General features: G+C 40.0%; 13 protein-coding genes and 1 long non-coding RNA gene across 19 annotated transcripts; 6 read left to right on the top strand and 8 right to left on the bottom strand.

Moving 5' to 3' along the window:
- Positions 1-26696: 26696 nt before the first annotated feature.
- LOC115738883 (low affinity sulfate transporter 3-like) lies at positions 26697-30962 on the bottom strand. The gene is made up of 12 exons (XM_030671667.2): positions 30276-30962; positions 30085-30133; positions 29733-29940; positions 29474-29651; positions 29275-29340; positions 28943-29173; positions 28719-28845; positions 28322-28608; positions 27934-28127; positions 27714-27802; positions 27550-27626; positions 26697-26972 (listed from the first exon to the last, which is right to left on the bottom strand). The coding sequence occupies exons 1-12, from the start codon at positions 30729-30731 to the stop codon at positions 26832-26834; spliced, it is 2103 nt and encodes a 700-aa protein (XP_030527527.1). The 5' UTR covers positions 30732-30962; the 3' UTR covers positions 26697-26831.
- Positions 30963-59196: 28234 nt separating this feature from the next.
- On the top strand, positions 59197-62899 carry LOC115738884 (inositol-3-phosphate synthase). The gene is made up of 10 exons (XM_048282205.1): positions 59197-59504; positions 59651-59718; positions 60054-60189; positions 60281-60528; positions 60777-61003; positions 61111-61226; positions 61323-61499; positions 61863-62051; positions 62201-62263; positions 62355-62899. Exons 1-10 carry the CDS (start codon positions 59316-59318, stop codon positions 62472-62474), a joined length of 1533 nt encoding a protein of 510 aa, XP_048138162.1. The 5' UTR covers positions 59197-59315; the 3' UTR covers positions 62475-62899.
- A 7267-nt stretch (positions 62900-70166) lies between these two features.
- On the bottom strand, positions 70167-72054 carry LOC115738885 (FCS-Like Zinc finger 7). Of its 2 annotated transcripts, none has more exons than XM_030671669.2 (2): positions 71519-72041; positions 70167-70480 (listed from the first exon to the last, which is right to left on the bottom strand). In XM_030671669.2, the coding sequence occupies exons 1-2, from the start codon at positions 71854-71856 to the stop codon at positions 70342-70344; spliced, it is 477 nt and encodes a 158-aa protein (XP_030527529.2). In that variant the 5' UTR covers positions 71857-72041; the 3' UTR covers positions 70167-70341. The 2 variants fall into 2 exon arrangements, with proteins under 2 accessions (XP_030527529.2, XP_048136405.1); XM_048280448.1 differs by lacking the exon at positions 70167-70480 and adding an exon at positions 70487-70709 and having other exon boundaries at positions 71519-72054.
- Positions 72055-81837: 9783 nt separating this feature from the next.
- LOC115738950 (protein DOWNSTREAM OF FLC-like) lies at positions 81838-82948 on the top strand. The gene is made up of 2 exons (XM_030671766.2): positions 81838-82297; positions 82400-82948. The coding sequence occupies exons 1-2, from the start codon at positions 82135-82137 to the stop codon at positions 82726-82728; spliced, it is 492 nt and encodes a 163-aa protein (XP_030527626.1). The 5' UTR covers positions 81838-82134; the 3' UTR covers positions 82729-82948.
- Positions 82949-83577: 629 nt separating this feature from the next.
- LOC115738894 (acyl-coenzyme A oxidase 2, peroxisomal) lies at positions 83578-89264 on the bottom strand. The gene is given in 8 exon segments (XM_030671685.2): positions 83578-84143; positions 84605-84728; positions 84801-84967; positions 85117-85296; positions 85939-86819; positions 87301-87416; positions 88727-88845; positions 88847-89264. Coding segments are annotated over 8 exon segments (2085 nt in total). The 5' UTR covers positions 89189-89264; the 3' UTR covers positions 83578-83987.
- Positions 89265-90248: 984 nt separating this feature from the next.
- LOC115738895 lies at positions 90249-93360 on the top strand. Of its 3 annotated transcripts, none has more exons than XM_030671688.2 (5): positions 90249-90444; positions 90556-91533; positions 91645-91698; positions 91861-92039; positions 92293-93360. In XM_030671688.2, exons 2-5 carry the CDS (start codon positions 90720-90722, stop codon positions 92380-92382), a joined length of 1137 nt encoding a protein of 378 aa, XP_030527548.1. In that variant the 5' UTR covers positions 90249-90444; positions 90556-90719; the 3' UTR covers positions 92383-93360. The 3 variants fall into 3 exon arrangements, with proteins under 3 accessions (XP_030527548.1, XP_048138840.1, XP_030527546.1); XM_048282883.1 differs by having other exon boundaries at positions 91858-92039; positions 92198-92338; XM_030671686.2 differs by having other exon boundaries at positions 90251-90444; positions 91858-92039.
- LOC115738827 (inactive TPR repeat-containing thioredoxin TTL3) lies at positions 93201-95683 on the bottom strand. Its single transcript, XM_030671555.2, has 5 exons — positions 94565-95683; positions 94221-94416; positions 93940-94112; positions 93520-93853; positions 93201-93338 (listed from the first exon to the last, which is right to left on the bottom strand). Exons 1-5 carry the CDS (start codon positions 95479-95481, stop codon positions 93207-93209), a joined length of 1752 nt encoding a protein of 583 aa, XP_030527415.2. The 5' UTR covers positions 95482-95683; the 3' UTR covers positions 93201-93206.
- A 1312-nt stretch (positions 95684-96995) lies between these two features.
- On the bottom strand, positions 96996-100568 carry LOC115738896 (protein SCO1 homolog 2, mitochondrial). The gene is made up of 7 exons (XM_030671689.2): positions 100306-100568; positions 99467-99599; positions 99225-99303; positions 98144-98344; positions 97969-98058; positions 97750-97882; positions 96996-97308 (listed from the first exon to the last, which is right to left on the bottom strand). Exons 1-7 carry the CDS (start codon positions 100371-100373, stop codon positions 97173-97175), a joined length of 840 nt encoding a protein of 279 aa, XP_030527549.1. The 5' UTR covers positions 100374-100568; the 3' UTR covers positions 96996-97172.
- A 1795-nt stretch (positions 100569-102363) lies between these two features.
- On the bottom strand, positions 102364-104488 carry LOC115738826 (succinate dehydrogenase [ubiquinone] iron-sulfur subunit 3, mitochondrial). Its single transcript, XM_030671554.2, has 4 exons — positions 104241-104488; positions 103583-103821; positions 103063-103272; positions 102364-102760 (listed from the first exon to the last, which is right to left on the bottom strand). The coding sequence occupies exons 1-4, from the start codon at positions 104469-104471 to the stop codon at positions 102574-102576; spliced, it is 867 nt and encodes a 288-aa protein (XP_030527414.2). The 5' UTR covers positions 104472-104488; the 3' UTR covers positions 102364-102573.
- A 10850-nt stretch (positions 104489-115338) lies between these two features.
- On the top strand, positions 115339-117159 carry LOC115731970 (formin-like protein 3). Its single transcript, XM_048278392.1, has 2 exons — positions 115339-115408; positions 115527-117159. The coding sequence occupies exon 2, from the start codon at positions 115726-115728 to the stop codon at positions 117157-117159; it is 1434 nt and encodes a 477-aa protein (XP_048134349.1). The 5' UTR covers positions 115339-115408; positions 115527-115725.
- Positions 117160-123925: 6766 nt separating this feature from the next.
- On the bottom strand, positions 123926-126781 carry LOC115738926 (uncharacterized MFS-type transporter YcxA-like). Its single transcript, XM_030671737.2, is given in 3 exon segments — positions 123926-124855; positions 125044-125795; positions 126255-126781. Coding segments are annotated over 3 exon segments (1059 nt in total). The 5' UTR covers positions 126549-126781; the 3' UTR covers positions 123926-124842.
- A 1147-nt stretch (positions 126782-127928) lies between these two features.
- LOC115738955 (lincomycin resistance protein-like) lies at positions 127929-130950 on the top strand. Of its 3 annotated transcripts, none has more exons than XM_048285590.1 (3): positions 127929-128347; positions 129456-130192; positions 130408-130559. In XM_048285590.1, the coding sequence occupies exons 1-3, from the start codon at positions 128060-128062 to the stop codon at positions 130418-130420; spliced, it is 1038 nt and encodes a 345-aa protein (XP_048141547.1). In that variant the 5' UTR covers positions 127929-128059; the 3' UTR covers positions 130421-130559. The 3 variants fall into 3 exon arrangements, with proteins under 3 accessions (XP_048141547.1, XP_030527633.2, XP_030527632.2); XM_030671773.2 differs by having other exon boundaries at positions 130387-130559; XM_030671772.2 differs by having other exon boundaries at positions 127933-128347; positions 130394-130950.
- Positions 130951-130953: 3 nt separating this feature from the next.
- LOC125316675 lies at positions 130954-131467 on the top strand. The gene is made up of 2 exons (XR_007199768.1): positions 130954-131007; positions 131281-131467. It is a non-coding gene; the product is annotated as an uncharacterized LOC125316675 (long non-coding RNA).
- A 2214-nt stretch (positions 131468-133681) lies between these two features.
- On the bottom strand, positions 133682-136187 carry LOC125314932 (multiple organellar RNA editing factor 8, chloroplastic/mitochondrial-like). Its single transcript, XM_048278384.1, has 6 exons — positions 135784-136187; positions 135082-135148; positions 134918-134977; positions 134082-134420; positions 133823-133978; positions 133682-133723 (listed from the first exon to the last, which is right to left on the bottom strand). Exons 1-6 carry the CDS (start codon positions 136185-136187, stop codon positions 133682-133684), a joined length of 1068 nt encoding a protein of 355 aa, XP_048134341.1.
- Positions 136188-141841: the final 5654 nt, after the last annotated feature.

The raw sequence follows: 141841 nt of genomic DNA, 5'->3' as shown, positions 1-141841 counted from the left end.
GTGATCCTTTTGAGTACATCATTTTCCAAATACTTTTAGTTGACTGAAGATTCATCATGGTATCTCCAAGTCATAATATAACTCTCATGATATTAGACTAGCTATCCTTTTGTGGATATCTTCATTAGTATTCATTGAACTTACACAGGTCATCAGTACAATCACAATCTTCCATCTCATCTGAAATCTGTAGCTGCTTTGCCTATAATATGTTGCTTAATGATCCGCTACTCCCGATAATAATCAAATATTGTATCTTCTAGTCATTCCAAGCATATTGATGATTATGACTCTACCAAGCTGCTTGATGCCGGAGCAATCCTTGAAGGCGTCGAAGGGCATTAATAATTTTTATCTTTTCAAGAGTAGTTGAGTAACCTTTAGATTTCCAAATTTTATTAAATTATATAGCGTCTTTCCTAAGAGTCAAGTTCTAGTTCCTAGACTTTAATTGTGTTTTCTATTTTCCAAGAGTCTTTCGATATTTCCTAAGAACCTCATTTACTCAAGCTTGGAGGGTTGTTCCATGCTCGCCTATATTAGGGCATTTCGATGAATGAGAACGGCAGACTTGTTGAATGATAAATTTATTTGAGCCTTTGGCTTGTTAACAAGGAGTTCTTGTTTCTACTCTTATCCTTTGGGTGGATTCCCACTGGTGGCGAGTATCCTATCCCTTAATTCCTCACTTGTGTTATCTCCTACTTCTCTAAGCTTTCTCCCGGCGTCAAGTTGGTATCAGAGCATCAGGTTCAATGGCTGGTTGTCTTCGACGTGGACCAAACGTTGATTCCCCGACGGCTCGACAGAGAGACCTACGAGACGTGGAGGTGGATGATTTAAGGAGACAAGTGCAGCAATTGCAGGAGCGTTTGCAATGCTTCGAACATCCGGGACGTGATGATCTGCGTCACGATTCGGATGGTATTCCCTCCGACGAAGAAGATGTCAATCCTTTTGCTACCGTTCGAAGTGATGCTTCTAGTGAGGAGACGCTTCCTCGACGTCAGCATCAAAATCCTCATGGATTTCATCGAGATTCATATGTGAAGACCGATATTCCTGAATTCGAAGGGAACCTTCAACCCGAAGAATTCATAGATTGGCTACACAGAGTCGATAGGATTTTCGACTATCAAGACACACCGAATGATCGAAAGGTAAAGCTCGTCTCCATTAAGCTTAAAAAGCACGCGTCTATTTGGTGGGAGCATTTGAAGAAGCAAAGATCTCGTGACGGAAAAAGTCGTATTGTCACATGAGAGAAGATGCGAAAAGAATTGAAGAAGAAGTTCCTACCGATGAACTATCGCCAGAATACTTTCCTCCAATTCCACAATTTGAAGCAAAAGGAGCTGTCTGTGGAGGAATATACTGCGGAATTCAATCGTCTTATGATGCTCTGTGATGTTTCCGAGGTGGAGGAGCAAATTGTTGCTCGGTACCTTGGCGGACTTCGATATGAAATCGGTAATGTTGTCCAACTTCAGCCTTATTGGACTTATAATGATGTTTGTCGACTTGCTCTTAAGGTTGAACATCAGCTTAAAGAGGCTCGTGCGAGTTCGCGATATCAGAACAAAGAAAACTATTCCAAAGGGGAGAGTTCTTCTCTTCCTAGATCAAAAGCTATCGCCGCGAAACCCGTGTCGAAGAATAGTGGAGCATCGAGTTCCAATTGCTCTAATTCTATCAAATGTTTCAAATGCCAAGGGTTTGGACATATTGCTTCTGATTGTCCAAATCGTAAGATTGTCTCTCCGGTGGAGGAAGAACTTGAAGAAGACAATCATGAAGACTCCCTTAGTTTCGACGAAGAACTAGAGGAGGGAGATGGGGTCATCTATGGCGACCAAGGAGAGTCTCTAATCCTTCGTCGAATCTTGAATGCTATTCCCGACGGAGACGGTACGTGGCTTCGGAACAATATTTTTCACACTCGATGTACCTCTCGGAAAGGTATGCGATGTTATCATTGATGGAGGAAGCTGTGAAAATGTTGTGGCAACAACGATGGTGGACAAATTGCGCCTTAAAACGGAGAAGCACCCACAACCATACAAGCTCTCTTGGCTTCGCAAGGGAAACGAGGTACGAGTCGATAAACGATGTCTTGTTGATTTTTCCATTGGAAAGAAATAGATCGATGAAGTATGGTGTGACGTTGTCCCCATGGATGCTTGCCATTTGCTTCTCGGGAGGCCTTGGCAATTCGATAGAAAAACAAAGCATGATGGGTACAAAAATACTTATGCTTTCGAGAAAGATGGAGTCAAGATCATCTTGGGTCCTTCCAAAATGGAGAGTATTCCTAAACCATCTATTGGGAAAGGAAATAACTTGCTCTCTAAATCTGAAGTTGATAAAGCTTTGGAGGATTCGATGGAGGCATATGCTCTTGTGGTATTAGAAGAGAATGAAGAACATTACGATGTTCCTACTCATGTAACATCTGTACTCCGTGAATTTTCAGATGTTGTTCCGAAAGAAATTCCACCTAGTCTTCCACCCATTAGAGATATCCAGCATTGTATTGATTTTGTTTCGGGAGCTGTTATTCCTAACAAAGCAGCTTATCGAATGAGTCCAAAGGAGCATGAAAAGCTACAATGGCAAGTCGATGAGCTTATGGCTAAAGGTATGGTGAGGGAAAGTATGAGTCCCCGTGCTGTCCCCGCCCTTCTTGTACCAAAGAAGGATGGTTCCTAGCGTATGTGTATTGATAGTAGAGCGGTAAACAAAATTACTATCAAGTACCGCTTTCCTATTCCTCGGCTCGATGATCTTCTCGATCAACTCTATGGTGCTACTATTTTCTCCAAAATTGATCTTCGGAGTGGATATCATCAAATCCGGATGGGAGCTGGAGACGAATGGAAAACCGCTTTCAAAACCGAGATGGCCTCTATGAATGGATGGTTATGCCTTTTGGCCTCTCTAATGCTCCTAGTACTTTTATGCGCCTCATGAATCATATTTTCAAATCATTTATTGGCAGCTTTGTTGTTGTTTACTTCGATGACATTTTTGTCTATAGTTCGACACAACAACAACACTTGGAGCATCTTCGACAAGTTTTTCAGGTTCTGCGAGAGCAAAAATTGTATGCGAACTTGAAGAAGTGTCATTTCTTTACCGATAGCCTTATCTTCTTGGGCTATGTCGTTTCTGAAGAAGGCATCAAGATAGATCCCAGCAAGGTGGAGGCAATCTTGACTTGGCCGGTGCCATCATCGATTCATGATGTCGGGAGTTTCCATGGCTTGGCTTCTTTTTACCGTCAATTCATCAAGCATTTCAGCACCATCATTGCTCCTATTATAGAATGCTTGAAGGGAGGAAGTTTCAAGTGGACGAAAGAGGCACAACATAGCTTCGAACTCCTTAAAAGGAAGGTAATCGAGGCTCCTATTCTTGCACTTCCAGATTTTAATAAAGTCTTTGAGGTTGACTGTGATGCCTCTAATGTCGGAGTTGGCGCGGTTCTTAGCCAAGAAGGAAAACCACTTGCGTTCTTTAGTGAAAAGCTGAATAATTCCCGTAAGAATTACTCTACTTACGAAAAAGAATTTTATGCTATTGTTCGGGCTTTGGATCATTGGCAACATTATCTGTTGTTCAAAGAGTTTGTTCTTTATTCGGACCATGAAGCCTTGAGGTATGTAAATACTCAACATAAACTCAACACTCGGCATGCCAAGTGGGTTGAGTTTCTTCAATCTTTCACTTTTCTCATCAAACATAAAGCTGGAGTTCTTAATCGTGTTGCGGATGCATTAAGCCGTCGACATTCATTGCTTTCCACTATGAAAGTGAACGTTATAGGCTTCGACGTGATCAAGGAGCTTTATGAAGATGATTCAGATTTCGGTAAGATTTGGAAAGATTGTTCCAAAGGTCCAATTCAGCAATTCTTTCTGCACGATGGATTTCTTTTCAAGAATAATTGTCTACGCATACCAAGAGGTTCTTTGAGAGAAGCCATTATCAAAGAAGCTCATGGAGGAGGTTGAGCGGGTCATTTCGGAAGAGACAAGACATACTCTCTTGTCAAAGAAAAATTTTATTGGCCTCGAATGGAGAAAGACGTGATGCGGCATGTGGATCGTTGTCGAACTTGTCATATTGCGAAAAGTCATGCTCAAAACACCGGTTTGTACACTCCATTGCCGGTACCAATGGCTCCTTGGGAAGATGTAAGTCTTGATTTTGTGGTTGGCTTACCTCGAACGCAAAAGGGTAAAGATTCAATCATGGTGGTCGCTGATCGATTCTCCAAAATGGCGCATTTCGTGCCATGCAGCAAGACATTGGATGTGACTCATGTGGCGAATCTCTATTTCCAAGAGATTGTGAAACTTCATGGCATTCCAAAGACAATGACTTCCGATCGGGATTCCAAATTCGTCAGTCATTTTTGGCGTACACTTTGGAAAAAGCTCGGCACAACTCTTCAATTCGGTTCTTCTCATCATCCTCAAACCGATGGGCAAACTGAAGTTGTTAATCGAAGTTTGGGAAATTTATTGAGGAGCTTAATTGGAAGTAATTTGCGACAATGGGATCTCACTTTGGCTCAAGCTGAATTTGCTTACAACCGTTCTTCAAGCCAAACAACCGGAACGAGTCCTTTTGAAATTGTGTATGGGAAAAATCCTATTAGTCCATTGGACTTAGCTCCACTTCCCATCACTCATCATTTTAGTGGAGACATTGAAGCACATGCTGATTATTTAAAAAGGCTCCATTCCTAGATTCGAGAAAGAATTATGAAGCACAATGCCAAGTATCAAGAAAGAGCGAATAAGCATCGACAGTCTGCAGCTTTCAAAGAAGGAGATTTGGTTTGGCTTCATCTTCAGAAGGAATGATTTCCTCGAGGTCGTCATGGAAAATTAAAGCCTAGAGCCGATGGACCTTTCAAAGTTATGCAAAGGATCGGTGACAATGCATACAATATCGAACTCCCCGGTGAGTATGCTTGTTTCGCAACGTTCAATGTTGCTGATCTTTCTCCTTACCATGAAGAAGACAACAAGGGAAACTCGGGGACGAGTTTTCACGCAGCAGAAGCGTCTGATGCCGGAGCAATCCTTGAAGGCGTCGAAGGGCATTAATAATTTTTATCTTTTCAAGAGTAGTTGAGTAACCTTTAAATTTCCAAGTCTTATTAAATTATATCGCGTCTTTCCTAAGAGTCAAGTTCTAGTTCCTAGACTTTAATTGTGTTTTCTATTTTCCAAGAGTCTTTCGATATTTCCTAAGAGCCTCATTTACTCAAGCTTGGAGGGTTGTTCCATGCTCGCCTATATTAGGGCATTTCGATGAATGGGAACGGCAGACTTGTTGAATGATAAATTTATTTGAACCTTTGGCTTGTTAACAAGGAGTTCTTGTTTCTACTCTTATCCTTTGGGTGGATTCCCACTTGTGGCGAGTATCCTATCCCTTAATTCCTCACTTGTGTTACCTCCTACTTCTCTAAGCTTTCTCCCGGCGTCACTGCTCACCTCCATGGTCCTTCCAAGCTTTACCAAACATCCTTGTACTAGGTTCGTTTTCCATTACTAGGTCCATTCAACTGTTCACTAGATCTAGGTATCGCCAAGTCATCACTAACATCCCTGTTCTTCCCATCTTGTTCACCCTCAATCAAGGATCTTCAGAATATTCACCTTATCTCAAGGTCCTTCCAGCTAGTAGACATCTTGGTGCCTATACCTTTTTCACTCTTGATATTGGAAGCGATACCTCGATATCAGTAACGCACTCTTGAGATTGGCAAAACACTTCTCATGTCAAAATAACCTGGTTAGGGAGCCATTTACATATTGCCTGGTACTACTCAACCAATATACATATTAGTAGCCTTTAATTATTTTGTCATCTTCAAAATATCATAAGAGATTTTCCCAACACAAGGGATGAACAGAAAATCCAATATGAAAGTGTTTCATCGGGATTTCTCCCTCGACAAAATACGTTTCACCGAATATAGCTCTTTGATTTTTAAATATAGCAAAAGGGTCCTGTGGCGATTCTGGATTTGTGTAATCTAGGAAATCAACAGATAATTTTCCACTAAAATTATACAAACATAAAGCAAACATGAGTTTGACTCGATGGAGTTAATGTAACTTTAATAGAGTTTGACTCAATGATGAAGCCTAAAGACGCTTTGATACTACACCGGAGTTTGACACGACATGAAGTGTCTAGGACAAAGATAAACACCGGAGTTTGACTCAACAACAAGAATCTGAAAGCTACATCTAAGGAAAATTAAGTGCGATATCGAAAAGTAAAAATAAAGATAAAGATAAACTTGTTTGATTTGTCGAGGGCTTCCTGCTAGATGCTTAGTGGTATTTTTAATGGTTCAATGGTAACTGCTCTTTGACGGTTGCAATATTAATCGACAATTTTCACGTCCGCCATTTTTCATGAACTGTTCGATCACGTTATTGGGTAGCTGTTTCTACTGTATGTAAGTGGTTATATAACTATCGATGACCCTTTGATGACTTGCAGCAACTTGAATCGCTTTATTTGTACTCATCGACCGTGCCCACGTTCCTTATCCATTACGAATCCGACGATCAGGCCTTCATGTAGTTCCCTTTGCAATGTATAGGGGCTTGTATAACTGCCGATGATTATTCTGTCGCTGGATGTTCAAATGATAACTGTTCTTCACTTCTAGCACACATCTATTCCCAATTAATATAAATCTCTGGCGGCATTTCCTATCGTTGGTGCCATAATCATTGACCATTTCAGTTTCGTCATCGTATTTTGACGACTTGACACGTGGCATCAACATATGCCGTCATCGATTAGGACGTGAACATCTTCTAATAGATTGATAATTCCCACATGCTGTGCGCATGGCTTATCCATGCCCTGGTACCTCATCTCGATCTTCTCCCGTGCCTTAGGCACGTGTGTCAATGGACGAGCTATTTTTGGTGTCAACAGAATGCAAAGATAGTCATTTTGTTGTACAATCCAAGAGGTTTCTTAGTGAGGATATAGCATCAAATAACATGCGGACACAACCGGATTTGGCTTGCAGATTGTGCAATAAAAGGGCCCAAGCTAACTTTCATTCGCCTGTAGATTGTGCATTAAAAGGACAAACTTGTTAGGCCTCGGGGTTGTCCTCTATATAAGAGAACCCAAACATAATTCTATGCAATCCGCACGGTACATCGTCACCCCTCTTTTATAAAATCTTACTACTTGGTGTTCTTTGTGTCCTGCATTTCCTATAAACTCACTGTCTTGATTTTGTATAAATCAAGACAGTGAACGAGAAGGAAAACTAGATGTGTTATTGTATAAATCAAGACATCGTCACCCAAACATAATTCTTTGGTGTTCTCTATAAATAGATGTGTTATTCTAATCGCAAGGGGTTGGTTGAATAGTTAAGCTTTTGGCTTTAATGCGGCAGATCCTAATTTGGAGGCCTCGATCTGTCGAATGGAGCAGAGCAGCCATCCTTTCGCCTCCCCAGGTACATTTTGTGGCCCTCGCTTCCCCAGGAATGCGCCGAAGATATGTTGACAACTCTGAAGAGCATCTTAATACAATCCTGCCATTGTTATCCAGATCGAAATGGAAAGGTAGAATCCAAACTAATGGACATATATAAGTGAAATTGCTTTATTGACTGGGAAAATCAATGAGTCTTCTGAGTGGTAGATACTCAGTCGTCTCAACAATCGGTTGCACGAGCCGATGTGAACGAGCAGGAAAACTAGTGTTAAAAAATTACATGACCACTGCCAATTGCTTTAAAAATTTAAGCTGTTAGATGAATGCATGATTTAATAAATAAGTATTCTATTAGGACCATTACACACAACGATATCAAGGGCAAAGACTAGGAATCTATTCTCAGGAAACATTCTGCAACATAATGGATAAAAGAATAACTTCCATTTCTGCTTTTCCTTCGGTGAACGTATTCAGGAGCCCCGTCGAGGCGACGGAGATTGTATGGCTCATGGCACCGGGAAAAGCTCATTTACTAAGGCAAGCAAGTGCTCCTCCTCCACATGAAGAGAATAAGTTCGACCGTAGAATGTGGAAACGCCGTGAGGATGGCCTTCTTTTCTTCCTCAATGAGTTCACTTTGGAAGACAAAAATCGAGATAAATGAAGAAGAAGAAGAAGAAGAAGAAATGGTATACATGGGTGGAGGTGTTAATGTCCCGGAAGCAGAAATATGCTCTCAATACTCAGTCGCAGTCGATTCTCGCTTCGCACAAGGTCGTATGACTAGATTTAATGTCTCAGTACCTATCTATAAGCAAATTATGGAGTACTAAAGTACGAATGAATCTATTGTTTCACTACCAAATCTAGTAATTCGATACATACTTTGTTATATTTACGTCCATGATGGGGTGTACCGATGAGGAAGGTGCGTTTTTTAGGCGCCATTTGTGAGATGTCCCACGAAGAGATGCGTTTGAAAGGTACTGTCTTCTTATCTATAAGAATGTTCAAAGAAAACTTCCAAGGGGACATGAAAAAAGAACGAAGTTTACTGAAGAAACATATAGAATTTTCTTGCTCTCCTCTCTCTCTCTCTCTCTCTCTCTCTCTCTCAAAATAAGATAAACACACACAAAACACATCTATCGTTACTTTGAAAAACGATCGGCATTTACGTTGTGGAACTTGAATAATTTCCGCATGTGATTATATTTGGACCATTGTTGGGTTGAAGAACTGTGGAAGATGCGTTGGTGATTCAACGTATATTCCTGAGTAACTTCGCAGTCGTGCATTGAAGAGGTTAGTCAAATTTCTCGATGAAATCTTCCAATATTGGTATCAGAGACTTAGATTCTTGCCTTGTTTTTCCATCGATTTTTTGGTTTGATGTTTGATATGATCATTCGGAAATCGTTTTTCCTTCTGCATATTTGATAGGAGGTATTGCTTTATGAATGAATGAATACGATCCAGGTGCAAAGAGACACTTCTTGAGGTTGAAGACCGCACTGTTTTGCAATGTTTTCGAAATTTTTGTCCAGTGAAAATCATGTTTGATTATATAGACGGATTCATCTCGTCGAGACAATAATTTCAAGTAGTTAGACGTCTTTGGCAGACGCTGGGAGCACCCTCGCCCAGGCGGCCAAATTGAAAAAAGAAAAGAATGAAAATAAAGAAATATTTAAAAATATTAAATAAATTTAAAACTTGGCCACATCAGCGTCGGTCATCCCACGGAGGATAACCATCATCCATTTCAGAGATTTTCGGCATTCCTATCACTAGTCCGTCCTCGTCCAGTTCCTAGGTTGGATAGGTCTAATTCAAGGTTTTGGCAATTTCCTTTTCTTTATTCTTTAAAAAGGAAAAATTAAGAAAAAAACATACTGGTCTGGGTGATTCAGTTTTGCACCTGGAATTGGGAACCGAAGCCGGTTCAATCCATTTCTCAGGTCGGTTCCAGTGCCCATGCACGCCCCTATTGATCGTTCGCAACCACGGTGCAATACCTTTAGCACCTATTGTATGTGTTTCGACACAAACTGACTCAATGCCATTATGATATACACAATCAATATTAGGAAAGTCAAAATTTCTATCATTATCAAGTGTGCTTAACAAGATTATTTACATATTAATACAATAAAGCGCAACATTTATTGACAATCTAGGGGGTTTATTAATGCGAGATGATCCCGTAGATTATGCAATTAATGTATGGTCAACTTTTACTTTAAATTTTTCTTTTTTTTTTTTATTGATTTTCCCTTTCCCTGTTAGCTCCGGAAAATTTGACTTTCAGTAAATAAGTTTATTTTTGCCCCGAGTGGACGTCATATAGCTCCACTCCCTAGTGTCATTCTTTCGCGACTGAGATAAATTTTCTCACTTACAAATTCACTGAAAAAGAAAAAGGGGAAATTTTTTTTTTCAAGAGTTCTTGTACTTTGATTTTTCGAAATGACATAGCTTACAAAATATTAAATTCTATTTTCGGATGCATAATAAAGAAAATGATTGTCAGACGTCAAAATCAATAACTGGCGTTTGTTGTCTTCATTGTCATCTAAAAAGATTATCGTTGTCATGATACGTTAAAAAGAGAATATTCATGTTCGCAAAAAAGAGTAATTTAAGACGTTACAATGATTCACATCATCAACGCTAGTGAATAAAAAATGCCAACTTCTTAAATATATAAAATAAATTAATTTTTCGAAATTAATAATTTTAATACCATGTGGTTTTTTTTAATCATTTTGGCAGTAAAGTATATGTAATCCAAAAACTGAGTTTCGCTTTAAATTGAAAACATATTATCAAGTAAACATATTACATTATATATATATATATATATTGTCATATTATAATGCTTATATATATATATATATATATATATATATATATATATATATATATAAGCATTTTAAGTGAGTTAATTCATATACAAAAAGTTTTCTGACTTTGTTGAATCTTTTTTTTTTCCTTTTTAATAAATAGTTGTCGGTGCAGGGATACTTCGTACAGAAGCAAGAAAGAAACACTGACATTTGACTCTATTTAAGGCTTCCCTCTTCTGCTCTATTTCACCACACAAAATTTCTTAACCTCTCTTCTAGTACCTCTCTCAAAGTCTATCTCTCTTCTACTGTTTTTTTTTTCCTTGTTTGTCAATTATCATCATTCTTTTACATTTTGTACTTAATTTGTTTTATTGCATTAGCAAGAAATCCACTCTGATGAGTTTGTTCGAGCTTTCATTTCATGTTTTCTTTTTCTTTTTCTTTTCCCTTTCAAAAGGGTTTGTTCTCTTTGTTCTGCAGGTGATAATCTTGCAGATTCAAGGTTTTTCCTCAACCCAACCCTATCAATAGCGACCAATCCGGGTGAGTACAACATAGGGACTAAGAAAGAAGTGTTCAAGACGGGAAATGCGACGCTCCTCTTGATAGACTATGACCTGAATCGGACCGTCAAGCCCATCAAGGTAGGCGACTTTACGGTGCTGTTCATCGTCTACGCCCTAACTCCCATCCTGATCGTGGCATGCGTGGTCGATACACTCCAGTGGCCTCTCACAAAGGACGCACCAGTGGTTTGAGTCGGGCGGCGCAGCTATGTTTTTGGCATACCGGGAATTATACCTGGCATTTTCTTTCGAGAGGAATGTTCCGAAGATAAGTTGGCGCAACTGGATAGTATTTTTGGGCAATACGGATATTTTGAAGATCATCGTAATTGAAAGGAAAAAGGTACAATTATGTATAAATGAAAGTGTATATGACTCAATCAAGTTGCTTTATCTTAGCTAAGAGAACTAGATTTTGATGTCGCTTGCAAGCTATCTTGAAGCCTTCATGATAATCATGTGCAGTTCTTGAGCAGTTACCGGTTTTCCGTCTGCTTTTTGCTAAAGGTAAAAACTGCAGTTTATTAATTTGTAAAAACCACACAAATTAGCTACACAATAAAAAAAGAAAAATGATGTTCTGACAGTGTTGTCGGAGACAATACAATTTCAACCGTAAATCCATATATCATTACCGTATATTTTGCATGAAGCACCCACTGATTGAGAGAACGTATGGTAAAAATAACTAATAGTACTGTCGGACTATCGGGATAACATTTTCCATAAAAATGAAATACTGCTTATATGATTAAAAAATTGTGTCTTTCGCCTCACGCCGTTATTCATCAAGCATAGAGTTTTTCTTAGTCTTACACTTCAGTGAAGTGAAAGTGAGAAGTTCGAAATATAACAATAGACAATGCAATACTTAACTTTTTTTGTTTATGACAGGACTATCCAATTGCAAAGACTTGAGAAAAGTACATTAGAAGTGCCATAACTTTTGTACGGCATTCACTTAAGTGCCATAACTTTCAAAAAAACATTCACTTGAGTGCCATGTTGACGTGGACGTCGGAAAAGCTAACGTGACAACCGGAAAGCTGATGTGGCATGTGTGGAAAGCCGACATGGCTCGTCGGAAAGATGACGTGGCTCGTCGGAAAGATGACGTGGTACGTCGGAAAAGTTACTGTAGCACTTAAGTGAACGATTTTGCTCCGACGTGGCACTCAAGTGAACGATTTTTGAAAGTTATGGCACTCAAGTGAACGTTTTGAAAGTTATGGCATTCAAATGAATGTCGTACACAAGTTATGACACTCATGGTGTACTTATCCTGCAAAGACTCTGGGCAACTTTTCTGGATGATATCAAGGGCAAGGTTTCACAGTGTTGCTCATGCAATCCTTGCACCTCACTGAAAAATCCGGTATGGCGGCAGCAGGAGATAGCTTCGGCGACATGAAGGCATCCAGTGTGTCGGGCGTAACCTGCTTAGTAGGCCAAGCCATTCTTTGCGGAGCGCTAGCTTCCCAACACATTGAAACCCAAGAAGCAACGCCAGCGGCGAGGAAAATGGACAGCCACCGAATGTCCGACGAATTCCATTTTCGGTTTTCCTTCTATCAACGTGTTCACGAGCCTTGTTCACGATCCAATCTGTCATTCAATTCGAATCGGAAAATATTTTTCGTAAAAGATCATGCATGATTTGATTTGTTACGTAAAAAAAAAAAAACCAAAAATATCTCATTTATATAAATTGCATATAGCTTAGAACATTTTATTCATGTAGATTGAATATGTTATTTTACATATGCATTTCATATAGGTGTAGTCACATAGCCGTTATGTCATTTTCATGCTGTATTGATTAGCCCTGTCATATAGTTTTGCTATGTCATTAAAATCTGTCATATCATATAGTTTGGCATATCATTTTGTTATATTATATATTACATATCGTATTATTCGTCATGTCATAAATTTGATAAGTCATTGATGCCATGTCACATTCATATGTCATTCAGAATAAGGCTCGTTCATTTTAAATTAGTAGATTAGTCTAGTCTAATATAACATGTCATTTAGGTTAAATTCATGTCATTTTTGCATAACATATAGGTTAGAATTCATGTTCCTTTGCGTGTCATTAGGATTCAAAAACTTTTTAAAAAAACCATCATGCATTCATGTCATATTAGAATAGTCGTCACTTTTTCACTTCATTAGACTAATTGTGTTCTCGTAATACAATTACATTCATGCATAATTCATTTAAATAAAAAAAAATTACACCTTTGAAGCTTTAATAAGAATCCTTGAAAGTTGCCAACTTAGATAATTTTCATTGAAATGAAAGGTACCGAAATGGTGTTAATAGAAATATTAGCGTAACCAAGTTCCCGAACTCAATGAATCTACGGTGCGTAGGAATAAAGTATTTCTCCCGATACTTTATTTAGGTATCTAATCAGCCTACCATTTTTGCTTGTTAATTTTTTGAACCATAAGTTGAGAGTTGGTAGAGTTCGGGAGGGCTCGAGCTAGGTTAGTTAATTTAAGAGAGAAGTGTCAAAAAAGTCCTAAACCTATTGCATTAGTGACAATTCAGTCCTAAACTTTTTTTTGGTGCCAATTCAGTCCTAAACCTTTTGCATTTGTGCTAATGAAGTCCTAAACCTTTTATTGGTGCTAATTTAATCCTAAACTTTCTGTATTGTTGTCAATTCAGTCCTAAATCTTTTCTATTTATACTAATTGAGTTAATCCGGCCAATTTTTATGGAACATCGATTGTCCTACATGGCACGGCTAGCGCTAACTTGGACATTTTTTAATATTATTTTAAAAAAATATTTAAAATATCAAAAAAATATTTAAAAAATATCAATATTAGCGCCAACCGTGCCATGTAGGATAATTGACGTCCATGCCAGTGATCTCCAATCAAAATTGGCCAAATTGACTCAATTGGCAAAAATGCAAAATTTTTAGGACTAAATTGGCACTGTTGTAAAAGGTTTAGGACTATTTTGACACTAATAAAAGGTTTAGGACTTAACTAGCATCAATACAAAAGGTTTGGGACTGAATTGGCACAAAAAAAAGTTTAGGACTGAATTGGCACTAATGCAATAGGTTTAGGACTTTTTTGACACTTTTTCTGTTAATTTAATTAACCTAGTAATTCATTAACCTAGGAACATTGATTTTTAGGTCACGACAATATCCTTCTTAGTTTATAAAAAGCAATTATGTGTTCAGAAAGTTATGCAAATTATAGTCCTTTCAATTTTTAAGCAAAACTCAGTTTTTTGAAGCCATATACTTTATTGCTAAAATAACAAAAATTATTTAGATTGACGACTTAAATATTTCATTTGTTTTTTCAAGAAGTAGATAATTTAAATTTGGCAAGCGATGATGACGTGGATCATTGTAACATCTTATTTTACTCATTTTTAGTCACGTGGATATTCTCATTTTAACATATTTTCATCTGACAATGCCACAACAACGATCATCTTTCCTGCCACAATGGTGATCCGGCTATCAGCTAGACAAAGAAGGAGAAAAAAGAAAAGAAAAGAAAGAAAAGAAACACAAATAAGTAATTTGGTAAAATATTATAGTATTATTTAAAATTACCACGTCAATGATAGTCCGTCAAAGTTAGCCATATGAACTCAACTGACACAAATGTAAAAAAGCTTAGAACCCAATTGGCCAAAAAAAAAAAAGTTTAGTACTGAATTGGCCCAATTGCAATAGATTTTGATAATTTTTCCAATAGATCTAATGGAAACATAAAAAAATAAATCCAAATTCAGTTATATCCTTATCATAGTAAGTTTCGTCTCACAATTCCTTTATTTTATACTGAAATGAAGGAAAAGTCCAAATTTTGAAACGTTACAATAGATTAAGCATAAGTAAAATTACAACGGAGCACTTAACTTCTTCGTTCATGGCAGGAATACTTAAATTTCAAGGACTCCCAGTATCGTTTCTGGATGAGATCAAGGGCAAGGTTTCAGAGCATAGCTCATGCCATCCTCGCGGGGTTCGGCCACCTCACCGGAAAACCTGCTACAGTGACAGCCAAAGATAGCTCCGATGCCTTAAAGGCGGTCCGTGTCTTGGGTGTAACTCATTTAGTAGGCAAATCCATTCTCTGCAGAGCCCAAGAAATGAGGCGAACGGCGACGGGATTGAGAAGCCACCCAACTTCTGCGACAAATTCCAATGTCGCTTTTCCTTCTATCAACGTGCTCTCGAGCCTCGTTGAGGCTACGGAGATGATGTGGGTCCTGGCATTGGGAAGAGATCATCTGCTAATGCAAGCTAGTGCTACTCCTCCTGAAGAGAATGCGGAAGCTGAGTGAGGATGGCCTTCGCTTCTTCCTCACTCTATTGACTAGCTTGGAAAAAATACTAAGTGACGACGACGACGGTGATGATTATGAACAGCGATGATTATGATGGATATGATGAAGATGACAACGATGATGATGAGGAAGGGGTATAGACATGGAAGGTACGATTGGTATGGTATAAAAAAATGATGGTTATGGGCCCTTGACGCCCGTCAAGACACCGTGAGAGAGATCAATGTGTATATTTTAGATATAACCATAGTAACTCATGTGTCGTGATTCATAAATATATTTCATGCGCTAAATCCATCATGCAAAAAAGGTACTCTTTATTCCTTACTAAGAAAATAGGGCAATGGAAGGTTCTCATATACGTTTAATGCTATAGAAAAAGTACTGCCGTAATTTGTGTAATAAGCAGTCTAAAATGATTTTTCTTTCTTTTTCCATAAATGGTGTCTCTATATATAGTTGTATAACTTTGATATTAGTTTTTCTTTTCTTTTTTTGCTAGGGTTTCGTCTTGTATGAACAAGCCCCTTGAAGAATTCAGGGGAGCTGGGCCATGCATCCAACGCCCCACCATTCACGACCCACAATAAAATGACCCTTCTTAATTGTTTTGCTTTTATTTTTCAGTGGTACTTTTCACTCGTTATTCATATTGAGCCACGCAACTTGTCCACATCTCTCTCTCTCTCTCTCTCTCTCTCTCTCTCTCTCTCTCTCTCTCTCTCTCTCTCTCTCTCTCTCTCTCTCTATTCTTATAATTACTCAACAAGATGCATATCCGAAACAACATTTAGGTTTCGTTTGTTTCGCAAAACACATTTTCTAGGAAGACATTTTCCTTATTTCTCGGCGTTTGGATCGCATAGAAAAATAAGTCAACGAAAAATGTTTTCCTAGTCAAAGGAAAAGGTTTTTCCCATAGAAGCTTAATTCAGGAAAGTAATTTTCTTTATAAAAAATCAAAAATCATCTTCCAAAATTTGATTAGGTATCGGCATTTCAACCAGAAGCTCGATACTTGGTTAGGGGAACCCCAATGTTCATTCTCGGGCCCTAGGCAGCTTGGCTGAGTTCCTAATGCCCAAGCCTTGATCCATCGAGGTTGAGTCCGAGACCTCGATGCCCTAACCCAAGTCCATTTAGGCCACGCTCGAGACCCCGACCACAACATCCCGATCCATAGAGGGCGGGCCAAGGATACCAGTGCCCATGCCCGGGATTCTCGACACGATAATATAGAGGCCACCCCGGGTCCTCGGTGCTTGAGGCCAGGTCCATCAAGGTCAAGCTCTAGACCTCGGTGCCCATGCCTAGATCCATCGAGCAAGTATTCAAGACTCCCCTGCCCATGCCTAGGTCCGTCGCACATGCGCCTTGGTCCATTGATGTCTAGCTCAAGACCAAGCCTTAATGGACTCGGGCATGAGCACCAAGGACCCGAGCTCAATCTCAATGGACTTGGGTTTAGGCATAGGGGACAAGGTCCCAAACACTAGGTTTGTTAGACCCCGTTCCAATCACTGAGTTCGAGGCCTAGTGTCATTGAACTCGAGCACGGGCATCGACACTGGAGTCTTAGGTCAGACCTCAATTGAACTTGGCCTAAGCGCCGAGGTCCCAATCTCGGGCCTGGGTCCTACGGAGGGCCGACACCGAGGACCCGGGCCCGGGCTCTATGGACTAGGGTCAAGGGGTTAGGGCGCCGAGCACAGGCACGAGCACCAAGTTTTCGGGCTCGATTTTGGTGGATCCGACTAGTGTCCATGCTTGTGCCTATGAGTTGAGGATCCTAGCTTGAGATGCCAATTCATGTGCCTGGTTCCTTGGCTATCCATGCGCAAAGCCACTAGTGCCCGAATAGTGTATATCTATTTATGTAAATCAAATGATATTTTTCATACCAAAGGACCAAAAATAATTTTCATTTCATGTAATATTAGCATTTTTTAACTTTTTGACTAGGTCAAAAGTGGTGGGACCAAAAAAATAATTATAATAATACATAAATTGAATAAACGTTACAGCGGAGCGAATAAAAGAGATGTTATGATGGAGCAAATAAAATAAAGGTTACAATAAACTCTCCAAAGACCAAACATAGGTAGAAACAGAAAGGGCAAAGATAAGACATAAAGATAGAGGAAAAGAAAGGAAAGGAGAAGCGTTCATTCATGAAGGAAGAAAAAGGAAAGAGAGAGATAGAGAAAATCATCGCATATTCACGATCCAAAGCCGAATCAATACTACTTCGCAATGCTCAATAAGTAAATGAAATCTCTATTCGTCCACTCAAAGAAATTTCCGAAATTAGGGCATAAAAATCGAATCTGTATTTTTTCTGAGTTGCTGCATTTAATTGAAGGGTTTTCGGGCTACGTATACATATAGGCATGAAAGATTAAGGTGTTGCGGAGCCGTGGGAGTTGACGAAAATTGATTTGGGGTTATGGTTTGATCGGAGTGAACTTTCAAAGTTTGGCGCGCGTTGCTGGACAGTTATGAATTTAGGACTTAGGCGATGATTTTCGTCCATCCTCGGCTGTTTTTTAGGTCGGATATGTTAGGAGCATTGTAATATGTCGAAATAGCTTTAAATTGACTATAATTTTGCTTGAAATGGAGTTTGGTGGAGGAAGTCATGGCACAAACGTCTTCAGCGCGAAAGCTGTCGATAGCAGACGGCCATGGGTTTCCATTGTGGATGAGCTTTTGGTTGGCGTGAATGTGTCGTTTTATCAACAAATAGGGATAGTTTAGTCTAGTTGTTCGCGAGAATATTATTTTACTCAATTTTTGATATCGTTGTTCGACTTAATTTGTAGGGTTTCGAGTACATCGATTCGAGTAACCGCCGTAGGTTGGTTTTCATCTATCCTAGGTGAGTGGTGCTCTCTCGTTTATGAATTTATAAAGTCATGTCTTAAAAGTGATAGAGATTCGATATATGAAAGAGCATATCTGTTGCATAAAAATCTGGATCCAGCATTTAGTGCGTTTTGGTATTTGTGAATGGTTTGAGAAATGTTTTAAGAAATGTTGTTGCAAAAGTTATAAATAAATGTTATATGTATATATGGATTCTGAAGTGGTTTGGAAAGCGTGTTGCGATTTATGAAATGTTTTTCCGGATTTTGAAATTGTGGATTATTGGAAGATCATTGTTTGATGCTCAATATGACTGTGAACCTGGGAATGTGTTTCTGTGTATGCATAGTGGTATTAGGATATCCTTCTGGCCCCCGCCACCAGCTGATAATAAGTGGAGACCTTGCCAAGGGGAGAGCTTGGTCGCCTTGTCACAAAGCGTTAAGTCGTTCATATTTTTTCTTTTTCTTATCAATGAATAGATCTCAAAGTGAAGTTGACTATTGGAGGAGAATAGGCAAGCCCAGTACAATAGTATAAGGAACCACATTCCTTTAATGAAGAAGATCCCTTATCACTAAGTCAACTTACAGAAGACAAAGTAAACACTGAGGAGAAGGAAGTAGGATTCTTAATAGGAAGTTTAACTTAAATACATGGTAAAGGAAGAATAGTGTAGTCAAAGTAGGCCAAGTCGGTAGCAATATTGAGTAATAGATTGGTTGATGGAATAGACCATAAACATGTGATTTGATGAGATTGATTAGTGGACTCGACCATTGATGTTTGTTTTGATATTGCGATTCAACGAATGTTTTATGATATGTATACGGTTATGTTAATGCGATATGATTCTTTCTTATCTTGTATGTATATTATAAATTGGAATTGAGATAAGTGAGTTTTGATATTGTTTTGTAAAAGTGCATAGTGGATGTTCGATTTGCTTAGAAGATATACGTATGACTCACGGGGTTGTGGTTTGCTCATTCCATTAATCTTCATTGCTTTTTAGGTTTTTCAGTGAATCGCAAGTAAGACGATAGTTTTAGCGTTAATAGAAAGAAAATTTGAAAGTGGGGATTTTTGGTATGGGTTATATATAGCTTTTCGAGTTTGAGTTAGATGTTTTTATGATACATACATACATACATACATACATACATACATCTTTTAATGCTTTATAGAAAGTTTTGGTATTATAACCAAATAACTTTTTATCAGATATATATACTTCGATATTAGGTTATCGGTTATGTTAAGGCTGCATTTTTGGGTAAAAAGGATGGCTATGTCATACCCTATTTTTGTGGATTTGGGGTGTGACATTTCATTTTTAGGTTTCAATTAAATATCAGAAAATATTGTCATTTTCTTGAAAAATAATTTTCCAGAAAATATCTTTTAGAAATGTCATATTTTCCGTAAGACAAATAGAGTCTTAATGAAATCTCTATTTAGAATGTATTTTTCAGTATCTTAACATTGAAAGTTTGACATGTGTTTTCTCATAATATTCTTGTTACGTAGGATCGGGTTTCGATAATGAAGAATGATGATCACATGGAAAATGATTATGCATTTCCGGCACATGGGGTAACTACGGTTGACTGTTAATTTAACTTATAGTACTTTTTTGTTCTGGCTTTTTGCCAAATCGTTAATTAAGTTGTACTGCACTGAATTATATCAGGACAAGTCTAAAAAATGACCTTAATCTATTGCATTTGTGCCAATTCAATATCAGACCTTTTAATTATATCGATTAAATCCTAGACCTTTTGATGATTTGTTAATGTAGTCCATCCGAACAATTTTGACCGAAAATCATTGACATGGACGACGGCCATCCTACGTGGCGCAACAGGCACCAACGTGGACAAATATTAAAATTCATTAATATTCTTTTGACTTTTTTTTACTTTTATTTTCTTTTTTTATTTTAATGTGGCCGGTGAGGGTCACCACCCAAGCCATCGTCGGCTGTGAGCAAGTGCCGCCCTCACCCGGTCGCGAGGGTCGAGCCCTTGCCAAATCCGTAGAAGGCTCGACCCCTACGGCCTGGGGAAGGGTCGCCCTCTTCGGATTTGGCGAGCACTCGATCCCTGTAGCTAGGCGAGGACTGCGGCCAAGTGAGGGCCACAACCCTCGCTGCCCACAAGAAAAAATAAAAACAAAAGAATAAAAGAAATATAATTAAAAAATATGTAAAATTTGTCAATGTCAATGCCGATCGCGCTACGTAGGACGAACGTCTGTGCCATGTAAGACAACGATTTCCAATCAAAATTGTCCGAATGAAATGTAATGATAAATCATCTAAAGGTTTAGGACTTAATTGATACTATTGAAAGATTTGGGATTGAATTGACACAAGTACAATTTGTTTAAGATAATTTTCGATACTTTGCTCGAATAATATCTTGAAAATAATCTCTTTGATGCCTTCAATTGCTTTATGTGAACTTGAGAACTCTAATTGTACTTTGCAAATCATTTTAAATGAGAGAACATAATTTCATATTTAATGGCAAATGCTTCAGAGTTACACATTTCTTTCCGTTGATGCCGAAACACCTACTATTAAGTTCTCCAGGATTATGTCAAATGATCATAATGTTTACTCTTGTTTTGGAAAGATAATACTAATTCTTTCTCAACGAAAAGTGAAATTAACAAAAAAGATCAACCCATAATATTTTTCTTTTCGAAAAACATCACGCAAGATAACCATTGGCGAAATCATCCCCCTCATACAATGAACCTAGACATGTACCCTTCTACAGGATTCATTTAGTTTACATTGACCTACTAAGATTTAGGGTTTAGATTGCACAGAATCCTTGGTCAGATTAACCAATGATTATAAATAATTACGAGGAAAGGCAACGTCCAATTTGGGCAGAAATATAATGGCATATCATGAAAGTGGGGATTGTCGGAGCAAAAGCACCATGGGATGATAATATTAGATCCTACGTACGAGACTCGTAGAATATTTTATGGGCTTTCACGCAATCGAGTTTCCATGCTCGTTCTTTTGCATTATTAAAAAAAAAAAAATAGATTATAAGTAAAATTACCGAAAAAGTTCTATCTTAATTGCATTTATGCCAATTTAATTCTAAATCTTTTGTTGATTTTCGGTCAATTCTGATAAGAAATTACTGAGGTGGACACCGATCGTCTTACATGATATGGCTAGCACTAAAGTGGGCAATTTTCATAATGTTAATTTTTTCTCTTCTTGGTTTTTTCAATAGCCCTACTAGGGTAGCTGGCCGACCCTCGCCGGTCACTAGGCTAGGGCTGCAGCGAGGGTCACCGCCTCGCATGCTGCCCGTTTGGGCGAAGGTCTCCGCCCTCACCGGACTAAGGATAATAATGAAAGAAAGAGTCAAAAAGATTACAAAAAATTATAAATATTCAGAGCATTTAAAAAATTAAAAATTAAAAAAATCATTCACGTCAACGCCAATCATCCTACGTGAAGCATTCATCTCAGCGATTTCTTGCCAAATTAACCAGAAGGTCTAAATTGGTAAATTGGCTAAATTGATAGATTTATGATTAAATTGGCATAAATATAATAAATTTAGAATTTTTTTTATAATATTTCCCGAATTATATCCTAGCAAAACAACTGCGGATGAGAATTATCTTATCATTCGGAAACACGTTACTGACCAAAGGACGTGCCCACAAAACTGTTTTAAATAGTTGTGCCACTTTTTATCTAAGTCACGGGACAATAATTCGTGGAAATTCATCTTTTTATAATAAATTACAAATGAAGTGCTCGAGAATCTCTAAGAACGAAAGTTGGTAAAATTTTGCGAGACCGTTGCCATGGTTATTTAAATACTCTAATGTCCTCCCTTACATAAAAAGGCTGGACTTTGACATAAAAATAAAGCGTGAAAATATATAATAAGATAAGTAAACAAGAGATTGAAAGTATCATAACTCGTGGCTTCCTCGCACAACAAGCACGGTGGCTCTTGGGTGAGTGGTCGCTCTGGTTTCATATCGATTCTGCAACAAGTCAAAATTCAATGTGAAAGATCGATTTTCATTGTATCCCTCTAGCTATATCTATTATAACTATTTCTTAAATCAAACATGAGAGCGTGTTCGCTCTGTGCTATTCATATGGCACTTCTCTTTAATTTTGTGCTTATCACGTGGTGCGATACTTGGGATTATGTAGCTCCGTGACCCACTAATCATACGGATTATTAATATGTCATCTTGCACTCTCATGTGTTCTTTTCAAATGCTAATAATAGAAAAGGCCAATATTTAAACAATTTCATATGCTAAAGAAAAAAATAATGCTTCACAAATACAACTTATTTCAACAATACTAAAAAATTAAGGCAAAAAAAAGAAATAAAAAATACAATGGGAATGGTACTGCGGATAGTGCTCTCCGGACCAAATGAATATCTCATTCTTCCACTTTGATTTTTGGGTGGAACATTATTTTTAACCTAGTGTAATACCACTAAAAAATTAAGGCAAAAAAAGAAATAAAAAATACTATGACTGACACATGTCTTACACTTGCGATCTCAGTTGGGCATGTCTAGACCTTTCACTCCCATTTCTTTACATTTGCTATTTGTGTCCCGCTCGAGTGATGTTGTATGACTACTTAAACCCATCAAGAAAAAAGTGCGACATCATGTAATAGCAAGGAAAAGTACAAAAAGAAAAAAAAATTAAGCCAATTGCAATAGTATCAATTCAGTCATAAACCATACCACATTGATTTGAATTCTCTATGGGCTTGGACTAACATTAGGGCTTCAGAGCAGTATAAATATTATTTTTCTCAAGTTATTAAGTTAAGAAGCCGTATCAGAAAGAGTTTAAGTTTTTCAAGCAACCTTTTGTAATATTTGAATTTTCATAGTGAATTTTGCTTCTTCTCTTCCTATGATTTTTCCGCAAGGGTTTTCCATGTAAATCCGTGTGGTTGTTTATCCTTCTCAGTTTTAATTTCTTTATAATTTATGCATTGGTCATAACAATATGATATCAAAGCCCTCAGGTTTTTTTTTTTTTAAATCTTCAGATTATGGCTTCAAGTTCAAAAATGGAATTTGAGATTGAGAAGTTCGATGGGCACTGCAATTTTAATCTTTGGTAGGTTCATATGTTGGCTGTTCTTATGTAGCAAGGTTTGAAGAAAACCCAATTTGGGAAAGGGAAGAAATCAAAGAGCACGTCGGATGAAACCTGAGAAGAATTGTATGAAAAACTTTACAGGAGATTCTAGATAAAAAATTAGCCACATTTTTTATGAACGAAATTGGAGAATATTTCTTTGCCAAAATCCATCACAAAACGATTGAAGCTTAAGCAACAGCTCTTCACTCTTCGTATGGCTGAAGGTGTTTCTCTTAAATCTCATATTTATGAGTTAAATGCTATTATCTTTAAATTAAGAAGTATTGATGTTAAGATTCAATATGAGGATGAAGATATTTTATTGTTAGTTTCACTACCTCTCTCTTATAAGAATTTTAGAGAGACCATGATTTTTAGTAGAGAAACTATTGATATTGAAGATGTCAAGACTAGTCTTCTAAATAAGCACAAACTAGACACATAATTGACTTCTTAAGGAAGTAATGCTCATTTCGATCAAAAAAAAGAAAGTAATGATCATGAGGCTGGTTTAGTTGCTAGGGGAAGGTCTCTAAAGTAGTAGTGGCAGGAGCAAGTCAAAATAGAATCATAAGGATCCTACTTGCAACTACAGTAAGTCTGAGGGGCATATCAAGATAAATTGTCTGAAATTGAAGGCAAAGTAGTGAAGAGAATACAATCTGAATCGTAAAATCAAGTTAATGCAAATTGGCAGAATAATATGAGCTACCAGAACAAAAAACAATCAAGGAAACGAAAATCCCGCTCAATCTGGTGTTGTCGAAGAAGAAAACGGAGATTGGTTATTGGTTACAGATGATAAAGATAAGTTCAACGTTAGTTGGATTCTTGATTTAGGATGTATGTACCACATGTGTCCTCGTGATTGGTTCTCCACGTACAAGGAATTTAATTGTGGTGTCATTTAAATGGAAAACAACGCCAAATGCAAATCAGCTAGGATTGAGACTGTCAATGTTAAGATGCACGATGGCAAGATTAGAACCTTATAAAATGTGAGACACGTTCTTGATTTGAAGAAGAACTTCATCTCTTTGGATATGCTTGATGCTAACAATGGTAGGTTTATACCTTACCAAAAAAAAAAAAACAATGGTAGGTTTATGGTGAAGATGAAGTTAAGAAGATTATATGTGGTTCACTTCTGTTGATGAAAGGGCTAAGTACTCTGTATCAACTGCAAGGCACTACTGTTACTGATTTAGCTGCAGTCTCATTCGCTATGACAAAATCAAACAACACTAAATAATGGAATATAGGATTAGGCTGTATGAGAATTAGAGGAGCGGATGTGCTAAGGAAGAGGTCTCTTGTGTGATCAGAAAATTGGAAACCTGAATTTTTGTTAACATTGTGTTTTCAGGAAATAGAAAAAGGTTCGTTTCAAAACAGGGATTCACTCAACAAAGGACACTTTGGATTACATTCGTTCTTATCTTTGGGGGCGTACGAAAGCTCCTTCGAAAGGCATTGGTTAAAGGTATCTACTCTTGTGCATTGATGATTTTTCAAGGGAGGTTTGTGTTTATTTTCTAAAGTAGAAGACTGATGCTTTTGTTACATTTAAGCAATGGAAAAAATTGATTTAGAAACATACTAGTAAGAAGATCAAGAGGCTGACAACATGTTTATCTATTGAAAAAATCTATATATGGCTTGAGGCAATCACCTAGACAATGGTATAAAAGGTTTGATTTGTTTATGGGACAACCTGGCTATTGTAGGAGCAAATTTGATAGTCATGCATATATGTGCAAACTTCGAAATGGCACTTTCATTTGTCTATAATTAAATGTTGATGACATGTTGATTGCGGCAAAAGATAAATATGATATACATAATTTAAAGGCACGATTGAGCGCCGAATTTAAAATGAAGGATTTAGGTGCAGCTGAGTTTTGCTCTGGTAGGAGGAGAAGATTGTTTGTTGCTTATATTTATTTGAGGAATTCAAGCCAAAGTGGATATTTGTTAAGTATATCTTAAATTCTCTATGGGTTTGGGCCAAGGTTTGGGCCTAAAAGAGTATAAATGTTTTTTTTTTCAATTTATTAGGTTAAGAAGTAGAGACAAAAAGAATCTTTAGTTTTTCAAATCACCTTTTATAATCCTTGAATTTTCATAATTGATTTTGCGACTCCCCTCTCCATGATTTTGGCCGCAAAGGATTTCCACCTAAATATGTGTGTTTTCTGATTTGATTTCGCTATAATTTTCATATTAGTTGTGGTAGTAACAATTCAATCCATCCGGCCAAAACAAATTGCTTAAGTCAACATTTTTTATGATTTTTCCTTTTTTAACTTTTTGGCCTTTATTTTTTTCCTTTCCCTTTTCTTTTTGCCAGTGGCCGACAAGGTGCCCCTCACTAGATCCGGCAAGGGTTGCTAAGGCAGCCTCGCCAGGCCTCACTAAATCTAGCTAGATGGACCTCGCCGGTGCTCGCCCTCACCCGGGCGCAGCCTTGAAAGACGACCCTTTCTCTGGCAAGGCCATCCCTCGCCGACCACGGCTTGTGGCCCGCAATAAGGGAAAGAAAAATAAAGGAAAGAAATTGAGGACTTTTATTGTACTTTTCTCTAGGATAGTGTGTTATCAAGAATCGACATTCCATGATTACAAGACTCATCACTTGTCGCTTTTGGATACTAAATCGACCGAATTGAAAGAAGGAGTTGCTTTCATTGGAATGAAAGAACTACGAGCTTGTCGTAGCTTTTAAGGTTGAGCTTGAGCGGTAGGTAGGGTTTGTATTGCATCAACCCCACCATACGTTTTATTCATTTCTTTAGTACTTTGAAGTTCCACTATGTGCTTGCTTTATTAATACCTAGCACTAGGGGTGCAAATTACGTTATTCTACAAACTATAGTGCAGCTTGTGGAAGATAATGTAGATTGAATCATGGAGGAACAATGCTGCACACCAAAAACGTCGGCAGGTGTAAGTGCCTCTTAAAGGCTAATGGATGGACGAAACGTATTTTCATTATTCGCGAAAATATTTAGATATAAATTGCTGTAGATAATGAAAATATTTTTTATTGACTAATAATTTCAAGCGATACAAACGGTCATTTTTAGAAAAGTATTTTTCAAATAATTTGTTTTTCTCAAAACAAACAGAACCTTAATAAGTGTTTACGTTGCAAGAAGTTGTTGCCTCTATCATAAAAACCATTCTCCCCGGAAACTTTTAGACCCTGACTAAACGGGTCAACAGTAATTTATAGCGTCTCTCTTTGCGTAAACTCGTAAGTTTGGTCTCTTGACTCATATTGAGAAGAATATTAGCACGAATCACTCACATAATATTCATACATTACATCGACAGAAGATCACATCCCTAGTACATAACATCAAACCAAAGCACTTTCGCTTATCCCACTGTTCATGCTTGCTCGGAACAACATAATACTTTACAAGATAGTCTCCTTTTTATTGGGATTCCACACACATATTTATATAATTCTTGAAGGAAAAATACAAATTGAGGAGACGAAGGCGAGCAAGCATATGCAGGTAGCATCTCTCAAATGGAAGCAAGTTTAGCATTTGGGCATGCATCGATTGCATCCTTAATGGTCAAGAAGACCTTCCCTCCAATCTTGCTCATCAAATTAGTCAGCCTGAGCTTGTGACTAACTTGCCATTTAGGGTTCACAATGGCCATCTGTGACAAGATGCAAAAGAAGTTTAGAGTACTTGAAGTACAGAATGTACCTCTTACTACGATACCATGTGAGATTTTATGAGACTACCGCCAACTGTTCTAAAAGCTTATACTGTTAAATGAATACGTGATTTAAGGCTTAAGTACACTACAAGTGCCAAAACTTATGTATGGCGCTCACTTTAATGTCAAAACTTTCAAAGCTATCACTTAAGTGCCAAATTTTTTGAAAAACAATCACTTTAGTGTCAAAACTTTCAAAACAATCACTTAAGTAATCAAATTTTTTGAAAACCGCTCACTTCGGCGAGCCACGTCAGCTCAAATATTAATAAAAAAATAGGTCATGTCAGATTTCTAGCGAGTTACGTCAGCTCGAATAGGAGCTAGCACTGAAGTGAGGGTTTTTCAAAAAAGTAGGCACTTAAGTGTTCGTTTTAAAAGTTTTGGCACTAAAGTGAGCGCCGTACATAAGTTTTGACACTTGTAGTATACTTTAGCCCGTGATTAAATATTCAAACTATTCAACAAAAAAAAAAAAAAAGAGGAATTGTATACACAACTTCGTTTTAATTACCTCAACTCCTAGCGAAACCAGATTCTTGTGCAGTTCCTCCAGAGAAGCAATCCCAGATGTGTCAATGCTCATCAAATCTGACATAACAGAGAGAAAGGTATTTTGTTAAGTGCCAAGTTGATAGCACGTCTACACATGAACATGTATGTTTACCAAGTACTTACTAGACAAATCGAGGATGATTAGTTGAGTGGTTTGGAAGTCATCAATCTTGCGCTCCCCTTCATCTCCTCTACCGATCCATTCCATAATCCTTTGCATCGAGTGAAACGAGGATGCAGATATTAGGTGGTTCTTAGTGACAAGCACAACATAAATCATTTGATCAGAAGTTTTTGTCCTGAATTCAATTTTTGACGTAATGATAAGAACCTATATAAGTACCTTTCCCTGATGAAATTGGCATTGGCGAAACAAAGCAAGGAAGACTTGAAGCGGACGACCATCACACCAGGGATCATAATCGCCATGGGGTATTGGTCTACATTGCAGAACATGTCGGTTCCCGGAAGGCGTCCGAGCGTTTCGATCCCCGGTTGTATCGAAATGAGTATGATCTTCAGAAAAGACACCGTCACCTGTAGTAAGCACTTTGGCCGTCAGAACAAGGTTTGGATGAACAATTCATGAAAGACGAACAATGGGGACGATATCTAGGGAATTCAATTTATGCCGTGACTTTCATATTCATATCAAGCATTGTGGAACAGGAACTTCTTAAGATATGAGGCAATAGGCGACTAAATCAACCGTATAGGATGTTAAGTAATACCGCGACTAGTAGACCAATCTCTACGGACACGAACAGGACGCCCACGAATGCGCCAATGCAAGCAAGGAAGTCCATCTTATCGACTTTCCAGATATGATAAGCTTCGTGGAGATCAATGAGTCCTGGAAGAGCCGCAAGAATGATGGATGCGAGGATCGCAGTAGGAGTATAGTAGAGAAGTCTCGTGAACAGTTGCAATGCCATCAGCACTGTGATGGCCATCACGATATTCGACACCGGAGTCTCACAGCCGGCACTGAAGTTCACCGCAGTGCGCGAGAAAGAACCTAAGAAAAATGCAACACATCCTCAATGGGTCATGAATGTTTGCGAAAATCTTTCTTGAGACTGTTTTGGTTAGTCCTTTCCCTAACATGCTGCTCTGAAAGAGGCTTACCAGTCGCTGTATAGCAAGAAGTGATTGAGCCGATTATGTTGGTGAAGCCCATGGCGACCATTTCCTTGTTTCCATCGAGATGATATCCTTTTATCGCAGCGAAAGAGCGACCAACCGCCATTGCTTCCTAAATTTCATACAACGTAGACTTGGCGTAAGCAAGTATTGAAAATACTCCTCCACTAATCTTGATTTCTGGAGTTAGTCCATTATTGGATACCCACAGTGAGCGCGACGGCACCGATGATAAGGCCTACTCTAGCAACTTCGCCGATGTACGGGCTGGTAAATTGCAATTGCTGAGCCGAGATCGGGTTCAGGCCTCCTTTGATGTGCTTGATGATTTTGACTCCGTGCTCGTCCGCTCTGGTGACAAACACAAGGACCGTCGCCAAAATCACGGAGATCAGAGGCGAAATGGCCGCCAAGAAGAAGAACTTCTTGTTTCTTCTTCCCTGCAAAAAATTGGCTACTACAATGAGAACTTCAAATCGGATACAACGTTTAAAGGTGACGACAGACAAAGGTGACCGAATTCTTATTTCTCTCCACTTACGAGGAATCTGGTAATGAGGATGAAGCTCAAGAATGCACTTCCAAGAAGGAAATTGTAAGGATTCCACTGCAACATAAGAACGAACACAGGATTACTTATTCTATCATCAATTTACTTTCTTGTTCTCTTTCATGTGTTTCCCAAGATTACATATGGATTAGAGTGGAAGTGATTTATGTATTCGGCAAAGACTGATTACAGAGTCATGATGAAATGATCTGCAGACAGATTTCACGACCGAGACAACGTCGGTTCGGTTCGTGAAATGAGTGATTCCAAGAAGTCCTTTCAGTTGCTGGAAACCAATAATGACGGCCGCCCCCGCCATGAAACCAACAAGCGCTGCGTGCGAGAGGAAATCCACCAGAAATCCTAGCCTTCGACATCGAATTGGTTAATAAGGAAAAAAGATATCACCCGACATATTAGCCACTATAGACAAAAGTAACGAGAACCACCTTAGGAGTCCTGAAACAGCTTGAAAGACACCGGCAAAGAATGTTGCAGTGAGAACAAGGTTCCTGTAAAGAGCCGGTTCAGCTCCAGGATTGACTATTCTCGAAACCATTGATGAAATCAGCATCGAAACCACAGCGACGGGTCCTATGGCAAGTTCCTTCGATGTCCCCATCACAGCATATATAAGAGGAGGAACAACACTAGTATCTGACACCGAGAAAACACCGAAAATCAGCGATGCCAGCATGCCGAGACGCACCCTTTTGCTTAGTCACTATGTACTATGCACTGGGACAAAAGCCGAGCTAGGAAAAACTCTCGTATGAAACTAGTTTCGGTTTCATAACTTACATAGGCCATACTGAGGATCAAGCTTGGCTAAAGTAGCATACCCAATGCTCTGCATACAAAAGAAACATGAACGTTCACATCAGTTGACACTTTTCTTAGGAAGAATAAATTTTATGGCATGTTGGGATACATTAACACGAACTGTCAGCAATGAAGGAGAGATTTTCATCGTGGCCTATTTGCAAATTCACCTGCGGGATGCAGAGGCTAGCAAGAGTAAGACCAGACATCAGATCATTCTTGAACTGTGTAAGTTTATAGCTCCTGCACCATTGAAGAACAGGAAACATTGCCTTGAGAAAACAAGCCACACGTTGGGTCACTGGCTTCTTGTTCAGCGAAGACAGCTCGCGCCCACTGGGCAAACCGAACCCTCTAAGATAATCCGCAACCTCACGCCATGTGCTCGGCGGCTCCAGGCCAGTCGTGAGCCACTGGGACCTCTCCGCATGGCCAACAGTCTTCTCGTGGTCGACCGTGTCAGCTTCTTTATTGCCTGAAGAAGCCACTCTTGCTTGCTGCTGCTGTTGGTGATGTTGAAGTGTTTGGGAGAACTTGGAGAGCTGAGTCTCTCCATCTCTTGCGGCCGCAACATCCGCTGCCGCCGCGGGATCCTGTGTCACCGGAATTGACGGAACGAGAACCATCGGAGAGGATGTTAATGATGCTCGGAGAAGTCCTCGACCCGACGGACAAAGGGGTAAGTGATTTTGTAGCACTGATGATCAGAGAGGCCTACATGTTATCAGATTGCAACAAATCTAGGACATGCCAAACTGGTGAAATTTGTAAGTTTAAGCTGAAAATTTCTCTGCTTATTTGCTTGCTCTAGGAGTAGGTGATTTTTTCTCAATGGATGATGGAATTTCATATATATGCTGTGAGAGGTGAGAGTGAATATGGTGGGGGAAAAAAGTAGTGGCCATATATAGATAAAGAAGAATAGGGGGAGAGAGAGTTCGGTAATGGATGGCTCTGCTTCTTGCGTTTGGTTGCCTTTTTAGGAGATCAATTATATAAATTGGATGTCGGTCCTGTGCAGATTCGAGGGAAGAGGATTCAATGTTGATAGTGCTCAGCACACCAAGAAAAGGAGAAAATTATAAATAAAAAAAAACTTATAATAATTTGTATTTGTGACAACTCAATCCATTCAATTAACTTTTGCCAGCCAACGCCGACGTAGCAATTTCTAATGATATTTATATATTTCTCAAATTTTTGTTTATTTTTATTTTATTTTTTCCCTTTTTACGTTTCTTTCTTTTTTATTCTCCTTCTTCCTCCATTCAGCGACCGGATGGAGGAAGAAGGAGAAAGAAAAATAAAAATAATAAAAATTCGAAAAATATTAGAATAGTAAATATTGCCGCGTCGGCACCGGCCGACAAAAGTTAACCGAATGGACTGAATTGGCACAAATGCAAAAATTTTGGGACTAAATTGATAAAAAAAAAATATGTAGAATTGAATAGACATGATTGCAATAGGTTTAGAACTTTTTTTGATAATTTTTCCCCAAGAAAAGATGCTGTCAAATTGATCAAACCACGATGCTTGAAACACATCATGAGGGTGCATGATCATGAGTTCGAGCCCTTTACAAGTTCAATCCTATTGAGATTCTATCGAGAGCCTCGAGTCGCATTAATCTTCCGATTACGCCAGAAGAGGAAAATCGCTCAGACCCGATATTGTCAAATGGCCATGACCTCTATTTTATATGAACAAGCTGTGAACTCACCTCGAGCGACGAGTATGACAAGGCATAGAACCCTTGACTTGTGGCCTCGTGCAACATTAGACTAACCATTTTAGGGCCCGCATGAAAACACTTCAGAAATTTCATTTCTCTGTCAGAAGCTCATTTGACAGAGAAATGCGTTTGATAAAAACCCGATCGAAGTAGAAATTCGTTTGATTAAAAAACTGACTTCCGGTATGATTTTTCACTTCTAATAAGATTTTTGACCAATTTTGAGAAGTAAAAATTTTAACTTCTCGGCTCCCGAGTTACTTCTTGAACCACACTCGCCTCCGCCGACCACCGTTGCTGCGATCGCCGGCCGCCGACCACCGCCCTCCGCCCACCCACCACCCCTGGCCGTTGGCCGCCGACCACCTCCGCTGCCTACCGCGGCCGCCGTGGCCGCCAGCCAACCCCCCCACCGCCGCTCGACCGCCGCCGCCGCCTTCCATCATCGCCGCCTGACCACCGTCACCGCCATTGCCGCCGCCGACCACCGCCACCCACCAACCGCCGACTACCGCCACCTGTTGACCATCGCCATCGAAGATTTTGTTAATAATGTTTCAAAAGTAGAAATTTTCAACCATTACCAAACGAAACGAATTTTTCTTATCAAAAGTCAATCTGGAGGAGAAATAGAAAAATCAACTTCTTCTTTTGAGGAGAAGTAGAAAAATCAACTTCTGATCAAAAGTTGATTTCTCATTGAAAAGTGTTACAATGCGCGCCCTCAGCAATCCCAAACTTTTTAGAATGATATTCAAGATATAAGCATTCTAGAAAAACTCATAGAATCGGAATTTAAATGCATCAGCATTCCGCTCCACACTATAATCGGACTTTTAGCCTAAAGACTAAAGTGTGAAAACACTTAACAAAAAGGGCAAACAGGGGCTTGAAAAAATTTGAACACGGGAGCTCTTTTTCCGAGACCATATTAACTAAACGTTTATGTTGGTAGCATATTTTTTTCGAGGGGTGTTTCGCCAAACTTAAATAAGCAAAAGTAAAATAAACTTCCACTACATTTCGTTGGTCCTCCGTAGAAGAACCTTATTTGGATACGAGCAAAAGAGCATCCTCTAGTTGACACCCTGTTCATCTCAGTGCGCTGTCGCTATTTCCTAACATTAGTGGTCGAGCCCTACATTTTTAAAACTGAGTTCTGTGTGTGGTGGGGTGTTCTACTTGACTTTATCGATGCCCCGAAATGAAATGGAAATTGCAGATTCAAGAGGAAATCCCGTCCAGTTCTTGCCTACCAATTCATTAGGAGTCCATCAACTCTTCGGTAAAGGGACTTATCCCTATTTCGATTAAAGTATATTTGATCGGAAAGTACGTAGTTTACAGCCCAATTGGTGCGTAGAAGGGTCACGAGAATGATTACTTTTCCCTTCTTTGCTTCTTGTATGTGAAATAAACAACGAGAAGCCCAAAAATCAATTGAACCCAGTTCGAATCGAGCGTGAAAAAAAAAAAAAACCATGAAATCGAAATGGCTTGAAAACGGCTCTCGTTTTGTACGATTAAAACATATCCCATCGTTCTATCAGTATCTGTCTCCCACCGTCATCGGCCACGAATCGCCGCCACAACGCCATCGTTCGGGGCATCAAGAGAGAACATGCCGGGAGGTCATGGTTTGAGTACAATGAAGGGCATGTCCAATTTGAATCCAGACTCCTAGATATGTTAAAAGAGAAGAATGTAAAGTGGGGATAAGTGGGTATCATGACACTTGGGTTCAACCTTTGCTTTTCACTGCATTAGAAAGTTGCGTTTTAGATGCAAGGTACCTAGACGTGATCTTGTCCAAGCCAAAGAATTCTTGGACAGCTATCATTTTGTTAAGCACCCATGATTAGCCCCACTGACTAAGTTTTACGGAAAAATTATATAGAAAATCATGCATTCATTACATAGCTGCAAATTCAGTCCTAGACTTTTCGATTTCGTAAATTTAGTTCTAAGCCTTTTAATGATTTTCTATATAGCCCATCTGACCAATTTTGGTCGAAAATTATTGATGTGCCAATTCGGTCTTCACTGACCGTCCTACGTAGTATGATCAACACTAATGTCGATGATTTTTGTAATTATTTTATATTTTCTGAATTTTTTATTTGTTTCTTTTTGTTCTTTCCTTTTTTTTCATTGTTCAACTTTCCGAAATTGCTGGCCGAGTCGTCGAGCCCTCGCTGGCCACGGGCGAAGGTCATGACCCTAGGTGAAATGAGGCTAGAGTTTATTACATGTGGTTTGATCTTGTGCTCTGCGTTGCATATCATGAGCTGCAACAAGGTCTTCATATCGTCAAGTTTTCACATCACTCTCGTTCATCCTCGCAAGATGCAAGATTGATTTGATTGTTTCGAAGTCAAGGTTCTCTATGTCTATTAATTCCCGTATTGTGCCTTCTTCATCAAGAATGATTGGAGAACCCGGCGGGGGCCTTGAGGACTCGCCCAGATCTAGACGAGGGCCGCGACCCTCAATCATGGCCTGGGAGGGCTTGCAAGCCCTTGCCTAGCACCACCAAGGGTGTGGTCCTCGTCTATAGTGGCGAGGGTCGCCGACCCTTTTGGAAATATGAACAGTGGAAAATAAAAACAAAGAAAAGGCCAAAAAACTCAAAAAATTCATGAAAATTTTCTAAAATCGTCCACATCAATACAACATGGGCTGTGTCATGTAGAATGGTTATCTTTTGCATCAGTGATTTTTTGCCAAAATTAGCCGGAAGATCTACATTGAAAAATCGCCAAAATGTTTGGGTGTCGCCTAAATTGAAAAGTTCAAGACTGAATTGGCTGTTGAACAATAAGTTTAAGACTTTTTAGACAATTATCCCAAAGTTTTATTACTTTATTATTTTGATTTTATATCTTTAACTAGAAGTCTATAATTTGCTAATATTAGATACCATCACGTTAGTAGTATTTATTCGTGGACTTAAAAACAAATGAGCTAAATCTGGCCATATCTTTTGAAGCGTATATGCCATAAGGGATTACACTAGATTTCTCGGAAAAATATCAAAAAAGTCTTAAACATATTGTATAGTGACCAATTTTATCCTAAACTTTTCAATTTTATCTGTTTTGTCTAAGCTTTTTAACGATTTGCCAACGTCGTCTTTCCAATCAATTTTGACCAAAAATCATTGACGTATACGCCAACCATTCTAGGTGGGTCGGCACTCCACATTAACTATTTATGGCTAAAATTTGGCCGGAGTGACTATATTGGCAAGTTGACAAAAGGTCTACAACTAGATTGGCAAATTTTATAACTAAATTTGCATGATTGAAAAATTTATGATTGAATAGACTTCCTACAATAAATTTAAGACTTTTTGGGCAATTATCGTCTAGATTTTCCTTGTAGCAAACTTCAAAATGGCAACAAGTCCTCCTACGAATGTTGAGTATTCTTTCTTATTCGGGAAAGATCTAATTCAATGGCGTATCCTAACTGTTAAGTGATCACATAGCACCCAAACCATTGGTGAAATCGGGCCAATGGTACAGAGCCTCGCACCTTTTGTTTTAGTACATTGAATCTAGACATCATTATTAAGAAGTGGCAATCGTTAGTTCTCTATGTTGACCTACTAAGAGGTCATGGATTGAGCGCACTGAAGTCAAAAAGCACCATGATTTTCACTACCAATGATGGGGCAGCATCCAATTTGAATCGAAAGTTCAAGGGTATTAAAAGGCAAAGGGAAAGGTGAGTGGTATCATGACATTGGGGATTTTACCTTGCCTTTTGCCCTAGGGAATTGTGTTTTAGGTGCACTGCGTCTAGACATGCTAACTGCTAAGAGGGAAACAATTGATCTTGCTTAGGGGTGGCAATTTCGTCTCGCCAGGTTATAATCACGTCTATGATTCATGTCGTATTTAGGGTTTCTTTCACCAATTCGGTATGACGTACACGAAATCAATTGAATCAATTTAGTCATAAATATTTTACTTTGGTACCAATTTAGTCCTATATATATATATATATATATATATATATATATATATATGTGTGTGTGTGTGTGTGTGTGTGTGTGTGTGTGTGTGTGTGTTATAACTCCAACCTAAGTAAGCAAGCATCCCAGACCTTAAGGGAAAAATAACAAAAAAATCCTTAACATATTGCATTAGTACTGATTCAATCATAAACCTTTTAATTGGACCAATTTAATCCTAAATATTTTTACTTTGGTACCAATTTAGGCTAGGTGACGTTTAATTGTTTTTTAAGCTATTAATTTTTCTACTAAGTAACCAGTTTTATTTGTCTTAGTTAACAACCTCTTATGTTTATTAACTCATTTTAGAAATTACCAACATAAACTAGTGTGACTCACCGGCTTTTCTTCCTTAAAAAATTATCACTAGTTACCCCTGTCATTTGAGTATCTTACCAAAGATAAAAACCCTCATCCCATGGACCACGGTCTTAGGAATTGCGAAAGACAAACACACAAGAGTGTTTATCCTTGGTGATAAAATATTTAAACATTAAACAGCATACTCATCTAATAACTTAAGCTTTTAGATTAATTGGATGTGGTCTTACAAAATTTCACATGATATCAAAGTAGGAGGTCCTAAGTTGAAACATTTGTCTCCACCATTAAGTATATCAATGCTTAGGATTAGGAATAAAGACCAGATTGAGGAAGAGTGATAGAGTATTCAAATATTAAACAATGCATTCATCTAATAGTTTAGACTTTTAAATTAATTGGATGTCAACCTATAAAATCTCACATGATATCAAAATAATGGATCATGAGTTCAAATCTTTCCATGCCATATTTATCTCCCCAATTAAATATGTTCACACTTAGTGCTAGTAAAAAAGACGACCCTAAGTGTGAGGGAGAGTGATAGAATACTTTTAAACACTAAATCACCCATTCATCTAATAGCTTAACAATTTAGAGTAGTTGAATGTGGTCATATAAAATCTCATTTAATTGCTTAATATTTCACAGCAGTTGGATGTGGTCATACAAAATCTCATACTAGGAAAAAATCAGAAATCACATAAAGTGCGCAAGACCAGGCTTCAGACATCTCCCAGAGAACATAGTCAAAGACAATTCTCATGGACTTGGTGGCTTTCAAGAAAGGCACCGAACAAAGCCATGGAAGTAAGATCAGCAGCGTTCACGTATCCTGCAGGAAGTTCGAGGACTCTAGGAAACTGCGTGGCGCTGCATGGAGATTTCAGAGCAATTTGAGACCTTTAACAGTATGGGTGGGGCAATCTTTAGCGTGGTGACGATGGTGACTTTAACAACGAGGATTGTGGGGGCTAGACCCGTCAAACGGGTGAGTCGAGTCGAAAATTGTCAAATCCTAATAGACTCATTTAACCTGTTTTAATCCATTTTCATGTAATGCAAATCGAAGAACACATATACATCCCAACGGATACCCAACATATACCCGATTTGACCCATATTCCTAAAATATTTCCATATTTAACCAAATTTAGGAATACCCGTACCCAAACTGAGGTGACGATGTGGAGTGAGTGAGTGAGCACGAGAATGAGGCGAGTGATAATAAAGAAAGAGTCACAGAAGTTGGTTGGGTTTAACTAAGTTGCAAAATCATTTACGGCACATTTAATACACATATTATGTTTAAACCAACTTATAACTCATTCATTGAATATAACTGATATGTATAATAACTTACCCTATCGTATATGGGTTAGTAAATGGGGTTACAATCCATTTTGACGGATCTAATGAGAACCGTGCTTATATCTAGAAATGGGTGTGCATGTCCCTGAGCCATGTGGGGGAACACCATCATATAAACACAAGGTGATGGCGAGACAGACCCTGTCATGGCTTTCAAAGTTCAGTCCAGCTCAAGATGAAGGATACTCGAGGAGGAGGAGGAGGAGGAGGTAGGAGAGAATTGCAGATTGGCGTTTCAACAGAAGCTCGCATTTATAGAGACATTGACAGAGATGGCAGCATATAAAATGCTATGCTACATGATTCCATATGGAGACATGTACTTCGATGAATTAGTCAAGTTCATCGAGTCGAAGATCTTATTCCAAACGTGGATTGTACAACAATATAAGGATTTCGGTAAATGCATATAAGAGTTGATATGAGGTGTTTATAGGAGAGACAAGAAAAAGTTGATAGGTTAAGAAAAACACATGGACGTTGGTATGTGACTCAAATCAAAGTAGATACTCCGTTGATAATTTAATCGGAAAAAGGTTGGTAAGTTATTCTAAGTATGATTAGTAAATTCATACAGGATTTGGTAAATCCAAGGTGTTAATGACCTCATATAGGATATGATCAGAAAGACAAATAAGAATTATGCTCCGTTTGTTTCGTGAAAAATGAGCGATTTGGAAAATATTTTTCAGAAAATGATCTCTTACATTGCTTATAAAAATTGAATGAATGATAATATTTCCATCATTTAAGCAAATGGACACAAACTGTTATCAGCAATGAAAATATTTTTTTCATGGACTAATTATTTTAAACGATATCTGCGACCATTTTTAGGAAAATATTTTCTAAATCACTCATTTTCCACAAAATAAACGAAGCCTTAGTAACATATAAGGACAATTGATAACCCATGAATTGTCCAAAAAGAGGAGAAAAATAGCAAAAGGGCTAAAAGTTGTGTATGACGCTCACTTTCATGCCAAAAGTTTCCGCCAAATCACCTAAGTGACAAATCAAAAATAAAACAATCACTTAAGTGCATCAAAGTAGAGATTTGGCCAAAATTAAACATGACATTTATAATTAAATATGAATATGACATGGTATTTTTTTTCAATACAGTTCAAGTGAGCTCTACATGGACTTCTAAACTTATATATATATTTAAATATGATCTAAAAATTATGTTTTAAACACAAATTTTATTTTAAATAAATTTAAAATGAGCTCAAAATTTAAATAAAAAAAAAGATAATGTAGGAAATCAGGTGGTGAGGGCTTGCATTGCCCTTGCCCCCCACCCACCCCACCCAAAAAAAAACCATCGCCAACAAGGTCTCGACCAGATCTAAGCAGGGGTCGCTAGCCATCCCCCACCATCGTTGGGCATTGTCGGCGATGGTGGGGTAGTAGTGGCAAGGGCTATGTAAGGCATCACCACATGATTTCCAACGTTATTTTTTTTAGCTCATTTTTAAATTTATTTTAACTAATCAAAATCGGATTTGAACAAAAAAGATGTCGTCTTAGCCACGTCATTACCACATAAGAGAGAAAATATTAAAAAGAACATCAATATTTTTCTGTTAATCCAAATTGATGGAGTTAAAAGAAGAATTCGATTGCACTAATTTGACAAGTTTTAGAAATATAATATTTTTATAAGTTTTAGGATTCAATTGCACTTTCATAACGAGCTTTAGGACCTCTAGCACACATGTCTTTTTTTTGGAATTTTTAGTTTTTTATTTTTTAATCTAATTAAGTTTGATTTTTTTTCATTTTTTTATTATGTTTTTCAACTTTTAGCTTTTTTATTGCTAACTGAACCTCTGGAGAACCACGTTAGCTTCAAATATTATATATAAAAAAATGTCATGTTGGATTTTTGGCCAAGCAAATTAGCACTTAAGTGATCGTTTTTCAAAAAAATTGGCATTTAAATGATCTAATGAAAACTTTTGGCACTAAAGTAAGCTATGTACACAACTTTTGCACTTTTGATGTTCTCCTCTCGTCCAAACGTTAGACGAGTTGCCAACTATCGCGAAATCAAACGAGCAATTACTTTTTTTTTTTTTCTGCTAACAATGTTTTCACAGGAAAATTGTCAAAAAAGTCCTAGACCTTTTGTAATTTTACCAATTCAGTCCTAAACTTTTTAAGTTTGCCAATTAAGACCTAAACCTTTTCACTTCTTGTCGGTTCAGTCTTATTTGGAAGAAATCGTTGACGTGGATGATGACGGTCCTACGTGCCACGGTCGGTGCTGACGTGGATAATCTTTTTATAATACTTCAATATATTTTCAAATTTTTTCCTTTTTGTCTATTTTCCTTTTTTTCTTCTAGTTTTTTCTAGTTTCTTCTTCGGCGGCCGGCGAGGGTGATCAAGCCCTCACCGGCTCATGGGCAAGGGTCGCTCGGCCCTCACAGGCCGCTGCCGAGGGCGTCGCCTTGTCGATTGCGGGCAAGGGTTACAGCCTCGGTAGAGGCTAATCTTGCCCACGGTCGCAATGGTTTGGGCGAGACTGGTGTCACCCGGGCCCGTGATGGCCTCACCCATGGTTGGCAAGGCGTCACGGCACTCGCCAACAATAAGCGAGGGCCGAGCAACCTTGCTACCCACCGAAGAAGAAACCATAAGAAAAAAAGGAAAATAAAATAACAAAATAAATAAATTCAAAATATATCAAATATTTTAAAAAATTATCTACATCAATGTCGGTTATGTCATGTAGGACTGCCAAGCATCCACGTCGAGATATTTGGCCAATAGGATTGAATTGGCAAGAAGTGAAAGGTTTAGGATTCAAATGACAAAAGTGCAATAGATTTAAGGCTTTTTTGACAATTTTCTTGTGTTTTCACAATTGCTATTTCAGAAATATACCAACATGGAAGAAGAAAAAAATCCACCTTTGGAGAACAGAGCAGTAGAATCGTCCGGCCTTTCGAAACCACGAATATGGAACTAGCTTAATGAGTGAAGGTTTTCAGTGAATATTGTTTGAAAAAGCAGCACCAGATGATTTTCCCAAAATCATAATGCCTCTATTCTCCTTTTTTTTTTCCGGTAGTCGAGGCCTTAATCAAGATGACAAAAGAGTTCATAACATGACAGAATCATTAGACTAAGAATGAAAATCGAAGCAGACGATTACTAATCTTTGCGAATAAGGTTGGCCGAAGAAGAAATTGTGAGCTTATGACCTTGATCTTGACCGGTTGACCTCCTCCCTTGTTGCTGTTTCTGAATGTTCCATCTCTCGATCTCCTCGAGCAAAAGCCCCTTCCTCTCGTCCTCCTCGTGACGATCGCCACTCATTCCTGACGTTGATCTCTTCTTGCTCGAGTACTTCCTCAGCTTCGTCCTGTGTCCCAGATTGAAGCACATCTCTCACTCGATCAGCCAAGGTCAAAGAGATGGAGAAAGTGACTGTTTTCTTTGCTTCGATGATGAGTTCAGCACTCGTTTCTTGTTTTGATTGTACCGAACCTCGTTGCCTTGCATGTAGCATCAACGAGATAATAACAACAACAACAACAACAATAATAAAAATCTTGTTTCATTGAACGAGTCTTTGCTTCTTCATTGGGGCTGGCGGTGAACACGAGGAAAGGTGAGTTGAATGCGTCAATGGCGGCGAGTTGATGTGCTAGCGTATAAGTTCTTGGGACAACGGACTTTGAAGACAACCTTCTTTCCGAAGTTTTTCTTTTATTACATCATATGATTAGACCACGCCTAGATCAACACAATGAAGTCAGCAAGAAGGCTGTCTATAGGTGCTAATATGAAGTTTTTTTTACTATTTGTGGTTAAAGTGCTAAGATGATGTTATTCAGTGCCAAATTTGACCATAGAGTGGGATTAGAGTAGTTAATATCGTGACTTATCGCCTTGTACTTTGCCTTGGTGTGGTGTGTTAAAACTCTCGTATCTTGGTGATAAAACAAATCCTAATAAAGCAAATCTACCATGATTTGGGCTGATTTCGTTGATAGAGCCAATCTTCTACGATTTGCGCCGATTTCATTGATAGAGCAAATCTTCCATTATCTGTGCTGATATTGTATATTCTTATTTTTTGTAAAATCCTTTGTACATATTATAAATATAATACAAACCACCACACCAATAGTGTATGCGATCAAATTCACCTTCATAATCTTTCATGGTATCAGAGCTTCTCAATTTTTTCGTCTTATTTCTCTTCTTCTTTACAATGTCTTCTTCAGCATCCTCCAACACCATTATCGCTATCACCGCTGCTGGCTCTCCATCCTTGTTGGCCCCTTTCCAACCATCCTTTGCTCTCGACAATATATTCCATGTTCTCCAAATCAAGCTAGATCGCAACAACTACCTTCCGTGGCGAGCACAAGTTCTTCCTTTATTTCGTCTTTATGGTTATCTTCGTTTTGTTGATGACTCATGTCCTTGTCCGGCACCTACTATCACTACTATTGATAGTGCTGATACCGTCAACCCGGATTATACTTCATGGCATTATCAAGATCAATTCATCCTCTGCTGCATCCTCTCTACTCTTATTGAATCAGTTTTCTCACTCATTATCGGTCTTGAGACTTCTCATGGTCATCTTTCTACGATTGCTCATCCCATCTCTGATTCTCAATTAGTTCTCAGCATCCTCGGTGGCTTGGGTTCGAAGTATGATGCATTAGTTACCTCGGTTACATCTCGTCTTGATCCACCACCTATTGATGACTTCCTAGACCTTACAATTAGGACTTCAAAGCCGCACCATTGAATCTCCAACAAAGTCTTCTCTGATTGTGAATGTTGTAGTCAAATCATCCGATGCTCGGAATACTCCCTCTAATGGTCGAGGTCGTAGCCAAGGACAAGGAGCCGAACGAGGCCGTGGTCGTAATTTTTATGATGGAACTTATTCTCATTCTCGATTCATCTATGGGGTATGTGATCGTGCGGATCACTCAGCTCTCCAAGGCTACCAGCGATTTAATCTTGGCTATAAAGCCAATACTGGCTCTCCATCTACAATGTATGCCTCTTTAACCAGTGAGTCATTTGACCCATACCGATACCTAGACTTTGGTGCCACTCATCATCTTATGGCTAACATAGCAAATTTGAACATTCGGAATGACTATTCTGGCACCGATCAAATCCGTATTGCAAATGGGCTAGGTTTGCAAATATCACATATCGGTTCGTTCATCTTACATTCTCCTACCAGTTCTTTTAATATACGGAATGTTTATCATGTTTCATCCGTCAAGAAGAATCTACTATCTATTTCTCAATTTACTAAGGATAAAGATGTGGTATTTAAATTTCATCCTACTTTCTAGTGTATCAAGGATCACTCCTTGGGGAACCTCATGCTCAAAGGCCAAAGTAAGAATGGACTCTATCGTCTTAATAATGCTTGTACCATTATCAAGGTACCCCTTTAGTTAAATAATTAACTGCCACTTCATCCTCGCTTCATCGGTGAACGAGTTTCTACTTCTAATTAGCGTGAGAGCTTGGGTCATCCGATTTCTCGCATACTTCTTCAATTATTTCAAAGCATGGCATGTTGATATCTACTTCATCATCATCTAGTTTTTGTGAATCATGTCGCTTGGGCAAGTCGCATCGTCTTCCCTTTACTAGATTAGTTACCACTTGTAATGATCCTTTGGAATTACTTTATTCTGATCTATGGGGGACTTCTCCCATTATTTCGATGAATGATTTTCGTTATTACGTCTTTTTTGTTAATGCCTACAATGGATACACATGGCTTTTTTCACTTACTGTGAAATATGATGCTCTCTCTACTTTTGTGCAATTTAAATCCCAAGTGGAAAAATATTTTAACTGTAAGATCAAGACCCTTCAAACTGTTAGAGGGGGTGAGTATAAGAAATTTGATCCTTATCTTCATCTTCATGGCATCTTGCACCATCTCCCATTCCCGCACATGGACGAACAAAATGGTCGGAGCACAAACACTATCATGTTTTGGAAACCGACATTACATTGCTTACTCGAGCTTCGTTTCCTCGTCTATATTAGATTGATGCTCCACCACAATCTTTCTAATTAACCGCATGCCTACAATGGTGTTGGGTGGATTATCTCCTTATGAGAAATTATTTGGCCAGAAATGCGATTATCTATAGTTGCATATTTTTGGATGTGCCTGCTACCCTTAGTTGCGCCCTTATACTCGCCATAAACTTGATGATAGAACAATGCAATGTATCTTCATTGGCTATTCTCCCCATCACCGTGGATATCGTTGTCTCCATCGTAGGTGGTTTCCGGGAGCACTTGTTCCCATTTGCTAAATTACAATCCGGTCAATCGTCATCACCATCGTCAAGTAACCTTGTTTGCATTTATTATTCCTCTATTAAGCCCTCATAGCTTCAAGGGGTATCCACTACTATATCAATTCCATTAAGTCCATCCAATATCATGGGCAACTCCTCATCTCGACTTCGACCATCATCTACTCCCACACTTCCTTGTGGATCCTCCTCTCCAGAAACTCCGCACTTACCATATTCCAAGCCTCAACCATCAACTTCTACCCATCCAATGGTCACTCATCTAAAAAATAGCATCCGTAAACTAAAGGTTTTTCTCACCACTAAGCACCCACCATGGTATTGTTTCCACTCAAGCCCGACATCAAGTGAACCCACTTATTTTTCCGTTGCAAACGAAGACCTTAATCGGCAATAAGCTATGGCCAGTGAATTTAATGCTCTCATTCAAATGGCACTTGCGAACTAGTTCCTCATCACCCTTCGATGAATGTAGTCAACCGCAAGTGAATTTATTGCCTTAAAACCAAGGCTGATGTCTCAATTGATAGATACAAAGCACGGCTCGTTGTGAAGGGCTTTACTCAACAGTCTGGCTTGGACTATGGTAAAACTTCCAATCCAGTTATCAAACCGACAACAATTCGAGTTGTTCTCTCCTTAGCCGTTACACAAACCGGTCTCTACGCCAATTAGACATCAAGATTACATTTCTTCATGGCACCATTAAAGAAAAAGTTTACATGAAGCAACTCCAAGGATTTGTTGATTTACGTTATCCTAGCCATGTATATATCGTCTTTGAAAAGTTCTATGTGGGCTAAAACAAGCTCCAAGAGCCATGTTTTCTCGACTAAGTTCATATTTATTATCTATCGGATTTGTGGCCTCCACTACCGACTCTTTATTATTCATTCAACGTAGATTTGATCATATTCTAGTTCTTCTCATCAATGTTGACGACATCATCATTATTGGGAGCCGTACTTCCTCCATCACTGAATTAATCACTCAACTTGGTACTAAGTTTGCAATCAATGATTTGGGAAATCTATCCTACTTTCTTGGCATCAAAGCCCATAAATCCTCTCTTGGGCTGTCCCTTACTCAATCCAAGTATGCTAATGCTCTTCTCACTCGTACAGGCATGGCCAATGGAAAAATCTTGCTCATGGCCTATGGCTCCCTCGGCTTCTAAGTTATCGAAGCAAAATGGTGAACCACTCTCTAACAACTCTACATATCGTAGTACGGTTGGGGCACCGCAATATCTCACTCTTACTAGGCCAAATCTATCCTTTGTTGTCGAAAAAGTGTGCCAATTCATGCATTGTCCAACTGTGGATCATTGGTGTCAAATGAATTTTGCAATATCTCAAAGCTACTATTCATTATGGGATAACCTTGTAGACTATGCACCAACCGACCCTCATTGCGTTTTGCGATGCTAACCGGGTTAGCTATCCCGATGATCGAAAATCTACAGGTGGCTATTTTATTCATTTTGGTCCCGACTTGGTTTCCTAGAGTTCTAAAAAGTAACCAATTGTTGCTTAATCCAAGATCGAATCAAAATACAAACGGGTAGCTAATGCAGCCTCCGAATTGTAATGGCTATTACAACTCTTTCGAGATCTTCAATACACTTTTCATCGGTCACCACTTGTTATTTTTTATAATGTAGGGGCAATATATCTGGCCGCAAACCCCATCTTCCATGCACAAACCAAGCATGTGGAAACTAACTATCATTTTGTTCATGATTTAATCGGTAAGAAGCAGTTGGAAGTTTGCTTCATTCCTACACAAGTGCCAAAGGCTGATGTCATGACAAAGCCTCTATCAATATCCAGGTTTCTTACTATGCGCGACAAGCTCAAGTGACAACGCCATCGTTTCGCTTAAGGGAGTGTAATAAAACAAATCCTTCATGATTTGTGTTGATTTCGTTAATAGAGCCAACATTCCATGATTTGCGATGATTTCGTTGATAGAGCAAATCTTCCATGATCTATACCGATATTGTGTATTCTCACCTTTTGTAAAATAATTTGTACATGTTATAAATATAGTACAAATCGCCACACTAATAGTGTGCGAGATCAAATTCACTTTCATATTCTTTCACTTGGCAATTTCACTTTGAAAAAAAAAATGGGTTACTCCGACGTCATGTCTTGGCAAGATGCTCAAGGCTCTAGGCCAAAGCCATAATGAAGAACCATAAGACGGAATTACTTGGAACAACCGTAGAATGGCTTGTTCTCTGTAGCCGGAATAGGTAGCGCGAACATAACTTACACTCGCTCTAGAAGGTCATGTAGGATAGGATGGATATATAGAATGTGAAACATGAGATTCAATGGTAAATAAATTAATATTTTGGAATTTTTTCTTTATTTAGACAGAGTGAACAAAGTTAGAATCGGATCAATTCTTTACTAAACACTATTTCTTGTGTTGCAATAGAGAAAACTTACAGAAAGGAAAACACGCTGCTTAAAGGAGCAATAACCAACCATCTTGATGAAATATGTAGGCTCCGTTTGTTTCTCTGAAAATGTGACATTTCTAGAAAATATTTTTTAGGAAGTTAGTTTCCAAGGTGATAATATTTTTTGGTGTTTAGCTAAAACCTAAAAATAAACTGAAAAATTTGTTCATCATTTAACAAGGTCTAAAATAGACATCCATTATTCGAGCGTCGGTGAATTGCACATGGGTTGTCGGGCAACTCGGGACGGGCACTAGGTTCCCAAGTCCGGCATCGATGGATCCCGACTTAGGTTTTAGGGACCCGAGCATGGGCACCTAAGTCCCGAGCACGAGCACGGGAATCGATCTCGGGTCCACACGAGCTAGGCTTAAGAACCCGATGCCCGTGCCCGGCTTCCTAGAGCCCCGGCCGGATCCACAAAGGCTGAGCCCGAGGCCTTAGTGCCCATGCCTGTATCCTCGGACCGAGCTCGAGTCAAGGCTAGGCTTGAGTTCACAAAGGGCTAGCCCCCGATGCACAAGCCCGACGCTTGAGCCTAGAAGCTTGGTAACTATGCTTGAGTCCCCGGTGCTCGAGCCCGAGTCCTTGACACTCGAGTGCGGGTCCATTGAGGCTAGGTTTAGGACCCCATTGCATGTTTATGTGTCCCCAAAGCCCGGGCCCCGGTCCCGGTCCATCAAGGCTGGATCTCTAGCACCCAAACTCGAGACCCCAGTGCCCATACCTAGATCACTTGAGCTCGAGTTGGGCATTATTGAGGCCAAGACCTAAGAACTCGGTGCTAGTGCTCGGGTCCATCAAGGCTAAACCCGAGACTGCAAGGCCTATACTCGAGACCTTGGCCCCCGTGCCTTGGTATTGGGCGACCGGGCTCGATTGTCGAGGTCATAGTCCGGCCTCGACGGACCCTCACCTAGCGTTGTGTACTCAAGCACCAGCACCGGGGTCCTAGGCTCGGCTTTAATGGACCCGAACATGGGTACCGAGGTCCCAAGCCTAACCTTGATGGACCCAAGCATGTGTACCAAGGACTCGAGCCCGATAACAATGGATTTGGGCACCGAGGACCTCTTTGGACTCGGGCTTGGCCTCTATAGACCCTAGGGACTCAATCCAAGCCTCTAAACCCGAGTCTATTGCCAAGGGCCTAGGGACTTGTTCTACCCCGATGGACACAAGCGCGGTCTCGATAGACGCGGTCTCCGGCGTCAAGGAACCAAGAACTAGCTCCGAGATCTTGAGCACAACCTTTGTGGATCCCGGCATGGGCGCTAGAGAATCGGGCAAGGATACCGAAGTCCTAAGCTCGGCCACAAACATTGGTGTCTCGAGCCCAATTATGTGGACCGGGCCCAAGCACCGGGGTTACGGGCCCAACCTCTTTGGATCCGGGCTTGGCCTCTATAGATCCTGGGACCCGGGCCCACCCTCTAGACCCAAGTCTATTGCCAAGGGCTCGGGAACAAGCATTGGGCTTCTCATGCTCAAACACAGAATTTCTGATCCAAGAGCCGATGTCTAATCATATTTTGAAAGCTAATTTTTGACTTTTCAAAGAGGATATTATTTTCCTAAATTTAAGCATAAATTTTCCCTTGACTAGGAAAACATTTTTCATTCACTCATTTTTCTAATGAAACTAGACACCGGAAAATGAGACAAATGTTTTCCCGAGAAATGTTTTCCGCAAAATACACAGAACCATAATTGATCATTGTTTTTGTACTTTGCAATAAAAATGCTTGCCCACACTCATACTAAGAACAAAGTCCTATCTCCCATGTTAATGATGTCAAATTTGAGTTTCCTTCTATCAACTTTCCAAGGACGAGGTATCGTGCTTTACATCCCCGACAAGTGATATCAATGCTCATGATTAACTCGATTTATAGGGTCTCGAGTGATCTGGTTGAGCATTTGGTCGAATCAAACGGATCAGAGTGAAGAACAGACTAACCCACAAGCTAAGATTATATATGATCAAGGGATGATCGATCTTGTACGATAATATGCCGGTCTCGAGCACCGCCTCCCCCAACGAAGTGAATGCTCTCTTCCTTCAATTGCCATACAATTATCTTCTCGCAAACGTCGTTGCATTTGGAGTCTTCAGACTTTGTCACGCAAGAAACCCGTGATTCGTATCGGTCAATTTCATAATTTAGTGAGGTTGAATCGTGAAAGTCTATAGATTTCTAATCTCCCGCGTGAGAAAATAAACAAATTGCATGAGAAACGATCGGGCCAAATTCGTTATGTCAAGACCTACAGTAGGATCACAAAACTTGTGATTGGCCCAAAAGGAAGTGCAATGCAGCCCATTTCTATCCGGCTTGTAAGTCCTTCCATGGTTTTGCTTATTCATTATTGAAGCATAATTATGATGGCTAATACTGCTTCTCTATTTTTGCACATTGAACTTATTTATAGAATTTGTAATTTTAGATTTATGACATGACAATAATGAAACTGTAAATAAACACATGAATTTATGTATACACACACAAATACTTGAATTTTCTATACGATTACATATTTATATATATATAAATATATAACGAACATGTAAGTACACACACTTGAGTTTACATATATACACACACACTTATTCCATAGATATATGGGTAGATTTTTTCTGTAGATATGTCACATCATATGTCACGCATAATGGAGTCAATTTTACGTGAAACCGTAGATATAATTATTTTCTCAATCTTATAGATTCAATTTTACTATTTGTTATTTTAGATATTAATGTAATATCTTTAAAGATGTGAATGTATAAAAAAAACTCTTAATTTCTTTAAATTATTTTTCTCATTCTCACAGATCACTTTTACTAATTTTTATTGACAGAAGATTTTGCTCAAAACTTTCATTTTTTTTTTTTTGGAAAAAAATGTTTAAAGTTTCATTTGGAAAAGAAAAGATTTCATTCATGAAATTCTAAAGTATTGAATGAGAAAAGTGATCGGTCCATATTTATGCCTGAAAAGTGTATATTTATTCCTTAGAAAATGGAAATTTATCATATTTTTCAACCTAATCTTGGAATTCGTTTTAATTTCTCTGTGGATTCGATCCCTACTTACAACTATCTTCTAAGTAATAATTAGGATTTATTTTTGGTTGCATAACAACATGACCAAAAAGTCACTTTTGGTATAACTAGTGCATTTGGACATGCTTCGCATGCATTTTTATATCTCAGAATTTGTTGAACTTATGTTTACAAAAAGTCCTGTTATACTTTTTTTTATATTCAAATTATGTAGAGTTATGACAATAACACTAACCATATAACTTAACTAATTGAAGAAAACATCGTGCAATATGTAACATGTAGTAGATGATCTAACATTGTAGATTGGTTGTCCTACCGAAGATCGCATGCGTCTTATTTCAGTAAAACTGAACTTATCATGTATGTATTATTTTTCTTTTCAATTTGACATTATTACTTTTCATTTTGAAGCAATTATCAGTCTTTCATTAAAGAAAGTTAGTTCCAAATTCTTTAATTTTAATGCATTTTGTGTTAGATTGAATCAGGGTAATTTTATGCTCTCTATTATAGTATTGATTCTTGATGCTAATTATTTGTACATTTTCTATCACACAATGCATTCTATATAGTGCTTGAAACTTAAATTCCATAGATTTGGGGGAAAATTACCAAAAAAGTTATAACACATTACAATTGTGCTAATTCATTCCTATTTGTTTTGGCCACTTAAGTCATGAATCTTTCGCATTTGTGTCAATTTAGTCTATCAAATCGATTTTGTTCCGAAAATCGGCGACGTAGATGTCGATCGTCATACGTAATGCGATCAGCGCGAAAATGGACAATTTTTAATAATGTTTTATATTTTTTAATTTTTCTTTGTTTTTCCCTTTTTATTTTATTTCTATTTCTTCTTTTTTTTTCCTTTCCTTCTTCCTCTAGTTAGTCGCCGGACCTCGATGACCAGCTAGAGATGAGGGCCGGCAAGGTCGGCCTCGCTAGTGGCCGACGAGGGTGAGCCTCCACCTCGCCAAATCTTGTGAGGGCAAGTTGCGCCCTCACCTCTAGCCGATCACCGAAATCCAAAGACCAGCTAGAAGAAGAAGGGAAGGAAAAAAAGAAAAAGAGAGAGAGAAAGAAAATAAACAAATAAAAAATTCTATTAAAAATATTCACATCAGCCCACCGTGCCATGCGGGACGAGCGGGGTCCATGTCGTCAAGTTTCGATTAAAATTGGCCAAATGTACTGAATTAAAACAAATGCAAAAGGTTTAGGGTTTCAATTGTCAAAAGTAAAAAGTTTAGAACTAAATTTACACAATTGCAATAGATTTATGACTTCTTTTATAATTCTCCCGATTTTTGTCTATTCATCATAGATTATTTTGCATACCTTCAGCCTATTTAGCTATAAATTTTATTTCACGCCATAAAATCAATTTGCCCCATATAATTGGTGAATATCTATGGTCCTTTTTTTCTTTCCACGGCATAATGTGTTGTACCTAATAGAATTAACTTTACATTAAACCGACAAACAATAAAATTTTATCATTCTCGTAGAGTTAATGTTAGACATATATTCTAAAACGTTCTTCCCTTAAAAATTTTATCGAAGAAGAAAAACGATTCTCTCAATCACATAATTGGTTTAAGGAAAAAAGGAAACCCAAAAAGCCATCCACAATTTTGGGGGCATGTGGGTGAAAAGAAAGACCTAGACACATCGAATCATAGATGAAAAAGTTAGCATGTGAAAAAAAAAAAGACCGTAACAAGATTTGCACTGCATTTCCACATGATGTTGGTCCTGCCTTGCGCCTTCTACACAAACCTCTTCAGTCTTTTCCACAAGGTGGGGGTCCCCTCCTGGCGACATCGGACCTCCGGGGACCGCCTCGAATTCCCTAGGCCTGCGGTTCCAATTCAAAATGGTCGTGAAAAGGAGCATGTGAAAGTGGAAAAGGAAGAGAAAAGAAAAGGAAAAAGTACTCGTGGGAATTCAATCAATCGCATTTTGAGCTTGACACCGTTAATCGTTATCGTTACGTGAAGTTGAATGTGGTCCGATCAATCCCACGCCTTTTTTGAATTCAATGATTCAGACAAAACCCCGATAGCTGTTGCTAGACTCGTTAGATTGGTGGTCGAGTTTGGGCTATATCGTAAATGGATCCGACTTAAATAGACACGTTCAATCAATTTATGATATATTTATTGCAATGTAAGTCTAGTAATTCATACTCGACCCGACTCATATTCCCGAAACGCTTTCATATTAATCCAATCTAGAAATGAGGTAATAGTACGGAATGAGTGAGCATGAGATTAAGTGAGGACGAAAGAGAATAAAGAGATACTCATTAATGTTGTTTTGGTCTAAATAAGTTATAAATCCATTTATTGAATATAACTAATTTATATAACAACTTGACATATCATATAAGAATTAAAAGATGAGTTTATGACTAATCTTGACAGGTCCAGCTACTGTCATGTTTTTTCAATCAGGTGGTGAAGGCCAATCTGCAATTTGCTTGCAGGGTGGGTGGGGTCTGATGAGCACGAACCACCGTGGTCCCCGACGGTTCTTTTCCGCGGAGGATGGCCACTCATGCGGGTTGCTAAACACAGCACCACAAATCAATTTCGTGGTGGGCGATAGCTTGATTGATAGGACTGCCTCTCTCTCTCTCTCTCTCTCTCTCTCTCTCTCTCTCTCGCGAGCCCTCTGGGGAGATCACATGATCCTGACATTCTCTTCACTCTTCACTTTCTAGTCGCAGTCTCTTTCCCCTCAATTTTTTTCATGACCTCCTCCCTCCCATCGCCTCTCAGTCTCGTCCAATCAACAAATGCCATTGATGGATTCTGGGTAGACCCGCTTTCAACTTTCGTACGAGTCATATGGTGTTCTGCAAAGCTTTTTACTTGTAGTAGGGTTTTAACCTCACACAAAAAAAAATTGACTATTGTCTAATGAATCTCTCATCAAAGCAACCCTGGCCTCGCCCGGCCGCTGAAGAACACAATAGAAAGACGGTTAGTATTCACGTCAACAATTTTCAGTCAATAAGACTGAATCGACGAAACATAAAAAGGTTATTTAGAATTGAATTGGTGAATATATAAGAAGTTTGAAACTTTTTTGATAATTTTTTTTCAAAGCCGATGTATGATTAATTTGATCAATCGTGAGTGAATGGACAAGGTTGCCTTTCACTTTTTGGGGTCCCATGTATTTCATCAAACGATAACGATGATGGGAAGGCGATGGGATCTTGTCCTGGTGGATGTGTTAGAGTTTGTCTTCGCCGCTCCGTCACGCCCAATCAAATCTTTGTATTCCAGAAAGAGACGAAACCAAAACAGGGAAAGAGCATCGGCTCGCTTACCATCTTGGACCTTTTTTTGTTTTTTTTTTTTTTGGAGGGGATATGTTTTAAACGAGTAGCTAAGAGTTCTAGGGTATCTTATTTCATCCCGTCGTCGTGGGACAACACTTTGCTTAGTGCCGCTTCCATTATTTTTGATGAAACGAAAGTGGACGGTTCATTTCGGCGGAAACAATGATGATTGAGGTGTCCCACGAATGTTACGGAAGGTTTTGGATCAGTCCCTCACGTCACATCGACTCGTCGTCTAACAATAATTGGCCACGTGACCCTTGGCCGGTTTATCAAGTGGGCCGATTAATCAACCGTCCAACATGTGACAACCCGATCCGACGAGGACCGAGAGTAATCACCGAACCCAATAGACTCGAATAAGGAGCGGCTTCTAAGAGAGTTTTAGGATGATGAATGGGGCAAGAATGAATCGAATTGCACATCGAATAAAGGGATAGTGTGATTGAGATATGTTTTTTTTTTTATAATCAAGGTGTCCGGATCGGTTTGTGCGCATCTCGACTATTCGAGGGATAGACTAGCATAGTAACCCACCGCCATGGCCCCCACTTAAATCACAGGTACTCAACTGGAGAATCGAACCCGAAACCAGTGCGCGTAACCACACAATCCCAAGTGCACCCTAACTAACTGAGCCATCCATGGGTGGGTGTGATTGAGATATGTTTGTGTGTGTAAAAACTCAAATTAAGTCACAAATATGCCTCTTGGCACAATGACAAGCTTTGCTTTAGAACTTTACAGTTCAACAGGCTCGGACTAGTGCATTACCGAGATGGATGACCTATTGGGGAAAATTCATGCATGTACGTTAAAGGATAAAATCATGAAACTCGATAGAGTTAGCTAATCGAGAAATGCCACACAACCGAAGTGAACAATTCATTTGGACAAACACAAAATCAACCAATGTATATAAGTCAAACAAAGATCTTAGAAGTATTTACTAGAACGGTACATGGGCTATTCTGATCAAACGGATTCAACTAGAAATGTCTTGATTTCTAACTACCCGACACAAGAACACGAGAAAGATGCTACATAAAATATTACAAATTTTTTCTAAATGCGATCGATCGAAATTCTTTTTTTGTAATATTTCAGGATAAGCCAGTTTAGAGAGTAATGAATAGAGAAAGGGGAAGTGGAGAGTGTTAAATTAGTGTTGTTAATCCCCAATTTGAATAGCTAGCTTTGCATCAATGTGGAGGAAACTGAATTTTGTGCATTAAATTCTTGGAAATACAAACCGCTTTCGATCGTTGTTGTTTTCTATCACGGGACAATAAAAAAAAAAATTGAATTTTTTGCGAGTTACAAGGAAGCCACAAAAGTTTCAAATTTTTCAATTACAGTCCGGTCCCAACGACACGACACGACGGACGGAGCACGAATTCCCGCGCCAGGGCAAGTCCCACGTCGGTCAACATTCGGGGTTTTCCAGCACCTTCTTCGGCCTTGATTCCCTGGGCCCCACCGAACTTTGCATGCTGAGCAAAGCGCCACGTGTGGGCGCCGAGCCACGTGTCTCGTCCTCTTCCTTCGCTCTTGTCGCCTCGTACGTGCGGCTCGGTGGACTACGAAACAACCCAGGTTTTGTTTTCTTCTGTTGCCTTGGCTTGTAGTTCTCTCTCTCCTTTTTTTTCTCTTCCTTCAAAAGGCCAAAAAAAAGATAGAGAGAAAACAATGAAAATGGAAATAATAATAATAACGAATTTTTTTTGTCAAAATAATATTGACTTGGATGCGTGACTTCTACATACTGTATTTTTTTTTTTATCTTTTTTTATCCATTCTTTTTTTATCTTATTGAATGAAGAGAATTATTGGGCATTAAAATTTTTGCAAATGTATTACCGTTACTCCTATTTGAAAGTCTAGGAAAGATCTGTATTAGGAGTGTGCATCGATCATGGTCCAACTCGACAGTTGGACCGGATCAACTGGTTCTAAGCGGTTCCCACGGGAATCGGTCCAGTTTCTAATTCCTAGGATGGAATTGGACCAAGCGTAAAACGTACATATTATTTGTGAGAGTAATCTCTCATTTTACTAATAATTTCTCTATTATTAGACACTTCATTTTACACTATATTAACTTTAAAAATATATTTAGAGACTTTTGATAAAGAAAATGAATTATTTTAAGAATGATAATAACATCACCGGGTCCTAGGATCGGTCCATCCGATTTTAGGGTGGGCAAATTAAGAATCGACACATACGATCCGGTTCCTAATTCTCGAATGGGAAATGACCCAACTTAGAACTGATCACCAGCAACTTGTATATCTAATATGATTGTTATTGTGTGTATCTTAAATTACCATTTCATCTGTTGTCCACAAAATGGCTATTATTAATTTATTTGACATGAATCACATGTGCCGTTGTTTTATTCTTTTCATTCGCAAGAAAACCCGCTTTTCCATAAATCTCTAAGGGGGCACCTAGCAGCACTTCTACTTCAAAAATCAAACTTCTAACCATAAGTTGATTTTTCTACTTCTAATCAGAAGCAGAAGTTGATTTTTCTACTTTTGTTCCATAAGTTGATTTCTAATCAGAGAAATTCGTTTAGTAACGATTGAAAATTTATACTTCAAGAACATTATTAAGACAAAATATTTTACAAAAAATTATCGTTAGCGATCGAAATTTTTTTTTACTTCATTTTTAATTTTTTTAAATTTCTTAAAAATAATTTTTATTATTAAAAAATATTATTTCCTTTTAAGAATAAAAATTTTTTATTTATTTTTTAATTCAGAGGCCGGAGATGGCAACTCGACGATGGCAGGCAATGGTTGGTTGGCGAAGGCGATGGGCGATGGTCGGTAAGGGGCAACGGTGGGGAAGGTGTAGTTGGAAAAGAGAGGCGCCGAAAATGAAAAGAGATTAAAGTGAGAGAAAGATTGAAGTCAAGAAATTTCTAAATAAATTTTTTTAATTTGTGGTATTGGCTCAAAAATAACTTAAGATGTAGAAATTTACTTCAGAAGTAGAAATATAATGTTGCTTAACCAAACGATTTTCTACTCCAAAAATTACATTATCAAATGGATTTACGCTTCAAAAGTACTTCTGGAGTAAAAATTCATTTTTAGAAACATTACCATCTACTTTCGGATGAATGTTTTCTAATGAAGAAAAGGAAATCCTTGTTTAGCAACCATACATCATCTAACCAAATCCCTCATCAGGGAATATAAGGTTTTCTTGAGGCCGATCTTGAGTCGTCGGCTCATATTTTACGAGAGATACTTACTTATAAATCAGATCATGGTTAGAGGACCGCCTTATCAAGGCGGAAGTTGTAGGTTCAAGCCCCTATTCGAATCGAGTTTGAAACCAAACCTCTCATCATGAAGATAGATGGGGCGATTCCAATGAATTGGGCATTTTGATACAATCAAATTGAAAGCCCCAGTCCATCATGGAGACATTCATAAATTGCTATACCGTAGTTCTTAGCTGTTGGAATAAATCCAGAATTTAATTGAATAGATGTATCTAGGGAATAGTCAACCAATTATCATTGCCTTAATTTGCCCCTTGTTTGGGTTTGTAACTAGTAGAAACATAAGAGCAGTCAAATGATACGTCATATGTTTATACCGATCGATCATAGAAGTAAAATGGGAGAATTTTGAATCCCGATTCATGCCGTAACATCGTTTTGAAAGTAAAAATTCATTTTCAGAAGCGTTACCATCCACGCCCTAATCCATCAAGCATTTCCCTAACTTCACGGACCATGAAAAAAGTGAGCTAAAGTCTAGGTTTATGGCTCAAACATGAAATTCACCACATTTTGTGGTGTCGGTGATCGAACATGTTTTGTGCGTGTAACCCACACACATGAGTTTGCTCTTTAATAGAGAAAATTGTCTAAAAAGCCCTAAATCTATTTCACTTTGCCAATTTACTCATAATCTTGTAATTATGTCAATTCAGTTTTAAATCAGGTTATTTTCACCCCCTTATTGGCTTCTGACACCCCTTATCACATTAGATTGATTACATTATCTCTTGTAGGTCTCACTCTTGATATAAGGTTATTTCTTAACTTTTTATCTTCTTTTTTTCAATTTTACTTACTAAAAGAAAAACTTACTCACGTCCCTTCTATACAACTTTTTTTCACCCGAACTGCGTCTTCCACACGCATTACATTTCAATGTTTCCTTCATGTTTGTCTTCTTCTTAACTTATTCTTCATTATTATAATCTACGCAAGCATTAATCATATACTAGAATAAAGAAATATTAATTTTATTTGTAAATAATTTACTTTCTTTCCTTAGATTATTATCATGGCTGTGAATTTCTCGACTTTGATTTTTAGATCAAATTTATGAGAATTTACTCAAAAATGAAATTTTATAGTTGGTGTATGCATTATATGCAATGTACTCATCGATTATCCTCTTACTTGTGCTTAAGTTATTTTTTCATAATAGTTTCCTAGTACAAAAATATATATATACAACTCGTTAATAGAATAATTAGTTTTTTTTTTCAGAAACACAATAATTATTTACCTATATACCAAAAAAACTATTATTCAAAAACGAAATACACTAACTTTGTTCCAAATGGAGAAAGAAAAGGCAAAAAAAAAAAAAAAAAAGAAGGCAAGCATTAATCTTAATCAAGAGTGCATCCGACATATATCATTAATAAAAGTTGTTTGAGAGAGCATGGGTAGTTTCGTCTCTAGTAAAATTGAAAAAAAAAAAGAAAAAAAGTATAAGAAATAATTATAAATTAAGAGTGGGACTCGTAAGGGACAACGTAGTCAATTCAATGTAAAAGTGGTGTATAAGTGGGTGGAAATAGCAGGGTCTTTGTAAATTTAGTCATTTCGATCAATTTTAGCAAACAATTACTGAGTAGATGCCAACTGTTTTATATGACATGGTCGACGTTGTTGTGTTTGTTTTTTTTTTTTTTTTGAGAAATTTTAAAATTTGTTTGAATTATTATTTTTTTATTGTTAAGGGCCAGCAAGGGGCCATGCCTCGCGCTACTAGGCAAGGTCTTGCAGGCCCTCGTTCACCGCGAGCTGGCAATCCTCGCCTGCCAAGTGCGAGGGCAACAAGCCCTTGTTGGCCATTGGGCAAGGGTGCGACCCTCGCCAACTATGAGCAAGGGCCGCGAGCCTTGCGAACTATCAACAGGAGCTTCACGGCCCTTACTCGCGACCAACATGACAACTGTGGCGACGACTTCAGGGATAAGAATGTCCTCCATATGTCGGACATTTTGGCTCGAGATCGAGGCAATGGTATCACGAAAGTTGTTGGCAAGATATCTGGCCACCCCTAACAGTCATTGAATTTGACCAAAAAAAAAAAAAAGTCATTGAAGAATTTAACTGTCGGATTAAGGAGAGACATAAAGGGAAGCACGCAAAATATTAATCTGCGCACTATTACTTCCTATTTCAAGAGATAAGTGACGAGAACTATAAGCAGCCGAGGATACAAAAAATTAAGGTTAATCACCAAAGAATTGAACAAATAATCGGATACAAATCACTTTAAAACAGTTCTCATGTATTATGAACTTAGGTTTGAATTCGTAGGAATGCACCTTGTATTTATAAACGGACTAACACATAAGAACTATGACATATCAAATCATGAAAATCACTCAAATTAGAAAACATACTTAGAGTCCGGATATCTACTCGGAAATTTACTCAAATTCCGAAAACATATTCATATAAGAGAACTTACTTAAACTAGGAGATAAGCTTCCAACTTTGATGATCCAACCCAATCAACATTTAATTTTCCAATTTCTCGGAACTCCATCCGAGACGCCTTCTCCGCATCGGACCGTTGAATCGCGTTGTGGCCGAGATCTCCCTTCACGATGTTTGAGGCGAGTCGCGAGTTCGATTGCCTTGATTGGAACCCGATGTTCCCGCATCACCGGGCACGGACCTAGCTAACTAGGTCGGGACATGCCGGTCTATGATCGGCTCATTTCTTCCTACGTCGCTGTCACGGGATGCAACCAAAGTACTTCACCACATGGTAGGACCATTTTTTTTTCCTAAGTGAAAATGATCATACGAGTAATTTTCCTGTTTGGTGCTAGAGGCCACTCGAATTTCTTTGGCATAAAAAAAACAACAAAAAGAGGAAATTAATGGCAGCAATAATATTTTTTTGCCATAAAATGAAAAGGAAAAAAAAGAGAGGGAGGGCTTTAATTAGGCATTCATGAGGCCCAATGCCCTTCACATGAAATAACGCAGGAAAAAACGAAAGAAAGAAAAAGACACAAAACAGCCAAGGGACCACAATCCACTCAAATCGCGCCACGTGTCGTTCCAGATCCCTCGCCTCCCTCTCTATATATGCGGAGCCGAGTGAGCGAGAATCGCCAAACACCTTAGCGAGCAAGCGAGAGGTGGGAGGGAGAGGGAGAGAGTACCCGAGCGTTTTCTCTCATTTTCTCTTTCAGTTTCTCTTTCCCGAGCGAGAAAAAGAAGCACCGGGAAGGAAGAAGAGGGAAAATGTTCATCGAGAGCTTCAAGGTCGACACCCCCAGCGTCACGTACACCGACACCGAGATTCACTCCGTGTACGACTACCAGACCACCGAGCTCGTCCACGAGAACCGGAATGGGGCGTACCAGTGGACCGTCAAGCCCAAGTCCGTCAAATACGAGTTCAAGACCGAGACCCGCGTCCCCAAACTCGGGGTTCGTCTTCTCGCCCGACCCCCATTTTTTGCTTCCGTTCCCCGTGGAGAGAGCGAGAGAGATTGTGCGGCTGCTGTTTTCTCTCTGGTGTTTTTCGGATTTCAAAAGTGGGATTTGATCTCTTGTTTGCCCTTTTCATCTGTAGGGTGATGCTGGTTGGTTGGGGCGGAAACAACGGTTCGACTCTCACCGGCGGTGTTATTGCGAACCGAGAGTAAGTCCCATGATGGGCCCTGCTCGCTTCATGCTTTGCCACAAAAAGTTAAAAGATGAGAGCAAAATATAAAATTACTTTTCGCTTTTTTTGACTCAATTAGAGATTGCGGCTCTCGGTTGGTAAGATTACGCAATGATTACAAAAGAAGTTTCAGGGTGTGGGGGTCCAGTTTGATCCTACTAGAATTCTGTCTGGGTGTGTTTGTGTTTTTTTGGGTATCTCGGCTGCTGAAATTGCTGTTCATATCTGGGAACTTGAAATTTGAATCAGAGAGCAAAAAAAAAATTAAAAGATGGGTTCTTGATTTTGTTTAAAAAAATTCAATCTTGCAGAGGAATCTCCTGGGCAACAAAGGACAAGGTCCAACAGGCCAACTATTTCGGCTCTCTGACCCAGGCATCCACCATTCGTGTCGGTTCCTACAATGGAGAAGAGATTTATGCTCCCTTCAAGAGCCTCCTCCCCATGGTAATCACCTCGATCAATCATCACCGATCCATCGATTTCGCCGACTCCTGCCGATTTGATTTGGAATTTGACAATGCGTTAACGAATTCAGGTCAACCCGGATGATGTCGTGTTTGGGGGTTGGGACATCAGTAACATGAACTTGGCCGATGCCATGGCCAGAGCCAGAGTGTTCGATATTGATCTTCAGAAGCAGCTCCGGCCATACATGGAGCAGATGGTCCCGCTCCCTGGGATCTACGACCCGGACTTCATCGCGGCCAACCAGGGGGCGCGCGCCAACAACGTGATCAAGGGCTCCAAGAAGGAGCAGGTCCAGCAAATCATCAAGGACATGAGGTAAATGATGCCTCCCGGGTTTCTACCCGATTTCAATCATATACTAGTATAGACATAGACAGATAAAGTCGCACGCGGTAGATCTTAAAAGGGTCAAGTTTAAAGCGGTTCGGTTTCTGTTCAGTCGAAAGCGAAGATAGTAATTGGAATCATGGTGATTTAGAGTTGGAATTTCTGTTATGCTGAGTGAGTTAATCATTATACCGGTTGTTATGTGGGGGTTCTAAATTTTTCAATTTGATGAATAGGGAGTTTAAGGAGAAAAACAAGGTGGACAAGGTGGTGGTGCTGTGGACGGCCAACACGGAGAGATACAGCAATGTTGTGGTGGGTCTGAACGACACAACGGAGAACTTGATGGCTTCCGTGGATAAGAACGAGTCCGAGATTTCGCCATCCACTTTGTATGCAATTGCTTGTGTGCTCGAGAACATCCCCTTCATCAATGGAAGCCCGCAAAACACCTTCGTTCCCGGTAATTAACCAGATAGATAGATCTTGTAGGGCGTTTTGGATGGTGATTCTGGTGGTGTTGATGAGAGATGACTGATTCTGTTTGGTGTGAATTTGGTTTGATTGCAGGACTTATTGACTTGGCCATCCAGAGGAACAGTTTGATAGGAGGGGATGACTTCAAGAGTGGCCAAACCAAGATGAAATCTGTTCTGGTTGATTTCCTGGTTGGGGCTGGGATCAAGGTACACAGCATTCTTTATCTTCTATCAATCCGTTAGATTTGATTTTATACCAGTTGGGGAGAAAAGAAAAACACACTAAATGTGGTGATTGAACAGCCAACATCGATCGTGAGCTACAACCATCTGGGCAACAACGACGGGATGAATCTCTCTGCACCTCAGACATTCCGGTCCAAGGAGATCTCAAAGAGCAATGTGGTCGATGACATGGTCTCCAGCAATGCCATTCTGTATGAGCCCGGTGAGCACCCGGACCACGTCGTCGTCATCAAGGTATGGCCATTTCCGTCCACTCCTCTGTGTGTGAAAGTCTGGAGTTTTCACAAAAATATCAATCTAAAAGCACTTGAAATGTTTGTCGAGATAGATGTAGCAGGTTATGATCTCAATGTTAATACAAGTTGAATTGAGATTCCGTTACTTTGAAAGAGTTTTATTCATAGAGCGTTATACATCACTTTCAAACTTAACTAAACTCGAGATGGTCAAGATTATTTGGCCGAAGAAAACCGTATGCATCAAAATGGGACCAAATTTAGTGGTCTTATTTGTCTATGTCCTTTTCTGTTGTGTTCTGTCGGTCCGGCACGAGAGGTGCGGTGACGGAAATCGTGTCCTTTTGTTGTCTGCATGCAGTATGTGCCGTATGTTGGGGACAGCAAGCGGGCAATGGATGAGTACACGTCGGAGATATTCATGGGAGGCAAGAACACCATCGTCCTCCACAACACGTGCGAGGACTCCCTCTTGGCTGCCCCGATCATCCTCGATTTGGTCCTCCTTGGCGAGCTCAGCACTCGAATCCAGCTCAAGGCCGAAGGCGAGGTATGCTACTTCTTTCAAATCCAATCCATTCTTGTTTTCATGTTCTTCTTCTTTTGCCTTGGCACTGCTATTGTACCATCCAAATTGGCCTACATGAATCCGACCATGTGTGTGGGTTGTGTAACGCCAAGACAATTTGATTTTTGCAGGGCAAATTCCATTCATTCCACCCAGTTGCAACCATCCTTAGCTACCTCACTAAGGCCCCTCTTGTAAGCTCTAGTCTCATCTTTTTTCCTTTTTGTGCTTATACTGTGGTGATACCACAGACAAAATGTGCTTCACGGATGTTGCTCGGAACAGGTTCCGCCCGGCACGCCCGTGGTGAATGCGCTGGCGAAGCAGAGGGCGATGCTCGAGAACATAATGAGGGCCTGCGTAGGCTTGGCCCCAGAGAACAACATGATCTTGGAGTACAAGTGAAGAGCTAGCTCGCAACCCGGCCCGCTCGCTCTCTGGCTCCAGAAAAAGCTTGCTTTTCTCCCTCCCCTACAAAATTCCGTTTGTGATGACGTCAGCCGTGAAGATTGTCCTTAGGTCGATGTCGGAAAGATTGTCTCCTCGCTCCGATGATTTTTCCATTCGTCGTATGTCTATATATATATAGCTTCATGCTAGGGCTGTTTATGAAGGTGCTCGCCACTCGCAAAGCAGGCGCGCGCAAAGTGGGTTTATTCTGCTGCTTTTGTAGTCGAACCACCCGTTTGGTAATGCAAGATCGAAGTTGAAATGTCTTTCGATGCGAAACTTGTGCGTGTGCTATTTTCACAGAACCTCGATCATGTCAAATACGGAGGAAGATCATGAGAGTTTTGGTTAACATCCCGAGGGCAAGTTGTTTCTCATTACATTTCCCTGTTCCCTGTATCTTTTCATATCAAGAACAGAAGAAACAGCTACGATTGTCCACGAATCCTACGGTCAACTCATATCTTGCAATCTACGAAATTTTTCATCGATCATTCTTGACTGCTCAAAGGCTTTGGAGTTGCAGAATTGCCACCACCACCAGGCCCATATGGTTAATGCAATGTGAATTGGCAAAGTATTTCCAAGTATAGAATTGAAGCCCCCGGATTGAAGCCTTTAGAGTGCAATCTCCACAAAAGCCGTTTGGCCCGGTGGAGAGGGGAAACTTCAAAATTACAGAGGGGAAAAAAAACATTTTTGACTTCTTCATTGGGACAAAGTGCTCGCGAGAAGGAAAGCCCGAATGGGTCTCACCTAATTGAACGAAATAAAAGTCTCATGCACGGGTATGAATATGGGAAAGAAGTGAGGAATTCTCTTTTGAACTCTAACTCTCTCACTCCAAGCTCAGCTTTAGCCACTCAAATTTTCGGCATTCCTTTTTATTTTTTATCAAACGAATGGCATCTTCTTTTGGAAATTCTAGTTATTCTTAGCTTGATATTGGGGAATCTCATTGGTGTTGTGATTTATGTCTAACTCACTAATCTTTATATGGGGGGAAGGACCTGCTTGTGCCAAAACTCTTTGGATCTGATTATGATGAACCTCGATCCATGGGATTGGGTGAATCTCCAATACATTTGTTAAAATGAGTCATAAACTCATTTCTTAATCCATATATGATGAGTTGAGTTGTTATATGTGTTACTTATATTCAATAAGCTAGTCACAAATGTGTTTAAACATGACATAGGCCATAAATGGGCCGTTACTAAGTTATAAATGGGTTTCCAACTTATTTTGATCCAATCAACCTCTATGACTCACTTGTCCTTACAAGGTGGGAAAGACTTGCCTGGACCAAAACCCATCAAATCTAATTATGATGAACCTTGTTCCATGGGCCTGGGTAAATCATCAATAGATTGTCAAAATGGATTATAAACTCATTTCTTAATGCATATATAACAGATCGAGTAGTTTTTAGGTGTGTGCAATCGAACCCGGGCTTACCCGAGACTCGAATCATACCACATGAAAAATAGGGCTAGAAATCGATTCCTGTTCAAACTAATTCGGGAATCGGTTTCGCTTTGGGAACCAGTTGAAACAGGTTCGGTTCCCGATTCTAGGTAGAGACCCACCCGAATAGGTTTTAGAACCGATTTTTACCTATTCTTTTAAAAAAAGAAATCCTAGCCTCACTTGCCAGCATTGCCACCCCTCCTCTATTTTGTGTTTCCCATCTCGTTGCCCTCTCTCTCTCTCTCTCTCTCTCTCTCTCCATCATTGGCCCGCTTCTCATTGTTGCCATCGTCGGCGCCGCAAAGATGCAACACGGCTTCCCGTTGCCTTTTGTCTCATTGTTACTAGACTAGCCACCATAGCCTCTCGTTGTTAACTCTCTTTTACATCTCACCGACCCTAACGTAGCTATCTAGCGTGAGGTGAGTTCATCGATACTCATATTATTTTGATGGAAAAAATAAAATCAGAAAAAGAAACAAAAGGAAAACGGGTTCTCGGTAGACCCTATAACCGAATCGAAAAACAGGTTCGGTTCCACAATAGGTTCCAGAATAAATAGGGTCGGTTCTAGGTTCCAAAACCTTGGAATATGTTATAACAGGGTAGGTTTCAAGGTCTAGGTCCGGACCCTACCCACCTGGCCCATGCTTACTCCTAGTAGTTATATGAGTTAATTTCATTCAATAAGTGGGTTATAAATGTATTTAAACATGATATGAGTATTAAATGGGTTATAAATGGGTCGTGAATGAGTCATAAATGGGTTTATAACTTATTTAGACCCAATTCACCTCCATGATCCTCTTTTCATTTTCTCTCTTCCCGACTAGCTTCGCACACTTACCTCATTTTAGGTATGAGTTTTCCTAGAATGGGTCAAAAGTGAAATTATTTTAGGAATATGGGTTAGGTATGGGCCAAGTATAAATTCGGTCGGGAACGACTTGAGTATGAATTGGGTTGAGTATTGGTCACTAATTTGCATTGTATGAAAATGAGTTAAAACACGTTAAATGTGTCTATTTGAGTCAGATCAAACTTGACGCAACTCACTCATTTGACGGTTCTAATCACAAGATTGTACTCTCGGTGAGTTCTCATACATCACGCTAAGCCTATCATCCGGGTCAAGCCGGAGTCAAGTCATCAAGTCGTGATTAGGGAACCGCGAGAAATTACTCCCGCATGATTTTACATGAACTACTTACTTTGAATAGAAATCGAAATAGTCCTAGTAATAGTTTGATCTATTAGATAATTAGTCACCCAATTTAGGGGAAAAGTATTAAAAAAAAAATCCTAAACCTATTGCATTGGAACTAATTCGGTCATAAAATTTTCAATTGAACCAATTTAGTCCTAAAACTTTTTGCATTAGTACTAATTCAGTCCATCCGGCCAATTTCGATTGGAAATCACTAACGTGGACAATGCCACGTAGGATGGCCCGCGTTGGCAATGAAATTATTTAACAAATTTTTTTGAATTTTTTCCTTTTTTATGAAACTTAGGTTTGATCGGCAAGCGTCGCCGGCAACCCTTGCCGGCAGCGTGCAAGGCCGCAATAGCCCTTGCGAAACATCCCTTGCCCCAATCTAGGGAGGGTTGTGACCCTCTCCAGCCAAACTCTAACTTTCAGAAAAAAAAAAAAAAAAAAAACTAAAAAATATACTTTTAAAAAAATTACCATTAAATAATATCTACATCAGCGCCGGTCATTTTACGTGACATTCTTGGCGTCCACGTCGGCAATTTCTACCCAAAATTGATCGGATAGATTGAATTGATACAAATGTAAAAAGATTTAAGACTCAATTGATCCAATTGAAAGATTTAAGAATGAATTGGTATCAATGCAATAGGTTTATGACTTTTTTCGTACTTTTCCTCTGATTTAGGAAAGCCTTAATGGGGTGTTAATTACTTGTAGTCGATATTATTTGATGCTATTTCCTTTCTCATTACAAAAATTAAATAATTGCTCGCAATATCAGCCACACAAAAATATTAAAATGCATTTCCGATCCCATCGAAGAAACAAAAAGAAGGCAACAAAACAATATGTCCAAAAGGACTAACCTGTCCTGTAATTACAAGACACTGATTTTTAATTTTCTTGTTTTTTTGGCTGGTGGCTTTGTTCCCGATACTTGGTACGAAACATTGAACTTGGCTGACACCCGGAACACCAACAAAGAAGTCCTTGACAACTATTAGAGTCGCTAATTAATCCTGGAATCGAGCCCATCAGTGTCCTAATCACCTCCGATTGACAGGTTCGATGTGGGGTTTAAATTAAGGTTTTTTAAAGAAATTGGTTCTAGACCCAGAATTATTTAGCTAATAAATAGGGAATTGCTGTTGGAGGGGCCATTGGCCATGTTTATAAATATGGCGTAAATATTCTTTGCGAATCACTATGGTTTTGGCCTCCGAGATATGGTTGCATTTTATATATGATCCGACTTCTATATATCCGTGGAACCGTACGCGGTTTGGCGAGTGAATCCAACCCATCAATTAGCAACGACCCTTGTTAAATATTGCGGAGGATATGGACTCCTCTCGTGTAATTAACCCAATTCATCACAAAATTGTAGGAGACCAAAAAAAAAAAACCCCTAGATTAAATGGAGAGCTGAGTTCGACACCGCACATTAACAGTATCGATTGGTGTCCCCATCACCTAATAAATAGGTGCACGATGGACTGTTTCGGGGAAGTTTAGTACGCGATGATTCTTCTCTCGTTCTGGCCAACTTGATTCGGAGACGAGCTTCAAACCCTACGTCACCACTAATCATACCCTGAAGCCCAAAGTCATGGTGAGCAGTGTCAAAGGTAATAATAAAGAGGATCTCGCATGTTATAAGAGCTGAGAACGTATTTTTAACTTTCTTAGACAAAACGAAAAATATAAAGTAAATCTTTTCTTCTTCTGAAAATAAACATGAAAACGAATTGCACGATGTTGGTAACATTATATGATGATTTACCCCTGGAAAATGACTCAAAGCATCAATCGAAATTTGGAAAAAAGATCCAAAGCCATGGTGCTGTCTCAATCTAACCGGGGTTTGGTCCCTACAAAGTGATGGAAATGATGCAGACAAAAATCAATAATAATGAGAATGGGAAGGGGAAGTGGCCCCAAGGCAACATAAACCTACCAAACCCAAACGCCATGCCAATCAGAAAGAGAATAACCTCCAAAAATATTATAAAAAAAAAAAAAATTTCGCCATCGCAAGATTAATTTAATTATTTGGGAAAGACGTCGATGCCATGGTGACGGTCCCGCCGATTCGAGGACAGTGTCTTCGTCATAAAGCGAAATGTCAAATCATCTTTTATTGTTTTTGATACTGAAGAAGATGCAAGGCAAAAATCAAAGTTAAAGAGTAGAGAAAGAAACGAACAAGTAAAACATCTTGGGGAAGCTTCCTAGACCCATTTGCTATTCGATGGCCCGCACCGAGTTGCTCTATAATATTTCAGAAAAAAGCACAAGCAAGAAAGGCGCATGAGAGATGAGGAGTAAGGTTAAGGATTGATAGATTTTCGAGATAGATATGATGCTATTTCACAACAGGACCACGGTGTCGACCTCCCAAAGAGACCATCCGATAGTGTCTCGAAGCTACTGATTGATACCATAATGCTCTCAGATTTTAGAAGTTTTCTTGTCCACATGATCCACAAAGTAGGAAATGGAGGGCATACCCGCAATATTGACTCATCTTATTAGACTAAATAACGTAACCCGAAATGTCTAGCATTTTCTAAGATCCGATAAAAGCTTCCCAGCACACTATTCCTTTCAATGAATTATCACACACAATGATCTCCAAGAGGGTTAACGCGTCTTTATTTCGATCATTCTAAATCGTGGACTCAAATCATGTATTTCCACATTTTCTTCATACCATCAAAGGAGCATAAGCCCGCATGGTACACTGATGTCAGATATGAGATCACCTAATAAATTTCACGGTGAAACTTTCATTTGAAATTGGTTTTTTGCCATCTTTCTTCTTATCTGATTCCTCCTTTTCTCATTATGGGCATTTTTCTCTTTTTTCACGAATTTAAATTAATTTTACAACACGGTTTTGAGTCCTACTAATATATTTCTATGAGAAAAAGAAAAGGGAAAGGGGCTCCAATAGAAACATGGTATTGAATCTATTGATGCAAATGTCCAAATGGCATGATGAAGCCAAGGGTCCGTAGTGCACTTAATTCTCGAGAACCAATTACAATTTTTTATGGGGGTGGTGATGATGGCATCAAGAAGGGAAGAAAACATAAATTACAAAAGGTGAGGGGGGGACCAGTGAAATTTTGGAAGTTGGGAATGGCATTTTCGAGGCTGAAAAAGAAAACAATTGAGGGGAGAAAAATAGTGATGATGTAGTTCGTGCCACGAAGAAAAGAGAGCTCACCAATCATTTTGGAGAGCGGACGTGGATTGATATAGACAGGGCATTTGTTTATTTAGGTTAAACTTTGAGGAATTTTGTTTTCATAAAAGTCATGCTAACGAGTATTTTCAAAACACTCATTACTTACTAAAAACGCGTTGTGAAAAATGCTCGAATCTCAAATATTGGTCATTAATATCATAATAATAATCAGTGTAGCGAAGAATTACAAGTTTTTCGGATACATAATCTGTCTTGGATTAGACGTCTTGCGTATTTTGGAATTTATTTTTGAAATACTACTTCAAATGCAAGTGCACACTTGAACTTCAACATGGATGAGGATTATGGCACAAAGAAGAAACCGATGTGTTGAGATTTGGTTTTACTATCCACGAAGATGCCAAAACCCTAATGATACGTGACCATTTGTCATTTTGATTGATTCGATTATGTTGTTGCTACAAATATACACTATTTCTCATGCATCGATCGAATTTGGAAAAAAAAATTTTTAGTGCATATAACTTATATGATATATCGAGAGTCGTATGAGTTTCCTTACAAGAATTTGTATTATAGTATGAGTCTTCTTAACGAGTGTTCTTAGGGCACTAGTTAAACTTACTAAACATGGAAATAACAATTTATAAGACCCCTTAAAAATGGAAGGATTAAACGTTTTAATAAAGTCACTTACTTCAAGTAGTAAATTCAAATTTGCAAAGCACCTTCAATGAGACTTAACAAATGCTCAAGAGGCACTTTTTAACATCTTCCTTATAGTATTGTATAGGCAACCGTTGCTATTTAATTTCCTTAATCTTTATACATTTTTCTCCTTAAAGCTTCAAGAGCCGTTGGCAAGGAAAGATAATGGTTTAGAATTATCTTATAAGTTTGTGTAATTTTGGTGCTTCTCAAGAATCCAATTACATCTTAGATAATATGTAGGTTTTCTTTTCTTTTTTGAATATTTTATTAATTATCATTTAATAGGATGTCTTTAGGATTTTAGACTGTTTATATTTGTATTATTCTATTTTATTAGGAGTTTAAACATTGATTTGATGGAAAATTCAAAATAAGGGCTTAAAATGGTAATGTCAGTCTCAAAGAAAGGCCTGACCTCTCCGATTAGGCAAATCTTTTGGCTGGTCAAGGGCATTACCATCCTTTGCATTTTCTAAATTTTGGTATGTTTTGTTTTCTCTTTATTTTTTCCTTTTCATTTGTTTTTTCCCTCCCTTTTCGCATGTGGCCGGTCTCAAGCGATAGCTAGCCACTAGAGATGGCTGGACGAGGATCGCCTCGCCGGATGGCCATTGGTGAGGCAACCCTAAACGGCCACAAGTGAGGGCCGGCCTCACCCGGGCGAGGGTCGACCTCACCCGATCCGACAAGGGCTGCCCTCTCTAGCACACTTCGAATTAATGAATTAGGTAATTATCATTCTTCATCAAACTATGAAGATCATTTGGCAATTTCACTTGCCTAAGATTTGTTGGGTGATGTAGGCAAAAGGCATTCGGTGAATGGGACGTAAATTTCGACCAAAAAAGAAAAAGGGGACGTAAATGACAGCTTCAACTTTGAATTTGAACGTCTAAAGTTCAAAGTTTCATAAATGAAATTAAATGAATAACGCCTTCAGATTGGGCATTCGAAACATCATTAGTTGCCTATTTCACAAGATTAATTAGTAATTATTATCGTGTTTCGTGAATTTCGATCGTCAGATACATGTATATAGGTGCACGCCATATATCCATAGAAAGAGAATATTTAGTTTTAGGCAATGCATAAAGATTAACAAAGGAGGAAATGCATGATATTTGCTTCCATTTCTTCATCATCATCATCTCCCTCTCTCCCCCCCTCTCTCTCTCTCTTCATTGGAGAGTAATTACAGATGGTTTCTCTCTCTAGACTGGCGATGGCGGTGCCTTGCGACCTTGTCGACGTGAATTAGCTGCAACGTTGGGATCGTTGTGCTTCTCTTTCTTCTCGTCCTGCTTCATCTGCTGTTCCCTACACTCGTGGCTACAAAAGGCCGTATCTCCCCTGCCCACGACATCGTTTTAGTCATCACACTCAATAAGCATTACAATCAAACAAGCTGAAATGAATGCCACTCCAAATTCACATCTGGAAATCCAAGATCTAGTATGGTTCCAAACCCTAGTATGCCACTCCAAAATCCGCCCTAACCCTTTTTTTTTACCTATGCGACAATGTCGGCCTAGAATTCACGCATTTCGATTTCTCCGTACGCGAGAGAGCGAGAGAGGAGCTACAGCAGCGAATCTTTATAAGATCTTGTTAACTAGTGTCCTTAGTTTGGATTGTGTCCATCTAACTATAGCACAAAGGAATTTACATTTTCATGCCTTGGAAAAGAGTAGAGCGACGGAATTTATATAATACACATGCTTCAAGAACAAGCAAACTTTGCCTCGTTAGATTTTCAAGCCATACTAGAAGAACGATTTCTTTTAAGTGTTGGGTACTTGGTAACATGACCTACAATCTATATCCATTGTCACATTTTATGACGTAATAAAAGGTTGAAGGGCTCAAACCCTCTTGCTTAAATTGCAGATCGCTAGCTAAGTGCCTGCGAAGTAGAGATGATGCTCCAAGATGGAGGGAATATGCTAGGCTCACCGCAGAGCAAATTATGCCTAGACAAAATCAGAAAAAAAAAATTTTGGACATTTCCTATTCAATACTTTCCATTCGTAATATCATTTTCGCAAACAAAAAGTGATCTAAGCGCTCTCAAAGTCGTGTAAATTATGCAGAGACTCATACAAATTCAAAAGAGAATTTGGTTTTCAACATTTTCGGAATCGCTTTTCTTTCTTTATTCTCCAAGAAGATAATAAACATGTCATCTCTTTTTTTTTTCTTTGACGGGTAGATTTGATTGAACTGGAAAGGGAAAAGAAAAGGCGTTCCAAAATGAGACAAAGGGTTTCTTCAGTGAATCTCGAAGACAAACACTGCTTAGATTGCATACGTATATGCACATAGGGTGATCGTCTTCGACCTACACAAGAAAAGCGGCCCAGGAAAGAAGAAGAGAGATGTATAAATTACCTGTACATGTAGATGTCGCGACCGGGAAACAAACGGCGTTTGCAGAGCCCGCAGGTGGTCAGGAAATGAGCGCTCCCGGCCTCCATGCTGCTGTAGTTCCTCGGCGACACCAGCGCCAAGAAGCTGCTTTGACGGTCCATGTCGATGCTCTCGACGCCGCCGTGATGATCGGGAGCCGCCGCAGCTCGTGGCTGGCCACCCTCGCCGGGGGGGTTCAGGCTGGCGTCCTCCTCCGACGGCGGCTCCTGCGGGTCGTCCACGTCGAGGTCGACGACGGTGATGCTGGTCACGCTCGTCGTCCTCTGAATCCGATGGCGCGGGCGCTTTCCCAGCAACATCACCCCCACTTCCTCCTCCTCCTTCTTCTGATGAACTAGTGACTCAGTTGGGTAACACAGAGTTGCACACTCAGTGACTCGCTGTAGAGAGAGAGAGAGAGAGAGAGAGTTAATGGGAGGTGGGTATGGAGGGAAGGGAGAGCGATAAAACAAGGTCGGGACGGGGGAGAGAGAGAGAGAATCTGGGCCGTCGCTTGCGGGCTCAAGGAACAAGAAGTCCACGTCACGCTTCTCCTCTCGCTTTTTTATTTTCCTCTTTTTCCTCCTTTTTTTTTTTGGCTTCTCTTTTTCTTTTCTTATAAAAGGAAAAAGAGGAAATGACGCACATAAAATGACATATAGCGCAGTGGGTGCGATCACGATGCCCTCACAAACCACAAGTTAGGGTTTTACATGGATCAATACGAATGATAGCATTAGGGTTAAACCTCCTCTGTTTGTTGTCTCGACCGTATGTCTTCGCCACTTCAATTTTTCCTCGCAATTTGTCCCAGCCTCTTTCAATCTTTTTGCTGTCTTTCTATTGTTGTTACACGTCCTAAAGCTTTATGTAATATAGGATATTTATGGCGATCGTCTGTGTGACACGTGTCAATTATTGTGTCGATAAACATGTATATTGTCGAAAATAATGCACCTAGGAAAAAGGGAACGAAATGCAAATCATAAAAGATCAGATAAAGGAACAAAAATAAAATAAAAATAAAAAGTAGGTTCTCTCTTTCATATCTTATATTGTCATTAAAGTCATATGCATATTGTTGAAAAGAAACTGTAATGTGATTTTTCATCTTTCTTGTCAAAGTACTTATGCATGTCTTTTTTATATTAAAGGAAACTATCGGAATTATATTGGCGATCTCAACTCATCTCGCCCCCTTCCAACCAAACATGTCTTCCAACCTTGGCAAAATATGAACATAAACAGACAATCATCCTTCTTATTTTCTATATATATATACCTTAATTTTGACCCGGTGCTTACATACCTCTACTTCTGTAAACATCATTCGCGTACTTCTGCGCCAAACCTCGCGATCAACTTGCCTCTTGTTGGCATTCAAGATTTAAGGACGGGAGATTTTTTGAAAAGAAAATGCATTTTCGTAAATAGAGACACTTGGACAATTAATGTGAAGGTGAGCGGTGGTCCAAAAGTAAATCTCAACCATGTATTTGGTATTTTCAAAAGTAAGGGTATGAAAGTAATCATCGGGTGAAATGCGATATACGTTCTTGGAATTTTCTCAAATTTTTTTAGGACGAAACTTGATTACGTTGAACTTAGTTTTTTAGAAGCTATATTTTTTAGGCTCTAGTTTCAAGGTGCATTTTCTTGGTGACAAATGCAGGTGCTCAATCACATGATACAACCCACATTGCATAGGCCGCCATGTCTATGTTACTAACATTGGTATAGTTAAATATTAAACGCTACCTTCATCTAACAGCATAATTTCTAAGCACGGTCGACGGTAGTCCCACCAAATCTCATATGGTACCAGAGTGGGGTGTTATAAGTTTGTCAAATTATCGAATATTTCGATCCTTTTCCATTTGTTCACTTGTAAGTTCAACAAAATTTTTTTTCAAAACTCTTTCATTTGAAAATGATAAATTTCTTTCACTGTTGTTTTCACAAAACGGCACCCGAGTTTTAGACTTCCTTCTCCCTCTCACTCTCCATCCAGTTGCTTGCTATTCTAGTGGAAAGAAATGGTCAAAGAGCTACAGAGTTCTGGGAGTGATGTCAACATTTATTGGAAGAATTGATAACTCGCACAGAAAGTCAAAGATATTTTCCCCAACTTTCGCCTTTTTCCCCGGGAATAATCTATTGAATAATCATTTGCGCACTTGATCTCACTTCCCTAATTTCTTTATCATGTTAGCTTCTTCTCAAACAACATATTGCTGCTAAATTTATTGTTAACTTCTCTTCATTATCGTCAAAACATTCGAAAATTCCTTAATGAACATCACCCCGCCAAACTGAGTTTGGCTTAAATAAATAATTGATTGTTGAGGATGTATCGGTCTCCATGAAGGTCCTCTTTACTGCGCGCGGTACTCCCTTTGGATGAGATTTATAGAGGCGCCGATGGTAGCACTGTGCAAGGTAAATGGTCGATGTCTGAGCCTGATTTATCCTGATTATCATACTTGATCTCATATGATCATCTATTTATGACCCTTTTTCTTGTGAAGAAATTATCTTTTTATTTTTTCCATAGAGCAATAGTGTGTGTGACATGATCTCAATTCCGGTCTCTAACATCTATCTATATTCTTGTGTATCATTGCATTAAATTATTTGAACCCTTTTCAACGGAGACGTGGGAGGACTTCTGTACATCAATCATTTTGGATTGGAGAATAGTATCGACCCATATAAACAAATTAGATCAGAAGAATTTGTCAATGCTGCAGAATCTTAGACGGGTGGGAGGTTGTCATCAGAAGAAGATCAGTATCTTTTCCCTTTCTAACATGAACAATAACATTAACTCTCTGACGCACTTGACTGGGAATTTCCCAATTTGACTTGATTTGCATTCATTACTACCATATACAATAAAGTATTCTGATCAAAGTGATGGGTCAAATTATTGTTGGAACTTGGAAGCGCTTTCAAGTTTCAACCAACTAATGCATATCTCGAATCCAATTAAATACAAATCATCCAAAATTAAAGCAAGTAAGAACCTTTAATTACTTCTACTTTCTAATTTTTTTTTTTATGAATAGTCGAATTAGTCACAAAACAAATCTTTCGACTCGTAAAAGTAACAAAGTAATTAACTATCCTAGCGCGAAATCGCTCGCCGAGTGGCCTTGGTTGTGCGATGCAGCACAACATAACATAGCAGAAAATAGAGATTAGTGATGCTAAACCGACGTACTTATCCTCAAATGTTTTCTGAACGTAAAATATCAATGAAAGCATGGTAAAGAGTGTTTTGTGTGACTTTTTCTTTTCATTTCTTGGTGAGTAGGGCTTGGTCGGGCTTAGCAAGTGAAAGACACTTTTTGTTAACACAGACAGGAGAAGAAATATTTAGGCGATGCCCTACAATTTACTTGAAGATTGTACCCATGTTGAAATAGTCAAGAGAAATAATAGAAAATTTTGAAATTAATAGAGAATAAAGTAGCTATGGATATGATATCAACGGTTGTAAATGGAAGATAGAGAAATTTATGGAACACTTGACGATATTTAGAAGGGAATCCCTATTTAGAATTCAAATATAAATCATCTTGATTGTCAAAATTACATTTTTCCGTATCTACAGTTATAGGTGGTCATACGAAATATCAAATATATGAGTGGATTTTTCATGATTTTTCTTTATATTATCCGATAATGATTTACACCTTTCTCTTCTTCCCTCATACATTAAAAAACTTATCTAGATTCTTTTGGGGTGTACACATTTTTTCTAATAATGCAAATTACTTAAGTGGACGTTCAACGAGTGTCGGCCCACCTTTTATTTTTGACTCACTATTTTTTTTCATCATAACTTTTGCAATGTGAAAGCTTTCATTTAACATTGAACTTCCCATCACATGATGTAAATGGCAATGTCGAAAGTTACTTCGAGTCACATATCTTTAAACTATACTGGAACAAAAAAGAAATTCCAAAAAAAAAAAACAGAACTAATTTTCCAATATAGTTTAAGACCAAAATCAAACAAGCTTGACATCAAAGATGCTACGAAGAGATTGAAAAAAATATTTAGACACCAGTGCTCCTTGGACACGTGTCAATGTCCTTTGTAATTTTCGTGATGTTGATGGCCGCAAGAACAGTGCGTACGTCTTCACAAGAAAACGAAAGAATACTACATATGTCGCCATTGATGACATAAATGCTTGCAATTAAAATACAGGAAAAAGGAGACCGGAGACCGGCTCAGCCGGTGGTCTTCCATTTGCGTGCGATGCGTCGTTTTCAGCAATCATATGCCACCTTGGCGTCAATTATTGGGACCCCAACGCGCCTCGCAGCCGTTAGATTCTATTTTTCTTGTGACATTATGCAAAATTAAAATAATAAATAAATAAATGCAAAAAGCTTTTTTTTTTAAATTTTCTTAATCTTCTGCTTTTGATAACCAAAGCGACACCAAAGCAAGGCTTCCTTTGATTCGTATTTGTACTCCTTATTTCCCTAAGTTAAATAGTTAGAGGTGTAAAGGTGGCGCTCCGAGCTGATTTACAAAGTAGCAAGACGAATTTTTATTTACGCATTCGAGTATGGTTCATTTCATACCCACTTTTCATTCAAAACGTTATTTAATAGATGGATTATCTCAATGCAAATCATTGTCGATCGACATCACTGTCTCAAAAATTGTCACCCCCCTCTCGCTCTCAAGTCCTATGATGATTGAGCTCCACTCTAGTGGTGGCCGTCGTAGCCTGGGCAAGTGGGGACTTTCATGAAAGATGATAGTAGGGAGTGCACGCAAGAGGTCAGCGCAAGCCCCTAACATTCTATTCAAGATCTCCAAGATTATCCAACAAAGGATACGTTATAACTGATTTTAACTTTGGAGTGGTATTAGCTATCCCCATATGTAATAATGCAAAATCTGAAGGATTTTAATTTCAATTTGGACATTTTTCCAATCTTACAACAAAGTAAATAATCTGCCTAAGTGAATCAATTTTATAAAAACTGTTCTCTCTCTCTCCTTTTTTTTTTTTTTTTTTTTTGTTGTAACTTGTTAAGGATTTTATTTGCCTTTTGCTAGTGTAAAAGAAGAGCAATGCTAAGGGGACAAAGATAGATGTAATTCGCTTAATTGTCAACCAAAATGCATAGCAATCAAGTGGTAGAAGATTACAAGCACACCTCTCTCTCTCCCTCTCTCCTTACACAAGACTTTGTCTAGAGCATGCCGCGGCACTTACGGGAATTGATGGACGCATGTCCCATCGTGTTAAAACTTTATTAGACTGAAACAGATAATTTTTATGGACTAAACTCCTCTAATTTTACGGTGCGACATTTACCTACGAATTATAGATGTTATTTTCTTTTAAGCCATGTTTGTTTCTCGGAAAATTAATGATTCAAAAATATTTTTCTAAAAATAATCGATTGCATCACATACAAAGCCGAGCGAACGAGAAATATTCCCGTCGCCCACATAATTGTTAATACATATTATCTTTGGCAACGAAAATATTTTTCATCGACTAATTATTTCGAGCGTTGCAAGCGATCATCGTCAAAAACATATTTCTCAAATCATCTGTTTTTCGCGAAACAAATAAAACCAAATCAGGTCATAATTAAGTGGTGAATCTGGATTACATGCATACATATTTATATGTATAATGTATAGTTTGTTTCCTACCAAGTTATGTACATTAATGGAGAGACCTATGATGACCGAATAAAGTTTAGAGTCTCTTTGGCCCTTAGTCCACCACACAAGATGGGCAAAAAGTAGAAAAGGAAGGTGTGCACTCATCCCCCACCCCATTGGCAAACCCTAGAATTTAATAAAAATCATCATAACACCAATTATTGTCTTCAACACCTCATTCCATTGGAGATTTTTCTTTTTTTGAGCCCTCGATTTTTTCTTTTAAAATAATTCCTCGAAATAATAAAATCCCTATTTTTTTCCCCTACTTTAGAAAGGGATTCTTTTGTCATATAAACTCGTTCTGATAGGGCGACGACTAGTTGGGTAAAGGGCACTAATAGCTTAGGGCATTGGGTTGAGATAAATGTGCATTTTCTTGAATGGAACAAAGCATGGAGAGGGTTATTGTAGCACTAGTTGATTTGTGATTGTTTATTGTAGAAGTAGAAAACACTAAATTTTCTCGTGCTCAGTGTAAATTTTCACTGTGCTTGAAGGATTCAAACTCTAAAATGGAGTATTCACCCATCAACCACTCACTAGTTATAACGCAAGAATGAGGAGAGATTTCAGAAACCCCATTAATGCGAATTCCGAAAACGCACTAAAGTAATTTCTTATCACAAAAGAACACGGGAAAGTCCTAGGCCTATTGTACTTTTCTTTCAATTGTGTCAATTAATTCCTAAACATTTTCACGATTTTTTAATTGAATCCATCCGGCCAATTTTATCCGTAAATCACCGACGTGAATGCCAAATATCCTACGGCACGTGGGACGACCAACATCAACGTCGGCAATTTCTGATTAAAATGAGCCTATGGACTCAATTTCCCGATAATGCCATTTTTCTAAACCTAAGTTCACTTCTGATACGTTATAGGCAAGCAAGAGATATCGAAAAAAGTTAATGTTAATTTTGTATAATCTCACATTCTAAGGCTATGCAGATATTATCAAATTATAGGACCATAAAGCCATTAGCAAATGTATTTTTTTTTTTATAATCCAGGATCCCCGAGTCGTAATCGGGTTTCGCCCTTTCCGACAATGACTATACCTGGAGGGAGGTTGGCCCCGTAGCCCACCTAGCAAGGGCCCCCACTTAAGTCCGAGAAACGCGTTGGGAGAGTTTCGAACCCCTGACTGTGACTTACGCCGGCACCAAAGGGTTTGATTCTCACCAAACACGCCATTCCCGTGGTGGATACTATTAGCAAATGTATTAATTCATCATAAAAGCACTTTTTTAAAGTATGGCTCTTTTCTTAGCATAAAATTTACCGTGAGTGGAGGTATTGTCTCTATTATTGGCCCGACCAACAATAATTTTCTTTCCATAAAGTTGTCGGACTTTACATGTGATCTACGACGACTTGTGTCCTGCTTTTTCCAGGGTCCATGCATCTTTAAGAAGTCTAAACCTATTATTTGCTTATCGAGATCAAGCTTTGCACTTCCTTATTTTTCTGCAAATTTTAAATTATCGCCCGACACATCTTTGAACATTCGTATTAGAATTTAATAGTGACTTCTACTTTTCTTTTTAGAAAAAAAAAAGTACTAGTTGGAGGATGCGGTGGATGCAAAGATTGATTTTACAAAATCGAGTTGTAAAATTGATGCAACAAATTTTTATCGAGCATCGAATTCAATCAAAAGAAGAGAAAAAACTCCAAAATGAAGATAGAGGCAATATCGATTACCGCCAGACTTCATATGAACACGCCCCTAAGCATGAATCAACGACCAAAGATCAATTTTATTTTATTTTATTTTTATCTTCAGCCCAAAAGTTTGAACTTTTTCAGACATTCGACCAATTTCTTTTTCATTCGAAATTGCCCCAAAAATGTTAAATTTCTCCGCACGAAAGCATCGCTAGCATATGCAATCATCTTTCGAATACCGACTAATCACTTGCCTATTCCATGTGAGTGCCGGGGCATCGTCGCAAATTTGCCGTCGTGTCCTTAACACCTAAGCTAGTCTTTCCAAGAACGACATATGTGATGTGGGGTGAAGCAATAGATGCCAAGAAGCCTCCATGCACACTCTATGCGGTAACTTCTAGTTCTCATGGGGTAATAAAGAGTTTGGAGTGGGTGACTTATTATGATCTAATAATAACTTCATGTTCTTTTAATGAAATTAACAAAATTGAGGAAAGAACCCACTTCCATTGAGTCGTGTATTCTTAGATCTTGTAATTTTGCTTCAATTTGGGCTTTGAGATTGGGCTTGAAACGAACCCACTTCCATTAGCCCTTGTCTTCACTTTAGAAAGTTGATTATACATATAGATCCAGTTATTGAATTTCTTCATCTTGAAGCAATTTGGTCTTACATTAGCCAAAGATAAATCAATGCCCATGGAAATATAAGCAACATCTTCAACTCATAGTGGGTCTGATTGGTATGCCTAATTACTTAACTTAGAATGTTTCAATTCGATCATTAGGAAAAACCCGAATCTATCGGACAAGGTCCATCGCGGCATCCATTTTGTGGGTCCCTATGGATCCAACCATGTGGATGGTTGTGATGGACTTGATCTACTGAACCCAACTCTTTATGGAAAATTTTCCATTAAAGGACTGTAATGAAAATGGTATTTTTGCATTCAGAATTTTTTTTTTTTTTTGGTCGAAGCATTTAGACTACAAAAGATCTATTTGGAATGCTTTGAGTTTTAACTATTGGTATTCTTTCAATAATTACGCTTTTAAAATTACTTCTATTTAACGCAAAATGCTAAATATCTTTTAAATTATGCGAATATCGATACGTAAAACTACACACAATATTTTGCTAATTTGCTCATTTTTTAGGATACATCATTTTTCAATGTTCAATATTTTTGGAAGTAAAAAAAGTTGATGCCATAAGAAGTCGTATCCAAGAATAGGTCTTATTGTTTCTACATCTTAGGAAGATTCCACTGATACTTCTAAATGGGTCACTGCATGTTTTGCCTGTGCTTAACTCGCTTCTTTTAGCTCCCTATTGATGAGGTGGCCCCTTCAACTACATAGGCACATGATAGAAGATGATGGAGCAATCAAATGATATTAAACATATTTCCCATTTCTTCTCGAGAAACAAGTGGGATATTTCTTTGTAAATACTGCTCAATTTCATACGTGGCCTTCGAATCGCAAAAAATATACTCTGAAGTTTTCTATTCATCTGAAGTAAAAGGAAAGATAAAAAAAAGATAATATAAAAATAAAGTAATAAAAAGAATTTCTATTACTAAATAATTAAGAAAACAAAAACTAAGAAAATAAAAAGAAAAGAAAAATAGAAAATAAATAAATAAATCGAGTTTGGAATGACTAAGGATAAATTTAGTTCATTTAAGTTTAGCCAAATACAGAAATACTCATATTTTTTAAAACTTTTAAAAAATTTTTAAAAAATGTCACACGAGCAATGGATAGCAAAGTAGCTCAGTTTTAGAACTTGTCAGAACAAAAGCACGTTCTTAGCCGCTTGATTTTTGTCCGTCTTCTCCAATCTCCACGAAGAGAAATCAGAAGGAGAGAAGAGATCTAGTTGGGCAGGTCAATGGCTTTTGTTTATGGGGATGCATTAAATTCCTGCATGTTCTAAGTGCCAAGAACAAAAAGTCAACCTGCATATGGATCCCCGAACTGCGGTCCGCTGAAAACTAGAATGCTTCCTCGTCCGCTAAGCTAGCTCCCAACCACATGCCCCTTCGATCTCTCAACTCGTTGCCCATGGAGATCTTCACTATCGTACTTATTGAATGTCATTGAGACCTGTCAAATGACTCTCTCAAGTAGAAAATGGTCCAACCCAAATAAATATATTTAATCCGTTTTGACCCATTTTCATGCAATGCCAATCTAGTGATTCGTACCCAACTCATACCCGACCTAAGATGCTACCATATTCAACCGAATTTAGAAAAACTCATACCCAAATTGAGGTGCCAAAGATAATAAAAAGAGTCATAAAGGTGAGTAGGGTCCAAGTAAGTTGTAAACTTATTCGTGACCTATTTAACACCCATATTATATTTAAACCATTTATAATCCATTTATGGAATATACCTAACTCATATAACAACTCACACAATCATATATAAGTTAAAAAAATTGATTCGTGACCCATTTTGATAGGTCTAATGTCTATTAATGTCTCATTCATTCAACTTTTGCGGCCATCGATACGCTTGATTCAATTCAGGATCCTCCGCGGTCATCGACACCCTAATTCAATTCAGGACCTTGGCCACATGGTAACACCAGATCTGTCCGAACGTCGGTTATCTTGCTCTCTTGATTTTCGTCTGAACACATTTTATCCAAGAACACGCGATGCGTTGGTAGAACCAATACATAATTGGACACTTTGCATCGATCTTTCCTGCAGAGTAACACCGATATCTCGGTGGAGATGCCGAGTATTGGCTTCCCCCATTTGAGCACTCGTCGGTTCAGGTCGGAACAAGTTGTTCGTTTAATTCGGCACTGCATTTGGCCCACCAATGATGCATTCTAAGTACTATACTTGGCTTATGCGGCATTGCGTATCTCAAACTTAGCTTGATTCATGCGCAAATAAAGGAGAAAGCTCATGAGTCCAACTGGAAATTAACAATTAATGACGACTTAACAAAAGGAAGAAGGAAACGGAGTCTCGCCGCAAGATGTGCAAAAGTCTCCCTACGTCTGCATGTGATTTGGATCGAATGCAAGCATAATACAAACGACACAGCGACTATATCTAGCATCTCCTTTCTGCACCAAACTCTCTTGCTTCCCCATCGTCTTCTTCTTCTTCTTCTTCTTATTACTCTCTCTCTCTCTCTCTCTCCAGATTTGTGAGACATTGCCATTACTGTGTTAAGACCAAGTAATGGGGAGATCAATGCTGGTGTTGTTGCTGGGCGTTTGTGTGATGTTGCCTTGTCTTGTCAGCGCAAGTTACACGCAAAGAAGGCCCTTCTATATCCAAGGCAAGGCGTATTGCGACACTTGCCGTTTTGGCTTTGAGACCCCCGCTTCCACCCCAATTGAAGGTAATCTCTCTCTCTCTCTCTCTCTCTCTCTCAATTTCATTCTATCCAATTCATTAACATGTTCTGACGAACAAGGCGTTGTTTGAACCGAGCCCCTTCCAGGCGCAATAGTGAGGGTCCAATGCATGGACAGCACCGGCACCCATCTCGCCTACAGCGTCGACACGGAGACCGACGCCGATGGAAAATGGGAGATCACCGTCGAGGACGACCACGACGACCAGCTATGCAACGCCGTCCTGGTGAGCAGCCCGAAACCGGGGTGCCAGACGGTGGACGCTGGGCGCGGCAAGGCAACGCTGATCCTCACCCGCAGCAACGGAGCCATCTCCAGCAGGCACTACGCCAATTCCATGGGATGCCTGAAGGACGAGCCGCTCGCCGAGTGTGCGGAGTTGCGCGCTCGCTATCAGCTCGATTCTGATGAGTAGATCGCGTGGACAACTTTATTCTTTCCCCGTTTTTCTTCCTTAGTTTGCATGAATAGGCAGGGAGGGCAATAGAAGAAGGAAGCAGAATAATCTTCTTGTTTGTTCTCTTTCTCAGTTTTAAGGTCATCTCGTTGCAACCACAATAACATGAATCTTAAATTCGTGACTGTTCGGAAACCACGTATTTCTTTTAACGAGCATTTACGTGTTTGTGGCTGAATGCCATTCACTCTACGTAGATTTTCTTATCTAAACTCAACTTAATGTTCCGGTTGACCCAAAAAAAAAAAAAAAATTAATGCTTTGCATCATCTACAAATGCGAGCGAATTTTTTTATTGGGGTACGGTTCATACTCTCTATCGATACGAAAGCATGGAAACCCACTCCGACGAGAGCCATCTCGATGAGGTCTCAAGAGTACAACGCCTCTTGAACGCCAAAGGGCTTTTATAATTTGAATGCGCATTTTATTGATAATTTGGACTTACGATCATGAATAGCTACTATTATATATAATCTCTTTTTCTTGTAATTGAGAGCTGTAAAAAAGAGTGAGAGCTCCTAAATAAAGTGAAATCCTCCATTAAATGTAAATCTAATTTAAAAATGAACCAATATAAAAATTGTGTCGCAATTTCTCTTTCTAGCCTTTAGTCTTTACTGCAATGTATATACTTGTGCAACTAATCCCAACATTTTTTGCTTCGGAGAAGCGAGTTTTCTACCTATTGACAAACTAGTAACATATCCTTGCAATTAGTAATTTTTCTCATCTTCTTATGGAACGTATCGTATTCCTACGTTTTTATCTTTCGGGTTGATTGTTTAACCTTAAAACACAAGATGATCAATGCAACACAGATTACAGACAATGGAGTCACATAGCAAAACAAGAATGCATTCTTGCGCAGGTTTCCACAGATCAACTCGGTTAATGTTGCACATTGACTGGAGCAGTACTCACGAGCGCTACAAAAATGAAAGTCCTCGTGGCAACACTCGTATCACATTGAAGATGAAACGTCGGGCCATGTTAACTTTGCCCAAAGAATTTGGTGTGCCCTTCGGTACATAAAGACAAGAACAAGGTCGGAGGCAGTGACTTCTCGGTCCGACCACTTATTTCTGTCCCGGTGTGGATCTGTATCACCATCGTCGCTGTCCTTGCACGGTAAACTTGACAAGGTAACGTGACATCCTTATTTCGGGATCAATGACTGTCGTGTGAATTTGTCTTATCGCAATCATCAGAGCAAACTAGAATCCGACATACTGAGTGTACTGAGAGTAAGCTTCTGATTGCATAGCGATTGGCGCCCGTGTCACGTGATCCGGAAGGTCAAAGGCATGTACAAGCTCTCCAGCAACATTTCTCACTTGGAAACTGAGATACTCGGTGAGTTTGTGGATTGCCTGAAAGACAAGCCCATTCGTAAATCAGTTACCGAGTAGAACTGCTATGGTTTAAAAGACGGCAATGCAAAGGTGTCGCGATTCATGATCAAATGTATTCTTCTTTACTTATAGAAAAGAACTACACACCTAGTCTTAACCACGTAACATAAGTCTTTAGTCATGAAAATCTAGAAAAAGAAGATATCCAGGATAAGAAGATCTAATTCTGCCAAACGCCACCCTCAAATATGAAAGGCTTGCTGTCTTCTCAAGAAATTCCACTTTGCACTGATTAATCGCAAAGACCTAATCGGGTATGCAAGGGATATAAGAGTACATTTTGACAACTCGTTAATAGTTTAATATCACTAAGATCAAAGGAGTATCTATGTAGTACCTAGAATCCTAACAATTCTTGCACTCTGATGCAGTTGCATTTTATAGAATTCAGAACGAAGAATCTCGTGTACTACTCATACCTTAGCTTTGTTGGGCGCCACATAGTCAACGTTGCGGTAGGTTCCTATGTCATTCCAAATACAATCCAGGGCATAAAGATCACATGCTAATTTGAGGACAGCTCGAGCGCTCACATCAGGACATCTGGTTCAAAGGAGTGCAATGAGAAATCCATCAAGGATGTGTTAGAACGCTCTCATGAAAAATGGAAATTACCTCTCTACAGCTTCAATGAACTTTGCAAGAACAACAGATTCAATATGCGACTCTGCAAGTGTCAGAAGGTGATTTAAGCATCTGTTCCAAGCACCAAAACTTCCAAGGGTCTTAGTGTGTTTTCGGAGTCTCACGGCAACACTCTGAAGCAGTCGAGAAGTCCGGTACTGCATAAGAAAGAACAAAATAATTGGAAAGGACAGGAGAGCGAGGAAAGCTAGCAGCTATCATAGAGGACAGGTCTTATCCCTACTTCAATCAATAAGGAGTATCACACAATGACAGATAGTTGTCAAACTGAAATCAAGCCACTTACTCTAAATGCATCCAACTGGAACTTAGGATCACGCAAATGCTCTTCGCTTTCCCATCTAGCAGTCACAGGGTTGGGCTGTGATAGGTAAGTGTTCATAGACTCCCTCAAGTAGTTCCATGTAACTGCAAGTGTCCCCCCTTGAAATTTCTCCTTGTATTGCTTTAAGAGATCACCAGCCACCTGCATATAAATTTGAGAAACTCACTATCATCATTAGCTGTCTCACTGCCCTGTGCTAGTAGAGGCCTATACAAGTTGATGCTCGGATGTTATTCAACCAGAGCGTATATTTTTGTCTCTCACGATTAGTGTGAAAATGACACCAAACATGCATCATTCATGATTATCATTTCAAGTACAACGCTATGGCACACACTTGCATCAAATGGGAGAGACCACAAATTCAGCGTAGGACCGAAATCGAAAGGCAATCGGGATTAAAATTTACAAGCAATCATAAAGTCCTTTGCATATATCTTAATGACAATGCTATATTATCTACTTTTCCACTTATACAAGATGACTGCACATTTAGCAATTGAGAGAATTTTACTTAATTATCCCTGTTAATATTTAGCAGAAAGAAAGAATGTCTGGTGAAGAAATTTGATGCGGTTAAATTCCACCACACTGATAATTTGCTTAATATCAAAGAAACAAAAAGAGAAGGACATGACAAGGATTTGCAAACCTATTTAGGGCATAAGGAGGACAACTTTCCTAAGTAGTCATAGGCCTGTCTATATAGGGCATCCATTCCCCTCTGTAAAACTGTATCATTTCCAATTGTATAATTATAAAATGTAACAATGTTGTAATTACCTGCTGCAGAAGCACTGTGTTGTCCCCTTCAAAAGTCTGAAAAATATCATGATCATTCCTCAAGCTACCAAATCTATTGACAGCTGCATAACCATGTCCTCCACATGCCTCCCGACAGATGCTTAACGATTTTGCTGTATAAGAAGTCACATAAGCCTTGAGACCTGCCGAAAGTGCATGAACATCTCCAACCAATTGATCATCATGAGACTTCTTCATCTCTGAGTACTTCTCCACCAAATACAGAGTGGCGAAATGAAATGCATATGTTGAAGCCAGCATGGGCATAAGCTTGTGTTGTTGAGATTGGTAATCCAGAATACTAACTTCAGGCTTCTTGGGAGGACCAAATTGCTGACGAAGTAAAGAATATCTCGTGGCAATTGTGACGGCAATTTTTAGGACTCCAACCGAAGAATATGCCAAGCCAACCCTTCCACCCACAAGTTCACCAAGGGTAGCGGCAAACCTTTTATTGATAGTTGGGAGGCTGCTCGTGTATTTCCCATCCCGAGACACATCTCCAAACCTATTGAGGAGATTTTCTCGAGGAATTCTTACGGAGCGGAACCTTAGTGCTCCATTATCTACCCCATTCAGGCCAATCTTATGCCCACAATCATGTATTTCAATTCCCGGAAGTGTTTTGTGCGTTGTCATATCCCTTATCGGGACAATAAAGGCATGGACTCCCATATCAGCAAGTCCTCTTGCTTCATGAGTTGGCAGCATTAGCTTGGCAAAAACAGTTGCGAACTTGCCATGGACTGCAGCATTGCCAATCCACCATTTAATGGCACCATCATTTGGAGTGTCTATAACAAATTCATCTGTGATTGGGTCAAATGTTGCAGTAGTTTGAAGACCTTGAACATTTGAGCCTTGCAGAAGAAAGCCAAAAGCCATTTAGTAGACAAGAAGATAAGTAAGTTTACTGGTATGTCAATGCTAACTAAACAAAAGCCCTAGGTAGAAAGTGCAATGGACAATGTGTAGTGGTTAGATGCCCAGTAAGAGAACTGCCAGATATTTCTGCCACGTACATACCGATGTTGACTATCACTTCGTTAGTGATCTTATGAAACTTTCATTTTCAGTAAAATGGCAGTACAAAAGAAAAATTGTTGTATCTCAATAAAATATAGGAACTCATGTCATTCTTATGCCAAAAGATAAATTTAAATCTGCACAGCAATTACCACCTGCCTTCAGCCTGATGGCAAGGCAGACAGGGGAGGCAGGTACAAGAGCTATTGAGTTGAATTACCGAGCAAAAAGGAACAAAAAAATAATAATAATTCAGAGCACTACCTTATAAAAAATTAGAAAGCAACCTGAGAAACAGATTATCAGAAACCTTACCATGATGTAGTTCTGTCATTGCAAAACAACCTGGATATTCCATGCTATCGATCTGGTCAGAGTACTTATCCCTATGTCTTTTAGTTCCTAAGTTGATCACTGAGCCTCCCCAAAGACTGCATAAAAATAGGTCAGGTTCGTAAATGAGTTTTCTCTATCTATCAAACAAAAGTACAATTCACGAGTTTTTCTCACAACTGCTTACACACTTTAGTTCCTGAGGGACCACCAGCGTAAATAAACCTCATGCAACTCTAAGAGAAACCACATTAAACGGTATCACTCTTTGTTATTAAAATCTTCTTCCTTTTTCTACTTTTAAAACTGTCAGAAGCATATATCTCCTACTTTTTTTCCACTAATCTAGGTCACTTCAAGCAGATAAATATGCACCTCTTTCCAATACTCAAATTCAAGGATGTTTGTTTCCGCAAGTCACAGTGCTTCGCTATGTCCATCCTGTCGAAATGACAATCCTGGGAAAAGCATTTTTCCTCCGTATAATTTACAGGGATGCTAGAAGAAAGAAAAGTGATGTACACAGTGAAATTGCAAATGGCATCGGAATTCTGCATTTACATAGCTCAGTAGTCTCCCTGTCCCCTCTTACTTCAACTAAAATTTGTTTTTCTTTGCTTTTTCCTTTTCCTTGTTATATCTACATGCTTAATGGGAAAGAATGAATGGAAATGTAGCAAAATAATATTTTCAATTTTTTTTTCTTTAGGGTCAATACCTTTCTCATCCTTTTCAAGATAGAACTTAATGAGTTATTAGGCAGGTCACCTAGAAAGTCTCTCATTTGATGCATGCACTATGATACTGCTGTTCTGTGGCATGTTTGCATTTGCATTAAATTCTTCACAACTATGATAATGAGATTACTCGATTCGGTATGACATTGTGTCAACACACCGCTCAACATATGCCTTACATAGAATGCTAGACTTTCTCGATCATGCAATACCAAATTCAGCCGAGGACTTACCAATGCTACCAGTGATTCTTTGAGCCATCCACCGGCATAGGTCCCATGCAAGTGGACGGCCCTCATGCAATCATGCATAATGGGAATTGAATCTATTTAAACCCAAGAAGGTCGGTAACTCAAGTTAATAAGACACCAGACAACCAACGAAATCAAGGTGTTAGGAAGAGTAGCGACAAGAACTTGCTGCACATCACACACAACGAATTCAACTCTAATTGTATTCGAAATTACTTCCAATCGAAGTTCCACGATATTCTGAGATCAAACCGAACAAAATCATGCCAGAACGAGCTACAGCATCTCTAACAACTCCCAACCAACACCTAAACCCCGGCGTGGACCAGAACGATTCGAAAACAGTAACAGCCTAACGGAACAGCCAGCCGAAATTCAAAATCTGAAGTCAAAAAGCAAAAACGAGTTCCTCGAGATCACCTGTACTGCACGCCCATCTTGATCCCGAGCGACATGTCGACGCTACCGGCGGCCTCCATGATCGCGAAATACTTCTCCGGATCCTCGGAAACGAAACGGAACGGCCGAATCCCGGCCTCTCCTGACCAGGCCTAGAAGCTGACTCATGCAGAGCTCTCGGTGCTCGTCCATGGAGATCTCGACCGGCGTCTGGAGATGGGGCCTCGAATTGAAGTACTCGTACACCTTCTCCTGGATTCCCCGGTGCTTCCCCCTCATGTAGTCGGACAATCTCTCGGTGTCGATCTCGAGCTTAGTAGCCCTAGCGCACGTCAGCATCTCGAGCTCGTCGGCGCGCCGCGGAGGAGGAGGAGGCACGTCCGGCGTCAGGTGGGAGCGGAGCCGCAGGAGCCGCCTCGCCGACGACTGAGCTCCGTGCTCCGGGGCTTCGACTGAGCTCGAAGACGATGACGACGACTCCATTCGCAGAGAGAGACACAACAGAGAGATCAGGCGAACGGAAGTACGGAGGTGGGAGGGGAGGGAAGGGAAGGGATTGAAGATGAAGAATGTCAGCTTATGCTTAGAGATGCAGAGATGGCTGCCTTCATGCCAGTTCCCTTGCACGGCACGGGGGATGACGTGGACTGACGTATTAGTGACGACGTGTCAGCAGGAGATTGGGTGATGGCGTTGGCAGTTAACTCCTTCTGGCGCGCCTCCCAACGTGAGTTGATCATGTTTGACCGCGAACACCGGTTGGTTCCGGAATCTGGATTGGAACGGTGAGTCTGAATTTTGGCGGTTCTTTTCCTTTTATTATTATTATTATTCTATTTGTTTTGCTAAAAAAATTTAACATTATTTTTTAGATTACACAATATATTTCGATATTTAACTGAAATTTTAAAATTAATTCATCATATTTTCTTAGAAATGTTATTCTATGCGAAATAAAGAATATCCATTTGTCAAGACCCCTATCACAAGAGCCCATATTTTTCGAGCCCAACCACTTAAATCTCGAGCACGAGCGAAGTCCAGTGATTTGATTGTGGGAGCCGGGTACCGAAATACGGACCCCAATCTTGATAGACTTGATCTCAACTCTTGTAAACTTTGCTCGACCGTCAAGAAATCAAGGTCTAAAGGCGATGATTTGAGACACAGGAATTGGATATCCAAACACGGTGGTTGGGAACTCGAGCACCGGCATCGAGGTCGTGGCTCGGCCTTGAGAAACTCGGGCTTGGCTTTTGTGGACTCAAGCTTTGACTCGGACGAGAGAGCCGGGTAGCGAGGGAAGGAGCCTAAATAAAATCGAAGTGGAGGAATATTTCAATTCAAATCATGGAAAATCAGTCTGTAATTCCACATTAACATCTTAGCCAAACAAAAGTCTAATTAAAAGAATAGCAATAAATAAAAATAAAATAAAAAGCAAAAGTGAAAAAGCACGACAGTCTACCGATGACCCGCGCGTGACTGTGCTTCCAGAACCCGAATTCAAAATCCAAGAGGCGCGGGTTTGGAGCCCCGTTTTCGCCATTTGCCATGGATTCTTCTCGTCCTCTTCCCGCCTCCTCCCTCCTTCCTCAATCCAAAAAAAATATTTCTGCACTACCAAAACCCTACTGGCCATCCTCGCTTCCTTCCTTCCCACCTTCAATCGTCGATGATGATGGCGGACGAGCGTCCTTAACCTCGTTCGAATTCCTCTCTCGTCCCCTCAAATGAAGGTCACTCTCTCAATCTCGAATTTTTTTCTTGTTACTGAATTTTTTTTTTTTGCACTCGTTGTTCTAAGCTTTCTTCGTTTTCGATCGACTGCGACCTGCTTTTCGCCGCAGGAAGTCGGAGGATGCGATAGGAACTTCGGGCGAATCTCCTCTGTCAAGTTCATTGTGGTTTAGGTTTCGAGGTTGGTGGGGGGACGGCCTTCTTTGTTTTTGAAGTATAGGAGCTGCGAGCACTGTTTTGTTTGTGACAGATCTGGGCTTTTCGAGTCAAGTTCATGATGAGCGGGGACAATTTCTCCGGCGGCTCTCGGGGGGATTGCCCTGCTCTCGGTGATGTGACCAATCGGCCTGTGAAAAGGGGGTTTTCGCTCGTTTCCGATGATTCAGGAGCAAAATCTCAAGACAGGCGGGGTAAATGTAGAATAGACGGGGGAGGGGATGCGGCTTCTGTGAAGCAGGTGTGTTTGGGAGTTGAGAATTTGGTGAAGGGGAAATGCACTACCAGACATGATGGGCACGGTGTTAAGAAGGGTACTATTCCTTTTTTCAAGGACAAGAAGGCTCGTGGTTCATCCCCTGTGCATGACAAGCTCAGTGGTGCCAGCCATAGTGTGTTTTCTGCTGTTGTTAGATCCCAGGAAACATTAAATGTTTCGCACAGCAGTCCTAAGGTTTTGGGGATTGAAATGAATGCACGAAGTGTATTGGAAGTGGCTGATGCATCAAGGGATAGTTGTACGTCGATTGTCTCGACTTTGAGCAGTCAAGTGGGTGAGAAAAGCTCTGAGGGGATCAAGGTGCGCAACGAGCATGCAGATGTTGTAAAGGAAGTTTATGTCGATCCAATTAGAGAAAGCTCCGCACAAGGTCCCATTACTCAGGTACTTAGCAATTGTGACGAGGGCCTCAGAATTGGGAAATTAGCATCGAACAGTTCTGGCTCCATTGAGTGGTCAAGGTTGCCTAACTCACAGGGTCTCAAAAACTTTGAATTGATAAGATGCCAAACTTTGGAGGGAAATGGCTGTGACAATTTGTGTGCTGAAGAGGACCTGCTCAAAAGTTGTTCCTGTTCTTTTTGTTTGAAAGGTACTTTTAAGTTCTCGACACTTTCTAATTTATCTAGTTGTTCTGATCCAGCACATTTAATCCATAATAGATATAACTTGAAATACATATCTTCGTCATTTCTGTTGTCAGCTGCTTATATGTGGTCAGACCTTCACTACCAAGACATAAAGGGTCGAATATCTGGTAAGTTTTGTCCTTTGTCTTGGGCACCTTCCATCTATTGGAGGTTCATTTTTTTGGATAGCAGGGAAATGGTGCTTGTATTAGTCTCCTTCTGCTTCAATATACATGGTGATAACTTGATAGATGAAATTGACAAAAGCCATGTTATCCATCCTTCAGCAGTGAGCAAGAGTCGAAAAGAAGCTAACACTTTGGTTCAGAAAACTGCTATGGCAAAGGATGTTATCCATGTTTCAGGAAACTCAAATAAGTCTCCAAATCTGGAATATGTTCTCACGAATCAATGGAGGTCACTCTTTCTTCGCATGGAGGACATACTAGTCCATGAAGGCCGTGAACTCGTGAGTATCTGTTTCTTGTAGATCAGTTTCAACCTTTTGTTCTTTTAAGGGGATGATTCCATTTGCTTTTATGAGATTGTACACAAGGTTAATTTTCTTTGATAATTTGCAGTTTTCTATTTTTTTTAACATAGCTTCTGAATGCATTGCACTGTCAGGCCAAATATTTTCTTCCTTCTCCTCCATTACAATAGAGCCATGGGCGCTATTTTCTCATTGATACTAAGAGGTAACTTGAATTTCTGCTTTGCAGCAAAGTAGTTATTGTGAGCTCAAAGATATGAGAGAAAAATGTAAGATGGATCTGGATTCGACGAACAGGATGCCTTCAAATAGACACTAGTGTTGCATCGGTTTCGCGGTTGGAATCTCTTATACTCGAGACTACTTCCAAGCTTGTGAAGGTGCAATTACATGCATTCCTTTTTGCATATACGTGCTCGCGCTTTGACGCCTTCTGTGCAATCCGATGTTGTAGTACATGGATCTTTCCCTTACCGTTTCTTTCATGAGGTGCCTGGAATGTCTTTGCTAGTTTCTTCATTCAGGATTTTACTTGGCTGTGATTTTTTCGTCCTGCTTGTTGCCAGTACAAGTCGAAAGATTTTATTGCTTGAGAAAATGTATTGTTTTTTTCCTAAGTCAATGAATCAGGCCCCTGATTTGAAAATAAAGAGCTGTCAAGCGTAGAAAATTGTGGTGATACTGTTTCAGCAAATTTTAGTTGTTTCTGAGGCTGATCTTTTGTTCAAGTGTTAGTCCAGGAAAGTGTTATTACTGATTTTGTTGAAATTAACTGCTTGTAAGTCGTGAGTCGGAGTTCATTATGCTTAAAATTTCCAAATTTCTGTATCTTTGGATAGAGCATTCTCGCTTCCTGTTGTAACAGCCATTTGGGACTGTCATGCTAAATTAGACCAAAATGCAACATCGAAAACAGAGGTGAAGAAAACTTTTTGCAAGATTTTATATCGTGAAATATGAGTTTAAGAGACAAGAGAATAGAAGAGTCTAATGAGAATGGGAAATGCTTAGTTCCTTTTCCTAGCTTCAACACAAATGTGTTTACACTTTTGATCCAAAATAAAGTACTACTATTTCACAAAAAATGAAAAACCAAGTAAGTACAAACTGATTCGGGTGTGTCTAATTGCAACTTGTGTAGCATCAATCGGCATCGCCATGCTGTTTGTTGAGTTGCGATCGGGCTTCTGATAGCGCACGGCTCACCTCTTCATCATCTGGTGTCTCTCTATTCAAAACCTCATAGTCTCTTATCGAAGCCTCCCAATTTCCTAGCTGTATAAATCCCAGAGTTGATTAAAAATAATGAGTAACATCACACACGGAAAGCCTCTCGTCCAAACTTTTGCAACCCCAGAAGGTCGGCAAAAATAGAACAAAGCGTTGTTTGCATCTTGTTCTATGTACTTCGATTCAGCAAAATGATTTAAGACTTGTTTAGAGTAAGATGGTTTACCTTGGCATGACAATCGGCTCTTCTGAGTCTAGCTTTGCTATAAGATGGCCGTACATTAAGAGCAGCTGCACAATCCTCGATCGCTTTCTCGAGCTGGCCTAGCTTGGACCAGCAAGCTGCTCGATTGCACAATAATACCGAGTTGCAAGGGTCGTGCTCGAGTCCCCCTGCATACGCCGAACAAGCTTCCGGGAACCTCGAGGCCTTGAACAGCTCGTTGCCCCTTGATCGAGCCGCGGCTACCGCTCGAGCCCTCATCATCACCATGTTCGCCTCCTTGTTGTTTGAATCAAGTCGAGCCGCACGTTGAGCTGCCTCCAAGGCATCATCGAATCTGCTGATCACTACAAGAGCTATAAAAAGAGGCATTGGCTATTTTCCCTCCCAAAGATTCAAATTATGGTCATGAAGGAAACCGACCTGCCTGCGGCCATGTCAACCTGAGCTCTGATCATCAGGAAATATGAGCTGCCGATGGGCCCGAGGAATTTCGTGCAAGCATCGACTTCAAAGTTTGGACCGTTGATCAATACTTCATCTGCCTCCTGATGCTGGTTGAGCTTCAAGAATGCCTCCGCTTGCAACGCGAAGATCTTTTCAACAACCACAAGCAACTCGGGTCAGAAATATACTTTATGGCTAGAGACAGAGGCGGATTCTACCCTAACTAGCTTTCGATTTGTATGGCCGTTAATGCTGACCTGCGGAGCCGAATCGGCACCTGCAGATATGGCTCGCCCGCTTTCTTTGATCAAGTTGTTCCAGTCTCGTAGCTTCTGAGCCTCTGTGCATTTGTTTAGATGGGTTTGAACAGCTCTAGCTTTAGCAATGACCTCAGGATCGGCTTCTGGTCCTGCATGTTTGTAGTGATACATTGCCTTTTCTGCCTCCCCTAGCCTTTGTGTTCACATAACACAACAGGAGTCCCACTTCAGTGATTGTTAGCCGAAGCTAAAAGTTACAACTTACAGGACACGCGGTGATGGAATGGAAAGTATTCGGGACCATTTTGGCAGAACAACGAAAAATGACAGCAATTTTTCACCTGAGATATAGCGTTGCCGCGCGATTATGAGCTCTGTGATAATGAGGCTCGATTCGAATGGCTTCTCTACAGTCGATGACGGCTTCAAGAAGCCTCCCCAATGCGGTCAAAGCCGCGCTCTTGTTGCTCCTGTATGAAGCCTTATTCGGATCGATTGAGATCGCCGTGTCATACAGAGCCAATGCTTCTGCGAATCTCCCGTTCTTGTAATCTTCGTTGCCCAGGATCTTGAGAGTCTCAGGGTCCATTCTAGTCGAAATGGCACGGCACAAGGAAGCTGGCGGCTCTTCGCTAGAGTTTCTTGTCGCCGCATGTCTTCCGGTAGGCGCCGAGGATTCTTCTCTAGCAGTAGGTCTCGGAAGATAGGTGAACATATTGTCATTTGGGCTAGCATTACTTGTTCCAGGTTGCCTCAAATTGCCCAGATTACCGAAGAGCATGACATTGCTTGACGAGGCCCGGACAAGCGTGTTACTTCCTTTAGATTTCTGGTGATCAGCTATCATGCTCTCCAGCTCGCCAGATATCCCAATGGCTTCCTTGGGGACTCTCCTACCTTGGTTTACATGACCTTGGTCGGCCAGCACGTTCGCGGTGGCCCTGCCCGGAACTCTATTTCCGGGTTGGATTTGACTTTGAGGATGCCTTCCCTGGGCCTTAGGGGAAGGTCTCGAGACGGGTCTCGGACGCCCTTCCGATCCATTGTTACAAGCGTCGAGGAATGCGGTCTCATCGGAGCCGCCTCGCCGTCTTTGAGAATTGGGAGTGCTGGGGGTCTTGGCAATGTTGTTGCTGCCGCTGTTCGGCGTGGGGATCGATCCGGTCGACGTGCTCCTCCTGAGCCAGAACGTGCTTCGCCCAAAGACCACATTAAGCAAGCCGCAGCCCGATCTTCTCTCCGGAGACGCATCTACCATTCTTGTGTTGATCAAGAAACTTTGCTCTCTCCAGCTTTTTCAGAAAGATCAGAGCATATCGAACCCAGGATCATATGAAAGTGCCAAAATCCACAACATAAAACTCGAATGGCGCGCAAAAATTCGCAGCTTTGTATGTTAAGAAAAACTTAATCTTGGACCCTGCAGAACTTCTGCAAGAGATTTGATTCGTATGAAACCAAGTTTGCTGCTGTGACATGTGCAAATCCTCATCAAAATGGCCACTTGCAGACCAATGCACAAGTCCTTCGTTCTTCCTCTGTTTTCGAAAAGCTCACAAACAGAAGCCAAAATCCCAATGCTTGATCCGGAGACATTAGCAGCGAAAGAGAGAGACGTTCAGGAGGCGGTCTTTTTGTCGCGATCGCCGCTCTCGGCCTCGCTGGTTCTTGCTGTTGTTTTGCTTCTTCTCTTTCTTTCTTCTGGTTGACATGGGAGGTGGAAAACAGGGGGACCAACTGACTCGGTCTTGTATGAAACGAGGATCTCTGCATTTCTTTTGGGAAAAACGATGGACGTAATTAGATACTTAAGATCCTATTTTAGTGAGTCGGAGAGGGGATAGGATTTGTGGCAAGTTTTGCTGGTGGGGTGAAATTGAGATGATTCTGTCATATTAGGGTCGAATGAAGGGGGAAAAAAAACAATAAAGTAGGGGGCAGAGTGAGACAAATCAAAATTTGAGGGGACAAATTGAAATTGAGCCTAAATTGAGTTATGGAGCTTCCTGTGATCTCTTTTCTCATGTACTTCCTGCAAACACTTCCTCATCCTTGAAGCACAAGGAACTAAAATCTGCCAAAAAGAAAAATCTCATTGTTGTTGTAATTGTAGCAATGCACAAACAGGCTTCCAAGAAAATATAAACAACAAGAAACGGACCATGATATAATTAGTTTTTTCCATAAACGTACCGTGCTCCGATTGATTAGGGATGTCGAAATGTTGCGTTTTCTCGGCGTAGCATTATCAATATCTCACCACGGGTTTCCCTTTCCTCATATGGGATTGTCTGCGATCTGTCTATCTACTTACTTATCGACTTATCCGTTATCGTGAAACAAATTGCATATTCCCATCCATTTGATAGACGACCGACACGAGATTGCTGTAGCAGGGCCGACGCATACCTCTAATACCACCCGGGGCTTCAATGCTGGGAGCCGATTCGACTATGAGGTCGGCCAGGGCCAGGGGTGACGCGATTCCCCCAAGATTTTCTACAGTCCCCACAGTGAATGTCTACACTTACAGAAAGCAATTGCAACCTTTTCTGCTGGACATGTTAAAAATCCAAAGTTCCTATGATTTCGTAATGAATTGCATTTTTGGTTACTAAAGTGATTTATCAACGTGAAATTGAGCAAAGCGATTAATGTCCAGCCTTCAATTTACCCAATTCCAGGTACAAACGTTCCAGAGAAAAATGTGATAAATCGTCGAGGACAATGTGAGAGAGAGAGAGAGAGAACACTAATGTAACTATGGAAAGCTCATGAACATTCTCAAGCAAAGGACTAATCCTAATCCCGATGACATGAAAACAGAATCGCGATTTCACAGGATCATTGTCAACAAGGTCCAAATCAACTCAGTGTGATTCAGTTTGTGAACCATATTGCCTAGGGATGCAAGGCCTCAGGGGATCAGTCTGAGACGCGAAACCTGCTTCAAGGTGCGGAAGAACCAGCAACATAGTTTCTTGGGTTTCTCTGTAATTCAGTGGCTATTGCCTCTGACAGTTCTTCAGCACTGTACTCCACTCCGAAGCAGCGCACCACCTCCATGTTCGGATTCAGCAAGTACCTGTTGAAGTTCATGGGCATTATGACAGATTAAAACAGAGCTACACACACAAGAGCACACAAAGTGTGTAGAAAAGAGACGCGCCAGTGTACCCGATCCTTTGTTTCCACGAGAGGTGAACTACCGAACCAAAAAACCCAATCGGAGAACAACCTCAACTGAACTGACAAGGCCAGTCCAATCCCTTTCAAGTTCTCTATTATTCAAAATTTAATCCTCTTAATTTTTTATATATATATATATATATATATATATATATATATATATTAAACACAATATGACTAAGAGTAACTATTTGTCAATAATGCCACATATATCACAAAACCCCTCACTATTCTATGCACTTCATGCCATTTTAGTTTACCCGGCAATCAAGGCCAGAGTCATGGAATTTAGAGAGAGAGAGAGAGAGAGAGAGACTTATAGGCCAGAAGGGCTTACATGTTGTGAGAGGTCTCTACAAGATAATCATCCCCTTCCTCTTCGACCTTCCTGAAGTAAACTCGGTATTCCTGCGCCATCTGCCTAACAGCAGCAACAGATCCTGTAAGTCCAATTATTCTCGGATGGAACTCTGCAGTCCTTTAAACAAGAATCGCGGAGAATTAGCAGCAAATCATATTTGGAAACAGTGTAACGGAAAAATTAGGGGACCCTGACCTTTAAGATAAGCACGGAGATGAGAAGGTATATCCCTCTGAGGATCAATCGTGACAAATACTGGTAAAATCTCTGCGTTCTGTTTTGACTCTTGGTTCAAGCAGTATAGGAAATATCAGTGACACCCACAAAAAGATAATTCGATGTCACAAATATGTTGGTACAAGAGCCAAACCTAATATGTCAATAGCTTTCGCCATTGTATTGAGTTGTTCGGGACCAACATCAGGTGATGATGTATACCCGAAATAGAGGAGTACCCATTTTCCTTTTAAGTCCTTTTCAGTGACAATCCGATGCTCCGTGTCAATTAAAGTAAATGGTCCACCAATAATCGGTCCCCTGACTGAATTTCCTTCCCCGCTACTTCCTTGACCTAATACAACAAAAAAGATCCTATAAAAGGTCACATATCTCTTCACAAAACTAGAACTTTACTTTTAGATCACCAACAATTTTCAGGTGTCCTTTTCTGGTCAGGTATACCAAGGTACCAAACCTCGCTATGGAGATTGAGCATGCAAAGCCTCAAATTGATCCTTGATTAATGGGACATGGGCTACCCTCAGTTCCAGATCATCACATTACAAGTTTTTTCATGAATATCTAAGGCATTTACTTACTTTCAGAACTTTAGTTCTGAGACAGGAGAAATAAAGTAAAACATTTAGTTCAATTTAAATGATGCAGAAACGGGAACCTCCACAGGAAGCATAATAAATCCGTTCTTCAATTCACGTGAACCAAAATCAAAGCACAGTAAGGTATCCATCCTAAACAGAATGAGCTGATCTGAAAATTGAGGTTTTACTTTCGGCATCTGCCCATAATGGACACATATCCATCGGGAAGTGGGTGCTAGAACCGGTATCTTCAGTACATTACTTTGAAAATTTTGGCCATAGAATCCACGGGATAAAGAAATCACTGACTACAGATGTCTAATCATGCTTGAAAAACTCATCTTAGGCCTCTTGGTTCATATGTTTCCATCTTTCTCACACATCTTATGTGGCATCTCAGAAAAGAACGCCCATAAAACTGTCGACTTATCTCAAAATGAAAGAGAATTGCTCAATGCTCTTAAACCTTAAGTGCTCTGATACAGATATGGTAAGAAGAGAAAGACATGGATGAAGGGAAAGACTATTTTTAAAGGCACAAAAGTGAGTCCTCCTATTTCTTCTATTTGAAAGCGATGTAAGATTTTTATTTTTATTTTAAAAAAAGGAGAATAAGTCAACCACCAGAGTTACCTTTTAAAGTTGCTCTCCTCTCGTCATTATAACGGATTAGAACTGCAGCCCCAACGACACCTCCTACTATAAGACTAGGCTGCATAAGATCATTAAAAAGACGGGAATAAGAATGTATAAAGAAGCACACCACATGACTGAGACCAACAAGTGTAGGTGCGTGGATATTTACAATATACTGCACAAGCCAGAAAAGCAAGAAAAAAATCATCTCTTAAAGAAAATGAATTTTGATGACATACAATGAGATAGTTTCTCGAAGGCCGAGAAGCATCTGCTTCGGCAGGCAATACGGGAAAAACATTCCGACGCCCATTACCATTTCTGGACGATTTTGAATAATTAAAAGTTTGAACATTCCTCTCCGGACCAAACCTACAACAGATTCACAAGTGGTCAATAAACTGAACGAGGCATGTACTTCTGACCAAAAAGCTTTTCCAATGGACATGACTATGGCACTAGCAACTAGACCATCCTAGATGTTACTCATTGTTGCATATTCCAAACACTCCACCAAAATACAAGAATCCATCTTACTCAGCTAAAAAATGGAGAAAATATTGCTTTCAATCATCTAATTTTGGACATCAAGCATAGTCGCAAGTTGTTCATAAAAGAACAACCTAAGGGCCATCCACCTATTAAAAACCCGACCCCAGTAACCATCTGAACACCAATGGAACTACAGACCAGTACTGACCCACATCTTGCAAACTCAAGATGAATCTTCAAAACAGAAGCAGAGTAAGCACAAACTACATCACCACAATGATTCAGCTTCATGAGTGTCACAAAATGCTTCCCACCAGAAAACCCTGACGACAGTAACCGTTTGCTTGGAACTTATGATACCAAACAGCTCACTCCAAATTGAAACACAACCCAACCCAATGAGAACTTTCATCAGACAGAAAAAAGATCCCAACAAGAGTCCCCTCATCGAAATGAGGCTCAACATCAGCAAATCACAGACGCATAACTTGGGAACGGATTATCAGACATGAAGGAAACCCAGGGAAACAGAAGGCAACTCTGAGAGGAAAATCTGAAGAAGCGAAAAGGGTTCAAGGGTCTATACCTCTGGAGCAAATTCGAAGCCTCTCTCGAGCGGTGCTTAGAAGAAGAGAGAACACGACGAAGAATCATCGTCTAGTGGTGGGAAAAACTGTCGTGGGTCAAATCTCGAATTGGGTTTAAAAGACTGAACGATGGGCAACTTCTTGGATTGTTTTACAAGGATCACCGATGCATTTGCATTGCTGCCCAAGGCAAATGAATCAATCATGCGTGTTGCACGAGCAAGGACAGCCGAAGTACTTCCCGTAAGACGCTCCCACGCAGAAGAAAGGTTCAGCGATTGAGCCGGGCCGGGCCGCACTAGGTCAGTTTTGAACCCAAACTCCAGTCTTTCGTTTGAGCCCGGCTACGCCATCGTAGCACCGTGAACTAACGCGGCGTTTGGCCTTTAGGATAAATATCAGGGCAGGATGAGATATTTATCATATCTTATATTTGGCAATATCTAAAATAGGATAAAAGGAATATAAAGGATATATTTCGGATAAAAATGTCCTAAGAGAGGGGTGGGATAGATTCGAATAGAATTTCTCAAAAGAGCATATACGAGAACAATCAGATTTTTTTCACAACCACCATCTCTTCTCCATATTATACTCTTTCTCTAGTGGTGGCAACCATCAAGCGTGGCCGCCTCTTTTGCTATGCTAGGTTAGGGCCTCTAGCCGTAAAATCGGGTATCTCCACGACCTCGTTCTTTAGTCGATAGTTTGGTGTAATATTTGATCATGTTCTTCGTTCTTTAATTGCTTGAACCTTTCTAACATTCACAAAAGTCTCGACATGTTATGAAAAACTCAAGTTTTATTATCGACTTTTAATGTAGCTTGCTTGGACGACATGCATGAGAGTATGTTCAACTTGTGAAAAGAGGATGAATAATTTCATTTTTCAACATTTATTTTCACACTCAACAAGAGAACGAGTAAGGCCAATGGGTCATTCTCAAAGGGTTGGACTACAAATCAAGACCCTTAGTTCTACCAAGTGTGCTCAATCAATGTCGTGCCTAAATTTAGATGGCACAAATCTCTACTCAATAATAACTCACTTATCATAACTCATCGATGAATAATTTCTAAAGAATTTTGATTTTTAGTCGATCTTAATTGCGTCTTGTCTCTACTTATTTGACTTTAGATCCATAGTTCACCAAACAATACATAGGATATGACAAAATTCTTGAATTGTTTATCATATGCTATTTAGTCATATCCCGACTAGAAATCCGGACAACCAAACGCAACCCAAGGGTAAAACTAAGTCGAGTCACTACTACGTCGGACTTGATGCGATAATTACTCGACATCAACACATCATATTGGGAGACTTGTCAAAAAAATCCAAAACCTACTACACTCGTGCTAATGTAGTCTTGGACCTTTTAATTGTACTCATTGAGTTATAAACATTTTCACGTTTTTTCTCAATTAAGTTCATCCAATCATATTTTACTAGAAATTGGTGACGTGAACTCCCAACCTGTGTGGTACGGTTGGCATTAATACATACATTTTTAATAATATTCTAATAACATATTTTGAATTTTTTTTTATAATTTTTCCTTTTTTGTTTTTTTTTCCTTTACTTTTTTTTTTTAACTAGACTTAGTGCCGGTTAGGGTCGTCGGCCACAGGCGAGGGCCGCAACCCCCTCGCCAAATCCGGTGAGGCCGGGTTGGGGCAACGGACCCTCGCCAATCATAAATCCAGGGGAAAAAGTAAAAAGGAAAAACTTATAAGAAAAATTCAAAACATATGTTTAAAAAGTGTACGCATCAGCACCAATCATGCCACATAGAACGACCGACGTCCACATGAGCGCCCTTCGGCCAAAATTGACCAAATAAGCTCAATTAACAAAATGTAAAAATATTTAAGACTCAATCAACACGATTAATTAATTTGAAACTCAATTGACAAAGGTACAACAAATTTATGACTTTTTGACAAAATTGAATTGGCAAAACAAATAATACTTGGATAAATTAAGACAAAAGAATAGGTGATGTTTTTTGTTTGGTCAAAAGAATACATTATGTTATAAGTATCACGATTTGAGTGAATTGTGCGACTTCTCTTAATCCTTCACGTCTCCTTCTCTCTGTCCGAACGCAAGCATTCATTTCTCAAACGTAGAAAATGAAAGCAAAAGCTACAGTTCACACCATTCAAGACAATTTACAGGATGAGCTTGAAACAACCAAACGATCCATCCATTGACATCGGATAAAGATGGGATTGCGATGGCTCCAGAACACTTTACTTGCTCAGCGGCTCTCGGCCTTCTCGACCGGCACCGAAAGCAAATGCCGGGCCTTCATCTTGTGAATAGCACCGGCGGGATCGAGGCTTTTCGGACAGGTCTTGGTGCAATTCTTTATCGTCCTGCATCCGTACAACCTCTTTTGGTCCTCCGTTAGTGCCTGGAGTCGCTGGTCGGCGAATTCGTCTCGGCTGCCAAAGAAGGGACACCAATATCATCTAGTTGTTGCACTAAGAAAGACTTGACAGATACTTTTACCACACCGATTGATAACAAGAGGCATTGCTTGATTTATCCCAGCTCCCACATAGGTTAACTTCAAATTCGAGTTCCGGCGAAACATGCCAAACTCATATTGAAAACCTCAAAAGTCGAATGCGACATGCCGGATGCACAACCGGTTTATTGACAAGGCTACCAGGACGACACAACGATTACCATTTTTGACAAGAAAATATGATGCCTTGGAACCGAAAGGAGAATATGGTCTTACCTGTCACATATCCATCTATATGCTTGGAGAAGCGCGGCCGGTCCCAAGAACTCTTCCGGATTCCACCAATAGGACGGGCACGAACTACTGCAGCACGCGCATAATATGCATTCGTAAAGCCTGTCCAATCTCTTTCTTTCCGCCGGAGTTTGCCGGTATTCCCGACCATCTTCCGACAGACGTCTCGTCTTAAGCCACGGCTCGATTGACCTGTCTCAAGGCAAAGGGAAACCTATTCCACCCATTTGCACGGAATCGAAGCCTAAAAGACGACCGTGCACCCTTCGCCTTTCCGATTCACATGATTGAATAAGAACAACTTAATCACCACCATACATTCCTGTGGTGGAATGACCGATAAAATCCACAAGCAATGTACTTATGATTCGAAGAATGACCATTTTGACCGGCCTCAGACTCTGCCGTGTTCTAAAATTCTGAACATCCCACATAATGACATGAATAAATTCGCGACTATGTACCACAAATTAGGGAGCTTGATTATCGCCGGATGGCTTACTTGTACTGCCGATAGAAGTTGGTGAGATCGACGGCGAGGTCCTTGATGACATACATGTGCGGGAGTGGAGTGATCGTAGTGGGCTTCGAAGTGTCCGCGTCGATGGGCTTGAGACAAGCCACGGTGTTGGTCCCGTCGATGTTCATGGCGCACGACCCGCATATCCCTTCCCTACACGACCTCCTGTAGGTCAGCGTCGAGTCGTCCTCCGCTTTTATCTTCTGAAGTGCATCCAACACCTGCACGCGCCACCAAACGTCGCCCACCGTCATATCGAGTCGTCCGTCACATGGAATTCGAAGAACGTATGGCAATATAAATGGAGTGGATCAAATTTATGGAGCGGGAAAATTTTAGCGCGTTCGGTTCACGAGACGAGGTTGGCAGGTGAATTCACCATTGCATGCTAGGGCAAGGTGATGGTGGTAACGAAAATTCCGACATTTCCCTTCCGTTCGACGGACCGTTCGAGATTTTGAACATTATTGCCTGTTTTTCTAAAATGAAACTTGTATCGCTTGAAATAATCAATCATTGAAAATAAAATCATCGTACACAATAATCTATGTCTATAATCAATGAAAATGAAAATAAAATCATTGTCTGGAACGCAGTATGTCCGTAGGTCGACATGAGAGGGGAGAGAAAAGTGGTTCACCATAGGACCACAGGCGGTCAAGTCGGGGCTCCACCGATAGATCCGAAACTCCTTCACCGTCGCTCCCTTCTTCTTCTCGATCGTCTCGAACGTCTCCATCGCTTGCTCTGCATGTCGTCGCCCCGCTGGGCGGTCTTCAAGAACTGGGAACTTCTGCGACGCCTCCTTCTTGCCCAGCTCTAATAACCCACCTGCTTTCTCGTAGACGTGGCGAAACAAGCTCCTCCACATCCTCTCTCTCTCTCTCTCTCTCTCTGCCTCTGTGTTGGGTTTCTGATGGATTCTGCAACACGGGTGTGCAGATCGATGGAGATGATGATGATGTGTTCTTGCGCGGCGAAAGAACACCTGGTTTTTGCATGACCGAAACGTGTTCTGAGTACGGGGTATGAGCAAAATGAACCAAAGCCCGCTGCCTGGTCTCGTCGGCACAAAAATGTGACACTATAATCGTGAAATGTTAGGCATAAGATTAAAGATGAATCCCATTATGATTGTCATATATTTTTTTGCCATTCATAACACTCGCAGTTGATATTACACCGTTATATGATTATACAATCAACTTCTCATAACATTTAGTGTAAAGAAATCGCACCTAACTTTCTTGATTTCCCGATGTGACTTGATGCCAATTCCTTTGCTGCTCACTAATTTCTTTTTTATTATACATTTTTCGTTAAACAAACTCAATATTTCGAGAATTCACAATAGTTTTTACTCTTTATGTGATGGTACATGGTAAGGATGTGTTCGGTCGCCCAGATGACAAGTCGGATAAGAACGAAGGCTATTATATTTGGTGTTCAGTGGCGGATATGGACCGAGATAAACCTCGAATGAGTTGGGATGATATTATGAATCACTTTCCCATGCTAGAAGTGAGATAAAATTTTCTCATCCGTGTACAATAAAATACCTTAAAATATACAAAAGTGGACAAAATGACAGAAAGCCTTAGGGGGGACGACAATAGCGGAGCCACTGGTGACAAAACACGTCGATGGTAGCAATTGATTGGTTGAGTCCAGATCCAGATTTGGACTCCATACTTTAGGTCGCGAAGGCAGACCATTGACACCAACGTCAATCCCCAGATATGTTTTTGCTTTATATAACCCGAATCCCTTTACTCGCTGCCCGAACCAAATGAAATTCCAACCCTAAAAATCCAAAATTTTCGGTTCGGTTCGGTTCGATTCGATTCGGGTATTTTTTTTTTTTTTTACATCCTTAATTGTTGGATAGTTGATGAGCATCCTCAACTATTCGGGGTATGCCGTGTGAAAACTTTTCACCAAATGACCTCGGAACATTTGATTGGTCAAGGCCACCTACCCCAATTAAAAGTCCGTACTTAAATCAGTTTATGGGCGTGCAAAGTGTTCTATGAGCTCCGGGTAGTTGGATCTCTATGCCCGTCCCACCGCATAATAAAAACGAGAAAGCTTTTCATCAAACAAAAGGAGTTTATGTAAATAAATCAAATCCGTTGACAATGCTAACCATAATGATTTTGCGCATAATGAGGTTCTTCGATAATTTTGACATTTATTCAAAGATTATCCTTGCACACATGACACTTGTATAGCCAAATTTCTAAAACTTACTTGGCCAAGCAATGACATTTCTTTCAAAAAAAATATAAATTGTCAAAGTGTTAAGGAGACCGTGTGCCAAATAGTCACTAGTATTTCCATCTATCGGTCATAGGATTGACTCGTGGTTTATTCGAATGCAATGTCACTCGTGATGTACATCTCAAAGAACTTTGCATTGATGTTGTACGATCTTTAGCTCCGATTGAGCGCTCGAGGTACCTCTCATCCAAATGACTCTACATTCCCTCTCCCTTAACATAGATGGAATCATGACCCGATGATCAATTTTCATCCTTTTTAAGATTTGAGAATTGATAATGACCCCGTTTTTGGAATTAGAAGTCTAGATTCTTTTTCAAAGAATAAAATGCAACTATATAAACATGTAGATTCTTTTAAAAAACTTTTTAATACTTTTAATGAATAGAAGACCTATACAGATTTTGTCTTTGTTTTGGAGGGAGAGCCAGAGGCAAGGAACTACAAGGCATCAATTTCAACCAACCATAAAGTCAATCCATCGTGATTGAGATAATTATCCAAAGGTTTTAAACTTGATAGCTAATTCCATCTTAAAACTCTCAATTGTATCAATTTAATCTTAAATATTTTGATAATTTGCCAAATTAGTTGAAACTATTATTTGAATAATTGATCAGAAAGGCTGAATTGGAAAATCGTCAAAAGATTTAGGACTAAATTGGTAAATTGTCAAAAGGTTTAGGATTAAATTGACACAATTAAAAAGTTTACAACTAAATTGATTATTGTACGATAAATTTCAAACTTTTTATACAATTTTCTATGCTGTAATTTGATCACAAATGCTTATGAAGAAGAGAATTCGAATACTTGAAATATGGTATAATTTCGAGACGGAAGCGTCCGAGGGAGCCGCGAACGGTCCACAAGTCAAGATTCAAAGGCAGGAAACGTTTGGACGCACGTCACGCACCCAACCCCGCTCGAGTCTCCATCCGTTAGGACCACTGCCCGACGGCTGACCCCGTCCTATTGTAGCCCTCTGATTTTGAGCGATTTTGACTGAAGACTTTGAGCTCTTGCCAAAGGGCGAAAAATAAACACAAGTACAATTTAGAAGAGGAAAAAACTTAGTGGCTATCGATTTCTGGATTTATCACTATTAAATTTATTGCACGCATTTCTAAGAGTGTTCCACTTTTCAAAGATCCCGCCTCGATTTTCCGATTTGTGAATTGATATATCAACGTAACCAATATATAATACCGTTGTATGAAAATCGTTTCAATTTGTTATAAATCACAACACTACAGATACATAATTTGTTTCTCCCCTTTGAGATTCGATAATCTCAATTAGTTTACAGGCGAACACGAGACATTCATATAAGTGAAATCGGGTCGGGACGATGATAACAAATTGACTCGTTAAGGCCGAGTTATTATAAAGCGATAGATAACTGAGATTATATCCATTTCATATACCTTTTTGTGGATTAAAAAGTGAAACTTATTAGCGGGTGACAAACTTGATGAATGAGGAATCTAAGATAGGATTAGCTTGATCAAAATAGTTACTAAATTCCGAATGTAAAATGATCATATTTTAATGAATATAGACGGGATGAGCTCGGGAAAGAAATTGCGGGTTCAGACTTGTCCATTTTGCCCTTGCGATAGGACCGGCCTTGATCGAGCCCGTGAGCCGTCGGGCCCCGGAGACCTTCGGCGAGCGACGTCGGCGGCTTTGGAGGGAAGCTCCCACGTGTCAAGTTTTCTCTCGGTCTCAGCCGTGGTTGGACTGTTATCTATCGAAGAAAAAGGAAGTGGGAGGGATGTCAGCATCACTTTTCAAACATGGAGTCCTCTTGTCTCCTCATCAAAGCCCATGTCCAAAAACCAGGCGAGCATAGATAGAGCATAGGGTAGTAATAGTGTTGCTCTCCACGTATGTTTTCTTTCTTTATATTAATAAATTACCAATCGGCTTTCTCGTCGAAATAATGATTATAGACATGTTAGCTTTAAAAACCCATAGATATTACATTATTCTTTGCAAATTACATTAAGAGTTCATTTATTTGATTGAAAGTATTTTCCGATAATTTGTCTTTCGAATTTTTGGCCTAAAATGACAAGTCGACCAAAAACACTTTTCGATCGACGAAAAGATTCATGCATAAAATCAAGAAAGTGAATTTCCCAATCTTAAGATGTGAAAACACTTTTCGGAATTGTTCATCTCGAATTTTATCTAACATTTTATTTTTGGATAACTTTTTTAATGTTTTTATTGTATTTTCTTTTAGTTCCTCATTCTTTTCCTTTTCTTTTTTTTTTTCCTCAACCGGTCTTAGGCTTCGATGATGGCCGGTGACCATCCGCAAGCGTGGGCATGCGAGGCTCGACCTTGCCGATTCACGCCTTAAGTTTTCTTTGAAGTGAAGGAAGTACGATTGTCTTATCAATAGTAGAGACCCAATCGGGAGATGTTTCGCTTTCTTCCTTCACTTTCTTAGAAAAGGAAACTCTTTTTGTTAGTGCACACTTGAGCAATATCGAGCGAGATCATACCTCGCCAGGCACGTAGGATGATTAAAAAAAAAGAAAAAAAGAAAAACAAAATTGAAAAAAATCACATAGGATGATTTGTCAGAAATGACACTCAAATAATCGATTTTACTCCCATATATAACTTAAATGAGCGAAAAAAAGGTTACTCCTATTGTTCTTATCCCAAAATATTGGCTACAAATCTTTGAAACAATAATTTTCCGAAAAAGGGATGCTCTGAAAAAAATTTTTCAAAAATGATTGCTCGTATCACTTGAAATAACAATAAGAATAAATGCTCTCATTGTTAATAGCAACAATCTTCGTGTGTGATAAAAATATTTTTCACGTATTCATTTTTTGTAATCGATAAAAGCGGATATTTTTTAAAAGAATATTTTTAAATCGTTTATTTTTCTTTTTAACGAAACAAACGTAGCTTTAGCGAATTTAAAATTTCCCGGAATAAAAAGGTTTTGTAATTGGAGCAAAGCCACACTGAATTGCCTATTTGCCTATGTGGGACGCGATCCTACTCGTGATTGGAGAATATCGTGGGACTAAAGCAATCCAAGCAAATCTTTCTCTAGATTAATCTCGACTTCGACGCCAAAACGGGGCTAAAGCTTTTGACATATGGGAGGCTCGAAAAATATTTTTTTAAAGTTCGGAAGCCCGCAACATATGGCATAGAGAAAAGTCAAAAAGAAGGAGGAAAAAAAAAAGGGAAACAAAAATTCGAAAAGGCTTAGTGGTGTCTAATCATATACGTGGACAAAAGGTACAAAGTTTTGTATTTACTCGTGGGGAGTTAGGTGAGGATTGATAGTGAAAATTCAGCTAATGTATTATTAGCTTTATTCCGCATTAACCCCCGTTAAAAATCAGACAATATTTATTAATTTTTTTTTTATCGTAAAGATTGCTTTCGTGAAACAGTTCGAATTGATGATGAAAGCGGAAGCTATCAAGAAGGTTTCATGTTCATTTTTGGCACCGCACATGTTGGTACGACATAGTTTAGCCCGAGGTTTTTTTTTTTTTTTTTTTACTTCATGAATAACGACGAGTCGTACCGTGATTTATCTTCCGGTAATTCGTCTGTTCAATCGAATATGGCGATCGAAAAAAGGGAAGGAAAAAGTCTGCAAAGCGAAAGCGAGTATTACGAATCGATCCGATCTATTCGATTCGGCATTTTCTTTTGTCGCTCGGTTTTTCGCTTTTGGCATAAATTTGTGGGGAAAGAACATCAATTCGTAGGCCTAATTGCTTTTTGTGTAATGTTCTTGTCGTCCATTGATCCCTATCTTTTTTGCTTGTAGAGATGTGATATACAGCTATTAATTGAATCCCATTTCGTATCCATCCTTTGTTTTCTTAGCAAGGAATCTAGCTGTCCGATGTAGAGAATAAAACCAGAGAGAAACCACCCATGAAAAAAAAAATAAAAGCGAGAGAAAAAGAGGGTGTAAAAGAAAACAAAAAAGATATTCTTTTTAGTGGTTTCTAAGAAATTCTGATTTTGGGAATATACTTGATTGCGTGGATGTTGTGTCCATGTGAAATTCACACCCCATAAGATTGATCTAGTAATATACATATACACCAAACAGTAATTTACCTCGAGGGTGAATTTCAATAGGACCGTATCGAAAATTAAATATACCAACTAAAGTGAAATTCAGATGGCATAGAAATTTAAACACCAAGTAAAATCACAAAGTAAAATTTGTATTGCTCGATTAGCTAGGGTTTGATATGCAATCCCCGGCTGCCGCTGCCACTCTTCCTCCCACCACCATCGTGGTTGTTGGACGGTGACGATAATCTCTCCTTCTCTTTTTTCAAGCAATAATCCGTCTCTTTTGTAGATTATGACAGGACATGTGTAACACGACAACGCATGATGATGAGCTGATCTAACCTGCACTCGGTGCATGCGAGCGCAAGATAAGTAAGCTGATATCGGTCCATTCATCCGATGGCTTGTGCATCTTGGGCTCACACACATCCAATGCATGCAAATTTATTTTTCGAGGCGGTCCCATAAGAGTGCGTGAATGCATAAAAGGCCTCGTGTCGGTTGTCCATCCGCTCAATAAACAAGATTAGCGAGTAACCGTGGAAAAACCCTGATCGTCCTATTTGTTGATCTTGGAACGGAACAAGAAAGTAGTTGAAGATGGATATCTAAAAGTTTGATAACGACACTATGTACCTATAAAGTTAAACAAAAAAAAAAGTAACTCTAATTAGTCGTGGCTATGTCCAATGGCCCTTTTGTTTCAATGTAAACGAGAGATCTTTACTCCATTGTCAAATGGATGAAATATAGATTGTTATTTGTGGAAATTAGTCGTCAATATTGTATATATATGTATATATATATACCTATAGTTATGTATATATAATTATATATATTCTGGGTCCTCTAGTTCAAAAAAAATAAGCATATAGTATTCGTCTTCATCTATAGAAAATTGAAACATTCCTAAAGTCCTACTTAGTGTGTGTATTGTTATCTGCTGATATTAGTGGCTGTATAGCCACTAATTCAACAATAGACCCCTATATTAATGTTGACTAACATTTTTAAGGGAAAATTATCCAGCCGGATCTAAACTTATTGTACGAATACCGATAATTCTAAACTTTTCAATTTTATCAATTTGGTTTTAAATTCCTGTGCGAAGTTCCAATGTGGTTCCTTCATATCAATTTTTTCGGAAAATCTTTGACATGGCTATTTAGTCATTGCCTATTAATTCTTCCTAGGGGGCACGCTGCCATGTAGCGAGAGCTAGATTACCGTGTAAATTATAAGATATATAACTTTGATTTATTATTATTCGAAACGGTAGATTATGGGTAAATAAATGGAAATTTTTGGGTTAATACCATGAAAAATCCCAAATTGGTATATATGTAACAAATTTACCACAAACTATTTTTTGATCAAGAAAAATCTCAAACTGGTACAATTGTGACAAATTTACCTCAAGCTATTTTTTTTATCACCAAAAATCCAAAATTGGTATAGTTATGACAGATTTGTCCTGGACTATTTTTTTTTACCTTGAAAAATCCCAAACTGATACACCTATGACAGATTTACCCTTCGTTAAATTGAATTAATACGGCGAAAAATTCCAAACCGATACACATGTGGCAAACAGAGGGTAAAAATCCCATAACCGGTACACTCAGTCAATTGCAATGTGTCATACAACTTAGCACTTTAACGTTTAGATTTAACGAAAACTAACGAAGGGTAAATTTATCACGGATATACCAGTTTAGGGTAAAATTGTTATAAGTGTATCAGTTTGAGATTTTTTTGTTGTTAAAAAATATAATTTAAGATAAATTTATCATAAACATGCACCGATTTGGGATTTTCTGTAGTATTAACTCGGAAATTTTTTAGTGGAGTAGATAGTGATTATGAAAGTGAGGGGTGGTCCTATTGACGCTCGTGTCAAGATAGCAAAAGAAATATGGTAGTTGGGTGATTGAGATAGTGGCTGCATACAGTTTTTCTGGTGCAAGCAACCATAATAAGACATAATTAGGTTTTTGATTTGAGAGCTTGGAATAACACGTGGGTGTATAGTCACTTTTTGATTTTATTTTACGACATAAATAATGAAGCTAAGTGCAATTAATTATAGCTGCAAATAATTGCTAATTTGGCTATGATTGTCTATTCCTTTTTTTTTTTTTTGTGGGGCCTTTTTGGATCCCTGTGATTAAACAGTTATTCTGTAATTAGATCTCCTAATTCACGTATTAATAACCACGAGAAATTTATCGAACATGCACGAATAATACGGGAATTATTTGGTCCCACTCATTATCAATGGAATCAAGGGAAAGCTTTTCTCCCCTTTTCGCCGAACTTGCTTGTATAATGGAAAGAGCTGCCGATTTATCTTAATTTCCGAGCATTTTTTTTTAAAAACTATTCCAATTTAGACCGCTAAAACCCCCTAAAGTAACAATTAAGAAAATATTAGCCAACATCTTAAATTTTTTTATTAACCAGGCTGGCTTATTTGCTCTGGTTTCTTCGGTAAAACAAACAAGGAAACCCTAAGTTCAACATCATCCAGAAATAATAACAACAACGATAAAAGAACATTATCACGAACAAAAGGATCGTAAGTGGCCACGCTCGGTTATGAACTTATGACATTCAACGGAGGAGCTCGTTTCTTCAAAGTCAACCGGTAGTCAACGCAAATGAAAATCATTCTTGCCATGGTATCCAAAGTTAAATTCTTGTGTGGTGTATATAATAGGCCGGGCGTGTCCAAGGGGCTCCCACTTCGTGAGTCAATATAATCGATGTTTGTTTGATTTCTTGCGTTCTGACGGGGATGCACGTTAATGTGGATTTTGGTCTTTATACATTTCAGGCGACAGACCTTATATGTTATATGATATTCGAGAAGAGGTATCTGTATATTTCGCACGACAACGTTTCCTTACCGCCGGACATGCACCACGGTAATTTCTTCTTGCCCAATTCATTTTTAATAATAATTTTTAAAATAATAAAAAAAAAAATATAAAAAATTATAAATTATAAAATAAATTAAATTTACATTGTAATAAAATATAAAAAAAAAAAAAAAAAAAATCATCGGCGAATATCTTATAGAATCAAGGACTTCTTTTTACCTTTGAAACCCAACTTACCACAAAGAATCGTCGCTACCCGTGCGGTACCGTGGCGGTGGTATCTCCAACATCATCGCTAAAAAATTCGTCGTTCACGATCTAACTCTTGGTGTCGATATTTCGCCTCGTCCAATCGCCGACACAAGCTGAGCTGACGCACCAAAATTAACGTATGCTTAAGCACTCGGTTGCTAATACACTCGCGGCAGGCAAAAATATTTTTGGGATCGCTCATTTTTCGCGAAACAAACGGTTTCCAACTCCCGATTATGTTAATAAAAAAAAAAACTAAACTAAAGAAGGGCGAAGAAAACACAGCCATTTGCATTAAAAGTGGCGCTAACGTGCGGACACGGAAGACGTGCGGACTTGGGTTTCGGAGTTAGGGTTTGGTCGTGTAGGAGGGAATTCGGACCGGAGGCACAGGAAGACGTCACTGTCGCAGGAAGAGCATTCAAACATCATTTATTTACTTGTCATTAAATAAACATGTTTGCTAAGTTAAGCATCCCTCCCCCCTTTTAATTAAACAAAAAAAATTACATTATGTTATCTATTAATGAATCATTAATAAAAACGTGTTTTGACTCTAAGTCGTCTACGGGGTTTTGATGGGTGTAGCGAATTTAGATGTGGTTGAGCTGATCTATCATCCATCCATCGATCCATCGCATTTTCTGCGTCAAATCAAAACAAAATTCATCCAGATAATCCTTTTTTTTTTCTATAATTCGATAATTATTGTTTTCTTTTTTATTTTTTTTTTTTTTTTTTATGTTTTTTTTGGCGAATATGCAGCCATCTCAAAGATTCTCTGAGGTTTCTTAATCATAACTCCGGATGGGGTGGAGATTTCACGCTTTCCAGATTGTATCTTATCTTCGGGGCTGGACCCGGTCGAAAATTTGAGCTTCCTTTTCCTGTTTTTTTTTTTTTTCAAAATTCCTGCAAATTATATATATATATATATATATATATATATATAATATGGGAGCGAGTAGATAATAAGTATATCAATACATTATAAAATAATTACGAGTGAAAAGAAAAAGATAAGAAAAGTCGCATAAGTCATTTTACACAGATTTCTACATTTAATTTGTAGCTCCAAATTTAAGTTTTACAATGGACGCACGCAATTTGGATTAACTCAAGGCGTTCCGCTCCGATTCCATGTGGGATTTGTAAGACCGTTGTCAATTGTTCTAAAATCTCAAACCGTCAGATAAAGACGTAATTTAATATTTAATGATTTTATCGGCAATATATAGATATTGAAATGTTAATTCACGTGCTATTTTTCCTTTATTGTCCGAAGTTCGATAATGAAGACAAAAAAAATGAAAATGAAAAAGAAAAAGAAAAAGAAAAAGAAAAAGGAAGAAAGAAAGATTGTCAGTCTTTTTGCATTTTAGATAGCTCTGATCGAACGGGGCCGTCACTTGGATGAGGTCATGCTGTCGTAAATTTGTTCTTTATTTTATTTATTTTTATTTTAGCTGTTCCCATCATTTATGGGGGCAATTTCTTTTTAAGACCCCATATTTTAAATATTGAAATGTCCTTTTTTTTTTTTTTGTGTTTTTGGGAGAGGGGGGGACTCTCCCTCCCAAAAGGCAAAAGCGATGCTAGCGATGGATGGTTGTTGTCTTTTCCAAAATGCCATTCAACAACAACCCATCTTCCCAATTTTTGGTCGCTTCCCTCCTCACCTCATTATTCCTTTTCTTTATTATTATTATTATTATTATTATTATTATTATTATTATTTATTTCTCAGTTTATTTAAGGAATTAAAAAGAAGAAAATAACCCCCTCCCAAAAAAGAAAAAAAGAAAAAGAAAAAGAAAAAGAAAAGAAAATATCGTTTCTAGCAAAGCGAGTAGCACGGACTCGTCTGTGGAACTCGCGTGATTCTAACATCTCCTGGCCCATTAAAAAAAAAAAAAACAAAGAGAGCCATTTTTCTCTTCACGCCCAAATTTTATGACCATTCTGCCCTCCGCCTATCACCATTCGGCATTCACCACCACCAGTAACAACCCCCCCTCCTCTCTCTCTCTCTCATGAATGACCCGCACCGATCTTTTTGAGTGTAACAGTGAGCCGAAGGCAAAAGAAGAAGCAGAAGCAGAAGCAGAAGAGAAGAGAAAGGCTCTTGGGCTTTTGAAGATCTTCTTCTTCTTCTTCTTCTCGACATACTTGGTCTCCATAGGAGAACCAGACAGCTCTCTTTCTCCTCCAGAAAGAGACCAACAAGGAGAGGAGAGGGGAGAAAAAAGATCGAGTCTTTCTCTCGCCACGACCTCCGTGCACCGCCATCGATTCCCAGGGTCCTCCTGTGGAGGTGAGCAGTTGTTTATTCCCTTCTTCCTCCCCTTTTCTTCTTTTTTTGCAGATCAGATCAGAGACTTTGGAGCTTCTCTCTCTTTCTTTTTGAAGTTTTCATGGTAGCATAGGAGGAGGAGGAGGAAGGAGGAGGTACTATTTTCTCTCGGGCTTCACTTTCCAGGAAGAGATCAATCTCTGCATTTATTGCCTGCCTCCCGCATGCTTTTTGGCTTCCCTTTTGTAGCTCCCTCCCTAAGTATCATCATCATGCCCCTCTGAAACACTTCGCCAACACCACCAAACTCCAATCTCCCTCTCTATCCCTCTCTGGTCATGGATTCTGGGAACAGTAGCGCGAGCTCGCAGTCCTCGGGCGGCGGCGACGACGAGCCGTACCCCTCACGCGCCGACATCTCCTCCCTCTTCAACGCCGCCGCCGCCCTCTTCCGCCCACCACCACCACCACCACCACCAACGCCATCGCTGCACCACCAGCAACTGATGTTCGACCCCTCTTCCGTGCTGTCCAACTACTTCGACCCGTTGACCCGGTCGGCCCCGCCCGCGAGCCCGCTGCTGAACTTGGACGCCGCCTGGCCCAGGAGCCCGAGACCCGACCCCAGCTGCACCGATCTCGGCCTCCCGTCGCAGCAGTCGCCTTTTCTGGGATTCGGCAGAGGACCGCCGCCCGGTGGCGGCGTGGCTCCGGTCCAATTCCCTCTGGCTCAGGAGGGCTCGAAGCCGGTGCAAGGTCAGGCCACGGCTTCGTCGGCCGCCGACGACGGCAACAACGCCGGGAACGCCAACGCCCCCCCTGCGCGGAATCCCAAGAAGAGATCGAGGGCGTCGAGGAGGGCGCCGACGACGGTGCTGACGACCGACACAACCAACTTCCGGGCAATGGTCCAGGAGTTCACCGGGATCCCGGCGCCGCCTTTCGCCGCGTCGCCGTTCCAGAGGAGCCGTCTCGATCTCTTCGGGACCACACTGCGATCGGGCCACCTCGACACGTCCTCGTCACCGCCACCACCGTATCTCCTGAGGCCGTTCGCCCAGCGGTTCCATCACCCTCCTCCGACCTCTTCGTCGACCCCGTCGTTTCTGGGTCCTTCGGCGATGCTCGACGCCTTAGCTTCGTCTTCTCCGGCGGCGACAACTAGTAACACCAACACCACCAACAATGAAAACGTCCCTTCCGGTAACACTTCGGCGACGACCAACACTAGCACTGCTACTAATGCAGCTCCTCCATTGCCATTTGGCCTCTTGAAGCATCCACAGAACCTGCTCATCAACATGAACGCTCAGAACCCGATTCTTGATTTCGGAAACTCCCTCTTCCAAGCCTCTCTCAAGTACCCCAACCTGCCCGGACCCTCTGCAATCGACGGCGCGGCCGCCGATCATCACCCTCATTCGAATCTCCGAATAGGGGCCTTGGAGGACTTCGTGCGGCCGCCTTCCGCCGAGACGGAGAACAACGACACGACTGCCGCAGCGACGAACTGGAACGACAGAGGAGCTGGCGACGGCGGCAATCACCATCAAGGATTGTTGAGCTCTCTTGGAGGCGGCATTACTGGCAATTATGGCGACGACGAAGATCATCCCCGGAGGGCGACAAACGGGAGGGTCTTTACCTACTCGGGCAGCGACAACAACCCCTCGGCGCCGGATCGTTTCCACGGAGATAGAGGCCCGGAGGCTGCGGCCATCGGCGCGAGGAGCGAAGGTATGGTCGAGTCGTGGATTTGCTCGTCGGATTAGAAGCTGATCATAGGATCCATAATCATCAATACCCAATTCCCTAGAATCAAGAAAAAGGAGTGTAGGGATTGTTACGCATGTTATGAACAAGATGATCGGACGAGGGACGTAGCTGAGGAATGTGATGCAATCCCCATGCATATCGTTTCCCCTCCCCCCCACCAAAGAAAAAAAGACGAACGTCACACGGATATAATTTTTCACTTCTTCTCTTTTCTCTTTTTACTTTCTACTTTTCATCTGTAAATGATAGCATCTTGGCTTGAATCCAATCTCATTCTTCCTCCCCATCTCAAAACTGCCTGAACATCGTCACTGCACTACTGCAGACAAAAGAGAAAAAAAAAAAATGGTTTCTTTCGTTGTTTCCGATGATGTCTTCTCCTCGTAAAAAACTGCTGTTCTTGCGTTGGACCAAGAATCGGAGCATGCGAATCAGGGCGTAGGAAATCTACATTAAGCGACTCAATGACGAGTTAAAATCTGGTTTATGTTGTCATCTCGAGGAGGAAAGGAAGATGGTGGCGATGGTGGTGGTGGTGCAACGGCGGCGAATGGCTCGAAGAAGATTTCATATTTTTTTGTTTGTCGTGTGTTTGTTTCGATGAGCTCCGGTTTCAAGACCGCCTGCTTTCCGGAGTTTAGAATTATATCTTAATGATTTTTTTTTAATTATTATTCGGTGATAAAGGGAGTTTTGAAAAAAAAAAAAAAAGAGTTGAAAAATTGTCATAAATGGAGGGAGTGATTGGTGGCGGGATTAGAGGGTGGATGGTGAGCCGCCGCAAATCTAAATTTCAGGATCTTATATTATACTTTTTATTATTATTATTATTATTATTGTTGTTGTTATTGAATCTTGTTTATTGTTCGTGTCACATGCGTTCCCAATTGCCCTCGGAATTATCTATTTCTATTGCGATCTAATATATATGTACATGTATATGTATATGTATGTATAATGTGTTTTATTGTTATTTGAGTTAATCGATGGAGGGTAAGGGCCGGGGAAGCACCAACATTTTCTGAGGCCTCCGTGTTGTGTTGGACGCTTGTCGGACGCCGGCACGTGTCCGACAAGCGCCCCGACATATGGTCAACAGGTGTCGGATGTCCGACACGTGGCCGGTGCTCGGGACATGCTAGCTACGCGAGTCCCGCATCTCGACACGCGCGGGTCAATTTTAAATATTTTCTACGAATTTAGGATCACAATATAAATAATCGAATGATTTGAAAAAAAAATGTTTCAAGAGATTCTCCATCCACGGAGAAAAAAGAAAGAACCTGGTCCTTTTGATAGTGTTCTAAACTGGCAAACGGAACATTCCATTATTTGCATTATCGGAGTCTTCATCTTCACTAGCCCCAAAATTAAGGGAAATATTCAAAAAGGGCCCGAACTTCTCTTAATTTTTTCAAATAAGGGCCCAAAGTGAATTATGTTTCAAATAAGGGCTCGAAGTAATATAGTACGTTTCAATTGAGGGCCCGAAGTGGTTATAATGTTTCAAAAAAGGGTCCGGCTTGAAGGGTATTTTGGTTATTTCACATTTTAATTTTTTTATTATTTTTTTTCTTTTTCTTGATTAAAAAAAAAAATATGCACAAAGCGGGAGGGCTGCCCCTCCCGCCCGTGGCCGCCCGCCGCCGGGTGGGGGTCGGCGGGCGCGGCGAAGGCCGGCGGGGTCGCCGGCGACCCCGGGCCCCCCACGGGCCGAGGCGAGGGCCTCTGGCCCTCTCCCGGATCTGGGTGAGGCCGGCGGTCCCCGCCCGGATCGGGGGTCGCCGGCCGTCGCCCATCGCGGGTGGGGGGTCGCCCGGTCACAAGCGGGAGGGGCAAGCGGGAGGGGCAGCCCTCAAGAGCTTCGGAGACGGGCGCGAGTCCCCCGGGCGGCTTTGGTGCGAGCTCGCCTCCGAAACACCCGAGCGAGCCCTCAAGAGCTTCGGAGAGGCCATGGAGGTCGACCGGGATCCGCATGCGGTGGTCAGAGGCTGCACAACCTCCTCCTCCTCCTCCGCCACCGCCGCCGCTGCCGCCGCGTTATCGGCGAGGGAGCATCGCCTAGAACCCGCTTCCTGCGCTCCCTTCTCTCGCAATGGGAAGGATCGGATTCGGTGCCCTTCGAGACCAGGGAAAGGCATCTTTCCGGGGAGGAGCTCCACGAGCTTTACAAGCCCTTCTTGCCCCCATATGAACCTCTGCTCTCGCATCGCAACAACCCCGTCTCATCTCCTCTTGCAGTTGAAGGCGCGAAGAGCTCCTCGAGTGCTAATCTGATGCAAAAGAGGCCATTTCAGAGTGCTTCTGCAATTGCTCCTCCGCCTCCGTTCAAAGCAAGCTCTCACGCTCCCGGATCCAAGAAAAGGTACCATCTTTTTTTTTTTTTTGAAACAGATAACAAAAATTATAATAAAAAAAACTAAATAAGTAAAAAGACTAAAATACCCTTGAATCAGGCCCTTTTTTGAGATTTTAAGGCCATTTCAAGCCCTTATTTGAAATAGTATTCACTTGATACCCCTATTTGAGAAAATATGAGGACTTCGGGCCCTTTTTTGAAACAGTGTTCACTTGGGGCCCTTATTTGAGAAAACATGAGGACTTCGGGCCCTTTTTTGAATTTTTCCCCAAAATTAATATACTTAAGTCATATACTCGGTCGCTCGAAGATTAATATACTTGACCGGCCTCAAACAAACTTAATCGAGAATTCTTAACGAAAGAAGGAAAAATTCATCGCTGATATTTTTATTATCATGTATATATACAAATGCGTTTTAACGTGTCGAAATTTCTTTATGTTTTTTTTTTTAAATGATGTGTTGTGTGGTGCGCGCAGTGTCACGTGTCGGGGCTACTTAGGTAAGGGCTTCTGCTACGGATGCATGAATAATTTAAGTATTCATTCTCTATCTATGTCTGTAATTAAATTGGTATTTTGTATAATAACACGAATGCTTTGTTGCATGTCCGTGGAATAAATAAGCAAAAGTCGAAGGCATATCTTGACGGCCGCTGTCCCCAGTAGAAGTCATACCTGATCACGGAGGGATTTCAGCTGTCTGTTAGGTGCTTCAAATATTTAAAAAAAGGTTTAAAAAAAATGAAAGAAAAAAGAAAGTTAGAGTCAACTGAAGATAAGAAAAAGAATTAAAATGAATTCCAAAGTTTTCTATCGGGGTCGTATATCTAGCTACTATTATTTCTACTTGGTCTATCTAAAGTTTTGGCATAGTTATTATCTAAGTAGCACCGATACTAACACCGACACCCGACATACGACACGACACGCCGATATTTCATTTCTAAAAAAAATAGAGAATTTCAACACGTTATGATACGTTGTATATCAAATGTATATTTTTATATATTCATAATTATATAAAAATATCTGTGATTTTTTTCTTCTTCTTGTGTTAGGGATTCACGATTAGTTTTTTTTTTTTTTTTATGACTGTGTGTATTACTTTTAGGGTGGCTGGATAAACGATTTAAGTATATATATTTTTGATAAATCTACATTTTGACCCCTAATTTTTTAAAAATGCTTAAACTTGACCCCGTAAGTGTCGAAATGGCATGTCGAGATGTTGGACTCACGTTCGATGGCGTGTTTGGAGCACCGACCACATGTGGATCGCACGTGGAGAGTGTTGGAGTATCCGCCACGACAAGGAGGCCTCCGAAGAATGTCGGTGCTTCTTAGGTTATTATATCGGAGTTTTTTTTTTTTTTTTGCATGTTGGCTATTGAAAGGTTGATATGTGAATAAATTCGGTTAAATACTTGAGTCTAAGTACACAAGTCACCCATTGGACGGTGAATACGTTAAAAGTTCTTTAAATTGGCGGTGAGTCTTATTAAAATCTTGGAGTTCATGTCTTTCTTGTCTTGGCTTGATCTAAATTAAGTTTTAAGTGACATGTTTTAAACCTACAAAGAGCGGAAGAGTGGACGATTGTGCTCATACTTTCGTGTTTTTTTTTTTTTGACACGAGTGTCATCCTTAGAATTTGTCATGAGACGAGATTGATGTGATCCATACAAAATTACTGAAAAAATTAACAAAAAAGTCTTAAACCTTTTGAAAATTTGTCATTTTAGTCCTAAACTTTTCAATTGTATCAATTTAGTCCTAAATCTTTTGAAGTTTTGCCATTTTAGTCCTAAATTTATTATTTGAGTAATTGGCCGAAAGAACTAAATTGGTAATCTGTTAAAAGGTGCAAGACTAGTTTGGCAAATTATTAAAAGGTTTAGGATTAAATTGACATAATTTTCAAAAGGTTTAGGACTGAATTGGCAAGTCGTCAAAAGGTTTAGGACTAAATTGACACAATTGAAAGGTTTATGATTGAATTGACACAAATGCAATAGATTTAAGATTTTTTGGACAATTTTCCCCAAAATTACTCCTCAAAACATACGTGTGCTTGACGCGATTCTTTACGGGAAAAAACGGTTCCTGCACTTTTCGTAATTGTTTTCGACAATCGGGTTTCAAAGCATGTTGTGAAATTTTAGAATAAGGTGATTTGAATCCCTTGCAAATAGACCGATCTCGGACAACCAAAGTGACCCTTTTCCTTATATGCATGGACGAGTGGCCCGCGCCACATCCCAACCACCAAATCTCTTGGAGTGTCCACTACTAAAGTTTTTTTTTTTTTTAAGGTAATAGTTAAGGTTATAAGGGGTGACTAAATTGAAAATCTTTTCTGGAGATACCTATTTTCCTGGAGAAATAGATAAAATATCATGACATAGTGACATCTCGATACCCCTAGAACAGAAAAACAATTTCTAAGAAATCCAACAAATCGAAGAATTGGATCTATGTACGACCGATCACACCGACTAAGAAAAAGTATTCTGTTTTAGATCGACCCCCTCTAAAAAAAGTTGAATTAGAAAGAGAAAAAAAAAACCCAAAATACAAGGTTGACGTGTAACTATAGGAAAGTATAATTTGGTTCCCCAACCAAAAAAGCAACAAAAAGCACGACACTTAATCAAAAACCAAATGATAAGATCACATCTTTTTAGAACTGAAAAAACTCTGAAACAAAAGCCAGTCGACCCCCCTCCCCCCCCAAAAACAGTCATCATGATGACATTTGCCAAAGGCAAAGGCAAAGGCCGGTGATGCGTTTCATCCCCGAAAGTGAGTCTTCTTTCTTTCATTTCAGTGTGTTTGTATGTGTGATTGATAGATCATGATCTCTCTTCTCTTTTCTCATATGTGTAAGCAAGTTCAATTATGCATCCCTCTGCCTTTTTGGGTACCTTTTGGTATGATTGAAAGAGATGGGAAAAGAGAGAGCTTCAAAAAAATTTGAATCTTTGGGAGCAGTTGTAGGCTATGATGGCATATGATATGAGATCTTTCTTGGGTTTTTTTCTCTCCCTCTCTTTTTTTTTCAACAAAAAGATTGAAGAAGACAAAAGAAAATTTGGGTGACCTCTTTTTCACACTATCTTTTCAGTTTCAGGTCTTAGCTTTTGGGCCAAGGATGGACAAATGAAGCAATGCATGATATATTATTGTAGTCATGGGGATTTTGGGGGATCTTAGGGTGAATCTTGAATCACTTCCTTTTTTTGATGGGGGGAAGCATTGGGAGGGGCTGGCCCCATGCCTGAGGGCAATGATGGCTCTCCTCAGCTCTCCAATTGTTGTAACTCATGATTCATCTCCGGCCCACCGGACCCCCCCGGGGGGTCTATCCCCCCGCGAACGGTAAGTCTAAGGCCGCGTCATGGAATAGTTGCTGGATGCAACTGGATATCGAGACGATCACGGTCGCTGAAAGATCAACAGAGTGCTTGAAGAGTAATGTGCGATTCGTTTGAAAGATTCTATCCGGGTACGGAAAAATGTAGGTTGCTCTCATTTTAAATTTTCAAACGGTGTCGATGGATCATAAGTTGTTTTGACTAGACAAGGTGATGTTCCACGTCTGATGTAGGAAAAAGAAAATGTGTTCGAATATTCAATTGATTCTAAAATCGTCCAAATACCATATAAAAGCTCTTGAAAGAACGTTTTGCATTTACCTAGATTAAGGCTTCGCATGACTTTTCTTAGGTGAATTAATATGCTACTATTAGGGTTAAAAAATGTTCATAATTTTTTTTATTTCATCGTGATAATTGTTCGTGATTAAAAAACAAAATTGTGTTCACAACATGAACAAGGGGAAAATTACCAAAAAAAAGTCATCAACATATTGCAATTGTGCCCATTCGATCCTAAATCTTTTTTTTGTCAATTGAGTCCTAAACATTTTGCATTTGTGCTAATTCAGTTTATCTAGATAACTTTGGTCGGCTGACGCCGACGTGACAATTTTTAATAACAAATTTTTTGTTTATTTTTTCCTTTTTCCTTTTTCCTTTTTTTTTAAGCCATGTCAATGCCGGCCATCCAAAGTCGATCGGATGGACTGAATTGTCATAAATCTAAAAGGTTTAGGATTCAATTGGCAAAAAAAATGTTTGTGGCTGAATTTACACAATTACAATAGAATTAAGATTTTTTTTTGGGTAATTTTCTGAGGCTGCAACAGTCGCGACATGAAGGTTTTACAGCAAAATATGCACGTTCAGGACTAATCCATCATGGTGACTCTCCTTTTGGACGGCCGGATCATCCGATCCGGATATTGGAAACTCAATGTTAACCCAAAGTTCTCACTCTTTACACTTTTTCCTTCTGCTTTTAACGTTTTGACATGAGTTTGGCGTAGGACTTACAGCAGCAGTAGGTAAAAAGTGAAATCCAACTAAAAGCAAAGCGCGGAAAGGACGGTACATACAGCTTCTTGGGAGAGGATACAGAGAGGTTGCTGGTCCACATCTCGAGTGAAAATGGACTGGAAAAAGATCACTAAATTGATTAAACCAGTCTCCCTCTTTCAGTCAATTTAAGAGTATTCAGTAACAAGAGCTCCAATGGTGGACGGTCCGCGACCAATCCGCCTCGGAAGTCATACGATAACGGAGTGCACGACATTTCATTGCGGTGGTTGCTGACCTGAACTTTCCGATGATGAAGTGAGCGATGCTGTAGAGGGAATCCCTTGGATGCGAGGCCGTACAGAGAGACAAGCCTTCGAGAGATCATTGAACTGATGGCTTCTATACAAGCCTGCGAAGATTCGCGAGCCTCGCGGGTTCCACATTATTCTTCGACATTCATGGAAGTTTGCTGCCTGGAAAGCAAAGATTGCTCATCGTTGCCGTCTAAATCAACCCACTCGTCCGTTCCATGATCTCTGTCGATCACGCCCCTCCCCTTCCCACAAGCCCCATCCGATATCAGCGTATCAAGGTCGGAGAATTCTTCGCCTGCATAGGGGCTGTCAACGTCGATCTGCTGCATTTCCATGAGCGCATCCATTCTGGCGTGCTCTCTATCTCTCGGGTATGTGCAGTAGAGGAAAGAGTAAATAAAGCAACAGATGGCCATCGGAATGCCCATAGCAGCATAAAGCGCCTTGGCAAGTGATGCGGCATTTTCTCTATCTGTCTCGATGTCTATCGAGTCGGATGATCCCTCAGGGATCGGTTTATACCCGTACACATGCTGAGCCAGAATACCAACCAGCGGGGGAGCAAATGATGCCAGGATGGACTCTAAAGAGTTGTCCAGCGCGTAGATGCTCGTTCTGGATTTCTCAGGGACAATCTCTGCAAAAATTGGACTATGTTCTGCGTTAGTATACTCAAGAAAATAACCTAGAGAAACATGTAGCAATGGTACATGTTCAAGCTACAGAATTGAATGAAGGTTCATCAAATAGGGATCTGACAGGCAACATCTCTAATAACCATGTTCGTGCGGTGAGAGCGCCATAGAACCTACTAGTTACACTCACTTGTTCGTGGCCGGGGCATTCCAGGATGTCCACAGCCCCATGATAAATAAAAGGAGACCATGCATGAAGGCTGTGGAAGGATCATCGGGCAACGCCAGAAGCAAAATGGCAGCTAAAGGAATGGCCGAAGCAGCACTTATCTGCGACAAGATTATTCTTCCCGAGTTGGGCAAGCGCCTGGCGAGAACATCCCCCATCCAACCTCCGAGTAGACCCCCGAGCGAGAAGGCGATGATGAAGGCCGTCATAAGGAAGGCCGTCGTACTGTGCGTGAAGCCGATGAGCTCCAACCACATTGGGGCGAATGAAAGAGCCGACCCTGAGAATTACCCAAATACACCCTGAGCCACTATTATCTGAAAGGATGGGATTCTAATGACCGATTTCGATTGTTTAACCAGGTCTTTGACATCTGACCAGAAGGGCTTGTGCAAATTCTGATCTTTAACTAGGTTATTGTCATCGGAAAATTGAGGATCACTTGCGAAGAGCTGCACCAGAACACCAACGATGACACTTACTAGTCCAACCAGGTGAAAAGCAATTCTCCAGCCGGGGATTCCTAGGAATGATGTCGAGGCAATTAAAACAGAACACAGCGACCCAATGATGGAGCCAAGGTTCCCCATCAGCTGCAGCCATCCAAACGCCATCCCGCGGTTGCCCTCGTCCGTGCAATCCGCGATGAGGGATTGGATAGCAGGTATCACTATTGCGAGCCCGATGCCATTCAAGCCTCTTGAAATTGCTACCTGGAAAACAAAAGAGAGAAATTACTAAACACAGCAAGGTACTTTGCAATTGCATTTACATACAAGAAATCCCTCGATGAAAGACAGAGTCATTGCTGAATTAATTCGACGTAAACGGATGATTTGAAGATTGAGGACAGAGTGGTGTAACTCCATGCTCTCCGGACCGATTCCGAGGACGACCTACTGAACTGCGGGATTCATAACTACGTCATCGAATGCTGATTGCGAACATTCGATCATAACTTATCAATGTCCATACCAAGAACATTTCTCAGATCATTCTGTGACGCTGTACAAGTAACATTACCCATTACTAGATTCTCAATCATCAATCAAGAACAGGCAACTGAAACATTGAGAACCCAAACGCTCACCCATCGAACTAAACACAACCCAATCACTCACTCACCAAACTAAATCCCACCCACAAAGAACTAGAGAGGGAGAGTGGAGAACCTGAAGAAAAGTTGAAGAAACAGCCACGAGGAAAGTGGCGGCGGCCCAGAGGAAAGCGCCGAGAGCTATGACGCGGGCACGGTTGTGGCGGGCCGCGAGGTAAGCGGCAAGCGGGTAGCAGCAGGACTGAACGGCGGACCGGATCAGCGACAGCGACCCGAGACCCGTCGGATCCGTGTGAAGAGCAGCGCCGACCTCCTTGTACACGCCCGGAAGCAGAGACTCGTCCGCCCTCTCCATTATCGCCGCCAGATTCACCAGCACCAGCGTCAGCGTCAGCGTTTCGGATCTCATTTGCCTTGCCGTGTTGGGAAGAGCCGAGGAATCCAAAAATGGAAAAGTGCCTCGAGCTTTCCTCACTTGGGATGGCGAATTGACGGTTTGACTACTCGGGACCTGGGAGCGTCGAAGGTCAAAAGACAGAGGACAAGGCCGAGAATCCAAATCTCAATATAACGCTTAGGCGGCCATCGCCTGGGGTCGCTCGAGGCCGCGCGTGAGGTCACCTAACCTCCGGCGAGGCTAGCCGGCGGCTAGATCTGGTCTTTGGACGCTGGCGGTGATTGAGTTCCGCCGACAAATAATTTAATTTTTTTTTGGAATACATTAATAGAAATCCTTTACAAAGTGTATTTTTTTTTATTATCGAAAACTGTTAGTTCACGAAATTAAAAAAAAAAGGTATACTTTTTGTTCACGAGGAAACGTTACCGATGACAACATTAGGACTCGGTCAGATCTAGATCGAAAGATTTATGACTCGATTAATCGAACATAAAATGCCTAAGATTCAATAGACCAACGAATAATGTGTTTTAACCAAAGAAAACGGTTCGTTCGAATTACATGCGATGGAGGGTGTCAAGAATTGTATTATGTAATTTTCATGGGCCGAGCTTCTCTATGGTCTACACCATTCGGAAATTCGCTTTCAATAAGATTATAATGAAGGGAATCTTCGGTGATCCTTTTTTGAATGAGAAGTCAATTTGTACGCCACATGAGATCCGACAGATTTCACGATTGACAGGAGCCTTTCACCTTTTTTTTTTTTTTCCATAGCATCGAGGATAATATTTTCAGGTTTTGGTGATCACGGAATCTCGAAAAAACTTATCAAAAAAGTTCTAAATCCTAGCATCCTCGCCGGCCGCGGAAGAAAAAAAAATCACAAAAAAAGAATATAAAATATATTAAAAATTATTCACGTAAGAGTTGTCCGTGTCAAGTAGAACGGCCGACGTTCACGTCAATAATTTTCGGTCAATAGGACTCAATTGATAAAAAACGAAAAAATTTATGGCTGAATTAACAAAAGTTTAGGAATTTTTTTTTGGCAATTCGGAAAGAATAAACCGCTTAAAACGCACATCGATTGCGTCTAGAATCCGTAGATCTTAAGACAGAACCTAAAAAGAGAGAAACACCGCGTTTCGTCGGACGAGCATTATAGAGAGAAAAGCATCTTGTCCGAAAATGGGCTCCAATTTCCTTCCTCGCTTTGAAAGGCAAAATTCCCCCCGACTCCTCCTGCGACCCATCCCATGAAATCTCGCCCGTACACGTGGGACGCCCTCCTGATCCTACCGTCGTCTTGGCCCCACCCTCAGCCGGAGGCCCCGCACGACGTCCCTCCTCGGCCAACCAGATCCTTCACAGCCCCAGAGTGACCGGCGCCAAGTGGCCAGTCAAAGTCAAGCCCACCAACGCCCTCGCTCGCCTCCAGACATTTTTCTTCCATCGAATGCGCAGAGAAAAAGAGGAGTTCCCGATTTCCTCTGTTCTTGGAACAGCGCAAGAGCACGATGAAATCGGAGACGGTGACTTTGGTGCTGGTGAATCTGGCGTCCATCATGGAGAGGGCGGACGAGTCTCTGCTTCCGGGCGTGTACAAGGAGGTCGGTGCTGCTCTGCACATCGATCCGACGGGTCTCGGGTCGTTGACGCTGTTCCGCGCCATCGTCCAGTCTGCTTGCTATCCGCTCGCCGCTTACCTTGCGTCCCGCCACAACCGTGCCCACGTCATTGCCCTCGGCGCCTTCCTCTGGTCCGCCGCCACTTTCCTCGTCGCTATTTCCTCCACTTTCCTTCAGGTCCTCTCTCTCTCTCTTTGTGGGTGGGATTTAGTTTGGTGAGGGAGTGATTGCGTTGGGTTTAGTTTGATGGGCGAGTGGTTAGGTTGTTTTCTGTTTTCATCGTTTTATACTTCAGTTGCTTTTTCTTGGATGACAATTGGGAGGAGATGTGGATTTGGTCTAGTTCTTTTGGTTATTGAGGTTTTTCTGGTGATCTAGTAAAAGGGTACTGAGATTTAATTTTCAGCGCAGTATAATGGTTGAGCAATGGAAGCATCTTACTTCTTGTTCCGTGTTCTAGAGGCCCGGTGGTTACGAGGTTGCTTGGTTCGAAAGTTGGATAGCTCGCATAGGTTGTCGCAATGCGTGGTTGGTACCGTAATGCCCCACTTTGGCACTCTGCTAGGATGATGTAACTACGCAACTCGTGATGCCGTTTTTTGCCCTTTAGAATTTATCAGCACGATGGAGCTGAACCCATCTGGGCAGCGTGTGGAGTGATGCTGCTACTCAGTCCAGGATTCTTGACCATCAGTTATTAGCAATCTCGAGTTTATGTGGCAGTGCTTTATATTATCTGTCATTGAATGAGACTTTGTGATCCTTAAAGGAATTTCGGATTCACAAATTTGCTTTGAACCTGCTAAAATGCAGTCCCACTCCCCCCTACGCTTATTCATGTGGAGGTTGGGGCTTGAGCAATGTTTACATGTCACAAGCTCCGAAAAGAATCAGCAAGGATGAGGAAATGGAAGAGCTTCCAGCGTTCGTCGTCGGATATGATCATGTTCCTAGAAGCGTGTTGTATTAACCGTGACTACACACGAGAAGTTCATCTGGAGGGAACTCTTTGACAGAGATTTAAATGAGTTGGCATCGACCTATTGTGTCAATGATATTGTTATATACTTTGGAGGAAATGGCAGTGACTCAAACGCACAAGATCAAGTGGTTATCAAATCTGAAGGAAGAGATAAACGACTACAGTTCTCAGCTGCTTCCAAATCTTTTGCTTTCTTTGTTAAGAACGTCACTATCTAGTAGAAGTCCTTTAGTCTAAGCATTTGTGTATGCAATCACAATGTACCTTTTCCCTTTTTAGTATCATCACCTATTTGTTTTCCAGGTGGCGATTTCAAGAGGCTTGAATGGGATCGGACTTGCGCTAGTAATACCTGCAGTTCAGTCTCTTGTTGCAGACTCTACAGATGATAGCAACCGCGGGATGGCATTTGGATGGCTGCAGCTCACGGGCAACATCGGCTCCATCATCGGAGGGCTGTGTTCTGTTTTAATAGCCTCAACATCCTTCCTGGGAATCCCCGGTTGGAGAATTGCTTTTCACCTGGTCGCCATCATAAGTGTTGTCGTCGGTATTTTGGTGCGGCTCTTTGCTAAGGATCCTCGAAATTCTGATGACAAGAATCTAGCTAAAGAGTCCTTCTGGTCAGCACTCAAGAACCTGGTTAAAGAAGCCAAATTGGTGATGAGGATCCCATCATTTCAGATAATAGTGGCTCAGGGCGTGTCTGGGTCATTCCCGTGGTCAGCTCTTACATTTGCCACAATGTGGTTGGAACTCATTGGCTTCACTCACATTACAACAGCATTCCTCATGACAATGTTCATTGTCGCTGCTTCACTTGGTGGTCTCTTCGGAGGCTGGATGGGGGATATGCTCGCCAAACGCCTGCCCAACTCGGGTAGAATAATCTTGTCGCAGATAAGTTCTGGTTCAGCGATTCCTTTAGCTGCAGTTTTGCTCCTGGCATTGCCTGATGACCCTTCCACAGCCTTCATGCACGGTCTGGTTCTGTTTATCATGGGTCTGATCATATCCTGGAATGCCCCGGCTACGAACAAGTAAGCGTAGCAAGTAGATTCTATTGCCTCTTCTTGCAGGAACTTGCTTTTTCCATACATTGCTTGTCCAAATAGACTCTGTTTTCAATGGCGCTTCCCCTTGTAGCGCTGTACTTCTGCGATTCCGTGTGCCAAATTAGCAGCTTTAGTTGCTAAAATAGTTCTCCAGTTGATTTCTTGCAAATATAAACGAGCACACAGTCCAATATTTGCAGAGATTGTCCCTGAGAAATCCAGAACAAGCATCTATGCGCTGGATCGCTCCTTCGAGTCCATCCTAGCATCATTCGCTCCCCCATTGGTCGGGATTCTGGCTCAGCGTGTTTACGGGTTTAAGCCAATTCCCAAGGGATCATCCGACTCCGTAGAGATAGAAACAGATAGGGAAAACGCCGCATCGCTTGCGAAAGCCCTTTACACAGCCATCGGAATCCCAATGATGATCTGTTGCCTTATCTACTCTTTCCTCTACTGCACGTACCCGAGAGATAGAGACCGCGCAAGAATGACTGAGCTGATTGAATCGGAAATGCAGCAGATGGAGGTCGATAGCCCTCGCTCCGAAGAAAGCCTGGACGGCCTTGGTACGGTAAAGTCGAACGGCGGTTATGAGAAGGAGAGGAGCGTGATTGACATCCATTACGGAATGGAGGAAAGTATTGACTTGGATGAAAATGACGAAAGATCCTTGCTTTCGAGGCAGCTTACCTCTGTGGACGACCAAGAATGATGCAAACCTGCAATTCTTGACCCTTCAAGTAATGTGACCTTGACACTTCTTGAGACAGTTAATGTACTTGACTACTATGATAACTGTTATGAATATAATGAATGAATATTTATTATATTCATGTATCTATTATGGTACATTTGTATCTTACATTCTATGTACATCTCCATATCTAATGAATGTTCATCTCCCGATCCAACGTATGTATTAATGATAAATACATCCTTATTCTCCTATAAATAGGAGCTTAGTTTTGTCATTAGTATGTGTGTTAGAATAAGAAATCTCTCTATTGGCTTTCTCTACTCTCTCCGTTTTCTCTCTATTGCTTACTTGCAACATGATATTTTACAACAAGAACTATCTTTTCTTTTAACACTTCATTATTGGATCATCTACGAGTCGACGGATTTCAAGCTGTTTATCTTTTAGATATTGAGTGCACTTAAATTGGCCCGAACAGGGAGACCGGTTTACTTTGGATTGTCGTGTACGGAGTTCCGATGTACTCGGTCAATGTTGTGGCAATTGAGCAATATTGCTCTGTATTTGTCTTCCGGGTGATCGGTTCCATCCTGAAATCGAAAAGCGGACCAGATAGAGTCGGTTCCCAATTTATGGAACCGACATACACTTGAAACCTGGCGGTGTTGTTGTTGTTGTTATTATTATTATTATTATTATTATTATTATTATTATTATTATTATTGTTGTTGTTTTTTTGCTATAAAAAATTTTTTTAAAAGAACAAAATAGATTCACAAGGAACCGGGAACATATTGCTTGGCCAATACTTTGTCTTCAATTGTTTTTATATGGTTTATGCTATAAAAATATTAAAGAAATTTAAAGGCCGTTTCTGTCCGTTGAGTCCAATCCGGTAAATACGGTTCCTTCCCAAGAGCAAGAACAGCAAACCAGATCGTTTCTCGCGAGAACTATGCAGAACCAGCCGGTCTGATTTGATTTTTGGGTTGGATTGGGACTGATGCACGTATAGCCTATGAATGAGCAAATACAGCCTAAGTAGCACCGACGTCAATACTCGACACGACACGCCAAAACGTCATTTCTAAAAAATAAAGAATTCCACGCGTTAGGACACGTATATTAGATGCATATTGTTATATACATATGATAAAGTATCATTTTCATGATTATCCATAAATGAATATATACTTAAAAAAAAGCTTAAAATGAATTTAATCCACCATTTGTTAGTATCATTCAATGTTTCGAATTGACAAATTCAACTACATTCCATTCTAATAATCCACAAAGCTTGGAGCAAAAAAAAAAAAAAAAAAAAAAAATAATTAATCCACATTCCATCATTAAATTCAACATTTCACAATAAGTCCAACAAAAAGAAACAATCAACATTTCACCTACATTTATGTTGTTGGAGTTTTTTTTTTTTTTTTTCAGGATGTTAAGTTTTTATAAATTCACATTTTTACTCTTGAAAATTTCCAAATTTGACCCGTCTCGTGTTAGATTTTGCGCATCAAAATGTCCGACACGCATGTTGCTGGCGTGTCGAAAGAGTTGACCACGTGTCAAAAATCCGACACGCGTTGACCACGTGTCAAAGAGTGTCGGACGCGTGTTGGACATCGACACTCCTCTAGAGAGTATCCATACTTTCTATATATAGCATCTAGATTGGGTTTAATACATGACCAAAGCTTGAGCACAGGTGAAGTTGTCTGATTGTCTATGAAAAACTAATGGGCAATTCAATACGTGAAAAGGATAGAAATACACAAGAAATGTCAAAAATTATGTACTGCCCTTATCTACTTGGCTAAAAATCCGACGGGCTCTTCGGAGGTCTAGCCAGCAATAAAAAAGGATAACAGTTCAATAAAAATACAAAATAGAAAATTAGTAAGATTAAAATAATAATAAAAACTTAAAAATAAGCTAAAATTAATCTAAAAAAAAAAAGTAAAAGAAAATAGTAGCAGGCGAGGGCAGCCTTCATCACCGTTGGCAATGGCCGACGAGGGTGGGGATTAGCCGGCGAAGGTTGGCGAGCCCCGATCACGAGGGTTGTGCAAAGGGTTGTGCAAGCCCTTGTCGCTTGTGCAACCATCTATTCTCTTTTTTTTTTTTTTTTTTTTTTTCGGCCTTTTCTCAAATTTAATTTTCTTTAAAAAATTTTCAGTTTGTTTTTAATTTTAAAAATGCACATGGACTGTATTTTAAAAAAAAATTACCACATCAGATTGAAAAAATTAATTATAGATGCCACATAATCACTTTGGCCGAAATTTTTCTTGGCACTAAAGTGATCCGGCAGAAATTTTTGGCACTACAATGAACGCCGTAGACAACTTTTAGCACTTTTAATATACTTCTGGTGTGTGACAATTTTGGTAATTTTTCCATTTATCTGCATACAAGCATACCTTTGGCGAGAAACTAGTACCGTGGATTGATCTTGATATGTGTTCAAATACCTGATGGATACAACATAATAATCACTGCGAAACAAATACTAAAATCTGATTACTTAAACCAGAGCTAGGAGACCAAAAAGTTAGTCATTGTTCATGGCCGGAACAAGAAAAAAGTTATTCATGAAAAAGCTGTGTCATGGTATTTTTACACCTCGACGGACGCAAAGAACAACATAAAAGAATTCACTCATTTCACCCTTCGGCGATAGGCCATCCTAACATATCATCAAGAAGCTGAAACACGACCGATAATGTGGCAAAACAGAGGACAAGCAGAGAAGCAGAGATGATGTTCTAAAACAATATGAGGTTGATAAACCCAGCACCGGTCTCAACCTACCAATTCGTTTCATCATTTCATCAACAGCCATAATAACAAGAAAAAAACAAATTGCCACACAGAACACAACCCAGTGGACCTGACCTTCCCACAACCTGCGCAAGCGTCTGAATATAACTATTGATGATCTCATCCTTAGTAGGAAAGCCCTTCGCCATCTTCATTAGGACGACCAAGTGCTCCAAGTTGTGGAGATATATCGTCTTGTTCAGGTTCGGGGGCGGAGAACAGTGAGCGACAAAAAGGTCGACCTGGTCACGATGGAGCCTGCTGAGTCAGATGTGTCTTCTATGGGCAGCATCCCAGCCATGTTTTGGGGCGGTATCCCACCCTGGTTAAATGGAGGCATCTCACCATAGCTGCTTTGGGGCATTCCACCTTGGTTGTGCAAGCATTCTGCCAAGGTTTGCTCGTTGGGGGCATTCCACCACCCATAGTTGGTGGGGGCATGTTGCCTTGAGGTGGAGGGTTCTGCATCCCTTGGCTATGCATAGGTGGTAGCATGTCCCTGACTTGCAAATGGTGCCTCAATCTGTCGAAATTACGAGTTCCATCTTTACGCCCATTCCTCTCGGTAACTCGAGCATTATTTCTCAACCATCCTTCATAATACTTGGGGTGATAAGGAACTGCTTGCTCGTTAATAAAAGGTTCAAATTCACTTGAATAATTTGAGACTCTCATACAATGCTTCTAATGAACAGTAAGTCCAAAAAGCAATATAGAATACAGCTAGTTCTTGATTGAGCTGCTGCGGTGTATGGACAGATGACAAAGACAAATTAGGCCTCATGCTGTGACATAAACTCATGACTCGTTCATATAGTGACGATGAAGGCAAAACAATACATTTTTGCCAATCCCCAAGCCAAATTTGGCTTAGATTGGCAGTTGGAACAAACTTTTCTCTTCCTAAACATGTATCCATTAAGCAAACTTATCTGCTAAACAGTTAATAATTGACAATTCATGTCTTAATCACTATACTCAGATATAACTAACATAACAGATCAGGTACAACATCTACTGAAATAATAGTCAAGCAAGTACAATCGTCCAAGAATAAAAACCAAAGCAGCACAATTGCCTCATGATGAGGTCAACAAAGCACAGCGGTTTTCATAAATGAGAGCATGTAATCTGCAGGAAGCAAAATTCATCGCAGAATTAGAAGATGAAAGCTTTCATACATTGATAATCATTAATCTTGACACTTTGGTCAAGAACAACCCGTTCAACTCTAGGAAGATCTGTGTGAAAAACAGAACTCATTAGCACCGCTTTCCAGAGAAGCAAAAGAAAACCAATCAAGAAGTTTTACTTTTGAGTATGTAAGCTTGATTATTAGTTAGACGGGCTCCAAATCCCAAAAGTACTTCCCTGTTGAAGCCAAGTACATACTCTTTTTGGCTGCTGCTTCACTGAAATAGCAAGCAACAAATTATGGTTAGACAAAATAAAAGCCATAATCAACGAACTACACGCAAGGACTATCACTTCAAGAACCATTCGCGCAAAAATTAACACGGAAGAGAAAATTTCGCTTCTGTAACCCCGATTCATAAGCATCCTCATAGTTGCTATAATACTAGCTATGATATTGTAATGGACACCAATTTCAAGAAGCGTCCACTTCACATGAAAGGTAAATATGCCACATTCGGCAATGAAAGAAAAACGAAACAAACCCAGTCATCCGTCCATGTCAAAATCAATTCTAAATCAAAACACAGCATCAATCCTGCCACATAAAGTAGCACTAAACCACATAATAATCACTGCAAAACAAATACTAAAATTTGACTGAAAGTTTACTTTCTTGGCCAGAACAAGTCAAAAAAAAAAAAATTATTCATGGAAAGCTGTCTCGTTTCTGAAAGACGGAAGCAAAGAACGGCATAAAGAATTCCTCCAACCATATATTTTAGAAGCTGAGGCTGAAAAGTGACCGATACGGCGAAAGAAGATAGTTCTAAATAATATGAAGGTGATAAGCCCAACCCAGTTTCAACCTCATTCATTTCATCGACCATAATAACAAGCCCGAACCACTGACCTTTCAACAACCTGCGCAAGCGTCTTAAAATAACTATCCATGATCTCATGCCTAGTAGGATCACCCTCCGGCTGCTCCATTACGACGACCCAGCTGTCGATGTCGCAACCGTCGAGAAGTATCGTCTCCTTCGGGGGACGGTTCCACAATTTGGGGTTCGGATTGTTGATCGAAGAAGAAGTCGACCTCGTCGCGAAGGAGCGGGCGGATGATGCCAAGGCGACGCGGCGGCGGAACTCAGCGGAGGCCGCGGAGAGGGGGCGGAGGTGATGGCGGAGGTCGGAGGGTAGGGAGAGAGGGGAAAAAGGCGCGGAGGCGGGAGCGGAGGAGGAGAGGGAGCGAGAGAGGAGGGAGACTTGCCGATGGATGGAGAGGAGGGAGCTGGTGAAGAGCAGAGTCGCCATGGCTAGTTGGCTACGGTTTTAGACTCTATCTATCGTCTATTTACATTAGCGAAAGTACGGGCCCAAAAAAGCCCAAAATGAAAAATTGGGCCGGTAAAATTTGGCCCACTATTCTAGTGTCACGGACCAAAGAACTACAAACTCAATAAACCAAGAGCCTTGAAACTTCTAGAGGCCCATGACTTTAGATATTTCCAAGAGCAATACAGGAAATATACATATCTAGATATTAGTAGGGCCAATATGGTAAATGTACGCAAGATACTTGTTAGGATTAGATCTCCACCGTTACATCAAGGGAGATCCAACGGCTGTAATTAGAGGGGCCCAAGAATAAATAAGAGTCCCCACCCTTCCCGATTTGCAATCCATGATTTCAGGAAAAAATTACCAAAAAAAATCACAAACTTATTATAATTGTGTTAATTTTGTCTTAAATAATTTTTTCACTTGAGTCCTAAATATATTTCATTTATACCAATTCAATCGATTCGGCCAACTTTGACCAAAAGACGCTAACGTGAACAAAGAATACTATTTTTAAAAAATATATTAAAATATCATTAAAAAATTATTTAAACAAAATTGAAAAAAAGAAGAAGTTATAAGAATACACAATTGCAATTGATTTAGGACCTTTTTGGTAATTTTCACTTGAGTCCTAAATATATTTCATTTATACCAATTAATCGATTCCAACTTTGACCGCGCTAACGTGAACAAAGAATACTATTTTAAAAAAATATATTAAAATATCATTAAAAAATTATTCGCCTCAGCGATGCTAGCCAAAATTGAAAAAAGAAGAAGAAATTATAACTGAATTGACACAATTGCAATTGATTTAGGACCTTTTTGGTAATTTTCTCAAGAATTGAGGAATACAAAGTACCCTTGGGAGCTCTTCTCTCCAGAACTCTCTCTAGAATTCTCTTCCTCGAGCGTGAGAGAAAATTGGAGTCCAAGTGCCGCACTAGATTGATCAACACATGAACATCTCGTAGCAAACATGAGATTGGTAACCCCACAGGATCGTTAGCGCTAATCGGCTTGGAGCCTTTTTGTTAATCAAAATAATGATTCAATATGAACACCAAATTTTTTTAGGTATAAGAATAGGGGAAGTCCTAAATCTTGTCGGGAAAGTGCAACAGAGTCCTAAATTTTTCAAAAAGTGTAATCAAATCCTTAAAACTTGTCATGAAAGTGCAATTGAGTCTTAAAACTTTCAAAAAGTTCAATTAATGGAAAGATTTTGATTGGACAAGTTTGGCAAGTTTTAGGACTTAAATGCATTTTTTGAAAGTTTTCGGACTCAATTGCGGTTTCTCATCAAGTTTTATGACTTAATTATACTTTTTAAAAATTTTAAGTCTGCACTTTCGTGTTAAGTTTTTGAACTTTCAATACACTATCCTAATTTTTTTTTCTAGTACGGATATGATGGGCTGAGAATGAAGGAGTTGCAAACTCTTGTCAAGACATCAATTTATTAAGTGCAACCTCAATTCAACTCAAAGCTGCCACTAAGAGCCTCCGCATAAGTGCTTGACGAAAAAGGGAGCAATTTTGCCTAGTGGGTCTCTCCAGATCCCAACCCGGCTCCGGCCCTAAATAATTAAAATATTAAAAATTCAATTAAATAATAAAAAAAATAAAAAAATCAAAGAACAAAAAAATAGAAAAATTATAAAAATATTTTAGAGAAAGGCATGGGTTGGAATGTTAGGGCGCGCATGGTAACACTTCTGCTTCAGAAATCAACTTCTGACCAGAAGTTGATTTTTCTAATTCTACTCATAAGTAGAAATTGATTTTTATACTTCTGCCCTATAAGTCATTTCTGATAAGAGAAATTCGTTTGGTAATGGTTAAAAATTTCTACTTCTAAAATATATTAACATAAAATCTTCTATAAAAAATTATTATCAACGGCCGAAAAATTTCTACTTCATTTTTAAACTTTTTAAATTTCTTTGAAAATAAAAAATTATTATTTATTTTTTACTCCGCACAAGTTAGCAATAGACTACGGCGGACGAGTGACGCGGTGGTCAACTATTAGCGGCGAGGGGTGGTGGTGGTCGACGATTGGTGGTGGCCGTGATCGATGGAGGTGGTGGTCGGCGATGGTTGGCTGGATTGGCGGCGATGGCGGCGTAGCGGCAATGGCGGTGGTGATGGGCGAAAGCGTCGATGTCTATGATAGGCGGCGGTCAATAGAGGTTAGCAGAAGTTAGGGGCAGTGGGGGCAGTGGGCAAGTGGTGGTGGTTGCGGTCGACGGTGGATGTCGGTAGGCAACAACCGGTGGAGGTCGGCGATGGGCACCGACGGCGAGGGCGACGGCCGATGGAGGTCGAGGATGGGGTGGCGGCTAGTGGTGGTCGCGATTCGAGGTGGGGGGTGATGGGCGGTGGTCAACGGTGGGCAATGGTGGAAGTCGGTGGAGGTGGGCATGGTCGAAAAGAGGATGAGGGCATAATGAAAAAAGGGTGAGGCAAGAAGGAGTTAAGAAGCAATTTTTTTTTAATTTCTCAAATTGAGGAAAAAAAAACTTCAAAAGTGAAAATTTACTTTAGAAGTATAAATTTCTTTCGAAGTAAAATTTTTTACCCAAATAGGTTTCTACTTTAAAAGTTACATTACTAGAGGGATTTTTGCCCTAGAAACATTTTTGAAATAGAAATCCACTTTTCAGAAGTGTTATCATGTGCACCCTTAACTCCTAAAAACTCTTGAGGGAAATTGAACCCGACTTGATTTAAGCTCATAGTAATTATGTTCCCGGACTTACAAAAGCAAGCCCTCGCCCTTGAAGCGACGAGTCTTTCGAGTCGTCCAACGAACACATCCACTTCCATCTTCTAATTCGACTGATAGCCCCGAATGAATTGCCAGAATATGCTTTCTCATCTGGAACGATGAGTTGCATAAGAAAGATGGCAAAATGATAGAGATGGAGGCAACGACTGTTCATAACTCACTCAAAGTAGCGAAGCACCTACAATCATAAGGCCACCCAGATACATTATGGGCGGAGTTGGGTCTGTTTACACCTGGATTTTTGTCAACAATTTAAATGTTCTCTAGAAAATATGGAAAGTTCAATTGGTACGTGAAAAATCTTATCCTCGTTTTGCTTAAAGCAGGTTAATGACAAAAAGGTTTCGGCTAGAATGTCATGAATGAAATTAACTCCGCCACATATTTGCTTAACAGTCCGTGCAACATAAGGATCAATAGCGTTCTTACGAGATTGGAAGATAGTAAATCCCAAGAAAGCTATAATGAAGATCCTACTTTCCATGAAAGTGTTATTGCTTGCGAAACATTCGGTAAGGATCATGGACATGCATGGCAGTTTTTTTTTTTTTTAAATCTCGATCACTTCCTTTTTATTTTTATTTTATAAATATTATGCAAGTATGTACATAGATTCGATTCCTAGAGGCGGACTAACCAACTCTATATCTAGAGGATTTCCGATGGCAACACTATACTTTTCCAAAGTCCGGGTGAGCTCGTACTTACCTAGTGTGAATGTGGCCATTTGTGGACACCAAAAGCTTACAAGTGCTCGCGTAACTCCGCTCTGCAAGTTGATGTCAAGGATTGGTAACATAAATCCAATATTTACGTTTGTTACAGTCTAGCCAGCGCCACAGCTCCTCGAGCTCGGTCTTCGAAGTAGACACAAAACGGTGATCGGACCTTCCCATTGTGCATAGATCACGCCTAAATACCTAATCGTGACGGAACGAACAAAATATGAATAAAGTAAGCAAACGCGAGATAAGGTTAGATAACTTACTTTGCCGCGATTAAAAAAAATCGGCAATCACAGTGATTTTCATTTCTACTCTAGGTAGGCTTAACAAAGTGAAGCCACACAAGGTGTGCGTCAGTAGTCAAATCCTCTTTGACTTTGTCTCTCGGCCAAGAGTAATACCCAATACGACGCAGTTTTAACGGGGCATAGGCAGAACTCCTGACACAAGTTTGAAAACTTTTGGGCCGCGGCCACGGGGTCAAAGTTGGTATCCATCTCAATGCTCATCCAATAATGGGTGCGTTTGGGAAGAGCTTTCCCAAGGGACTTTAGACCTCTAAAGTCCCTTGAGAAAAAGTTCAGGCGTTTGGCAATTGTTTTTGGGCCACTTTGAGAAAATGCTACCATTAGCTAAAGCTGAAAGCCCAAAGCAGGTGGAGACCTGCCTTGGACTTTGAGCATTTTCGGAAGGCTGGTTTCAAGGTAAGTATTAATTTTTTTTCCCAAATTGCCCCCACGTATAATTATTTGTTCCACTTTTGCCCTAAAAAATCATTCGTCTTCTTCCCCTACGCTTGGAGTGTCGTTCTGCTCACTGGTTCTCATTCAAGGTGAGGTCATCTTCTTCCCAACGCCCAAAACTTGGGTTGAGATCGAGGGTCACGGTGGCCGTCAAGCCGCTATCTTAGCCGGAGCCGTTGTCTTTGTCCGATTTGTCGTGAGTTGAGGTCGAGATCGAGATCGAGCAACCCAGATCTGGTTCTTTGACCGCAGATCTGCGACCTCGGCGTCCCCGAGTTGACGTCGCGCATCCCCGGCATCGCCTCACTTGGCGTCGCGCATCCGCGGCATCGCCTCACCCGAGGTCGCGTGACCCCGCCATCTCATCTCTCAAGGTCGATCTACCCCGATGGCCCTCGCACGGGTCGCGATGTCGGCGATGGGTTTCGCGAAACTTCTCCGACCTTCGTCGCCCGGGCTTCGCAAAACTTCTTTGACCTTCATCGTCCGGGCTTCGCCAAGCTTCGACGGGAGTTGCGGCAAGCTCCGTGGCTTCGCGTGGCAGGCGGTCGCTTCTGGCCAACAATTGGCTGCCTCCGTACTTCCCATGCCATGCTTGCCTTCAGTTTATTTTTTATTTTATTATTTCAAAGTTGCTTTGCAAAATATACATGAAAATGGGTTATCCAAACACCATTAGCTTTCACCAAATACACCTTCGCTCAAATATCCTTGGGAAAATGACTTTGCATTTACCTAAAGTGGTCCCAAACGCACCCAATGAATCCGTAAGAATTTTTTTTACACAAGCAGCAGACTTAATAAAAGGCTTTTTAGTCATTCGGATGTGCATTGAAGGGAAATAATTACCGGGGTGGGATTAAAGTTAGTAAATTGCCATAAATATCCGTCGTCTTATCTGGATTCGAGAGTGAGGAGCAATCGTGAAAAAAAAGAAGGGAGGTAAAATTGTAGGTTCCACGAAAATAACTTTTCCTTTATTTAAATCTATCTCCTTCCACTTCCATTATCCTTTTTCCAACCAAACAAGAAACCCAGACCAAAAAAAAAAAACCAAACAAGAAATGTTTCTGTGGGGGTGAAAATATAGTGAAAAAGATCGGGCTATTTCCCCACCCATTATGGCTACATCCACAGCCCTTTTAGTGAACTGACCACAATGCCCCTGCTCCTAAGCCGTTCAACCAGCTACACACGCTCTCCCTCTCCCTCTCTCTCTCTCTCTCCTTATTTGCTGGCTGTCACTAGGTATGTTGGGATTCGGCCCATAATCCCAGCGAAAGGGAGAGTAAAAATGAGAAAGAAAAAATCGAGACATAATATTTATCTTGATTCACCCTTAAATTAGATGGATTCCACTGT

The sequence above is a fragment of the Rhodamnia argentea genome, chromosome 1 (genome assembly GCF_020921035.1).
Source record: "Rhodamnia argentea isolate NSW1041297 chromosome 1, ASM2092103v1, whole genome shotgun sequence".
In the NCBI taxonomy this organism is placed as follows: domain Eukaryota; kingdom Viridiplantae; phylum Streptophyta; class Magnoliopsida; order Myrtales; family Myrtaceae; genus Rhodamnia; species Rhodamnia argentea.
Note: the sequence above shows the minus strand (reverse complement) of the source record. Positions and strands in the feature narration are given on the sequence as shown.

Bases quoted from the DNA above. Each gene is read 5' to 3' on its own strand.
- LOC115738884 (XM_048282205.1), top strand. From the start codon at position 59,316: ATGTTCATCGAGAGCTTCAAGGTCGACACCCCCAGCGTCACGTACACC. The intron at 59,719-60,053 runs GTAAGTCCCATG...TCAATCTTGCAG, and splicing joins GGTGTTATTGCGAACCGAGA to AGGAATCTCCTGGGCAACAA. The intron at 61,004-61,110 runs GTAATTAACCAG...GTTTGATTGCAG, and splicing joins GCAAAACACCTTCGTTCCCG to GACTTATTGACTTGGCCATC.
- LOC115738826 (XM_030671554.2), bottom strand. From the start codon at position 104,471: ATGTGGAGGAGCTTGTTTCGCCACGTCTACGAGAAAGCAGGTGGGTTA. The intron at 103,822-104,240 runs GTGAACCACTTT...TGGCGCGTGCAG, and splicing joins TGACCGCCTGTGGTCCTATG to GTGTTGGATGCACTTCAGAA. The intron at 102,761-103,062 runs GTAAGACCATAT...CTTCTTTGGCAG, and splicing joins TATAGATGGATATGTGACAG to CCGAGACGAATTCGCCGACC.
- LOC115738827 (XM_030671555.2), bottom strand. From the start codon at position 95,481: ATGGTAGATGCGTCTCCGGAGAGAAGATCGGGCTGCGGCTTGCTTAAT. The intron at 94,417-94,564 runs GTGAAAAATTGC...GTGAACACAAAG, and splicing joins GCGGCAACGCTATATCTCAG to GCTAGGGGAGGCAGAAAAGG. The intron at 93,854-93,939 runs GTCGGTTTCCTT...AGTGATCAGCAG, and splicing joins GTTGACATGGCCGCAGGCAG to ATTCGATGATGCCTTGGAGG.
- LOC115738883 (XM_030671667.2), bottom strand. From the start codon at position 30,731: ATGGTTCTCGTTCCGTCAATTCCGGTGACACAGGATCCCGCGGCGGCA. The intron at 28,609-28,718 runs GTAAGCCTCTTT...CATTTTTCTTAG, and splicing joins TTCTTGCTATACAGCGACTG to GTTCTTTCTCGCGCACTGCG. The intron at 27,803-27,933 runs GTACTTATATAG...CTCGATGCAAAG, and splicing joins GCCAATTTCATCAGGGAAAG to GATTATGGAATGGATCGGTA.
- LOC115738950 (XM_030671766.2), top strand. From the start codon at position 82,135: ATGGGGAGATCAATGCTGGTGTTGTTGCTGGGCGTTTGTGTGATGTTG. The intron at 82,298-82,399 runs GTAATCTCTCTC...AGCCCCTTCCAG, and splicing joins CGCTTCCACCCCAATTGAAG to GCGCAATAGTGAGGGTCCAA.
- LOC115738896 (XM_030671689.2), bottom strand. From the start codon at position 100,373: ATGATTCTTCGTCGTGTTCTCTCTTCTTCTAAGCACCGCTCGAGAGAG. The intron at 99,304-99,466 runs GTATGTCATCAA...GATCTTATGCAG, and splicing joins CTTCGAGAAACTATCTCATT to CCTAGTCTTATAGTAGGAGG. The intron at 97,883-97,968 runs GTCAGGGTCCCC...AAAGGACTGCAG, and splicing joins TCTCCGTGCTTATCTTAAAG to AGTTCCATCCGAGAATAATT.
- LOC115731970 (XM_048278392.1), top strand. From the start codon at position 115,726: ATGGATTCTGGGAACAGTAGCGCGAGCTCGCAGTCCTCGGGCGGCGGC.
- LOC115738895 (XM_030671686.2), top strand. From the start codon at position 90,720: ATGATGAGCGGGGACAATTTCTCCGGCGGCTCTCGGGGGGATTGCCCT. The intron at 91,699-91,857 runs GTAAGTTTTGTC...TCCATCCTTCAG, and splicing joins CATAAAGGGTCGAATATCTG to CAGTGAGCAAGAGTCGAAAA. The intron at 92,040-92,292 runs GTGAGTATCTGT...TCTGCTTTGCAG, and splicing joins TCCATGAAGGCCGTGAACTC to CAAAGTAGTTATTGTGAGCT.
- LOC115738955 (XM_030671772.2), top strand. From the start codon at position 128,060: ATGAAATCGGAGACGGTGACTTTGGTGCTGGTGAATCTGGCGTCCATC. The intron at 128,348-129,455 runs GTCCTCTCTCTC...TTTGTTTTCCAG, and splicing joins TTTCCTCCACTTTCCTTCAG to GTGGCGATTTCAAGAGGCTT. The intron at 130,193-130,393 runs GTAAGCGTAGCA...ACGAGCACACAG, and splicing joins AATGCCCCGGCTACGAACAA to TCCAATATTTGCAGAGATTG.
- LOC115738885 (XM_030671669.2), bottom strand. From the start codon at position 71,856: ATGTTGCTGGGAAAGCGCCCGCGCCATCGGATTCAGAGGACGACGAGC. The intron at 70,481-71,518 runs GTAATTTATACA...TGTCGTGGGCAG, and splicing joins CGCGACATCTACATGTACAG to GGGAGATACGGCCTTTTGTA.
- LOC125314932 (XM_048278384.1), bottom strand. From the start codon at position 136,187: ATGGCGACTCTGCTCTTCACCAGCTCCCTCCTCTCCATCCATCGGCAA. The intron at 134,978-135,081 runs GTCTAACTAATA...TTTTTCACACAG, and splicing joins ACTTTTGGGATTTGGAGCCC to ATCTTCCTAGAGTTGAACGG. The intron at 133,724-133,822 runs GTTGTGGGAAGG...ACGAATTGGTAG, and splicing joins ATATTCAGACGCTTGCGCAG to GTTGAGACCGGTGCTGGGTT.